Here is a 132097-nt window from a genome sequence, read left to right on the forward strand (position 1 = left end):
AATCCTTTGAAGGCCTTTTTAATAAATCCCCACTTTACTCCTGTAACACTGTCCAGCCTCTGCTCTAGGTGGCTTCTCAAGGCATCAAGGCCTGGCTGGCTGGGCCACCTGGGGGCCACCTGACAGGTCCAGCTGACCTTGGCATGTCCAGGGCTGCTGCTCATCTGCCCCTGGAGCACTGGGGCTCGGTGCTCTTCTTCCTGTGGAAAGAACTGTCCTTCTCTTCCAGGTGCCCATGGCCAAAATTTGGATTCCTCTTCTTAGTTTGCTTCTATGCAAAGATTGTTCCCAGATGAAACCTGCCAGGACAGACAGACCTGGCTGGCTTGGCCACCCAGGGGCCACCTCTCATCTTCCTGTGAAACACTGGGACCCTGTGCTTTTCTTTCTTATGGGAAAAAAGCACCTTTCACATCCAGGCACCCATGGCCAAAGTTGGGAATCCGCCTCCAGGATTCCCTATATCCAGGGATTTCTCCCAGGTGAAAGCTTCCAGGAGAGACAAGTCTGGCTGGCCTTGGTCTCCAAAGAGCTGATTTTTATCTGCCTTTGAAACACTGGGGCTTTGTGCTTTCCTTTATGATGAAAAGAACTCTTCTTCCTGCCCAGGTGCCCATGGCCAGAACTGAGATTCCACCTTCAAAATTCTGAATATCCAAGGATTTCCCCCAGATGAAAGGTGCCAGAGAGACAGGTCTGGCTCTCTTGGCCTATGGTGACCACCTCTCATCTCCTTCCAAAACACCTGGGCTCCACGCTTCTCTTTCCTATGGGAAAAACCATCCATCTCGACCAGATGCCCATGGCCAAAGTTTGGAATCCTCCTCCAGAATTCCCTAGGTCCAAGGATTTCTCAGAGACAAAAGCTGCCAGGACAAACAGGTCTGGCTGGCCTGGCCTCCCAGGAGCCTTCTCTCTCTGCTTCTGCCCCTGCAACACGGGGGCTCTGGGCTTTCCTTCCTATGGAAAAGAACCATCCTTCTTAACAATGCAGAAATGGCCGAAATTGGGGTTCCACCTCCCAAATTTCCTATATGCACGGGTTGCTTTCAGACAAAAAAATACCACATCAGAGAGGTCTGGCTGCCTTTGGCCTCTGATGGTCACCTTTCATCTGCCCCTGAAACACCGGTGTTCCATCCTTGCCTTCCTATGGAAAAGAACTGTCCTTCTCCTCTAGGCAGTCAGGTCTGAAACTGGCATTCCACCTCTAAAATTCCCTATATCCAAGGACAAAATCTGCCAGCACCACCTGATCTGGCTGCCCTTGGCCTCTGGTGGCTGTGGCTCATCTGCCCGTGCAGCGCTGGGGCTGCGTTGTTCCCTTCCTGTGGAGATCATGGTGGCACTGTGAGGACCTGGTGGAACCTTGGAGTCCATTGTGACACTCTGGGGCCACGGTGACACCACGGAGCTCCATGGAACCCAGAGACCACCATGACTCTGTGGGGCCTTGTGGAACCATGGAGACCATTCCGACCCTTCAGGGCCTCGTGTCACCAAGGGGGCATTGTGACACCTCAGGGCCTCCTGGAAGCAAGGGACCATTGGGACACTGTGGGGCTCCATGGAATGAGGGGAACAGGGAACAGGTCTGGCAGGCTTGGCCTCCCAGGGGCCACCTGACAGGTCTGGCTGATCTTGGAATGTCAAGGGCTGCCTCTCATCTGCCCATGAACCACTGGGGCTCTGTGCTTTCCTTGCTATAGAAAAGAACTGTCCCTCTTTTTCGACACCCATGGACAAAATTGGTACTTCCCCTAAAAAATTTCCTGTATGCAAGGGTATCTGCCAGAAAAAAACCTGCCAGCTCTGGCTGGCCTTGGCCTCTGGTGGTCGCATCTCAGTTGCCTCAGAAGCACTGGGGCTCTGTGCCTTCCTTCCTGCAGAAAAGAACTGACACTCTTGTCCAGGGGCCATGGCAGGAACTGGAATTTGGCTGCCAAAATTCCATCTATCCTATGATTGCTCCCAGACAAAAGCTGCCAGGACAGACAGTTCTGCCTGACCTTGGCCTCTGGTGGTATGAGCAGAATGTTTTCCTTTGCAAACACCTTGGAGAGGGCCCAGAGATCTCCCGAGCTGGGTTTTGCAGGCTGCAAGAACATAACCCATGTATGGAGGCTGATGTGCCTGGGCTCAGCTGTGAAGAGACTGAGGACAGATCAGGAGTGGCCTGGCAGGGCTTGAAGGGTGGATGTGGAAATGGTGGAGCTTTTCTCCATAGTGGGAATCAGGCAGGGAGAGAAATTATGCCACAAATGCAGCTGGGGAAGTCCAGACTGGACACAGGAGGAGAAAGGAATTTCCCTCCCAGGGCAGGGCTGTGGTGCAGCACATCCCCAGCAGGAGCCTGGAGCAGCCCAAGGCTTTGTGTGGCCAGGCAGGGGCAGCAGGAGGCAGAGCTGCCAGCAAAGGAAGGGCCAGCGAGGTGGGGCAGCCGGGGGTGACGACAGCCTGCAGGGACAGAGGCGCAGGGCAGGGACACCGTGGGACAGCCTGGGCTGCAGAGGGCTCAGGGATGTGCAGCAGCTGCAAGGCCCTGACAGAGCCAACCTGTGCAGCCCTTTGGCCATGGCTGCTGGCCCTGGGCCTGAGGCCACCAGGGGACAAGTGACCCTTGCAGCCCTGGGGCCTCAGTGCCTCCTTGTCCCTGCTCAGCAGCTTGGCAGGGGCCGCCCCATGGTCCTGCCCTTGGCACTGCACATCCCCACATGCCAGTGCCCATCCCGGGAAGAGCCCTGAGCAATGAGGGAGGGACAGGATCTGCCTTGCCAGGGGCTGGGGCTCAGGCCTGGGCCCTTTGCATTCCTGAAACACATCCAGGTTTGCTCAGCACCAGAGACACCTTTCCCTTGCTTGTCCCCAGCTGTCATCTCTGCCTCCAGTGTTCTGCTCTGACGGGAACCTGGGGAAACTTTCTCAGTGCTGTTCCTCAGTGGGGCCCATTAAAACTTCAAGAAACTCTGGAGTTTTAATTTAACGTTGAGTTCTTGAGAAGTTTTTTGAAGACACTCTCAGGGACTGAGTCTGATGTAAACAACACCAAAGCCCTGAGAGGGTCATTAAAGTTTTCCTATTCCAGTTGTGGAGAAAGATTTCAATGTGCTTGTAAGAAATACACATTCCTGTTTTAAAGGGTGTATTTTATTACATTTCTCTTTAGATCAGAGGCGATTGCAGCATTCTGTGATTGATATTGAGCCAGGGTCTCCCCTCAGGAGCTCTGGCCTGCTCAGAGAAGCTGTGCCCTGAGCTCTGGCCCAGCATGGATAACCTTGCTCCACATTGCCCCAGCCCATCCTGTCTGTCCTCACTCACCTGGGACCTGCTGTGCCTGCAGAGCTGGCTGCACCCAGCCTAAGAGGGGCTTTCCCTTTTTCTATGTTTGGAGCAATCTAAAACCCCTGAGTTTCCCATGAAAACAGACACCCTCCTCAGGTGTGTGCCAGCCCAAGGTGCCACCAAAACCACTCCAGACCAGCCTTGGCCAGCTGTGAGGGTGGATCATCAGCCCCAGCTGCACTGGGCACTGCAAGGGGCTGTGGCCATGGGCACTGCACTGACCCCACTGCTGGGTTTGGCTGCCACGGCAGCCCTGAGAAATTAAACTGTCCTTGGAAACACTGGGGAGGATTGGGACATACTGGGGAACACTGGGAATGCTGTGGGGTACACTCGGACATACTGGGAGTGAAACTGTTGGGGTCTGGGACAGCCTGGGAACATGAGGAATGCTTGCGAGGAATCTGGGTGGGCTGGGATGGACTGTGGGGGTAAACTGGGACACAGTGTGACATACTGGGAGTGAAACTGGGAGTGAAACTGGGGGATACTGGGATAAACTAGGGACATTGTGGGGAAGACTGGGCAACACTGGGGCATATTGTGGATCACACTTGGAGGAAGTGGGAGGGTTTGGGAATGAACTCAGGTGTATTGGGAGGGACTGGGCTGTGCTGGGAGGGACTGGAGGGGCACTGGGGCTGTACTGGGCTGTACTGGGGATGAACTGGGCTGTGCTGGGAGGGACTGGAGGGGTTGAATGGGCTGTTCCCGCCCCCGCCACCTCCCATTGGCCGAGGCTCCCGCCCATCATCACAGCCGCTAACCAATCAGCGCCAGGGATCATGGCTTTGGGGGCGGTGCCTGGAGAGAGCGCCATCTTTTCTTTCGCCTACATCTCCCATCATGCCCCGCAGCCCAATAGAGCCGCATTGGGGCCGGAACTACAACGCCCGTCATGCCCCGCGCTCCACAGACCCCCCCCCCCCCGGTACCGCCCCCATCTCTCCCGTCAGTGTCCCCCAGACCCTCCGGGATCCCCAGGTGCCCTCAGCGCCCATTCCGGACCCCCCAAAAGCGTCCTCGGATCCCCTGAGTGCTCCCAGCCCCACAGGTGCCCGGTACAGCCACTTCTGGGAATTCCTCTCCTGTCATCCCCCGCGGCCCCAGAGCCCCTCAGAACACAGTTCCGCGCCTAAAATTCCTGCCGCGTCCTGTGCGGGATTGTCCTTGAGAGATATTTACTGGAATGCCTGGCAAAATGAGAACATGTTCAGACAAGTGAAAACTCTAAGTAAAAACTCTATTCTGTGAATGTGAGAAACTCTATATTATGAACAAAAAGGCCTTATTTTCCTAACACTAAGGAACCCGGTTAAATCTCCCCAAGCTCCCCCGGGTGCTCCAGAGCCCCCGAGCACCTCAAGTCGCGGCTCGGATGCAAAAGTGTCCCCGAGGGCCTTCCCGGACCCCGAACGCCGCGTCCGAGACACTTCCGGGACTACAGCTCCCATCATGCTCTGCGGCGCACGCGCAGAGCTGGTTCATCCGTGACTTCATCTCCCGTCATGAACCGCGCCCCGCCGAGAGCCGATGTGGCCGCGCCTAGAATTCCCGTGATGCTCTGCGGCCCCGTTGCACCGCATTGTACCCGCGCCTACAACTCCCATCAGCCCTCGCGCCCAGCGACCCCCGCCCGAGCCCTCCGAGTGCTCCCCCGGACCCCGAACTGCCCCTCAGGATCCCTGAGTGCCCCTCCAAGCGCCCGCCCGGCTCCCCCAGGGGCCCCCAGACCCTCAAGTTCTCTCTGAATTCCCTCCCCAGACACAAAACTGCCCCAAATGTGCCCAGAAATGTCTCCGTGGGCCCCAAAGTGGCAGCTTTTACTCGGTGAAAATTATAAAAAATGATGACGAAAATAATAAAAAGAAAGGAAATTAGAATAAAGAGGGCAAAATCAATAGCCAATAGTGGTCCATGAATTAATGAAGGTAATTGTCTTAATTAGAACCAATGACCAATAAGTTTTTGGTTGCAAAACACATATAGTGATTTTTTTATACAAGCATTAAAATGAAATAATAAAATATTGAATAATATTTTTATGCATAAGCAAAATAAAATTTTAATTGGTATTAAGCTAAACTTAATTCATTTAATTAAATTATAATTACATTTTAAATATGAAGAAAATTCATAATTTTAAAAAAATGTTTTGGGATGTAGTCTCAGGTGGGCAATATCTGAGGGTAAGGGGCATGTGGTAAATGGATGTGATTCATGCTGAATAAGTTTTTGTCCTAGATTGCAAGGCAAGATGTATTCAATTGCTGTCTGTTAGTGGTTGGTTTGCTGCATTGTTTATTTTATTTTTTTTATTTTCTTCCCTAATAAAGAACTTTTATTCCTGCTCCCATATTTTTGCCTGAGAGTCGCCCTTAACTTCAAATTTATAGCAATTCAGAGGGAGGGGTTCTACATTTTTTTTCCCCATTTCAGGGGAGGCTCCTGCCTTCCTTAGCAGACTCCTGTCTTTGCGAACCAAGACAGATTTTGGCATCCAATGTGCAGCTCGAGGGCACAGGAACAAAAAAGGGAATAACAGTTCTTGAGTAATCCAATTTTTGTGTGCTGCCACAGAAACCTCGTTCAGCAGCACCCTGTGCTCCAGCCTGCCCTGGTTTGGGTGGCACGGAACCGTGGCTGCATTTCTCCATTTGCAGGCCCTGATCTAAACATGGCTCCTACAGCCAAGGCTGCTGTGGCTGTTCTCCTGTTTGTTTTATGGGTGAATAAGGGGAAGAATTCTGGATCTTTAACTTCCTCTGGGAAGCAGGCACATGGATTCACAGCTGTCACACACTAACTGTGTGCTTTTGGGGTTACTTTAATAATGGCACCTACTGTGAGGAAATGACACCAGGGGAAATTTTCTCCCAAGCCTTTAACCATCTCTTTGGGTCTGCCCCACCAGTTTGTGAAGGGCTCAGATCCACTCCAAATACCAATGATCTCATACAGGGGCTGTGTTGCTGTTAGCCCTGTTCTATTTGGCACTGAGAGACAAGGGAAGATTAACCTGGATAACCACCCTGACACCCAGCCCAGAACCTGACACGGCCCCAGAGACCAGGGATGCTGCTGCCCCAGAGCCTGACCCTGCCCCACAGCCACCCCAGATATGAACCACCCAGACTGGGTGGGGGTCTGGTGAGGGAGATGCAGGAGATGCTGAAGGAGTGCATTTCCCCAGCTGGTGAGAAGCCCTCCCCCTGCCTCGAAAAAGGAGAGTCTGATGGGGCAGCAGTGGAACCCACAGATGTTACAACTGTCCAGGTTCCAGCTGAGCCACAAAGGCAGCCACAGCCAGCAGCAGTCGCCCCTGTAGAAACAAGGAGGTCTAAGATGGAATCAGAGCACCCAGATAAGGGAAGGCCCTTACAACCCACAGGGGAACCAAAGGTTGCGATCATCACCAAGTCCCTGATGTACAAAAGTCTCCGTAACCTGCACAAGGACATTGTACGACGGAGACGTGAGGCTTATACAACCTGACTGCTTCAAGTCTGAGACCTCATGGATACAGGTGTCCAGCTGGATAGTGGTGAGGCAAGGAATTTGGGACCCTTGACCCAGGACTCAGGTATGAATCAGATTTTTGTAAGGGAGCCAGGGTCCCTTTCCCTCTGGGAGCGGATTTTAATGAGTGCCAGAGAGAGGTTTGTCCACAGGGTGACAATGCAGGAGCACCAGCACAGAACGTGATGGAAAACCCTTGAGGAAGGGACCAACAGCTGAGGGAAGTGGCAGCATTGGAGGTACTCTTTGGGAGGGATGGACAGCATGATAATGACCCCAACAAGGTCAGGGGCACAGGGCAAATGCTGTGGAGTCTGGCAAGGCTGGGGCCATCTCAGTACACCACCTTCATTGCCACGATTAATGCCGATAACAGCCGAGAGACAGTGGGCTCTGCTGCCAGCAGCTGAGAAATTGTGAGAGTATGATCCATGGCCCAGTGCAGGCTCATGGCTCTGCTGTGGGCAAGGAACTCAAAGAGGAGATGAGGGAGATGAGGGAGGAGGTGAGGAGGAACAGTTCCCACATTGCCCCAGTGCGAGTCACAGGCCCCAAAGTCAGAGCCCAACGTTCCCCAGCCAGAGAGAGAGGGTACGCCCCACGGGCTGGCCTGGGGTTCTTTCTGCGTGACCATGGGGAAGACATGGGAAGGTGGGATGGGAAACCCATTTCTGTCCTGGCAGCGTGGGTGTGTCGGCTCAAGGAGGGAAGCACTGACGGAGGGAATTCCAGTAAAGTGATTTGTCAGATCACCTTTAAAATACCTCTACCATGTATGCCTAGGAAAGAAACAATAACCAGGGTTAGAGGGGCCCTGTCTCTAGCCAGGGAGAAGCACTGGAAAACTGGATCTTCTGGATGGTGTGGATCCGATGGCCTGGCACATCAGTGCCACAGAAATATGAAGCCTTAGCTGACACTGGTGCACAGTGTACCCCAATGCCATCGGGACATGTGGGGCAGAACCTGTTTCCATTGCCGGGGTGACGGGGGGATCGCAGCAATTGACCCTGTTGGAGCCAAGGTGAGCCTGGCTGGGAATGAGCGGCAGAAACATCCATTGTGACCGGCCCAGAGGCCCCGTGTGTTCTGGGCATAGACTTCCTCCAGAACGGCTGTTACAGAGACCCAAAGGGACTCAGGTGGGCTTTTGGCATAGCTGCTGCAGAGGCAGAGGACATTAAGCTGTTGAACACCTTGCCTGGACTGTCAGAGAACCCATCTGCAGTAGGACTCCTGAGGGTGGAAGAGCAACAAGTACCAATTGCCACCTCGACAGTGCACAGCTGGCAGTATTGAACGAATCGGGATGCCGTGATCCCCATCCACAGAATGATCCGTGAGCTGGAGAGCCAAGGGGTGGTCAGTAAGGCCCACTCACCCTTCCACAGCCCCATCTGGCCTGTGCACATGTCTGATGGAGAATGGAGATTGACTGTGGACTATTGTGGCTTGAATGAAGTGACTCCACTGCTGAGCGCTGCTGTGCTGGACATGCTGGAACTCCAGCACGAGCTGGAGTCCAAGGCAGCAAAGTGGTACGCCACTGATGACATTGCTAACGCGTTTTTTTTCATTTCTCTGGCAGCAGAATGCAGGCCTCAGTTTGCTTTCACCTGGAGGTGTGTGCAGTACACCTGGAACCGACTGTCCCAGGGGTGGAAACACAGCCCCACCATCTGCCATGGACTGATCCAGGCTTCACTGGAAAAGGGTGAGGCTCCAGAACACCTGCAATGCATCAGTAGCATCATTGTGTGGGGGAACACGGCAATGGAAGTGTTTGAGAAAGGAGAGAGGATCATCCAGATTCTGCTGGAAGCTTCGCCATCAAGAAGAGCAAAGTCAAGGGTCCTGCCTGAGAGATCCAGTTCCTGGGGTAAAGTGGCGAGATGGACAGAGTCAGATTCCAACTGAGGTCATCAATAAGATCACTGGGATGTCTCTACCCAGCACCAAGAAGGAAACACAAGCTTTCCTAGGTGCCATAGGTTTTCGGAGAATGCACATTCTCAAGTATGGCCAGATTTTGAGCCCTCCCTACCTGGTCGCCCACAAAAAAAACCAATTTCCACTGGGGCCCTGAGCAGCAACAAGCTTTCACCCAGATCAAGCAGGAGATCGCTCATGCTGTAGCCCTTGACCCAGTCAGGACAGGACCAGATTTCAGAAGTGTCTTCAAAGTGGATAGACTATATTGAAAACAATGCAGAGAGAAATGTTTTGCCCTTTTAACTTTTCTTTTCCTATTTATATCTTGATATCAGCAATATCCAATTGATATTGACCCCCAGCACCTTGTTATGCAATCTGAATACATATGAAAATCATGATCCTTCATGGCTGACAATCAATAACACTTTGTCCCTACCTCCCCCATTTCCCTCATCCAACCCCTGGCACTCCTATGGATCAGGAATGTTGTGGCCAGCAGGACCAGGGCAGTGATTCTTCCCCTGCGAGAAAGAGTGAAAATTTAACAGGGTAGAAATCCATTTGGATTTCGGTGAAATGTGCTGCTTTGAGCTTGCTAACATGAGTGAAATATGCTGTTTAGTCTGGTAACTGCAGCACTAGGAAAGTTGCCCCAGCTAAAGAGAAAGAATGCAAATTTCCACACTAAAAAGAGATAAGAAAGACTCCTTGGGCCTTTAAACAGACCACGCAGAGTGACCCAGGAGTTCTTTCTGTACTTTCTGACAGAAACAAGTGCAACTAGCTCTAAGTGCAACATGAAATCATCAAAATGAATATGCATGAACCTATTGTGAAATTCTATGCCTATGGAAATTAATTAAGGGTAATAAAAAAGGTTTGGGACTTCTCAGGGGTGCGCATGTCCATTGAAGGGCAATGAGTCCCCAGTGTGTCCAGTGCTGTAAATAAACATACCATTCCTTACAAATCTTTATTGGAATTGTGGGGTTTTTATTTTTCATCCTTATTTCACCTGTGCTGGGCACTGGTTGGGCAGCACCTCGAGTGCTGGGTCCAGTTCTGGGGTCCCCAATTTAGGGAGTGTCAGATTCCAGGACACTGCAGCACCAAGGAATTCATTGTGGCACTCTGAGGCCTCATGGAACCAAGAGGCCACTGTGACCCTGAAGGGCCTTGTGGAACCATGCAGAGCTTTGTGACAGAGCAGGACCTCATGTCATGATGGGGCCATTGTGACCTCAGGGAACCAAGGGGCCAGTGCTGCCCCTCAGGAACTCACGGAATGCAGGAAACATGCTTGACACTGTGGTGGCCCTTGGAACCAAGAGGCCATTGTGACACTGTGGGACCAAGGAGAGCATTGCTGCCTGCCAGACCTCATGGAACCAAGGATCCACTGTGACACTGCAGGGCCTTGGGGGACCACGGTGACATAGTGACACTGCAGGGCCCAAGGATCCAAGGGACTTTGTGACACCAAGGGGTCCCATGGAACCAAAGGGACATTGTGACACTGGGAGGGCTCATGAAATCATGGAGACCATTGGGACACTCTGGGGACTCATGGAACTCTGGTGACACCAAGCTGGCTGGGAGTCTGGATCTGCTGGAGGGTGGGAGGGCTCTGCAGAGGAACCTGCACAGGCTGGATCCAGGGCCCAAATCCAACAAGGTGAGGTTTAATAAGTCCAAGTGCCGGGTCCTGCACTTTGGCCACAACAACCCCTGCAGTGGTACAGGCTGGGGACAGAGGGGCTGGACAGCAGCCAGGCAGAAAGGGACCTGCAGGGACTGATGGACAGCAGGCTGGACATGAGCCAGCAGAGTGCCCAGGGGCCAAGAAGTCCAATGGCTCCTGGCCTGAATCAGGAATGGTGTGGCCAGCAGGAGCAGGGCAGTGATTCTTGCCCTGTGCTGGGCAGTGGTTGGGCAGCACCACGAGTGCTGTGTCCAGTTCTGGACCCCTAATTTAGGAAGCCTCTTCAATTTATGGAGAGGCTGGACTGTATGCAGAGAAGGGCAAGAAGGTTGGTGAGGGGTCTGGAACACAAGTGCTGTGAGGAGTGGCTGAGGGAGCCAGGGTTGTTGATCCTGGTGAAGAGGAGGCTCAGAAGAGACAAGACAGTGTCAGGGCACAGGTTGGACTTGATGACCTCCAAGGTCTTTTCCAACCTTACGGATTCTGTGATTCCCTGAAACCACCCTTGCAGCAGTTGCAGGAGGAGCCCTGGGCCTCCTCTTCAGAAGCTCCACCAGTCCAGGTCCCTCAGCTTCTCCTCACAGCCTCAAAGCCCATCCTGTCAGTCCTGCAGAGCCTCTACAGCTCCTCCTCACTGCCCAGAGCAGGGAGCCCCACAGCCAGACACAGCAGCCCAGATGTGCCCCCCTGGCCTGGGGTGCCTCTGGCAAGGCAGCAGCACCAGGCACTGCAGGAGCCTGCAGACAATTCCTGCAGCACTTGTGGGATGATCCTGCTCCCCAAGGGACGTTCCCATGGTGCCAAGTCAGGAACTGCAATGGGGAGTGGGGCCAGAGAGGAAAGGGCAAACAGGGATGGGCTGTGTGCAGGGGAGGGAACAGGGGTGTGCAAGAGGAAGAAATCTGTGGCAGGAAGAGTAAAGAAATCAAAGGTGAAGCCAAGGAAATGTTCAGGGCAGTTTGGGGATAGCTGCCAGACAGCCCTGGCTCTGAGCAGCAGCGTCTGCAGTGGGACAGGAAACTCCCAGCTGATGGGAACAAACTTTCTGGCTGACTGCAGAGGCCAGGACAAAGCTGAGTGGTTTCCCTGGTGTCCCCCAGCCCTTCCTGGCCCCAGGGGCTGATGGCATTTGTGCTGCCTCAGGTTCATGTCCCCACTGCACCAGCATGGGGGTGCTCCCACCTGCTGTGTGCAATGCAAACAGGGGCTGCTGAGCCAGTGCTGCCATGTCTGTGCCTGCAAGGATGCGGCACCTCTGTGAGCTGGGGCAGAGGCCAGGGCTGCAGAGGGGGGATGTTGTTGGCAGCTCCATGAGGATGCTCTGGGATGCTGCCCTGGGCTGTGCAGCACACTGGGGATGGATTAGCCCCTGCTCTGCTGCTCCTTCCCGTCTCCCCCAGGGCCCTTGCAGAGCACCAGCCGTGCTGTTTGCCCCCAGCCTGCCCACGGCCAGCATGGGGCTGCTCATGGGGGTTTTCTGTGCTGAGCATTGGCCTGGCCGTGTTCTTGAGAGAGTCTGGGCAAGGAGCCTGGAGCCCCCAGGCCCTGGCCTGAGGCGTCAGCGCTGCCCCAGCAGTGCCCATGGCCTGTCCCTGCTGCAGCCCCGGCACTGCCACCCCCAGGACTGTGCCCGGCCCCGAGAGCACTCAGGCCCTGCAGCAACACCAGAGCCACCAGGGCAGCGGGGCAGGGCCACGGGAGCAGCACTGGCAGCACCAAGTGCTGCTGCTCCTGGGCACAGCTGCTGTGCCAGCCCTGATCTGCCCCAGCTCTGCACACAGACATTGCTGCTGCAGCCCCAGAGAAGGCAACCAAAGGGCATCTCTGCAGAAAACTCTGCTGGGAGACACTTTAGTTTCTTTTAAAGCCTTTAAGAGTGCAGCCACTCATGGAAAATGTCTGTGGGCACAGGGAAGGTTTCACAGAGAGAAACAAAATGAGAAATGACACAAAAAATGATACTTTTTTGTGGACAAACTGAAAAACCTAAAACAAGGTGGAAAATAACCTCCATAATGAAATTAATAGGAAGTATCAAAGATTACTTTTATTTAATGTGATTTACAGAAATTTGCCAGCAGTTTAATGCTTCTGAAACCATCCAGTCATCAGTCTCCTCACTGCAGCCTTGAGTTCCTGGTTCCTCAGGCTGTAGATGAGGGGGTTCAGGGCTGGAGGCACCACTGAGTACAGAACTGACAGGGCCAGATCCAGCGATGGGGAGGAGATGGTGGGCGGCCTCAGGTAGGCAACTGTGCCAGTGCTAAAGAACAAGGAGACCACAGCCAGGTGAGGCAGGCAAGTGGAAAAGGCTTGTGCCGTCCCTGCTCAGAGGGGATCCTCAGCACGGCCCTGAAGATCTGCACATAGGAGAAAACAATGAACACAAAACAACCAAATAAGAAAACAGCACTAAAAGCAAGGAGTCCAAGTTCCCCTAGGTAGGACTTTGAGCATGAGATATTGAGGATCTGTGGGATTTCACAGAAGAACTGGCCCAGGGCATTGCCATGGCACAGGGGCAGGGAAAATGTATTGACTGTGTGCAACAGTGAATAGAGAAAGCCACTGGCCCAGGCAGCTGCTGCCATGTGGGCACAAGCTCTGCTGCCCAGGAGGGTCCCGTAGTGCAGGGGTTTGCAGATGGACACGTAGCAGTCGTAGCACATGATGGTCAGGAGGGAAATCTCTGTTACTGCACAGAATAGAAAGAAAAAGAGCTGTGCAGCACATCCTGTGTAGGAGATGGTGGTGGTGTCCCAGAGGGAATTGTGCATGGCTTTGGGGACAGTGGTGCAGATGGAGCCCAGGTCGCTGAGGGCCAGGTTGAGCAGGAAGAAGAACATGGGCGTGTGCAGGTGGTGGCCGCAGGCTACGGCGCTGATGATGAGGCCGTTGCCCAGGAGGGCAGCCAGGGAGATGCCCAGGAAGAGGCAGAAGTGCAGGAGCTGCAGCTGCCGCGTGTCTGCCAGTGCCAGCAGGAGGAAGTGGCTGATGGAGCTGCTGTTGGACATTTGCTGTGGCTGCACATGGGCACCTGTTCATGGAGAAAGGACAGGGACAAGTCAGGACAGGCTGCTTGGAGCCAATCCTGGGCCATTCCCTGCAGCCTGTTCTGCTGGAACTCACCCACCCTTGTTCCTGCTCTGGGAAAACCTTCACCCAGGTCCCTGCCTGAGCTCCAGCTGTGCTGGCTGAGTGTGCCAGGAGCAGCCAGGCCTGTGCGTGGGGGCTCTGGAGGAGCCATCCCTGCCCTGCTGCCCTGGGTTTGTGGCCCTGTGGCAGAGGGACAAGGCTGGATATTCAGGATTTGTCAGGGCAATCACTCCTATTGAAGAAAGGCTTGACACCATCTGCACTCCCAGACCTAAAGGAGGGCAAGAGTTGGTTTTAGGAGTTGTTTTCCTACCCACACATCATTCTTGGCTCTCTGAGGTCAGAAATCCCCAGCAGTCCTGCTGCACTAGAGTTTGCCACTGAGAGATGTGAGAGGCAAAGGATTCCCTGTGGCTGAGGGAAGGTGAGGGGCTGGATGGGCTTGTTCCCCCAGCACTGCTCTGCTCAGCCCCCTCTGCTTCCCTGAGCATCTCCCTGGGCCTGGACATCCCCTCCTGAGAGGTGCCTTGTCCCTGCCAGCGCGCACAGAGCCCATCCCACCCTGTGTGCCCTCGGCCCGGCCCTACAGAAACCTGCCTGTGTGCAGGGCCCTGGCTGGGGCAGGCTCTGTGTGCAGCTGGGCAAGGGCAGCTCAGGAGAGCCCTGCTGGGCCCTACAGAGGTGATGCTGCTGCTGCCCAGGGCTGAGGAGTGGCTGAAGGCCCTTTGGGAGGCTCCCAGCAGAGACACTGACCAGCCAAAGTCACAGTTCTGGAGTCTCTGTAAATGTTCAAACATTCCTTTGATGATCCTGTGTGTCCCTTTCAACTCAGAATGTTCTGTGATTCTGGGACTACAAGTCCTGTTCTGCTTCTCTCATTCCCCTGTTGTCTATAATCAAAAGAGAAAAAAAGAACCCTTGCAACAGTGTTAGAACAGTAAAGTAAAATCCAGACCTTTATTGGAAGCTTCCAGGTGTCCCAGTGGGGATGAGGCACACCCAGCCCCTGATTTCAACAATTTGTTAATGTTGATTATTTAGGATATTGAACAGGAACATCCAATGGGAGATTCAGTACCCAGTTACACACCCCTGGCTCAACCCACTGGAATAAGTCCAGGGCCTTCTTTGTCCCAGTTTTTCTTATCACTGCTCACATTCAAAACCCAAAATACTCTTCTTGTGGGTTCTTTCTCTGATAAAAAGATTATATAGCACTTGAAAAATGTATTTAGACAGGTTATAGTTCTAAAATCTAAGATAAGGTAAGGAAACATACTAGAGTTAATTAAGGATCATAAATACATTAAATATATAATAGTAGTTAAAAAGAGTTATTTAAGAGTTTAATAGAGTTAGTTAAGGATTATAATTTTAAAACTACGTAACAGTAATTTACAGAACTGTGAATATATGAAAAATATATAAAAAGCAAAAATATTTTTATCATTATCACAACTTCACCATCTTTCTCCAAGCAGAAAATTGAAAACACTCTCAGGAAAGCTCCTGACCTTTACAGCAAACCCAGCCTTACCTTCTTTGGGAAGTGCCCTCTGGAGCTGGTCTGGAGCTGGAGCAGCCCTGCCCCAGCCAGCCCCTCTCAGCAGCAGCACCTGCCCTGCTCAGGGTGGCTCCTTCCCCCCACAGCTCCTGGCCAGCGCTGGGAGCAGCTCCAGGGCCGGCTGAGAGCTGTCCCTGGCAGGCAGCAGAGTCCCTGGCCCAGCACAGCGCCCTGGGCTGCAGGACCCTGCTCTGCAGGACAGCCCTGGGCACCCCTGGCTGCTCTGCACAGGAGATGAGCAGAGAATGCACTCACAGGCTCTGTGGGCATTGGGATGTTCCAGCTTTAGGAGATCTCTCCAGGAGCTGCAGCTGCATTGTCCTGCAGCCAGAGGTTCCTGTGCCAAGGGCTGGCAGTGATTCTGCCCCAGGCACTTCTCAGCCCCTTCCCAGCCCTGACTGATTGAAGCTCTCTGTGCCTCTGTGCTGTGCCCGGGCTGGCTGCAGGCAGTGCCCCAGCCCTGCTGGGCTGGCAGAAGAGCTGCTCAGCAAGAGAAATGTGCTTTTGAAGCTCTGCTTGATTACCAGGATCACCCTCTGTGCCAGGAGCCCGGCCCAGCTCAGCAGCACAGACACAGCACAAGGACTTTAATGACCCTCTGGGGCTTTGTGCTCAGCCCTGAACATCAGGCCCTGAGAGGGAGCTGCAGAAACCTCTGGAGAACTCCATGTCAGAATCCAACTCTAAAGTTTCTTGGACTTTTAATGGGTCCCACTGAGGGACACGACTGAGAAAGTGTCCCCAGGCCCCAGGCAGAGCAGAGAACTGGAGGCACTGATGCCAGGTGGGGACATAGAGAAGCCAAGTCTTGGTGCCCTGAGGCACCGCAGGGTCTGTGCCACCAAGGGCTGTGAGGAGACACCTTGTCCTGAGGCCCTGGGGCCTCCTGGCACAGCCCCAGCCAGGCTGGGCACTGTCAGTCCCTGGTCCTGCCCTCAGCATCCCCCCCTAGCCCACATCCCAGTGGCCTCAAGGATCTGCTGGAAGGAGTCCCTGGGGAGCCTTGGTCAGGAATGGCCCTGTGGGCTCCTTCATGCTTCCAGGGACTGCAGGTTTTTTAAAGGACTTTGGCTTTTGCTTTTGCCTTGCAGTCTCTGAGAGCTTTGTGCAATCCTGGCTTCCAATTATCTGCTGTAATTAGTCCCTGGAGAGGCTTTGTCAGTAACAACACTCAGTGGGGCTCATTAATGCTTCAAGGTACTCAGTTCTTTTAAGGTACTTGGTGTTTCACTTTTGTTACAGACTTTGTGAGAAGTTTGTGGAATCATGGCCCCAATTATCTGCTTTAATGAGTCCTGTGAGAGCTTTGTACTGACACTCAGTGGGGTTCATTAATACTCTGAGATACTCAACTTTTGTGAGGGTCTTTGAATTCTTCTTCCAAAACTGAGAGGTTTTTGTGCCATTTTGAGTGTCTGAGAGGTTTTTGTGCCATCCTGGCCTCCAGTTCACTCCTCCAAGGAGTCCATCAGGAACCGTTGTTGGGGATGGATCTCAGTGGGTCCCATTAATACCTCGAGAAACTTTGGGGTTTTTTTCTGACTTTTGCCTCCTGGAAAGGTTTGTGCAATCTCCTCTCAGGCCCTGAGGTTCCAGGGCTCAGCTCCAAATGCACCACGGGGCTCATTAGGATCAAGCAAGTCCTGACAAACCATGGCTGTGCCTCGATTTCCCTCTTGTCTGGGGCAGTTCATCAGGAAGATTTCTATGGTGGTTTCCGTTTGCCTATTTGATATTTCTTGGTCAACGCATCAATTAGTGTGGTGGGTTCAGTGCTGGCTAATTACCAGTGCACTCACTAGAATATACTTACTCATTTCCTGCTGTGAGATAGGATTAGGAGAAAGGAAAAGTGGGCTCAAAACTTTAAAAGAGTGTAAAGAAAAGTTTATTAACAGTAACTAAATGAAAGAGTAATAAGAATATGAACAAAACTTTCAGATCACATCCTCTCTCCATACAACCTGACAATGTAGAGACAAAACCTGAAATTTTCAAGTCAGTTTACCACCTCTAGAATATTCTAATCTTTCTTCAGTTCACATCAGGAGAGAAGTACCTCTTGTTAATGTTATGGAGAATTCTCCACAAGAAAACATTTATCTCATGGCTTTTCATTTCCATGAATAGCCACTGCCTGGAAAAATCTTCAATTGTGAAGTCCCTCCCATGTTTTCACAGCTTTTCCCACAGCTGTGTTTAGCGGCCATGCCAACTTATGGGGTATTAGTTTCAAGATGAGCTGTTTAAGAGCAAAGTATCTCTTCATCTATTTATGAAATCATCTTAATCTCTGGGAACAGACGCCTTCTTTTCTCCCTGAGGGCACAGGGTCTCATCACTCTTCTCTCTTTCAATGTTCAGACTTCTCATGAGATCACAGCTACTTCAACATTTCCCTACTTTAGCATGGAGGCCTTTGCTGAAACAAGTCATCTCCTCATACTTTTCAATGCCTTATAGGGAAAAAGATTGTCTGATGTATCAATGACATCCTTCTCCACAGCTTTAGCAGAGGATTTCAGCCCCAAGATCAAGGCATCTCCTCATCCCTCCCATCTGGGACTCAACTTCCTCTTCCCTGCCCTCGGTGTGTCCATGTTGCTCCTCTGTGTGCCTGCCCTGTGTCCTTTTCTCTCACTGGAGGGAGGATGGCAGTACTGGCAGAGTCAATATCTGCCCAGGGCTGCAGATGGTTCTGTGAGCCTGGCCGGGCTCATTGGCCAATTCTAAATTTGGCCATGGTTCCTGGATATGAAGACCAGTTCTTTTCCATAGCAATGAAGGAACAGAGCGCCATTGTTTAAGGGACAGACAAGAGGTGAACACCAGATGCAAAGGCCAGCCAGTGATGCCAGATTCTTTTTGAAGAGATACCCTTACAAATAGGAAATTTTTTAGGGTGAGTACCAATTTTGGCAATGGACATCTGAAATAACAGACTTTTTTTCCATACAGAGGAGTGTTCCAGAAGCTGATGAAAGGCAGCCCTTGACATCCCAAGATCAGCCAGACCTGTCAGGTGGCCCCTGGGAGGACAAGCCAGCCAGACCTGGTCCATGTTCCCTCGCTTCCATGGGGCCCCACAGTGTCCCAATGGTCCCTTGATTCCAGGAGGCCCTGAGGTGTCACAATGCCCCCTTAGTGACTCGGGGCCCTGAAGGGTCGGAATGGTCTCCATGGTTCCATCAGGCCCCACAGAGTCATAATGGTCTCTGGGTCCATGAAGCCCCGCGGTGTCACCATGGCCCCTTGGTTCCATGGGCTCCAGTGGTGCCACAATGATCCCCTTGGTTCCATGAGGTGCCCACAGTGTCACAGTGATCTCCATGGGAAGGTAAGAACCGAGCCCCAGTGCTGCAGGGGCAGCCACCAGAGGCCAAGGGCAGCCAGACTTGATGGTACTGGCAGATTTTGGCTGGGAGCAACCCTTGGATCTAGGGAATTTTAGAAGTGGGATCCCAGTTTCAGATATGGACATCTGGAGAAGTACAGGTTTTTCCATAGGAAGGAAAGCACAAACCCAGTGTTTCAAAGGCAGAAGAAGAAAGAGGTAGCTCCTGGGAGGCTGAGACAGCCAGACCTGTTCTTCCTGGCAGCTTTTGTCATGGAGGAATCATTGCATACATGGAATTTGGGAGGAGATATCGCAATTTTGACCACGGACACCTTGAGTAGAAGGACAATTCTTTTCATTGGAAAGAATGCACCAAGCCCTAGGGTTTCAAAAGCAGATGAGAGGCAGCTCCCAAGAGGCCAAGGGCAGCCAGACCTGTCTGTCCTGGCAGCTTTCACTTGGGATCTATCCTTGGATGTACAGAGTCTTGGAGGAGGAATCCCAGTTTTGGCCATGGCCCATGGAGGAGAAGGAGAGTTCTCTCCCATAGGAAGGAAAGCCCAGAGCCCCAGTGCCTCAGGGCAGGTGAGAAGCAGCCCTGGACATGCCAAGGTGGTCAGGTGGTCCCCAGGAGGCCCAGACAGCCAGACCTGGTCCATGTTCCCTTGGTTTGGTGGTGATGCCTTGAGAGGCTGCCTAGAACAGAGCTAGGCAGTGTTAAAGGAATAAAGCAGGTATTCATTAAAAGGCCTTCAAGGGATATATCTTGGGCAGTACAAGAGCCTGGCCCTGGCTCCATCCTAAATGGAGTCCAGGTCACGAGTTTTACACTGGGACAAACAGGGGGATTTGGTCTGGCAGGATGTGTAAAACAATCTCCTGTAATATCTACTTGTTCTCACACAGAGCACTTGGCTGCAGGGACACATTCCCATCGTTCCTGCCCAGGTTTCAGGATTCAAACACTGCTGTCCTTCCCAGGAGCTGTTTTTCAGCTCCCTTGGGAGGCCTTTTGGCCTCTGGACCCACACTCTGGCTCCATTATTAGCACTGCTGGATCCAAACCCTTTATCTCCACCAACAGTAGTGATTTCAGGTGGATATCCTTTTTTCCCCAATTGTTTTAAACACTAAAAGTGTCAATAATTGTGCTACCCTGACATGGGTTTGAATAATGCAATGTTGTTCACTATCCTTTAACCAAATTACTTCATTTTCCCCTTGATAATCTGCATCAGTTCCTCCTCCCATGACATGAGCACTTTGCAAGGCCAAGCTCCAGTGAGCAGTTACCAAACCAAAGTGTCCTGGAGGAATCTGGATTCCTGTTCCTGTATTGTGAACTCTAATTTGCTTCTGATTTATCCTATACTAATTCCAGTGCATGAAGGTCCAGCCCTGCAGCCTCTGGGCTGGCCCTGCCAGGGCCATCACACCCAGAACAATTTCCCAGGCAGTCCCAGTCTCACTGTCCAGGGCTGTATTTGCACATTGGGAGCAGCCATGCACAGCCAGGGGGTTTCCATTTCCCCAGGGGCCATTGTTAAGGGCATGGAGCACATCTGGAGATGGGTTCTCCATGGGGACAGGTTCCCAGGAATCATTCTTTAACTGCTCTTTTAACAACCCATTCTCCGCCTCCTCCTCCTCGTCCTCCTTCTCTTCCTCCTCCTCTTCTTCCTGCTACTGGTCTTCTTCTTCCTCCTTGTCCTCTTGCTCCTCCTTGTCCTCCTCCTCCATTTACTTGTCCTCCTACTCCCCTTCCTCCTCCTTGCCCTGCTCATCCTTATCCTCCTCCTCCTCATCGTCCTCCTCCACACCCTCATTCTCATCCTCTTCCTCCTCCTATTCCTCCTCATCCTGCTTGTCCTCCTCATCCTCGTCCTTTTCCTTATCCTTATCCTCATCCTCATCCTCCTCCTCATCCTCCTCCTCATCCTCCTCCTCCTTATCTTCCACATCCTTATCCTTCTCCTCCTCATTGTCCTCCTCCTCATCCTCCTCTGAGTGTGGTTCTCAAGAGTCAATGACTCTAGGATTCCAGAACCTGGAACTCCGGGATTCCATGGCTCTGTGACCCCATGGATGGATTCAGGACTGTCTCCAAGGCCACGAGGGAACGTTGGTGCCAGCGGGAGGGGCTGCAGTGCAGGGGCACCAACAGCTGAGAGGCGACTGCAGCTGCTGCTGCTGCTGCTGCTGCTGCTGCTGCTGCTTGTGGGGGTGCTGCTGGCAGGGGCAGGGCCCTGGTGTGGCTGAGCATTGCCATCTCAGCCTGTGAGCTCCTGGGAGCTCAGGACAGAGCCAGGACTGACCCAGGTTGGCACTGCACTTGAGGACAGACACAGAGAATGGAAAGTGCCCACATAGTGGTTCTGTGCAGGTCTGTGGGAAGGATGAGGGAGGGAGGATGAATCCCCTGCCCAAGGCTGCCAAGGGAAGGCTTTGGGAGGGAAAGCAAGCCTTGACCTGACACTAAGCCCTTCAAGGGCCCAGTTGCCCATGCTGAGCAGGATTTCATCAGGCTTTGTCTCAAGGCAGTGGCAGGGTCAGAAGTGGTGGGAGCAGCTGGAAAGCAGGGCCCTGTATTCCCTCCCCCCAGCCCATTTGGGAACATCTGGGCAAGGTCTCCATTGTCTGCCTGCAGCCAGCTTGGGAGGCCCTTCCTCTCCTCCTCCTGTTTGGGGGACTGTGCTTGGTTTCTTCTGCCATCTGCAATGCTGAGCTTCTCTCTCCTCAAACCTGGCTGCTCAGGTTTGTGTCCCTGTGTCTCGCACCTTCCTCCTCTTCCTCCTCACCACGTGCTCATGGAGCCTCTTTGGGCAGCTGGACTGGAACTGGCAGCAGCAGGCGAGCCCTGAGGAGCACCTCTGGCCTCCAGCCTTTCTGCAGGGCTGGCCAGAGCCTTCCTGCCAGGGGCGAGCCTCTTTCCTGTCTCTTCCCGAGGCAATATAGTCTGGATCTTGGCTCTGTCCTCCTTTCTTTCTCTTTCAGGGAAGGATCAGCCATGGCTGAAGGAATCTTCCAGAGGTACCTGGTGCTGATGGCCATTGTCAGCATCAACCAGCCTTCTGGAAAGAATGGGATTTCTCCTGAGGATGATAAAGGAATTGTCCAGAGGATGAAGGAGCAGGAGGTAATCCTTTGGCAGCACCAGCTGCACTTGGAGGAGGAAACTGCAGACCTGGAAGTCAGACAGGAGTGTCTGGCATGGCCTCCATGGGAACTGGAGGAAAGATCCAATGGCACACATGCACGGTGGTTTGCTTGGCTGTCCCTGCCACTCTGGAGGCAGCATAGGAATGGAGCCAGAGGGGAGCACAGAGAAGAAAAGACTGACCCGGGACTCCTGGGGAAAGCCTGGAAAGGAGTGGCCTTCCTGACAAAGCCCTTGTGCTGCTCAGGGCCATTTGCATCTCCATGGGCAGAACTGGAGGATATCTTCCAGCATTTGTGGATAGACTTGTTGAATTACCTCTTCAATTGCTTCATTCCTGTAAGACAAACTTGGTGCTTGAAATTCCTTAAGTTCCTTAGGTTAAGAATGTCCTTATTTCTCTGTAATGATTGTTAAATATACTGTATTGATTGCTATAATCTCTGTATTGATTGTTAGAAATACTCTATTGATTTTTAGAAATACGCTTTCTATTGATTGTTAGAAATACTCTCTGTATTGATTAGTTAGATATACCCTATATTGTTAGAAATACTCTGTACTGATTATTAAAAATACTCTGTTTTGATTGCTATCATCTCTGTATTGGCTGTTATACTCTGTATTGATTGTTAGAAATAATTTCTGTATTGATTATTTGAAATACTCTCTGTATTCAATGTTATAAATACCAAACTTCCATTAATAAGATAGATTTAAGCAAAGGAATAAACTTTTCAGAATTGTTTGTTTGCAACCAGATGACTTCCTGTTATCTTTTGCCTCTGGCATTCTCCTTGCACCCTGTGCTCCCCTTACAGGCTGAAATGCAAACACCACAGAAACAGAGACCCTGTGTGCAAAGCACAGCCAGGGGTGTGTGCTCCTCTGAAGGGACAGACATTTAGGGGAGGATGTTTCAGAAGGAGGCTGTGGACATTGTGGCTGGAAAGCAGGGAAGGAACAGTTTGGCAGGAGCTTTCCTTCAGCAGGAGGGGAGCACACAGAGGAGTTTGTGTCAAGTGGAGTCTGACACTGCCATCCAGTGCTGGCAAGAAGGGTGGAGCAGAGAAGCTGAGAAAAGGGCCTCAGCATGTTTAGTGATGATGTCTGGACTTCAGTGATGGGGACAAAGCCTTCCTAAACTGAACATTAAATCTCAAACCCATAGCATTTTGGGAAGGAATGTTACTTTCCTCACAGTATCAATATATTTTCCTACCCTCTTCAGGTAAGAAAGGATTTCAATCCTTGTCTGCATTAATGGATGCTGGAATTCCTAGTGCTTCCTTCAGACTTCCAGGGATTGGAGGGTGCACTGTGGGCTGTGAGGAAACTCTTCCCAGGCATGGTCTGTGGGAACTCAAAATGTCTCTCAGACATTTTTAGAGGTTCCAGGCCGTGGTCAGACGCAGTCTGGACCCCGGCAGGCAGCTGGATTTAGCTGTGATTTCAAGTTTGAACCATGGAATGAATTACCAGCTTTGAAGGTGGAACAAGCAGTCACAAAGTGCTAGATAGTATAGTAAATGTAGTCACAAAGTAGAGGGAAATATTTTTTGGTAGTGCACAGGGGGGTTTTAGTGCATGTACAGGGGGGTTTTTACTTTTTACATGGGGGTGAGAAGTTCTAAGATGGAGGAAAGTGGGCTGAACCCATCCTTCTTCTTTCTTCTTCCTTACCTCCATGTTCTTGGTGATGTTGGCACTCACAGATTGGTTTAGAATAGAAAAACACTTGGCAACGTAGGTAGTAGGTATTGGGGAATAATTGTAAACATGTTATACGTAATATATCTTATAAAAAATAGCAGCAGCCCTAGGCAGAGAGAGAGAAGAAGAAGACACCGGACAGTCAGGGTGTCAGGAGTGTGTGCTTCTCTGCATGGGCTGCTGACCAAAGGGCTGCAGCCTGAGAACCTAATCTGTTAGATAACTAGCAATAAACCATCTTGAGACCGAACAAGAAGAGGCTGCAGAGTTTTTCTTTGGGAACACGGGTTGGAAGAGAAGCTTTACCACCATATGAGACCCCAAACCAAACCCGGGGTTCTCACATCTGGTTCCCTGGCTGGGCACCAGCAAGAAGACCGAAAAGAAACATCAAACAACCTCCAACCTGCATCAGCGGAGAAGAAAAAAAGAGAAGAGGAGAGCACACACTCACCGTAAATTCCAAGAAGAGAGGGAGCGGATAGCTCGAGATAAGAACCTGACCTTCACTGAAACAACTCGCCTCGCAGACTTTCCAGGGAGGAGATGACCCAGAAGCGCACCTGGGATCTCTCACCTGTGACCTGCTGGACGGTGATCAGTGCCATCTCCGGACTCACCTCGAGCCGACACAGCTTTTGGTGAGAACGGTCAAAATTAAGAACATGGTGGGGGAATTCTCCCAAGAGGAAAAAGAAATAGTATCTGCCTTCCAGGGCATCATCTCTGCCCATCCGGTGGAGATTGCTCAAAAGGAGCTGAAAGATTTATTATTATGGGTGAGGTGTAACTTCCCACACTCAGATCCAGATTTATTGTATAAGCCAAATTTTTGGCAGGAAATTAATAAGCAATTATATTATCAGGCTATAAAAAATAATAAGCTTGCCGCAAAACTTTTATCTTCAGCAAGAACAGTTTTAGAGTCACTATCACAAAGCGGCAGCTCAAGCCAGGCAGCTACGGCTCCTGGGGACAAACAGGGTGGGGGAAAGTCTGGCCAGCAGCTTGGGACAGCCCCACTCAACACAGACACGGGACAGGCGGGATTGCTTCCTGTGGAAAATCAGGGAGATGATACCCCATCTCATCCCGTGTCCCCGGGTTCACAGTATTCCTCAGTTTTCCAAGAGTTCCCAAGCTCCTCCAACACCCAGTTTCCCCAGACGGAGGCAAGCGAGCCAGGCACAGCCGCGACCCTCAGTGGGAGGAAGGCATTGCCCGAGTCCAAACCCACGCTGGGGCGGCAGCGGCGGCGGCAGCAGCTCCGGTGGGGGAGGATGCGAACGTGAGTGCAGAGCAGGGGGAGGAGGGAGAGGAAAGCGCCTCCACATCTGCGCAGGCTGGGAGTTCAAAACAGCCCGCGCAGAAGGCGAGGCCGGGGGGAGCGGCGGGGGCGGGACGGATCGGGGCGAAAGCGGGGGGTGCGAGTGCGGCGGTGGTACGCTCGGAGCGCCCGGTGACACGTTCAATGTCGAGAAGCCGTGAGGCCGCAGAAGCAGCTGCCCAAAGGGTGCGGGAACTTGGCTTCCTGACCGCGGCAGCCAGGGCTGCTGAGGAAGCGGCAGAGGGACAGCAGGAGGCGTTCCTCACTGCAGCTCAGGCGGTGGGCACGTGTGTGAAGGTCGAGCAAAACCCGACAGCCACGGGTGGAGGGGATTTCTCACATTTCGAACGCGCGGGATGGGCACAGACGGGGTGGAGCCGGCGTGCGCAGGCTGTGGGTGCTGGCATAGAGCCAGGAGACGGGCAAAGTGAGACGGAGACATTGGGGCCAGAATGGGAACAGGAAGGTGGATACGTCAGTCTAGGGGGGGACGGCAGTGGCTCTGATTCGGAGGCGGTGCGGGGTGGAGCGAGGCCAAAGCATAGCCAGGGTCGGAGCAGGAGCGTTCACTCCCCTGAGGTGACGCAGGCAGGGATGGGGCGTGGCCAGGAGGTAAACATTCCTCAGGGCACGGCTCCATCACAGTTCCCATGGCAACAGACAGCTCAAGCCCACGGCCAATCCCTGTCAGCTTCAGACATGGCCAAATTAGAACAGTTATTGCAACGAGAGTCAGTTACACCGACTGCAGGGATCGCAAACATGAATCAGTTATTAGGAGAAATGCTCAAAGGTTTATCGGGAATTAGTGCGGGATTTGCAAATGTAAATCAGTTGACAGAAGAGATGCTCAAATGTTTATCGAAGTGCAGATTGAAGAGCAGAGTGCGGTTCCGACCTCAGCTGGTCAGGCGGCAGCGCCATCTAGCGGCGGAACCACAACATTGCAACAGGCGGCACAGAACTTGTCCGGTCAAGGCACTGCGCCACCCAGTGGTGGGACTGTGACATTGCAGGACTTTTTTCCAGTCTCTTATAAGAAAAACTCCAGGGTGAAAAAGGTCACATCTGCACGGCAGCTGGAACCTCCACTGACACCGGAACAGTGCGGGACTCAGGACACTTCTGCTGAGGCGCAGCAACAGGGGGAAACGATACACATCACTGCTTCGGAGGGTGTTCCAGCTTGGACAATTCCAAAATCAAGGTCTGCCACACTTTCAGAGCAGGGAGAGTCAATTTTAATATCAAAGGGGGTTGTTGAATTTCTTTTATGATATTTAAGCACAGCCTTAGAGTCACAGCCAGAACTGTTGGTTCATCTTCCAAAAATTTTCCAAATAATGCAAGGCAGTCGTGTGTTCTCCTCCACAGCAGATGCTTCACTTTTCTCCAGAGACTTCCAGCCTTCATCTTCGCAGATGCTGCAGACGCCGTTGGTATCGGTGAGTGCTGCTGCACCAGAACTGCAGCCACAGCAGATGACTCCACTCTACAGGCAAGTACCCACTGAATTTACAGCTTTGCAGAGCGCAGAAGTGGACTGGCAAGACATTCGAGCAGAGTTGGAGAAAGAGAAAGGTTTATTGCAGGGCTCGGGAAATATAATGATGCCGGTGAACTATGACGCTCAGGGCCAAAACCCGAGATGGGAACGCCTGGACCGTGGAGCAATCAAAGATTTAGCTAAGGCCATTTGGGACAATGGGTTGTCATCACCATATTTCAAGCAAATGTTAAAAAGTATTTTTGGAATGTATGACTTAACACCGTATGATCTTAAATATCTTGCGACATCAGTTCTTACAGACACCCAAGCTCTTGTGTGGCAGAAGGCGTGGAGGAGATCCCTGGAGGAGCTGAGAGCCAGATACCAGGGCGGGCCGAATGCGAACCTCACCATGGCGCAGCTTGCTGGTGATCCTCCTGAGGACGATCCAACTCAACAGGCGGTGAGGCTCCTGTGTCACGTGCTCAGCAACATCAAAGAGGCAGCATGGAGGGCAATTCTTCAGATTGCTCCAGCGGGGGTCCAGGACACCATCTACACCGAGATCAAACAAGGTCCTGCAGAGCCGTTTTCTTCATTCATGGATCATCTTTCTCAGGTGGTGGAGCGGCAGGTGACTGAGGAGGGAGCGAAACCACACCTGGTCAAAAGCCTCGCGTTCTCCAATGCCAATCCGGAGTGCAGACGGATCATCAGCATGATGCCTCACCAGGCCACCTTGGCAGACATGATCGAGGCGTGCAGCAAGGTGGGGACACCACAACATGTTGCTTCCATCATGGAGGAACACTTGGGGGATCTAATTGAAAAACATGTTAGGGAAGCTCTTGCAAATTATACAAAGGGCAATCCTAATGCAGAAAGACGGTGCTTTGGGTGTGGGGCACAAGGACATATTAAAAGGAACTGCCCACAACTTTCAAAGCCCAACAAACCACCAGACCTTTGCCCTCGATGCAGGAGAGGGAAACATCTCACAAGTGAGTGTCACTCACAAACAGATGTGGATGGGAAACTTCTTCCGATTCCGGGAAACGGGAAAAAGCGCGAATCAACGCCAGCGTGCTCAGACACAAATCCTGGCAGTGACACAGAACCAGCAGGAACAATCCTCGGGGAGCAACAAACAGAACCCCTCGGCAGAGCAATCTCCAAAATCCCCAGCGACCCAGACTTGGTACCACCCAGATTCCAATGCATCTTGGCAACCTCCAAGTTGACGTGTCTTTTGGACAATGGCCATGCAGTGATACCTACAGGTGTCACAGGGACTTCTTGGAAAAGACAGGACTTTTTAATAATGGCCAGGGACAGGAGCAGTATCCTTGGACTTGTTGTTTATCCATCTTTGATTTCAGCAAACCATAATGAGGAGTTGATGGTCACGGCAAAAGCCCTGCGACCACCTCTGACAATTCCACAAAACACACTGATTGCTTGAGCTATGGCTCTGCCATCTCACCCAGAAAGGCAAGCCATGCCGGTGTTCAACAAACGTGACTCTTTTCCTGGTGATCAAGCAAAGGTGCATGCATCTTGGGTGAAACATTTGAGCTGGGATCGGCCCATTGTTACTTGTCAGTTGACTTGTAACAAAAAGACAATTGCTATTACAGGGATGCTCGACACAGGAGCGGATGTTAAAGTTATTTCATACATTTTTTGGCCTTGGGAATGGGACTTGGTTGCACCTTTGGGTTCTCTCACAGGCATAGGGGGGAGTTCCCTGTGCATGCAGAGTGAGAACGCAATTGTTGTCACAGGTCCGGGAGAAAAAGACAGCAGTTATCCATCCTTTCATCGTGCAAAAGCCCATCACGGTATGGGGAAGGGACCTTTTGGCACAATGGGGACTGAAATTAGAATTGGATTTTTAACAGGGGTCACTGTGGCACTCTGAAATTGACCTGGAAAACAAATGATCCTGTTTGGGTGGATCAGTGGCCCCTGGAGCGGAAAAAATTGAGTGCATTGAAAAAGTTGTTCCAAGAACAGCTGCAGAAGGGACACATCAAGCCAACAGACAGCCCATGGAATTCCCCAGTGTTTGTCATTTGCAAGAAAACTTCAGGGTCTTGGAGACTGCTTCATGATCTCAGGAAAATCAACGAGGTCAGCAGGACATGGGGCCACTGCAGCTTGGGCTTCCATCTCTCTCGATGATCCAGAGGGACTGGTCGCTTGTGATCATTGATCTCAAGGACTGTTTTTTCAGCATTCCACTTCATCCAGATGATGCTCCATGCTTTGCATTTTCTGTCCCAAGCATCAACAGAGAAGAACCTTTGCAGAGATACCACTGGACGGTTCTTCCTCAGGGACTCAAAAATTCTCCAAGCATTTGCCAATGGTACGTGGCCCAAGCTTTGCATCCAGCACGAGAAAAACATCCAAAACCTAAAATTATCCATTATATGGATGATTTGCTCATTGCAGCACCAACAAAACAGGAGGTGCAAGAGGTTCGTGACTGTGTGATTGCGCAGGTGCAAAAATCAGGACTGGAAATTAGTACACCAAAAATACAGGAAATTGCACCTTGGAAATACCTGGGATGGAAGATCACAAAACAAACAATAAGGCCACAGAAACTGAAAGTCAACACAAAGGTCACAAATCTCCAGGACTTGCAACAGCTTTTGGGGGAGATCAACTGGATGAGACCGATCCTGGGAATCACCAATGATGACATCTCGTCGTTGCTCGACCTTTTGAGAGGGGACAATAACATCAAATCTCCCAGAACTCTGACGCCTGAAGCAAAAAGAGACCTTGAAAAGATCACAGACATGATTCAGCAGAGACAAGCAAATCGCTTTGTAGAATCATTGCCTTTTCATTTAGCGGTGTTGGGGGAAATGGCACAGTTATATGGGTTGATTTTTCAATGGGATTTGTCTCAAATGGACCCTCTTTTGTTGATAGAGTGAGTTTTTTTAGCTTACAGGCCCTCAAAAACAATTCTCACAGATCTAGAAATGGTAGCACAGATTATTATTAAGGCGAGAACCAGGTTGCTGACAATGTCAGGCAGAGATTTCTCAGTTATTCATGCTCCTTTGAAAAATGTATATTTTGAATGGGCGATGCAGAAATCACAGGATTTTGCAATTGCTTTGTTAGGTTATCCGGGAATTTGTACTGTTCATTTCCCAGCTCACAGGATGCTGAATGCAAAAGTAAGTTTCAGGGAAAAGCCAAAAATAAGCCAGGAACCAGTGGATGGGGTGACAGTGTTCACCGATGGTTCGGGAAAAACTCACAAATCAGTAGTTACATGGCAAAATTCAAAAACAGGGGAGTGGAAATCAGACATAAAAATGGTACAGGGTTCACCACAAATTGTGGAATTGGCAGCAGTGGCCAGGGTTTTTCAATTGTTTCAGGAACCTCTCAATCTGGTCACAGATTCAGCATATGTTGCAAATGTGGTCAAACGGTTAGAGGGATCACTTTTGAAGCACACTGACAATGAAATTTTATATTCATATTTGTCATGCATGAGGACAATTCTGGAAAATAGAGAACATGAATATTTTGTTACACATATCAGGGCACACTCATCACTCCCAGGGTTCTTATCAGAGGGAAATGCTCAAGCAGACAGACTCACAATGACCATATCTCAGACATTGCCGGATATTTTTGAGCAGGCAAAATTGAGCCATGCTTTTTTCCATCAGAATGCACAGGCATTGATGGAATCCTTTTGCCTCTCCAAAAGTCAGGCGAGGGAGATCATCAATGCTTGTCCAGACTGTCAGCTTGTGCAGCCTCCTGCGTCTACAGGAGATGTCAATCCAAGGGGATTGCAGAGTCTTCAGCTCTGGCAAGCTGATGTCACAAAATACCCATCTTTTGGGAGGCTCAAAAATATCCATGTCTCAGTTGACACATTTTCAGGGGCGATTTTTGCATCATTACATACAGGGGAAACTGCAGAACATGCCTGCAGACACTTTTCGCAAGCATTTGCATCACTCGGAGTGCCACAAGAAATAAAAACAGATAATGGTCCAACTTATACAGGCATAGTGCTTGACAAATTTCTGAAAAAATGGGGAGTGAAGCACATTTTTGGTATTCCTTATTCTCCCTCAGATCAAGCAATCATTGAAAGAACACATCACACCCTGAAATCCCTTTTGGATAAACAGAAAAGGGGAGAGGCAGACTCAACACCGTATATGCGGCTGAACAAAGCTCTGTATGTATTGAATTTTTTAAATGGTTCTTTCTCAGAGCCCACACCACCAATTGTTAGGCATTTTACAAACAGTACACAAGCAAAGTTAAGGGAAAATCCTTTGGTTTTGATCAGAAATCCAGAATCAGGACAAATTGAAGGTCCATTTACATTAATAACTTGGGGCAAGGGTTTCTCTTGTGTTTCCACAGAGCGAGGACCGAAGTGGGTGTCAGCGAGGCACGTGAAACCTTTTCGGGTGCAGACGCAGGTGGATGCGGACCCGAGAAGCAAAGAAGAGAGCACGCAGACGGAGGCAGACAAGGACACTGCAGACGTCTCGTCAGACAACGATTGATTATTCAGAGACTTGGGGTTTTTCGGGGAAATTAAGTGTTATTTGAACATTGCTGCATTGCAGGGTTTTTCACAGAGGTTGGGGACATGGACATGAAGTTTAGACAGGTAGTGTTCATGTGTCTCATTCTCTTGTCTGTTGCTTTGGACAATGAGACAGACTTTCCCATGAAACAACTGAGGGAAAATGTGTGGGAAACTTTGGCAAAGGCAGCGGGTCTGGACAGTATTTGTCTGACTCATTCAAAGCCAGGGAAACCATTTTCAACATGTTTGGTAGGTGTGCCAGTGAAGGAGTGGCCAATTCCAAAAAATATCCCTCCAAAGGTTTTGAAAACCTTTTCGGATCCTGTGGAAGGGTGGCATGTTTGGACACAATACCTTCCTGTGGCTCACCTGGAACCCCCAGAGTTAGACATTTTTGGGTCAACAAAAATGAAATACTGTATCAAATTTAATCCAGTGGGAGTGGCAAAGACAGATAATCATACAATAGATGTCACTTCGAATCAGTCTTTTTATAAAAATGCATCATCCTGGTGCAATTACACCAAGGTGACAAGCAAAGCATCCCTTCAACACCCAGTCACTTTACCAAAGGGAGTGTTTTTGATTTGCGGGGAAAGAGTTTGGCCTGCTATCCCTGCAAAAATCAAGGGCGGTCCATGCAGCATTGGGGAGCTCTCATTGATAACACCTGATTTGAAAACTTTAAAGGAGCAGACACGCAGGGGAAAAAAGATCCCTTGATCAATACAGTCCAAATTGTGATGATGATGTTTATACCTGGGACAAGGCTCAGAGAATTGCAGTTGCAATTTTCTCGCCCCAAACAGCATCGGGGGTGGCCTTGACACAATATGACCACATAGCTTGCTGGTTGAGTAAACACAGTTGTGCCATTTCGTCTGCACTGAGTGACATGTTAACAGATATCAGCAGTGCAAGACAGGCAGTGCTTCAAAACAGGGCAGCAATTGATTATTTGCTGCTGTCACATGGGCATGGATGTGAAGAATTTGAGGGGATGTGCTGCATGAATTTGTCCGATCATTCAAAATCCATTCATGAAAATATGAAACAAATAGAAAGTAGTATCACCAAGTTGAAAAAAGTAACAGGGTCCTGGTGGGATGATTTCTTTAACCTTTTTGATCTCTCACCACTGTGGAAAGAAATTTTGAAAATAATATCTTACATTCTTATAGGGCTTGTAGTTCTGCTTGTTATGCCATGCATTTTCATGTGCATTCGAAAGGCCTTGAACAAAGTGGCAAAGCAGGTGTTTTTGGTTCAAACAGGGAGGGGAGATGTGGGAACTCAAAATGTCTCTCAGACATTTTTAGAGGTTCCAGGCCGTGGTCAGACGCAGTCTGGACCCCGGCAGGCAGCTGGATTTAGCTGTGATTTCGAGTTTGAACCATGGAATGAATTACCAACTTTGAAGGTGGAACAAGCAGTCACAAAGTGCTAGATAGTATAGTAAATGTAGTCACAAAGTAGAGGGAAAAAAATTTGGTAGTGTACAGGGGGGTTTTAGTGCATGTAGAGGGGGGTTTTTACTTTGTACATGGGGGTCAGAAGTTCTAAGATGGAGGAAAGTGGGCTGTTCCTGTCCTTCCTCTTTCTTCTTCCTTACCTCCACGTTCTTGGTGATGTTGGCACTCACAAATTGGTTTAGAATAGAAAAACACTTGGTAAAGTAGGTAATAGGTATTGGAGAATAATTGTAAACATGTTATATGTAATATATCTTATAAAAGATAGCAGCAGCCCTGAGCTGAGAGAGAGAAGAAGAAGACACCAGACAGTCAGGGTGTCAGGAGTGTGTGCGTCTCTGCCTGGGCTGCTGACCAAAGGGCCGCAGCCCGAGAACCTAATCTGTTAGATAACTAGCAATAAATCGTCTTGAGACCGAACAAGAAGAGGCTGCGGAGTTTTTCTTTGGGAACACGGGTTGGAGGAGAAGCTTTACCACCACATGAGACCCCAAACCAAACCCGGGGTTCTCACACATGGGTCCCACTGAGGGACACGACTGAGAAAGTGTCCCCAGGTTCCAGGAACAGCAGAACACTGGAGGCACTGGTGACAGCTGGGGACAATCAAGGGAAAGGTGTCTCTGCTGCTGAGCAAACCTGGATGTGTTTCAGGAATGCAAAGGGCCCAGGCCTGAGCCCCAGCCCCTGGCAAGGCAGATCCTGTCCCTCCCTCATTGCTCAGAGCTCTTCCCGGGATGGGCACTGGCATGTGGGGATGTGCAGTGCCAAGGGCAGGACCATGGGACGGCCCCTGCCAGGCTGCTGAGCAGGGACAAGGAGCCACTGAGGCCCCAGGGCTGCAAGGGTCACTTGTCCCCTGGTGGCCTCAGGCCCAGGGCCAGCAGCCATGGCCAAAGGGCTGCACAGGTTGGCTCTGTCAGGGCCTTGCAGCTGCTGCACATCCCTGAGCCCTCTGCAGCCCAGGCTGTCCCACGGTGTCCCTGCCCTGCGCCTCTGTCCCTGCAGGCTGTCGTCACCCCCGGCTGCCCCACCTCGCTGGCCCTTCCTTTGCTGGCAGCTCTGCCTCCTGCTGCCCCTGCCTGGCCACACAAAGCCTTGGGCTGCTCCAGGCTCCTGCTGGGGACGTGCTGCACCACAGCCCTGCCCTGGGAGGGAAATTCCTCTCCTCATGTGTCCAGTCTGTCCTTCCCCAGCTGCATTTAGGGCATAATTTCTCTCCCTGCCTGATTCCCACTATGAAGAAAAGTTCCACCATTTCCACATCCACCCTTGAAGCCCTGCCAGGCCACTCCTGATCTGTCCTCAGTCTCTTCACAACTGAGCCCAGGCACATCAGCCTCCATACATGGGTTATGTTCTTGAGGCCTGCAAAACCCAGCTCAGGAGATCTCTGGGCCCTCTCCAAGGTGTTTGCAAAGGAAAACATTCTGCTCATATCACCAGAGGCCAAGGTCAGGCAGAACTGTCTGTCCTGGCAGCTTTTGTCTGGGAGCAATCCTAGGATAGATGGAATTTTGGCGGCCAAATTCCAGTTCCTGCCATGGCCCCGGGACAAGAGGGTCAGTTCTTTTCAGCAGGAAGGAAGGCACAGAGCCCCAGTGCTTCTGAGGCAACTCAGATGCCACCACCAGAGGCCAAGGCCAGACAGAGCTGGCAGGTTTTTTTCTGGCAGATACCCTTGCATACAGGAAATTTTTTAGGGGAAGTACCAATTTTGAAGGGTTGGAATGGTCTCCATGGTTCCACAAGGCCCCACAGAGTCATGGTGGTCTCTGGGTTCCATGGAGCCCTGCGGTGTCACCATGGCCCCAAAGTGTCACAATGGACTCCATGGTTCCACCAGGTCCTCACCGTGCCACCATGGTCTCCACAGGAAGGGAACAACCCAGCCCCAGTGCTGCAGGGGCAGATGAGCCACAGCCACCAGAGGCCAAGTGTAGCCAGATCAGATAGTGCTGGCAGATTTTGTCCTTGGATATAGGGAATTTTAGAGGTGTAATGCCAGTTTCAGACCTGGCTGCCTGGAGGAGAAGGACGGTTCTTTTCCATAGGAAGACAAGCACAGAACACCGGTGTTTCAGGGGCAGATGAAAGGTGACCATCAGAGGCCAAGGGCAGCCAGACCTCTCCGTTGTGGTATTTTTTTGTCTGAAAGCAACTCTTGCATATAGGGAATTTGGGAGGTGGAACCCCAATTTCGGCCATTTCTGCATTGTTAAGAAGGACGGTTCTTTTCCATAGGAAGGAAAGCCCAGAGCCCCCGTGTTGCAGGGGCAGAAGCAGAGAGAGAAGGCTCCTGGGAGGCCGGGTCATCCAGACCTGTTTGTCCTGGCAGCTTTTGTCACTGAGAAATCCTTGGACCTAGGGAATTCTGGAGGAGGATTCCAAACTTTGGCCATGGGCATCTGGTCAAGATGGATGGTTTTTCCCATAGGAAAGAGAAGCGTGGAGCCCAGGTGTTTTGGAAGGAGATGAGAGGTGGTCACCACAGGCCAAGAGAGCCAGACCTGTCTCACCTGGCACCTTTCATCTGGGGGAAATCCTTGGATATTCAGAATTTTGAAGGTGGAATCTCAGTTCTGGCCATGGGCACCTGGGCAGGAAGAAGAGTTCTTTTCATCATAAAGGAAAGCACAAAGCCCCAGTGTTTCAATGGCAGATAAGAATCAGCTCTTTGGAGACCAAGGCCAGCCAGACTTGTCTCTCCTGGAAGGTTTCACCTGGGAGAAATCCCTGGATATAGGGAATCCTGGAGGCGGATTCCCAACTTTGGCCATGGGTGCCTGGATGTGAAAGGTGCTTTTTTCCCATAAGAAAGAAAAGCACAGGGTCCCAGTGTTTCGCAGGCAGATGAGAGATGGCCCCTGGGTGGCCAAGCCAGCCAGGTCTGTCTGTCCTGGCAGATTTCATCTGGGAACAATTTTTGCATAGAAGCAAACTAAGAAGAGGAATCCAGATTTTGGCCATGGGCACCTGGAAGAGAAGGACAGTTCTTTCCACAGGAAGGAGAGCACCGAGCCCCAGTGCTCCAGGGGCAGATGAGCAGCAGCCCTGGACATGCCAAGGTCAGCTGGACCTGTCAGGTGGCCCCCAGGTTGCCCAGCCAGCCAGGCCTTGATGCCTTGAGAGGCCACCTAGAGCAGAGGCTGGACAGTGTTACAGGAGTAAAGTGGGGATTTATTAAAAAGGCCTTCAAAGGATTCACCTGGGCAGTACAAGGGCATGGCTGAGCGTACACCCAGGATGGACGCCAGGTCACGAGTTTTCACACTTTTGTAAGATTTGGTTCATTTCCATATTGGGGTTAATTGTCCAATTACACCTTCAGGTTATGCAGCCCCACCCTCCCAGTCTGCTCTCCTCAATTCGCTGGTTGCGGTGGTGTGTTTTTCTTTCATTTAATATTAGTTTAATATCTGTTTCCCCCCCCCCAACCCCCCTTTCCCTGCCCCTTTCCCTGGAACCTTCCCTGTCATGTTAGTTCTGCCCTAAACTCCTCCCCTGCTATTCCCTTAGTGGTTACTGTTCCTACACCCCTCCTCCTGAGTTCAGTATAAAACCTCTGCCCCTTCTCTTCCCTCACCGCCCAGCCTGGCACGGCTCGGAGTGCCGCGGCGAGAAGCGCACGCCGCGCCACAACAGCTGGTGTTTTCACTTTTTGGGCCTGAAGCTGCAGCAGTGTCCTTGGATCTCGGGCAGGAAAAGGATTGTTTTGTCTGACTACACTGTAAGAGAACTTGCTGACACTCTGCATGAAGTTCAGAGTTACAGACTGATACAGCACAGAATTGGGAAAATATGGAAGCTAAAACTTAAGGCATCAGCCTGTCCCATGTTCCCTTGTTTCCATGGGGACACACTGTCACAATGGCTCCTCAGCGACACTCTGGGCTCCACAGTGTCACCCTGGGCCCTTGGATCCATGGGAGCTTCCCAATGGTCCCCTCTGATTCCACGAGGTCCCGACAGTGTCACAACTGACCCATGGCTCCATGAGGGTCCCCAATGTCACCAGGGTGTCCTTGGACCTGCCTTGTCACAACTGACCCATGGCTCCATGAGGCTCCATGAGGTTCCCCAGTGTCACCAGGGTGTCTCTGGACCTGCCTTGTCCCAACTGACCCATGGCTTCATGATGCTCCATGAGGTTCCCCAGTGTCACCGTGGTCGCTTTCAGAGGCTGGATGAGATCAATATCCCCAGTCACCTTGGGCTGAGCTGTCAATCAGTCACTCTGCTGGGACAGCGCTCACCCAGCTCTGAACACCTGAGATATCAGAAGTCCCAGCTGGGGGGAGGCCCACGAAGGCCCAGGGGCTTAAAACCAAGGAGCACAAGGTCAGCCCCTGGTATGGACTCTGCCTTCTCCTGGGGTTTGTGTCTCGCCCACACTGGAGCCCCAGGAGCTGGGAGCCACATGTGTGTCTTTCTGTGGAGCTTCTCTCTTCCTGCCTCTCTCTCTCTTTCCTCTCCTTCTAATGCTCTTTATATGGAACATTTGTGGGTACCTGAGCAACTTCAGTGTTTAGGGCTTTCCAGGCTAAATGGGCTGACAGAATGAAGTTACAGCTGTGACAAGTGATTTAAATTGGATTGGATTTGTATTAAATGCTTTTCCAAAGTTCCTTGTTCTTTTGTACTTTGCCAGTAAAATTTTGGGGGTCCCGAATTGGCGCTGAGGGGCACTTGGGGGTCCCGGAGGGTCTGGGGGACACTGATGGGACAGATGGGGGCGGTACCGAGGGTCTGTGGAGCGCGGGGCATGACGGGCGTTGTAGTCCCGGCTTTAATGGGGCTCTAAGGGGCCGCAGAGCATGATGGGAGTTGTAGGCAAAAGAAAAGATGGCGCAGACCCCAGGCCCCGCCCACAACGCCATGATACCTGGCGCTGATTGGTTGGACCCGTGATGGGCGGGAGCCCTGACCAATGGGAGGCAGCGGGGGCGGGAACAGCCCATTCAACCCCTCCAGTCCCTCCCAGCACAGCCCAGTTCATCTGCAGTACAGCCCAGTACAGCCCCAGTGCCCCTCCAGTCCCTCCCAGTACAGCCCAGTTCATCCCCAGTACAGCCCAGTACAGCCCCAGTGCCCCTCCAGTCCCTCCCAGCACAGCCCAGTCCCTCCCAATACACCTGAGTTCATTCCCAGGCCCTCCCAGTCCCCCCCAGTGCCATCCATATCCCGCTCCAGTGTCCCCCAGCCTTCCCCACAGCGTTCCTGCCCATTGCAGGGCAGCGGTGCAGACGGAATGTCCTGCGGCCCAAACCTCCTGCTCCTGCCACACAGCGCCAGCCTTCTCCCCTCCTCCTCTCCCAGCACGGCACAAATTGCAGCTCGGAGGAGGCTTCCCCAGAGAGGGCTCCGGCTCCTGTCTCAGCCCGAGTGTCCCTGCAGAGGAACAGGGCATCCTTCAGGCACTTCCACAAGCTCAGGGTTCCCATTTCATGGCGAATCTGGGATGCCGGGGGAGAACGCCGGGGCATGGCCGGCCCGGGGCGCTCGGGCGGCGCTCGGGGCCGCTCCTGGCCCGGGCCGAGCGCTGACAGCCGCATCCCGCCCGCAGGGAAGGCGCAGGAGGCCCGGCAGGAGCGGCCCCGGCGGGTTCGCTGCTGGGCAGCGGCGGCTGCGGCGGCGGCTGCGCGGCCACGCGGCTCTCGGACGGCGCCCGGGGAGCGGCGGGGCCGGCGGCGGGCACGGAGGAGGGGAAGGAGGAGGAGGAGGGAGAGAAGGAGAAGGAGGAGAAGGATGGAGCTGTGCGGGGCAGGCGGCGAGCTCAGCCCGCTGCTGCCCTCGGCTCGCAGGTGGCCATCAAAAGGGTGCCAGGGAACCGCGTCCGGCACCGGGGCGAGCTGGTGATGAGCCGGGCCAGCGGCAGAAGCCGGGCCGTGCCGGGCGGGGCTGAGCCAGGGCCCGGCAGGGTGGGAGCTGCCAGGACGCCTGGAGGGAGAGCGGGCGTGGGGCCAGCGCAGGGCGCAGAGCATCCCGGGCTGGCCGAGGGGTTCCCGACCCCCGGCACGGCATCAGCCCCACTGACGGCATCGTGCTCCTCCCGCAGCCCCACGGCACCAGCGCAGCCCTGGAGATCGCGCTGCTGGACAAGGTCTCCTCTGGCTGTGCTGGTGTCATTCAGCTCCTGGAGTGGCTTCAGCTCCCCGACAGCTTTGTGCTGGTGCTGGAGCATCCGGAGCGCTGCCAGGACCTGTCGGGTTTCCTGGCGGAGCGGGGGTTCCTGCCGGAGGAGGAGGCGCGGGGGCTGCTCCTCCAGGTGCTGGAGGCTGCAGCATCCCCCTGATGAACTGTGTCTGTGTTCCACAGGAACCCTGTCCTACAGCCCACCAGAGGTGATCCACCAGCAATGCTACCACGGCGAGGCAGCAACGATCTGGTCCATGGGCCTCCTGCTGCACCACCTGGTCAGGGGGATGCTCCTGTTCAGGAGGGGCCAGGAGATATCTGGGGGCAGATCTTGTTCCCAGGATGGCTCTCTCAAGGTGGATCCTCATCTCTGGCCTCAGGGGCAATACCAGGGCTGGGAGACAGCAGCAACTTGTGGGCGTCCTGCTCTGGCAGCTGCTGAGGAGGTGGCACATGTCCTGCTCTCCTGCTCTCCTCCAAACAGAGAATCCATGGGGAAGTTTAGGCCCACCTCTGGGCACACCCAGCATGGCCTGGGGACAGGAGCAGGGGGCAACTTCTGCAGCTGACTGGTGATTCCTGGTTTCTCTCCCCAGAGTGCCAGGATGTCATTAAGAGGTGTTTGTCCATGCAGCCCTTGGATAGGCCATCCTTAGGAGAGATTTTCCGTGATCCTTGGGTGCAGGGTGTTCCTCTGCCCTAGAAGATGGGAGAGATCCAAGTGCACAGTTGGATCCAGGGGCCTGGCAGGTAACAGCTCCACACATCGCTTGGCAAGCAATGGCAAAGCCAACCAGACAGGTTTTGTCCTGCCTGTAGCTCTGAGCAGGGGTCAGCAGAAGGGAACACGCAGCTCATGGGCTGGAGCTGAGCTGGAGACCTGGTGTGGAAAGCACTGCGGGCCACCATCCCCCTGGTTTTGCTTGCCATGGTTTGTGGATGGCTGGGGCCCTGGGCAGAGCCCTGACAGCCTGGTCTGGCCCAGGGAAGGAGAAGGAGCCCCTGGAGAAGCTGTCCCAGGTGGGGCTGCTGCTGCTGGGGACAGTGAGGATGATGTCAAGGATGACAACCTCTTGCTCCACCTGACCACCGGCAGGCTGAAGATGGTGGACTTTGATTCTGACACCTTCTCCAAAGCCAGGCTCCACAGGGAGTTTGCAGATGAGTCCACACACAGGGGAATGCTCCCAGATTTGGGCATTGCACAGCCTGGCCGGGAACCAAAGGTTCCCCCTTTGCTGGGGCGGATGCAGCTGATCCTTCAGTCAGCTGCCAGGCTGCTTTTGGAAGGGCTGGGGACATGGGCTGGGGTGGGTACGAAATGGGAGTGGGCTCCTGGCCCTGCCAACAGCCCCCAGCACCCCCCGTGCCGCGGGCTGGGGCTGGGCTGGGGCAGCCAGCCCGACACAAACAAACCCCCATGGTGGGAGCAGAGGTGGGACTCCAGACCCTGTGCAGGGGCTGCTTTGCTTTGCAGGCAAGGAAGGGCTTGGGCTGCTCCACTGCCCTTGTTTGCTTTGGGATCACCATGGGGGCAGTGCAGGGGAAGGGAGAAAGCCTGGGATTCCCTCACCCATGGTAGGTTTTTCCCTGGCACGCAGGGGTTGGGCCTTCCTTAGGGCCCTGACAGAGATAAGATTTTTGACCTTTTTTCTTGTTCCCCTTTTTCTCTGTAATCTATTTTCAATAATTTGATGTTTGTTTTTCTAGAGGAAGCATTCCAGGTGGAGATCCGGTCTGGATAAGGACGTGCTTGGGAGCAGCTGCAGCGTGGATGGGCCGTGCCCTTGGAGAAGGCTGAGGGCATCGTTTGGGACCAGCTTTTCTTCCAGCGGGGGATGGCGTGAGGTGGGTCCTGTCTGCTGGGGATGGTGGGGTCAGAGCTCTGGGGAGATGGCAGCGAGCACAGGAGCGTCCTGCTCTGGGCAGCTGCTGAGGGCTGGAGGTGCCGTGGCTGGCTGCAGGCTGGGCACATGTCCTGCCCTCCTGCTCTGCTCCCAAAGGCAGCAGTGATGGGCAGCTCTGGGCACAGCTCTGGCACGGCCAGCATGGCCTGGGCACCGCGGGCGGCTGGGACAAGGGGACAGGAGCCTTCAGCTGACGGGGCTTTCTGGTTTCTCTCCTTGCAGCCGGGCTCTGCGGGTGCTGAGGCTGCTCCGGGCTCTGCCAGGGCCCTGCTGGAGCTCAGCACGGGGCTGCAATCAGCCAAAGGAGAAATGGGGTGACCTGCAGCACAGACTGGCTTGAGCATTTCAGCAACACAGCTCAAGAAAACATGCAGCCACCCAAAAAATAAACTTGTTCAATAACTTCTGAAATGAAATCAATCTGGGATGACCCCAAATGACTTTTTGCAGCTTGCTCAAGCAGTAGCTCAGCCCTTCTCTGAACTGTTCTCTCTTCTCCCTGCCTTTTACTTCCCAACTGCTCCCTCTTTTCCCGCAGTGAGTTCCCAGCCCATTCCAGTCTCCATCACACTGTTGCGTTCCTTGCTGCCCCTCACCATGAGGAAGGCCGAGCCCCAGGCTAAGGGACTCATCCTGTCACTGGCTGAGGAGCAGCAATGTCTCAGAGGTCCGGTGGGATTTTAGTGTCATTCAGAGCTGCTCTCCAGCCCCCAGCTCTCCTCACTGCTGAGTTCCCGCTCCCTTTTCCTCATCCTTGCAGCAGGATGAGCTCTGTGAATCCCCTGGAGCCTCCCCACTCTTCCCAGCCCACGCACCCACCTCAGTTAGGCTGAAGCTGCAGCTTCTCTGTCTCCTCTGGCACACCAGTGCAGTCCCCTGTGCAGGGAGCCCCAGCCCCAGAGCACAGCACTCAGCAGTGCAGTCGGCGCTGGAGCAGCTGCCCTACAGCCCTGCCTTGGCTCTTTGTGGCAGGGAATGCTCCCTGTTTGCAGCTGTCCCTGCAGGATGGCCCCAGGGCAGAGCCCAGCCGGGCTCCCACTGCAGCCCCTGAAGCTTGGGGCAGACAGTGGTCCCAGAGCTGAGGTTCCCGGGGAGCTCCCGGAGCTGTGCCTTGCACTCTGTTGCCATGTCACCATGCAGGCTGGCTTGTACGGGGTGAATGTACCAGCCCTGCTTTGACTGACAGGGGCCGGGCCCATCACATCTCTCCCAAGGCTGCAGGCATTGCCCAGGCCAGAATCTGAAGGGGCACAGAGATCAGACCAGTGAAATCATCCAGACTGGGTTTTCAGAGGCCCTTTATAAAGAAGGGCTTGAGAATAAACTCAATGTTCTTTTTGCCACACGAACATCGGGATGAGTGGTCTCTTTGGCTCCAACCCACTTTCCTCCCCGAGCCAACGTCACCCACTCCCTCACACGTCCCCCCCGTGCCTTCCCACTGCCTTGTCCTGTCAGGGCTCCCACAGCCCCTCATCCCTTTGTGGCCCCATCCCCTCAGGGTCTCCCCAGTCCGGCCAGCCTGCCCGGCAGCAGCGCCGCAGCCCCACAGGAGCTCCAGAGAAGCCCCACCAAGAGGCACCTGGGAGCCCTCAGCAATCCAGCCAGCAACACACGGGCAGGAGGACACGGATGGCGCTTCCTGCCTGGGACAGGGCTTGTGGCCATCTCCAGGCACCGCTCTCACAGAGATCCCCACAGCTCCAGCCCCTGCCCATCTGCTCTGTGGGCAGCACAAAGGCTTCAGCAGAACCACCAAAGGCCAAGGGGCTTCTGGCCATTTTCCCTGCAACCCTGCAAGCCTTGGCAGCTTGCTGAGCCCAGGAACCCTTTTCTCCCTCTTCCCCTAGGCCCTGCAGAGCCTGGGCAGCCAAAGAAAGATCCTGGGAGTCTGTCTATTACAACACATCCTATATTTCTACGCTAAAGAAAAACAAAAATAAAGAAAAGAACAATCTTAAATAAATGAAACATTCCTGCTGGCTCGGGTGGCCCCAGCAGAGGGAGCCTCTGGAATCAGCTCTCTGCAGAGCTCCAGCAGCGCAGCCAGCCGAGCCCCGACAGACGAGGCCGTCTCCTCCATGCCCTGCGGAGCCGATCACGCAGGTTGTCAAAGATGGAATATGGAGCTCTCTCTGCTTCCTGGAGGATGTACGATGTTTGAACTGCCAGGCTTGCATCGGCAACGCTGATGTCATTTTCCATGCCTTCAAGGGCTGAAAGAGAGAGGAACAGAGCCATGGTCAGTTCCCACATCTGAGGGGACCCGAGGGGACTCTGTGCCAGGGCCATCCCAGCCGGCTCTGGCCATGGCCAGCAGGGAGCAGGGACCAGCTGGATCAGCCCGAAGCTGCTGGCCATGAATCCCCCAGGTGCCCTGAAAGCTCTGTGTGCTCTGCCCACGCCGGCCCTGGTCTGCACAGGGAGCAGAGCCCTCCGCAGCCGGGGCAGGGCTCGCAGCTCCCCCGGCAGCCCCCGCTGGCAGCCCGCTGCCCTCACTCACCCTCAGAGAGGAGCTGGAGCTCTTCCTTCCTCCCCCTCAGGTGCCGCCCGGCCGTCCCTGGGAACACAGAGCCTGTCAGGCCCAGGGCACAGCTCCCTGCCAGCGGCGCCGCCAGCCCTGTGCCCACACGCCCTCCTGGCCCGGCTCGTGGCTCACCCATGAACCTGACGGCCGCCTCTCGCAGGGGCTCCTGTGGGCTCTGCAGGTAGGGCAGGGCCCGGCGCAGGTGCTCGGCCACGCTGCTGCTGTCCTCTGCCAGCTGGAGAGAGCGGCAGGAGGGAAGGGTTGGCCCCGCAGCCCCCCGGGCCGGGGCTCCATGGGCACCCGGCTGGGGCCGCAGGAGCCTGGAGCAGAGCCCGCGCGGCCTCGGGCTGCAGCAGCGGGCAGGGGCACAGCTGCCAGCCCGCACACCGAGCACCGCGCTCAGGGGCTGCTCCAGGCTGGGGCTGCGGCTTCCCGGCCCTCCTTACCAGGCACTCGGGGAACTGCCACAGCTTCTGGTTCTTCACCAGCTGTTCAAGATCCCTCCTCTTGAGGAACTCGGCTGCAGCAAGCAGCGTTTCCTGAGAAGCCTGGAGAACAGCAGAGACATGGAGATGACCCCACAGCCCAGGGCGCAGGACCCCGTCCCTGTGCCAAGGCCAGCAGGAGCTGCAGCCTGCGAGGCGCCAGGGCAGGGCCAGCGCAGCCCCTGCCAGGGGCCAGCGGCAGCTGCCGAGTCCTCACCTCTGCCACTCGCTGGTTCTCATCGTGGCAGTGGAAGAAGAGTGGCACCAGGCTCTGGCGCACGTGTGCATTCAGGACCTTTCTCTCCTCTTCCGGAAAAAAATCCAGCATCTCTCGGAAGACAAACAGGGAGCACAACTGCACCTCGCTGTCCTCCTGTAGGAAAGGAAGGAAGAAAGACCTCAGCGTCAGCTGCTTCAGGCCCACCTGGGCACAGCCTGTGAGTGCACAGGGCACAAAGTGTGCGGGCAGCACCCGCTGGCCGTGGCTGGAGGCTCAGAGCCTTACGTTGTCAAAGAGTGGCAGGAGCGCCTCAGCCAGCTGCAGGGCGAGGGTGCTGGTTACTGGGGCACCATTGCACAGGAACAAACCCCTGAGGAGAACCGTGGTCATCCTGAGCATGACGCTGTCATCTTCCTGCAGGAGCTCCACAAGCCTTTCATGCAGGCTCCACATCCTTATGGCCATCTACTTGTGGAACACAAGTGTGTGAAACACCATCCTGCTGCCACAGGGCCCAGGGGCCAAAGGCCTGTGCCAAAGCCCTGGGGCAGCTGCAGGAGGAGGCAGGAGAGCTGGCAGCAGCTGCCCCAGTGCCCCAAGGCCAGCCAAGCCCCAGGGACTGCCTTCCCCAGCCCCACGCTGGCAGCACGGCTTCAGCCCCTGCGCTCTTCTCACCGAGACACTGGTGGTGCCGAGCGCCACGAGGCCTCGGAGTGCCAAGCGACGCCTCCCCCTGCACTCGCTCTGCAGGTGCTTGGACAGGAACTGCAGGACGATGTCACGGCACTCACTCAAGTTCAGGTGCTCCAGGATCTGAAAGGCACAGGCCGGTGATGGGGAGCGGCCGGCGGGAGCCCAGAACCGCCCAGGGCCGGGCCCAGGCAGCAGCACAGGGCGCGGGCTCCGTCCCAGGCACTGCGGCCAAGAGAGGGCAGAGAGCCGGGAGGCAGCTCAGCGAGGCAGCGCCGGCCTTCAGGCTCACCTCCACAAGGAACGCCAGGGTGGCCAAATCCCGGCACGGCGTGTCCTTGCTGAGCAGCCCGAGCAGGTGGAATGCAATCCCGGAACACGCGGCTTCGGATGCGCGGTGCATTTCTCTGACAGGAGGAAACACGAGTCAAAGCCCTCAGCCAGTGGAGGCAAACCTCTCCCAGGACTGCCTCACAGAGGTCTGGCCTTTCTCCACCACCCTGCAAGGGGCAGCTGAGCCCTCTGGGAGGTTGCTGCTCTTGGGCACGCTCCTCTCCCAGCCTTTTGCAGCCTCCTTGGCCGTCCCTTGGTGACAAGGCCTTCTGGCCCACGGCCACGGGGACTGTGTGGGGCACCTCGGGCACAGGGCACACATGCCGGGGACAGCTGGGGAGCAGGGTGTCTCACCTGGCCAGCACGCCCACAGCACAGTGGTGGGTGTCAGCACAGAGCAGTGTGTCCCAGCCACGCTTGTCTTCCATGGCCACCACCACATCCTCATAGTGAAGTTGGCAGAGCAGGGCCTTGAGGGTCTGCTCTGCAAAGCTGTGCACAGAGCAAAGCTGAGGTTACACTGGGAGCACTGGCCCCTGCCCTGGGCACATGGCAGGGACAGGAGGACTGGCATGGAGCACCTGCTGGGGCTGGTGGCAAGGCCGTGTTGCTGCTGGCATCCCTTCCAGAAGGTATTGACCTCCTCTGGCACATCCAGAGTGCTGAAGAGCACTTGGAAGAGCAGATGCACAAAGAGGCCGGGGAAATGCACGGTGACTACATGTGGCACACAGGGCAGCTGGAGGATCTTCCACATCACCACGGTTGCCTGCAAAGGATAAAGCCCCCTGAGACAGCGCTCAGTGCCGAGGTGTCTGTGTGGCAGGGCCCGAGCACGGGAGGGAGATGCCCGGAGAGACACAGGGGGAGCACCGGGCCTGGTGGCCCTGGAGCTGCCCCGAGGCCAGGTTTCAGCCCAGCACCTGAGGCAGGGAGACGCCGTGGGGGAGGGAGGATGGAGAGCTGCTGGAGAGGTGGCCTTGGGGCCAGCAAAGGCAGAAACTCACAGCCAGGGCAAGGACAGCCATGTGGTCCCCATCGGAGGTGCACGTGCTGTGCTCTGGCCAGCTCCCCAGCACATCGAGGAGCACGAGCATGGCCGGCTCTGCAGTCCTCAGCGAGCATATGATGTTATTCCACATGGCCAGAGCAGCTCTGTGGGGTCAGAACTCTGTCTCAGAGGAGTCTGGGACACAGCAGCGTGGCCTGGGCGGCAGCGGGGAGCTGAGCTGCTCTGCCAGCCCTGCCTCTGCTCACTGCCCCTCACTGGCAGCACGCAGGCAGCCCAGCCCTGTGGGCACTGGCCCCTGAGGGGCAGGGGGAAAGCATGGCAGCACGCTGGGGGGCTGGCAGGGGCCAGGGCTGGCAAAGGGAGCAGCCAGAGGGCCCTGGAATTCTCTGTGTCAGACACCTGGGACAGGCTGCACAGGGGGAAGGGCTGCTGAGCCCCGAGCCCTCTGGGCAGGTGGGCCCCGTACCTGTCACACAATGGGGCCACACGCAGGAGAGCCATCACCACGTCAGAGGGCTGTGCCTCTGTCAGATCCAGAAGGGGCCTGTACAGATTGTATTCAGGAAACTCATTGGCCACGAGCCACTGGTGGATGTACCTCACCATGGCGGGCACCTGGAGAAGGAAGGGGAGACTTGGAAAGCTGCTGGAGGAAGGAATGTGCCCAGCTGCCCCAGAGAAGTGCTTCCCTTGCCACCACACTGCCATGGCCTCAAAGGCTCCCAGGGAGCAGCAGGTGTGGCTTGGGAGGCCAAGCAATTGCTGGGAGAAGAATAGCCAGGCCACAGGCTGCTTACTTGCTTTGGGCTGGAAGGACCCTCCTCCACAAGCATATCCAGCAGGGCAGCGCTGGTCTTGGTTTTGAAGATGGGAGAGGAGACTCTGAACACGGTGCCCATGGCGCTGCTCTCTTCCTCCCGAATCCTCTTCATGAATTTGCAAACCATCTGCAGCAGAAGGGCAAGAAGCCCGGGATACTGCATGGAGTGCTCCGAGCACAGTGCTGGGCTGAGCAGTGCCAGCAGGCCCAGCCCAGGTGGGGATGGCTGCAGGTACCTGTACTGTTCTGCGGAAGCGGCCACGGGTGCGTTCCTGCTCTCGTGTGCGCTGCACGGCTGCACCTGGCAAAGAGCGAGCGCAGCCCGAGCTGAGGGGCTGCGGGAGAGGCCGGAGAACACAGCCCAGCCCTGCGCTGCCCAGGCAGGGACAGCCCCGCGACGGCCCAGGGCACGGAGCACGGCTGTGGGATGTCTGCCCGGCCCCTATTCCAACCTGTCCATGGGCATGGCCCCAGGGGATGGGATGGGATGGGATGGGATGGGATGGGATGGGATGGCATGGCATGGCATGGCATGGCATGGCATGGCATGGCATGGCATGGGGCCAAGCTGGCTGCAGGCACCAGCCCTGTGGCCCAGCTCTGCCACTCACCCTTCTGCCGTGGCTGGAACTGCTCCAGCTCTTCAGGCTGCTGTGCTGGGGCAGCTCCAGGGCCTTCTTTCTCCTCCTTCCCCCAGGCCAGCTTGGGCACGCTCGCAGGTCTGAGCTCTATGACACTGCCTGGATTCATGGCTGCTTGCAGAAGGTGAAAAGGAAAAGGTCCGAGTCAGCAAGTGCTGCAGTCGTGCCTTGAGGGCACCTGCAAGAGTGAAGTCTTGGCAAGGCTACAGGACAGCAAGTCCTGCACTCTGGTCCTGGGGGCTCCAGCCACAAGGACAGGAGGCTCCTGTCAAGGGCAGTGAAAAGCAAATGCCACAGTCTGCCCTCGAGGGCAGCTGCAGAAGAGATGCCTCGGGAAGGCCAGGGGTCACCAAGTGCTCTGGTCTGGCCACGAGCTCACCTGCAGGAGTAATACCTCGGGAAAGCTCTGGGTCAGCAAGGAACGAGTGGCTGTGCGAGGGCTCCTCACAGCACCGCTCTCTCGCGTCCTCTCTCGTCGTGTGCACCGAGCACTGTGGAGTGTAACTGTAACTTGTAACTGCCAACACCTCTGCCAGAGCGTGTCACCAAGGGCCCTTGGAATCCCTGTCCCGTTCCATTCCACGGTGACCATGCTGCACCGTGTCACCAAGGGCCCTTGGATCCCCTGTCCCGTTCCATTCCACGGTGACCATGCTGCACCGTGTCACCAAGGGCCCTTGGAATCCCTGTCCCGTTCCATTCCACGGTGACCATGCTGCACCGTGTCACCAAGGGCCCTTGCACGCACTGCCACCTGCCCTGGGGCCACCCCCAGCCCCCCAGAGTGGCCCAGGGTGGAAGGAATGCCTTGCCCCGGGTGTGTCAGACAGCCCAACAGGATCTTTAGGAAGGGCTCAGCCCATCAGCAAACGCTGCCCTGCTCTGCGGGCTCAGAGCAGCAGGAGCCCCCGCAGCTGCCGACGCAGCCGCGGCGGGAAGGGCACGGGGCCTCCACAGAAGCTGGCACGGCCTCCTCGGGACACGTCCCACATGGTGGCCATCCTGAGCACGGCCGTGGGACACAGACCAGGAACGTGTGGGCCAGGGCAGGAATGCTGCTCTGAGCCCTGGGGCCCGGGCAGCGCTGACAGCAGCAGGTGAGGCACAGTCCCCGCCCAAGCAGAGTTCCCCCGAGCCCTGGCAGCACCGGTGCCCATCTCCTGCCCAGAAACCTGTGCCCCAAAAGGGCTTCTCTGCCAGAGGGCAGCCAAAGCTGGTGTGCACTGGGGGCTGTGCTCCGTCCTACAGGGGCTGTTGGTAGCAGCACTTGGAGCAACTGGGGGCAACATTTGGTGCGTGTCAGATGTTTTTGCTCCTTCCCAGAATGATTTTTTCATGGAGGGGATTAGCAGCAGCACAGAAACACCAACAGCTACTGAACTTCACAGGACAAAGAGACTCCACCGAAACACTGCCATGTTTCCTTGTGCTTTTGCGTCTTTCTTGCACTCTGAAAGAAAAAGAATTGGCCCAAGCCCTGCTATTCAAATCTCCAGCTGCTGTGTGTCTTCCTGTGGCAGCTCACTGCAAACACAACTGGCTGCCTGCTCAGCTGGGCAATGGACGGCCACAAACAGGGAGGGCCCTGGTGAACATCTCTTTGGTCTCGTGGGGCAGCGAGGGCACAGGAGACAAAGACTGCTCCTCCCGAGTTCATGGGGCAACAGAGAGATTTTATTTCCCAAGCCCCCCCTTACACAGGGCATTTGAAAGACCAGGCCTGGAAGCTCTCATTGGTTTGAGCTCCACGCCCCTTCAGGTTCTGGCCGTGAGGTGCCTGCAGTTTTGGGAGATATTTGATTGGTCAAGACCCCTGTCAATCATGGTAACACCTCACCCTTCTTTTCTTTATAAAATTCTGTTTATTGTTCTCTGTCACCCATCTGCAAGGGCCCTTTGCAAACATGGGGACAGAGGACAGCGTGCATCTAATTTACACTGGAGCTGCAGCATTCCCCTCCAGGAACTGTTAGGGGAGAACTCAGGCCACAGGCATAACGCTTCTTGGTTACAAATTGAACTTATCTCTAAAAGCAGAAAGCTATTTAACCCTGAGCCCATTTAACACTTGGAGAAAAACCCAATTTTAAAAAACAACCTTTAAGCACTTGATCCCTTGGGGAAAAACCAAACTTCCAGAAAACAATCTGTAAACAGAAAAACTGTTTGCAAACTTGAGAAATAATTTGTAAACAAATCAAATCCATCTATGAACTGTCCATGAGGCAGGTGATCATTTGTAATGCTGTCTGTGGTTTCCAGTGTCCATATTTTAGGCAGCTGTATTGTACTGTTGTAGGATTTATTGTAAAACATGAGAACAGACTCAGAGGGGAGGAGGGTATACCCTCAATTCAACCCCTTTCCCCTTTTTTCTTTGTATAAAAATAATAATAGGAACAGAACATGGACTTTGAATACTATTAACTTATGCAACGTTTCATCCACATTTACTGAAAATATTTGTCTTTATCAGCCAGGTTCAGGGTGAAGAACTTGATTGGGAGATGTTTTGATCAGGGCAAGGAACTTGGTTGGGAGACATTTTCTGTATTTATATTTTATCTAGTGCAAACCATATACTTTTTTCCCTTTGTTAGAAGTTAGAAATTTTGTTATTGACTTTAATAGCTGACTTTTCACTTTTAAAATTATGACAAGTGGCAGAATGTCAGTGAAAATCTCTGCAACTGCAATTTGCTTATGATAAATCGATGTTCTATGTGTACCTCAGTGGATATTCTTTGAATCATACCAGTTTATCTTAAAGCAATGCAAGAATAATTACTCGAATATTAAGAAAAGACATGTTAATGCACATACTAGGACTTCTTTAGGACAATGATTTACTAAAATATGAATATCAATCTAATATCGATATCCAACTGAGATGGACAAAAACACTCTAAGAGTTTAAAGTTAGAAAGTGTATGTTTATTGAGACAGCCAGGCAGTACCTGGGATAATTCCCTAATGCACACTGCAAAAATCACAGGTGTTACAAACCTTTTATATTTACAGAAGTCTTGAATACACAAAATATGAATGCATATTCATATCCCTGTCACTTCCTCTGATCCGCTTCACATGCTAATTGGCAAAAAGGCAATTAAGCATGTGTAGTTCTGTTCCCTGAAATGAGTCAGGGGTCCTTTTTGGGGAGGGGTCTCCAAAATGAGGAAGTAAAATAAGTCTTCCTCGTTCTGGCCTTTCTGCCTTTCCCATGCACACGTGACAAATGAATCCTTGCCGTTTTCCTGTGCTTAATGGATCCCTAAAGTATGGGAAGTCTGCAACTGTTTTTGTGTCCCTGAAATCTGTTGATCACATTCTGTTTCACATGATAAGCACAGCTACCCAAGCATAAAGCTGGCAAGCAATGAGTTAATAGATCCTGGATATCTTATCTAAGATCCAGCTACTGTTAACTATGAACAAAGCCGATTTATCTACTTCCGATAAGTCAGCAACATCTAATTTAACTATCATCTTAACTTTCCTAAAATTCTTAATTCTTCAAAATTAATGTCTCACCGGGATTGGGGACAGGGAATGGGAATGGGGACAGGGAATGGGAATGGGGACAGGGAATGGGGAATGGGAATGGAGACAGGGACTGGGAGTGGTGACAGAGACAGGGAATGGGGACAGGGACCAGGAATGGGGACAGGGAATAGGACTGGGAATGGGGACAGGGACAGGGAATACGGTACAAGGATAAAGAATGGGGTCCGGATTGGGATGGGAGCAGGATGGGAACGGGACAGGGAGGACACGGGAACAGGCAGGGGCCAGGGGAGTATGGAAGGGGAGTAAGGAATGGGGCAGCTTCTGCAGGGGATGAGGCGTTGGGATGGGGCACATGGGGACAGTTCCAGGGCAGGGGATCCTTGACCAGCTGCCCAGAACCTCCACCAGGGTCTCCCAGGGCAACTGGAGCCGCTCAGCCTGGGGTGCCCAAAGCCCTGAGAAACTCCCAGGTCCCTCCCAGGAACCCCCAAGTCCCTCAAACCCAGCATCCCCCACATCCCCTGCAAGACCCCCCCATGTCCCCATCCTTGTCTTAGCTCAACATCTTTATTTTTACCTGCTTTTAAGAGTTTTGAAAGGGCAAAGAGAAATGAAAAGAAAATCCAGGCCACGGGGAGCCAGGAGGATGTGGATCCCCCCAGCCGGGTGTCTTCCCAACATGGATCAGCAGCACCACGGGTCACTGGGGCTCTGCCCACCGGGGCTCACTGGGGATCATCCAGCACGGATCCTCCCGTGGGGGATGGAGCTGGAGCAGCGCACGGAGCTCTTCCCACACTGGGGCACTCGCAGGGCTGCCCTTCGTGGTGCCTCTGCTGGTTTGGGGTCAAGGCTGAGCTGTGTAATGAGCTCTTCCTACACTGGGGACATTCATAGGGCCTGGAACTTCACCAGAAAGAGGGTTGGGATGTGCCCTGGTGCCTGGGACATCACCAGGAGCGAGGCTGGGATGTGCCCTGGTGCCTGGGACATCACCAGGAAGAGGGCTGGGATGTGTCCTGGTGCCTGGGACATCACCAGGAGCGGGGCTGGGATGTGCTCTGGTGCCTGGGACATCACCAGGAGCAGGGCTGGGATGTGCCCTGGTGCCTGGGACATCACCAGGAGCGGGGCTGGGATGTGCCCTGGTGCCTGGGACATCACCAGGAGCGGGGCTGGCTCTGATCCTCTCCGGTGCCTGGGACATGACAAGGGGCGGTGCTGGCTGGGGTTTGTTTGGTGCCTGTGCAATCCCAAGGGCAGTGTCACAGCGGGGCAGCTCTCAGTGTCCCCAGCAGGTCACAGTGTCCAGGGCAGCCCGTGCCAGCGGTCACTGTGCACACGGGGCAGGCTGGGCTGGACAGGGGACGGGGCAGAAACGCTGCCCCAGGACTGGGGTATCCCCCTGCCTCTGGGGCCCAGCCCCTGCTGGGAGCGCCTTGGGCAGGGCACGGGGCTGCTGCTGGGCCAGGGGACAGGCCGTGCACCCTGTCCCCTGCTGCTGGGCCAGGGGGACAGGCCGTGCCCCCTGTCCCCTGCTGCTGGGCCAGGGGGACAGGCCGTGCCCCCCGTCTCCTGCTGGTGGGCCAGGGGTGTTATGGACAAATTCAACTGGGGAGGCTAATTATAGATAAATCAATTACCAAGAATTTATTAAGCAAGTGGTATTAAGCAAAAGAACAGCGCTGGGTGGCCAGGGAGCCTCTCTTCCGCCACGGCGCACCTTCCCCCTTTTACCTTTTTGTTTTTATAGTCCCTTTTTATTTCCGGTTGATGTATTTTCTCTCTGTGCACTCTGTGCCGGTACAATTGGTTCCTGGGGGGTCTTTTTTTCTGCCCTTGGTGGTCATAGGAATGAAGGCTCCTCATCTTCCTTGCAGATTGTCCTTGGCCTAAAAGTTAACTTGTATATAATTAGTTACACAGTCTTCTATGCTAGTTGTATTCCCTACTCAGTTCAAATTCTTATCTTCTTTATCGCTTGTTTTGATGAACAAAGACATTTTTATTAATTACAATTCCCCCTTTTTCTCTTTACCAATTTGTTCATTAAAACGCTTTAACTCTTGGTAGCTTAAGACCAGGATTTCATCTACTTCTAAGTCCCTGGGCAATGTTTCCTACATATCTCTAATAAGTGTTAGATGAGCTGCCTCTAATCTTCTGTTTACAATGTAGATGATTTTATTAAAAATGTAAGGTCTGAAAGTTAAACTTAGTAACAATAATGTTACGGGACCTGCAATCTCCCTTATACAGAATTTCTCCTTGAGTGCCATACCCCGGAATTTTACACCCCTCAGGGTACCATGAGGTCTTTAAAAATTTATCTGGATGGGTGACAGCCTGGGCGGTTGCTATGGCTTCACAGCCCCAATACCCACACAGATATTCCCCAGGATAATGACAATATCCCCTCCAAGGATTGGAACTAGGACACCAATAGGTAGCCCGGAGTTCAGGTTTACTCCATCCCCACATAGAGTTTATCAAGTCTTTGTTAGTAACAAAAAAATGGGAGCTACAGTGGTGGCATTATGCTTAACAACTTTCCCTTGGTCTGTTTTGGTCAGAGTCCAATTAAATGGCTGGTGTGCATAGTCCCCTTGACCAGGCCAGGTACAACATATAACTAATATGCACAGAATTTGCCAGCAAGGGTGGAGTCCAAACAGCCCCAGGATTTGATTATCATTATCTCCCCATTCCCAGTGTTTGTTTTGACCTGTTATTGCCAGGCTCACCTTTACCCTTGGGAGATCAGTACCCTTGAGGCAGTTCTTGAAATACTTTGAATTATCCCAGTCTGAGGGCTCTTTCCTCCATCGCTTCTCATCCCTCTGCCTCGCTCGCCGACTCGGTTGCTCCAAGCCGTGAGGCGCACCATCTTCTCAGCAGCAAGGATATTCTTCAGGAGGACCCTTACTCTGTTTTTGTTGCCTCTTTTTGAATGATTCCCAGTTTTTATCCTTCACTTGTGGTGAGTCACACTGAATCCCAGGTAAAGTTTTCCAGCAATTCCCTTTTATAATTTGAACAATTAGGGGAATTGGTTCATTGGAGTGGAAACAACAATTTTCAGGCCTAGCCCCCTTAGTAAACACCTCCCACCACTCTTGGGATTCCCTTGGTAGGGTCCCGTTCTCTACTCCAATCCTTAGGACTGACTCTGTCAGTTCTCTTTCTAACTGATAACACCTTTACAAATACCCCTAGGAGGAGTGCCTCTGTAACTATGGACCCACCACCGTTCCTGGCAAATTTTACAAATATAGCATACAAAAGGGTAACAATCACTATCCTTATTTGCACAATATACTCTAAAATCATTAGTTATAGGATATCCATAGTCCAATATCTCACTCTACCAGCTGTTTCGTACAATTTTTACTGAGTCCACTCAGTCCATTTAAATGTGACCTTAAGGTCCCCGGGCTGGCTGGTTATTCTCCAGGGCTCTTCAGCAGCAGCAGGAATTGCTCCCTTTATTTGGCTCGCATGGGTCCACCCCTCCTCAGCGGGGAGTTTCTGACTGCAGTTTCTGTAGTGAGTAAAACAACATAAGGGGTTTCCCAATTTGGGGTTAGTGAGGTTTCTTTCCAGGTTTTTATTAACACCTTATCACCTGGATTTATATTATGGATTGCTAGGTCTAAAGGAGGTTATTGCACTAGTAACCCAGCTCTTCTAAGCCCTTCCTGAGCCTTCACAAGTTGCATGACATATTGGTTAATTTGTTGATTATTTATTTCAGGGTGATCTATAGGAGAATCCATGTCATAAGGCATCCCATGAAGCATTTCAAATGGAGAAATTCCAATATCGGTTCTGGGCTGAGTTCTTATATTTAACAAGGCTAAAGGTAAACATTTTACCCAAGATAACTGTGTTTTATACATCAATTTAGTTAGTTGTTTCTTAATTTTCCCATTTACACTTTTCACTTTACCTGAGCTTTGTGGATGTCAGGGAGTATGATATTGCCACTTTGTTCCTAGAGCTGTAACTACTTCTTTAATTATTTTGGAGGCAAAGTGTGGCCCTCTGTCTGAGTCTAGTACTTCTGCTAGTCTGTAGCAGGGGATTATCTCTTCTAATAGTATTTTTACTACTGTTTGTGTACTTGCCCTGGAGGTAGGGAATGCCTCTACAAAGTGAGTCAAGTGATCTATTATCACCAATAAGTGTTTATACCTTCCTACTTTAGGCAAATCAGTAAAATCGATTTGAATGTGGGAAAACGGTCTATGTACCAATTCCCGTCTCCCCCATTTCCCACACCACTCAGGATTTCTCACACCTGGGTCTACTCCTGGGTCAGGGTCTCTTCAGCCCCTCTAGAAATCTCAGCCCTCATTCTAGAGAGACTGCAGACTGTGTAGAGAAAGTTACCAGATTAAACACCAGGAAGATGGTCTCTTTAACAATCAGGGGAAACTGAATATTCTTTAATAGGGAGCTAAGAGATTCAGAGGAGAAGAAGGAAAGCAACGGCTGAAAAGCCTCATCCCCTGCTTCCCCTCTAACAAACTGGCTGCACAACCATGACCATGAGCCATGCATTCCTGGAACAGACTTCAGCACCTTCATAAACCCCCTGGATGCCATCACACCCTAGCACAGCCTGATGGATATTCTGGTCAGTGCCCTTCTACTGCGAAAACTACGTATTAGGGACAATACTAGAGCTATTCCTAGATAAGAAAATAAACATAGAGACCATAGAGGGATTAAGATCTCAAAAAAAAACCCTAGGGACCAGGAACACATACAGGCCTCCGCTCTAAAAGACACTATGAATTCAAACAACAAAGCCAGTAACTGCTCCATATTAACACAAAGTAATTGGAACCAAAATATGATTAGAACTGGGTTTGGTTTTTTTTTTCATTCTCTCCAGCCACGAGATGGGCAGCAAAATATTTGTTCTAGTTTGGGGCAAATTTGGGAGAAAAACCTCTGGAAGGAGCCCCCAGAAAACAAACCCCCATGGCCCCTCCCCACCCACCTGATTCAGGAAGAATTTTCTCTGAGAGAAGTGGAAAAGGACCTGTTTATTTAACAAACAAAACCCTTCCCAGCAGTAAAAAAATGAACAACACCAGATGACAACAAAACTCTTTCACCACTCTGAAGAGATGACAAATCCAGAAAGTCTCTCCTGGGAGTGGTCACCCGGGTCTGGGCGCTGGGGATTGCTCTGGGCACGGGATGGCTGCTGCGGATCGCAGAGCGCAGGCTCTGGGTGCTCCTCGGTGTTTAGAGGGTCCCAGTCCAGAGCAGGCTGGATGGTATTCAGGAAAGGGAAAGGGAAAAGAAACAGTCCAGGGAAAGAATTGGACTGCTTAGCTAAACTAATTTAAAAAGCAAAGGCAAAAGCAAAAGCAAGCAAAAAAGCAAAGCAAAGCAAGCAGAAGCCAGCAAGCAAAGCAAAGCAAGCCAGCCAGCACTGGCCTCTTCTAGACAGCAGAGCATGGGGGGAGGTGAGCCGGCCGATAACAAGGCAAAACAAACCTTCACTTTATGAGTCAGTTCTGAAAGCACAGAACATAATATCAAACATAAACAGAACACACGATTGAGGATACAAACACCATAACGTCACCCTTGGACATTCCACCCCTTATCTCCATATCTTTAACATCATGTTAAAAACTCTATCAAGTTAAAACTTCCATCTTTCACTTACTCATACACATTTCCTTCCATCTCACTTACTCAAACCTTTGACACACATTTCCTTCTGTCTCATGTCTGTGTGTTTTCGTTTACAGACACTGGCAGTAACATCCAGCAAACAGTGATATTTGCATTTGAGTCTCACCCCACAGTCAGATCCCCCTGAGGTACACATCGTGTTGCTCCATCTCTATACATTATCCACCATGTACAACCTGGTCCCTGAGCAAAGACAATCCCACAAATGGGTTTGTCTGTACTCGAGGCAGAATTGATCCACACTGATTTCCCTAACAAACCTCTGGCATGTGCCACTGGGACTTTATCTCCATCTACTATATTCAGGGGCTCAGACTGGGCAGGACCTGCTCAACTGGTGGAACCTCGGCTGTTAACTAACCAGGTGGCCTTTGCTAAATGTTGCTCCCAATTTTTGAAAGATCCTCCACCCAATGCTTTTAAGGTGGTTTTTAACAGTCCATTGTGCCTCTCCACTTTGCCTGCAGCTGATGCATGGTTTGGGATGTGGTACACCCACTCAATGCCATGTTCCCTAGCCCAGGTGTTGATAAGGCTGTTCTTGAAATGAGTCCCATTTTCTGACTCAATCCTCTCAGGGGTACCATGCCTCCACAGGACCTGCTTTTCAAGGCCCAGGATGGTGTTACAGGCTGTAGCATGAGACACAGGGTCGGTTTCCAACCATCCAGTGGTGGCTTTTACCATTGTGAGCACGTAGCGCTTGCCTTGGCGTGTCTGGGGCAGTGTGATGTGGTCAATCTGCCAGGCCTCCCCATACTTGTACTTGGACCACTGCCGACCATACCACAGGGACTTCACCCCCTTGGCCTGTTTGATGGCAGCACAGGTCTCACAGTCATGGATCACCTGAGAAATACTGTCCATGGTTAGATCCACCCCTCGGTCTCGTGCCCACTTGTAGGTGGCATCTCTGCCCTGATGGCCTGAGGTATCAGTGGCCCATTGTGCTCATAGCAACAGCCACTGGTTGAGGCTCACAGTCTGGTTTAGCTGCTGGCTTAGGCTCCCTGTCTGGTTTAGCTGCTGGCTTAGGATCCCTGTCTGGTTTAGCTGCTGGCTTCCAGCCGGGGCTGTTGGCTGCAGCCTGAGTGACTGGGATCGCTGCTGATTTATCTCCCTGCCCCCCTTCCTCTATCTGCTGCCCTACAGTATCTAGCAGGGTGTGATAAGCACATGCCAGGGCCCAGCTTGCTGCAATGATCCCAAAACTACTTCCCTTCATGGATATAGAGCTTGCCCTTCCCTTTCTCTTTCCCCCCTTGTTAGACTATGAGTAACACAGCAATTTTCCTCAGGGACCGGCTCTGGGATTTCTACCTCTTGGTTATCAAAATCTCCCCCTTGATCTAAATCCGGGTAGACTGCGGGTGGTGCTGGTCGGGGTGGAGGAGGAGGAGGTATGTATGGTAGAAGGGGTGCAGTTGGAACTTCCTCAGGCTTTTTATTTTTCTTTTTCCCTCCCTGGGTGCTTAAGGCAAAACATTTTGCTCTTGTTTCCCCCACTATCCAGAGAGCAGCATACTTGCTCTCTTCCATATCAAAAGGTTCTTTAGAGTTTACATAAATGTTTAATGCCTGGCAAATCCAGTCCTCGAAGTTTCCAAACACTGGCCAAAATAAATTATCACTACAGATTTGTTTTCCTCCCCATTCTTTTATACAATAATGTATCATTTTTGCCCTAGCCTTCCCTTTCCTTGAAGGATATTCATCCCAAGATTTTATCATTAGACCCAACGGACTGTCAGGGGGGATCTGGGGAAGCGTTACCGGGGTCCCCGTCCCCATGGAAGCAGAGGGCTTGCTTTTCCTCTGTCCCATCTCCCAGGACACCTTCAGGCACACACACACTCGCGGCCCCTGTTGGTGCCCAGCCCCTCGCGGGCTCTGCAAACCGCACTACTCAGAGCTCTGCCCGTGCCTCGCCCTACAAGGACGTCTCACGCGTTATGTCCTGGGATCCCAACCCCAACCCAGCGGATCCCCACTTTTATACTCACGCTGTCCTGCATATTCGCCCGGCTTCGTGCACAAAGATTACGGGGTTACTGGTATCCCTTGTGCTCAATACCGAATTTGGGTTCGTCGGTAAGGGTCTGGGAAGGAAAAGCCTGCACCAGGGCCACTGCAGAGGCAGCGGGGCGCCTCCCTGATTAGGAATTCCCACCCAGTCGCCCTTACCCGAGTCACGGCACCAAATTTGTTATGGACAAATTCAATTGGGGAGGCTAATTATCGATAAATCAATTAACAAGAATTTATTAAGCAAGCGGTATTAAGCAAAAGAACAGCACTGGGCAGCCGGGGAGCCTCTGCTCTGCCACGGAGCACCTTCCCCCCTTGACCTTTTTGGTTTTATACGTCCCGGTTGACGCATTTTCTCTCGATGCACTCTGCGCTGGTGCAATTGGTTCCTGGGGGTCTTTTTTTCTGCCCTTGGTGGTCAGGAATGAAGACTCCTCATCTTCCTTGCAGATTGTCCTTGGCCTAAAAGTTAACTTGTATATAATTAGTTACACAGTCTTCTATGCTAGTTGCATTCCCTACTCAGTTCAAATTATCTACTTTAACACTCATTTTGATGAACAACGACCTTTTTATTTATTACACCCACTCTCTCCCAGTGCCTCCCAGCATGTCCATCTCTCTGCTGCCCTCGAGCTCCCGGCCCGGCCCCGGCCGCCTGTTCCCATCCAGCTGAGGTGGTTCCAGGGCCAGCAGGAGCTCTCTGTGGTGGCCACCAACGTGGTCCCCAACGGGGACTGGACCCACCAGCTCCTGGTGCTGCTGGAAACCCCAACCCGGGCCGGGCTCACCTCCACCTGCCAGGTGGAGCATGTCAGCCTGGAGCACCCTGTGAGATGACACTGGGGTACGGGGGAGGAACTGGGGATGCTGGGAGAGCCACTGGGATGTGCTGGGAGCAACTGGGAGGGAGTTGGAGAGAGCCTGATTTCAACTGGGAGAGGAGGTTGTAGGTTTGGAAGGGCTAAGAAGGGGTTTGAAGGATACTGGGGAGGGTGGGATTGGGTTCTGAGGGTCCTGGTGGGCACTGGGAAGAGACTGGGAGAGGATTTGGGGGTCCTGGGGTAGTTGGGGTGACTGGAAGGAGGCTGTGGGATCTTGAGAGGGACAGGAGGGGCTTTGGTGGGTCCTGGGGAGGTCAGGAAGGGATCAAGAGGGAGGTTTCAGGGGATCCTAAGTGGGCTGGGAGTGACCTGGAGGGTGCTTGGAGGGGCCTGGGTGTCTGTGAGATTTTTTGGGAGATCCTGACCCCTGTGGACCACCCAGAGATGTTGCTGGATACTGCCACAGCAAGATGCTGACAGGAACTGGAGACTCCCGAGTTGGGTTCTGTCTTCCTGGCACTGGGGATCGGGTTCTACCTGCGCAAGAATGTCTGGGGGGTCCCGTGAGTCGTGTCCCCCCTCCTCTGGAGTGTGTATGCTCCCGGGTCCCCCAGCCCGGTATCACCCCCTTTTCTCTGCCCACAGAGCTCCTGAGCCACTGGCGGCCGCAGCCCCTCCCCGTGGCCTCGGGCCGAGCCAGGACCCCCCGCTCAATCATGATGCTGATTTTGGGGGGGTCGTGTCCCCCCAGCCCTGCTGTCACTCTGCCCCTGCCCCCTGCTCCCAGTGTTCCCAGTAAAGCTTCCCAGTTAAACCCAGCCCAGTTCATGGGGGCACTGGGGAGGGACTTGGGGGGACCCCACGGCGGGGCCGGCCCTGGGCAGGGAGGGCGGGTCCAGGTGGGGAACACTGCCCGCTGCGGGTCTGCCCGGCAACTGGTGAGTCATCAGCCCCGCTCTCGCTGATTGGCTGACTCTTCTCCACCGCGTTCTCTCATTGGCTGAGGAGAGGCCCGGCAGTGCAGAGAAGGAACGGGAGAGATCCCGCCCCGAGCACCGGCACGGGGACAACAGACCCGGCCTGGGCACAGGGAGGGAATTTATTACCAACCAAACCACGGCAGCACCAGGAGAAGGGAAAGAAATCCCTCCAGCACCTTCCCCCACCCAACGGGGATCACCCACAACAGGGTTATCCACCATGGAGAGACGGGGACATCCCAGTTTAGAGCAAAGCCAATTTTATTGAGTGTACCAGGTGTTTATACAGGGATTTACTTGTATGGGGCTTATAGAGGGCTCTGTTTTTGGTAACAATTTCCCATTTGTTACACATTCTTCGTGACATCCAGTAACCTGGGAACATTTATCTTATCACAAAAACTCACAGACTATTTTTTCTGGTCACTTCTTGCCCAGGGAGACTTAAACTGTGTCTGTGTTTCCCACAGTTTCTGCTCAGTCAGGCCTCAGATATCGGGCCCCTTGATCAGCTCCATTGCTTTACTCTCTGTTTTATTCCCCATATGGGGGCACCAGGGCTCTGCCCAACGGGGGTCACTGGGGATCATCCAGCCCGGATCCTCCCATGGGGGATGGACCTGCAGCAGCACACCAAACTCTTCCCTCACTCCAAGCTCTTCCCTCACTCTCTTCCCTCACTCCAAGCACTTCCCACACTCGGGGCACTCACAGGACTTCCTTTAGTGATGCCTCCGTTGGTGTCTGATCAACTTTGAGCTCATGGAGAAGCTCTTCCCACACTTCCCACATTCGTAGGGCCTCTCCCCGGTGTGGATGCGCCGGTGCACGGTGAGGCTGGAGCTTTGCTTGAAGCCCTTCCCGCAGTCAGGGCAGCGGAAGGGCCTCTCCTCTGTGTGAATCCGCTCATGTAGGAGGACACTGGAGCTGGTCCGAAACCTCTTCCCACACTGGGGACACTCGTAGGGCCTCTCCCCAGTGTGGATGCGCTGGTGTGTTCTCAGGCCTGAGCTCCTCCCAAAGCTCTTCCCACATTCCAAGCACTCATAGGGCCGTTCCCCAGTGTGGATCACCTGGTGCTGGATCAGGCCAGACATGTCTTTGAAGCCCTTCCCACATTTCCCACACTCGTAGGGCCTCTCCCCAGTGTGGATGCGCCGGTGCACAGTGAGATTGGAGTTGTGCTGAAAGCCCTTCCCGCAGTCGGGGCAGCGGTAGGGCCTCTCCTCTGTGTGAATCCGCTCATGTACGAGGAGATGGGAGCTTCTCTGAAACCTCTTCCCACACTGGGGACACTCGTAGGGCCTCTCCCCAGTGTGGATCCTCTGGTGCTCGATCAGGTGGGAGCTCCGGCTGAAACCCTTCCCACATTCCAAGCACTTGTGGGGCTTCTCCCTGTCATGAGGCTTCTCCACCAGCTCTGAGCTCTGGCTGGATCTCCGCCCGCCTTCCTGGCTCAGTGGGGCTCTTTCCTCCCTGCAGCTCCCTGGGCTGGGTTTGCAGCTCCTCCTCCTGCAGCATCTCCGGGGCTTTTTCTCCTCCTCCATCCAGCCAAGCCCTAGCAAAGACAAATCCTGGTTTGAGGGAAAAACAAGAGAAGAGCTCCTTGGACTGGAGGTTCCTCCTTGCCCAAGTTCATCTCAGGAAGTCATTGGGAATCTTGTGTCTGTAAGAACCTCCAAAACACCAAGATTCAGACCAAAAATCCCACAAACTTCAAGACACAAATCAAAAACTCCCCGAACATCACAAGTCAGCAAAAACCTCCTTCAAAAGATAAAGATTCAGCTGCCACATAAAACCAAAGCACCAACATTTAGCCCAAGAAAGCTCAGAAACACCAAGATTCACCCCGTGAAAATCATGGATCCTCCTCCACAGTCACCTGCTACATGTGGGGGGAGCAGCGCTCCTGGGGCTGGGGGAAGGCTGCAGACACAGGGAGGGGTGGAACCTTCTGCTGCTTCCTCTTTCTGCTCCTCCTCCTCCTGTGTCTCTGCTCTTCCTCACACTCCTCTTCCTCCTGCTATTCCTCCTTCTCCTGCATAATCCCACCCTCTCCTGCCACCTGCATCGTTTGACCATTCTGTTCCTCAAGCCTGCTTCTCCTTCCCTTCTCCTCCTGCCCCCAGGCCCAGCACCCACTGCCGGCTCCCTCTTCCCCCCAGCCCCACAGCATCCCAGCGCAGGGGCAGGGATGGAGCTGGGGCAGGTCGGGCTGGGGCAGCGCTGGGCTCTCGGCCGCTCCCGCCCGCACTCGGTCCCCACTGCAGCCGCTCCCGCCAGGACAGCGCGGGGGGGCCCGGCCTTGGCGCTGCCCCACTCCCACCTCCCCAAATTCCCCTCGCGGGGCCATGGGGCCGAGGGGGGGCGCAGGTGGGGTCCAGGTGGGGAATGCTGAGATAATTTTAAGAGTGGGTCCCCAAGAAGAAGAATTGGAATTTGTGGTAGACACAGGGGCAGAATGAACCTTTCTGTTAAATATTCCAAAAGGTTATAGTGTAAGCAAAGATACCGTAATAGTAACAGGAGCAAAAGGAGAGTTTCACAGTACCCGTTATTAAAAATGTGGTAATAGAAGGAGAAACTAAATTTTGGATGAGAGATGTTTTCTTGGTCCCAGGGGCAGGTAGCAATTTATTGGGACAAGATTTACAGGTGAAATTAGGAATAGGGGTTGTTCCAGAAGATGGGAAGATGACAGCTAGACTTTTAAAACTAGGCCAGGAGGATGGAAGAAGAATTAACAAGGAAGTTTGGGCTGGGGAGGGAAATAGGGGAAGATTAAATATTGACCCCATAAAGATTACAACTGAGGAAAAAAAAATTGTCCCATACATGTACGGCACTATCCTGTATCTTTAGAAGGACGGGAATGTTTAAAGCCAGTAATAGAAGGACTAACAAAGGATGGGACATTAGAACCTTGTATGTCTCCCCATAATACCCCAATACTCCCAGTAAAGAAGCCTGATGGGAGCTATAGACTGGTGCAAGACTTAAGGGAGGTTAACAAAGGAACTCAGACCCGCTATCCAGTGGTACCAAATCCTTATACTCTTTTCAGTAAAGTTCCTCCCCAGCATCAGTGGTTTAGTGTAGTGGACCTTAAAGATCCCTTTTGGGCTTGCCCATTAGCCCAGGAGAGCAAGTTATCTTTGCTTTTGAATGGAAGGACCCACTAACTGGAGAAAACAGCAATTAAGATGGACAAAACTACCACAGGGGCTTACAGAATCCCCAAACTTATTTGGACAAGATTTAGAAACAATACTACAAACTTTCCCCACTCCCCCTGAAATACAAATTATCCAATAAGTGGATAATCTTTTACTTTCTGGGGAAGCTGAAGCTGGAGAGGCTACTATAAAGCTTTTGAATTTTCTTGGGGAAAAAAGATTAAGGGTATCAAAAGGGAAGCTGCAATTTGTAGAATCAGAGGTAAAATATCTTGGACACTTGCTTAGTAAGGGTAGTTGGAAGCTCAACCCAGACTGAAACACAGGGATTCTATCCCTTCCCCCTCCCTCTTCAAAGGGGGAAATCAGAAAGATACTCAGATTATTGGGATATTATAGATTGTGGATTGAAGGATATACACAGGCAGTAAAATTTTTGAATAAAAAAAACTGACAGAGGGAGATGATATAAAATGGATCAAAAAGGGTAATGAAAAACTAAGAAAAAAGAAGTTAAAACTAGCCCCAATATCAACTTTAAGCTTACCTTCACTAGCAAAACCCTTTCATTTGTATGTAAATGAAAAAAAGGGGGTAGCTCATAGGGTTTTGTTTCAAGAGTGGGGAGGAGTAAAGAGACCCGTGGCTTATTTATCAAAGATGTGGGATCCAGTAAATCAAGGCTGGCCAGTGTGTATTCAAGCTATAGCAGCTACTGCAATCCTAGTAGAGGAAAGTCATAAACTGACTTCTAGAGGTAAATTAATTGTAATTGTGTGCACACCTCATGCAGTACTAAATTTCTTCCAATTTGCTTTGTGATTTTTATCTTGAAATACATAACTTACTGTACTCTAGGATTGAAAAACTAGTTTACAGCTGTGACATAGCAAAACCTGCTATTAATTTGAGTCAATGCAGGCTGTTCAATCAAGTGTTCTCAGTGTGTAAAGTTAAAATAAAGGTAACACCAACTGCTTGGTAGGTCAATGAGAAACAATTTTCCTTCCAACCAGTCCTTTTTCATGTACCCAAATGTGTTTTGCTTTCTTAGTTTTTTTGTTTTGTTTGTTTGCTAGTTTTTCTGGAAGTGCTAACTACTTGCAGTGTATCTAGAACAGCAAATAAAATTGTGCATACAAAACACTTGTAAAAAAATAGGGTTCCTTTTTTCCCACAATGGGAGGTGGCTACATATAGAAAAGGGAACCTACAAAGCTAAATGAAGAAAAAGTTTCAGTATCTTCTAATGTAAACAATTTGTTACTTCCAGCATCACAGTGGGTGTGTGACACACACATATGAAAAAGATGGTGAGGGAGATCTCTGTTTACTACAGTTTCCTATTTCTTGAATGAGTTAGAGAGCTATGAAGCAATTGTGATTCCTTGTGTGGATTACCCAGGCCTGCAGGGAGGGCTTGGCCATGGTTCCCTCTGTGCTGCAGGCAGCCCTGCAGCGTGGCAGCAGTGGCTTGCCTCTGGTGAGTTTGCAGGCAGGGTGCTCCAGCACTGCAGTGCTCAGGGGCAGTTTCCTATTTTGACACCAAAGCTTAAATTCAAGAGTGCCTCTTCCCATCCAGTTATTGTTTGTACTGTAAGAACCCCTTCAGAGAGTGTCTCCTGGCAGTCAAAAAGAGAGTATTGCAGAGATAAATTCCTTACTTGCTGTCTCCCCCACTGTATCCACATTTTGTCTATTCCCTCTTCAAATTATAGATTTGTAAAACTCATGCTCTGTGTCCTCAGATGCCCTTCCCAAATCAAACCTTGGCTTCTTTGCAAATTACATTGCACTAACAAGCATTGCCTTAAATTTTTTATTGCAGGCAAGATCACTTCAGAAGTAAGTTTTTGTTTACCTTGTTCCTACAACCCTTTCAAGTTTGTGAATGGAAAATTGTGACAGCAAAATAAGTCTTTAGTTTTAGCACTGTCAGCTGTGGGTAGCTGGTAGCCCTTGGTGGAGGGTGCCGTGAATTAAAGGCCTGCAGAACACACATAACAAAAGTAATTAAATTTGTAAGGAAGTTGAAAAAGGAGGGAGAGGTGATTGGCAGACTCACCTCTCCAGGATGTAGGACTAATGTTAGAAAGTGGACTGATATTGGAATGTGGATGTTGAAATGTGAAGAGAGAAAAAGAGAGCGAAAGAGAGAGAAAGGGAGAAGAGAGAAGAAGAGAGAAGAAGAAAGAGAGAAGAGAGAAGAAGAGAGAAGAAGAGAGAAGAAGAGAGAAGAAGAGAGAAGAAGAGAGAAGAAGAGAGAAGAAGAGAGAAGAAGAGAGAAGAAGAGAGAAGAAGAGAGAAGAAGAGAGAAGAAGAGAGAAGAAGAGAGAAGAAGAGAGAAGAAGAGAGAAGAAGAGAGAAAAAGAGAGAAAAAGAGAGAAGAGTGAAAAAGAGAGAAAAAGAGAGAAAAAGAGAGAAAAAGAGAGAAAAAGAGAGAAAAAGAGAGAAAAAGAGAGAAGAGTGAAAAAGAGAGAAAAAGAGAGAAAGAGAGAGAAAGAGAGAGAAGAGAGAAAAAGAGAGAAGAAGAGAGAAGAGAGAAAAAAAGAGAAAAAGAGAGAAAAAGAGAAAAAGAAAAAAAGAGAGAAAAAGAGAGAGAAAGGGAAAGAGAGAGAAAGAGAAAGAGGGAAATACGCCCCAAAGTTCCCATACCGCAGCTATTTGTAAGTTCTCCCCCATTCCTGCTAGACAGAGTGACAACAAGGGGAGGGGAGTGAGGAAGTACAGTCAAAGGCAAAGCTGTGAAAAAGAGGGAGAGCTGGACCACCAATAGAGATAAGATCAAAGCAGAGATAGCTGACTCTCACAATGTGCTTTATTTTTTTAAACAAGACTTCTTTTTTTTCCTTCTGATTTTTGTTATTAAGGAAAGGAGGCTTTTGTTCTGAAGAATGGGTCTGTAAGACTAAAACAGTTGGATGTTGCCTAAAAAGCAAAAAACCAAGAGATGTGATACATCTTGTGTTAAATTTGGGCTAGTCTTTTTTTTATTTAACTAATTATAGCTCACAAGAAGAAGAATTGGCCTCTGCAGCAATTAGCACAGCTGGATACAAGAAGAAGAAGCAGCTACAGAAAAAGTTTTTAGTTAAACCCAGAAAGTTTTGAAGAAAACTAATAGTGAAAGTTAATGCAGTATTGTTTTTCTTTTCTTTTAACACTGTGTTATTAAGAAGTCCTTTTCAGGTACTACTAAAGCAGCAATCCCAACCATGGAAAAGAGGGTGAATTCATGCCAGCAAAATAAAAGAATTTGTGAAGAAACGTGAGGAATGGACTATCACATCTAAACCAGGTGATACCAAATTGACTTTCAACCAGGACTGGGTGGTAATGGTTTGGGAAGACCCAAATGATCCAAGGCAGGTACAAAGAATAACACCTAACTGAGAAATAAGGCAAAGCTTGCATCACTGGTTCTAAGCCCTGCCTGAATAAGCTCTGAGACGCCTCTGACACCTCCTTGGCAGAGGAACACTGCCACTTCAAACAGGAGGATCGGGAGTGTTTGAGTCAAAGAGTTCTGATAGTCTGGCCTTAGCCTGTGACTTGTACAGGCAAAAAGGGAAATTACCATTAATACTATGCTGTATACTTTATTTGATTCATCCCCATATTGGACATGGCAGCTGGGTTATAAGTGAATGTTTAAATTATGAGAATAATTGGCATTGTAGCTCACAAAATCTATGTTCTCGTGGCAAGAAGTATTGAGTACTGAATCAATCCCCTATACAGAAAGACCTCAAAAACTGAAGTAATAAATTGCTTTTGTAGATGGGAATTATCAATGCCTGTGGACTGAGAGATACCTGAGGAATGGTGGAAAACCACAGTTAAAAGGTGTCAAAAACAATTTGCCTGGAAATGAGTAAAAAAGGAGTGACAAGGGAAACAGAGGGCAAGCCTGGGTTGAGCACTGTACTCACCAGCGAGAAGATCACACGTACCTGCTGTGGGCAGCACCCCACAGGCAGGGGAGGTGGGGGTATAAGCCAAGCCAGACCTCTGTCATTCCTGTTTCTGTCTCTCATTTGTTGTCTTTTCCCTTCTGAGATAGCAGCAAGATCGTGTCACAAATGCTACAGAAAGTATCACATGGAAAGAAACCAAAGTTCCTTTTTGTTACACACACCCATGTCAACAGCCACTGTTATAACCCATCCAAATTAAGTACCTGCAGGAAAAAGGGGGAAAATTATCACATTACAAAGAACTTAGGAAAAAGTAGTAATACTTGGGGCATGGAATGTCCAAAAGGAGAGATGGATTTGTTTTACATTTGATCTTAGAAATATAGTCCAATATAGTCCAAGATTCAGTAAAGAGATAAGTAGTAAAAAAAAAGGTAAAACAAGCACAGTAGTCTAGCTCTGTGTTAACCCCAAATTATATCCTGAGTCATATTAAATGACTCCAAGCAGTTATAGAGAAGATAATAAACAAAGCTGCTCAGGCATTGGAATTAATATGGAGTCTGCAAAGCCAAACATCACCTGCAGTGCATTAAAATAGGTTGGCTTTACGCTATTTATTGGCTAAAGAATGGGGTGTACAGATTGTTGAAAATAGATGGCAATGAGGATGTCATCCTGGAAAAAACAAAGGATATCAGAAAAAAATTATGACCCAGGTATCAGTCCAAAAATGGGAAAATAACGTTAAAAACTAGCAGGTGGGGTAATGTATTGAGAATGGGATGGTGGAAGAAATTAGGATTCTTCCTTTTATGTGTTACAAGTGTTTTGATATTTCTTCTTTGTTTAATCCCATGTTTTATTTGATTACCAACAGAGTCCAAAGAATGCAAGAGGACAGGAAATATTCTTTATAAAGCATTTGGCTTGAGCAGTAAGAGGTGGGATTGTGAAAAATGCATATTTATGATTGGCTTTTCGCAAATGGTACAATGAATATTATATGTGTCATGTTAGAAAGTTATGCTGTATTAATTCCCTTACGTATTGTGTTAAGTATAGTTTTAGGTTACAACATTATGTTAAAATAGAGATTATGTATGTGGGGGGAGTTTTCTTTTTAGGAATGAGACGCTCCCTTCGAAGAACACCTAAATCTTCCAAAGGAGAGGAATTTATGGCTTCTGATCAGGAGAAGCTGATTTCTTCAGGCCTTGCTCAGACTTGAAGACGCCAGGGGATTAAAGGGAACAGTTGACATACAACAGAGTTTCTTGTTTAGAATAGGATGTATGCATAACCATGAAGGATGTATGAATATGCAACAAGTGTCTTGGTTCAAGTGTGATTCCTTTGTTCACAAGTCAAGCTTTTCTTGACTTAGGGTCGGAGAGCATCTGGACATCCGTAATTCTTTGCTCTTTTTGTCTTGTAATTGTCCTAACTCTAATTGTATTATTATTTTTAAAACCATTTTATTACTATTAAACTTTTAAAATTTTAAAAACCAAGTGATTAGAGTTTTTCAAAATTTTCAAAACTAGATGAGATTTAAAGGTGACCCTTTAACTCATAAACAATAAATAGATGATTTGAAGGAAAAAAAAAAGCAGCAGGTGTGGAGGGGGGGCACAACTGAGGCTGCTGAAGGCTGCTGTGGAAGAGAAGCTGCATTCCAGGCACCCAGGAGGAGCTTCAGAAATGCAAATTAACACTGCTGGGGCAAACTGGGGACAATGTACCTGGCTCTTCTTGCCTGGGGCAGGAATTGGCTGATTCCCTCTGCCCCTCACCCCAAGCTCTGCCTGCTTGCTCAGATGGAATCTGCACAGCTGAAGGCAGAGCCCATGCTGAGGATCTCTGACTCTGCAACAGAAATGGCTGAAGCTGCAAAGGGAAACAGCAAATGGAGAATGTTGGAAAAACTTCACTAAAATAAGGGGGGGATCATCCCTCTGCCCACTCCAACATCTGCTGTCACTGTCTGTGCTGTACAGGGTGTATCAGAGCACTGGGGGTTTTGCTAGAACAAGTTCAGGGAAATCAGTTGGAATTCAAGTATATGATGAAGGACTAAGAAAAAAAAATGGTCAATTGATGCAGCCCCAGCTTGAGGGAGCGCCCAAACATGGGGAAAAGATGAACGGCCACCAGAACAAATCCTACAACACCATGGACCAGCCCCTGGGAACCAAAATGATTTTGTGAAAAATGCATGTTATATGGCTCTGTGCAGATAGTTACTACATGTATTATGTTATAATGATAACTTGTGCTGTATGAACATCTTAATAGTATGGTAAACGTAGCTTTGTAGATAAAATTAAGCTTTAGTACTTAAAAGAGAAAATATGCATGTGTGTGTGTGGGGGTGGGGGGGAGGTTTAAGGAATGAGAACACCTAAATTCCCTCTAGGAACACCTAAATTCTCCAGACAAGAGGAATTTATGGTTTTCTTACTAGAAGAAGTTAATTTCTTCAGGCCATGCTCAGACTGGAGGATGCCGTGGGGATTAAAAAAAATAGCTGACATACAACAGACAGAGTTTCTTGTTTGAAATAGAATGTATGCATAACCATGAAGGATATAAGAATATGCAACAGTGTATTTTTTTAGGGGTGATTCCTTTATTCACAAGGTATTCTTGTTGTGGCTTAAGCACCCAAGAGAGCACCTAGACATCTGTAAGTCTTTGCTTTTTAATGTCTTGCAATTGTCCTAATCCTAAATTTTTATTAGCCTAATTGTATTTCTACTTCTATAACCATTTTACTAGTATTAAACTTCTAACATTTTAAAAGCCAAGTGATTGGCGTTTCTCACAAATTCATATCAGGAGACAGAGAACCCATTTTTCATTTGAATGGCATAATTTGATTACAAGCTGTCCTCAGAATAAGAACCAACCAGACAGCTCCAGCTCCTGACCTTCCTGCCGACCAAGCCACTGAAATGAGGAACACAACATTTCAGCAGGAGATGGGATCAGATTATCTGTGAACAGAAAAAGGAGGAGTTTGTGGAAAACTAAATGGCTCAAACTGCTGTTGGCAAAGAGATGACAAGGGAAAAGTGCTGAAAAAGATAAGAAAGGAAATAGGAGAGCAGTTTATGTATTGGTCCAAACATGGAAAGGATGGGAATGGGACACGCTTTCCTGGCTCCCCAGCACACCAGGGGTTAAAGGAATGCTGCTTCTCCTCTTCTGTGCTGCAGCAACTCTCATCTTTTTACCATGCTCCACACCTTGGCAGTGCAGCTCATCCAGCAGCTGAGCCAGGGCATGCAGGTGGCAGCCAGGCCTCCTGATCCACAAACGGCTACAAAAGGACAGGGAATGAGGGCACTGAGAATAATCCCAAAACCAAAGAGGACCCGGGAAGAACAAAACAGAGTCAAGGAGTGAATCTGCAGGAGATAGGGCCAGGCACTTGTAGATAAGGGGAGAAACCATCAGTTCAATTAATTGTTACAAGTTGACCCAGACAGCTGCTCAAAGTCCCGCTACATTCCCGAACTTCGAGGAGAAGAACAAAGACTAAACACAGCCATGAATATCGGCTGCTATACAAAAGGAGGGTGCACATTAACGAGGACAGGCTCCAGGCGCATCGGGAAGTCGGAACCTTCCAAGGAACTCAGCCGGTGGGCAAAGGCAGAGGGAGATGCGGCCGGGAAGATGAGGATAAAAAGGAGGCTGCGGACTACAGCCACGGCAGAGAGCGCACGGCAAATGCCCCACGGCCTCTGCCCCTGCTCGGCAATAAAGTCACTTTGACAGGACTCCTCGCTCTCCCCCGGGCACACGAACCTCCGGCGACGGGAATTTCCCCGCCCGCTCCCGGCCGCGGGGCAGCCCCTCTGTCCTACCCACAGCAGCCGGGCCGAGCCAGCGCTGCTCCGGCAGCGGCTCCTGCCCGGCCCCGGCGGGAAGGAGACCGCGGGCAGCCGCTCCCGCAGCGCCCTCAGCCCGGGGCCGGCACGGGCCGGACACGGCACCGGCGAGCCGCCGGAGCCCCCTGCCGCCCCCTCCGCCCGCAGCCGGCCCCGAGCCCCCGCAGAGCCCAGCGCGGCTCCCACCTGCGCCGGGGCCGCCTCCGAGCTCCGCCGCCGCCGCCTCACCGCGCTCCGGCCGCTGCCGCCGCTGCCGGGCCCGCACAGCCGCTCGGCCAATGGCGGCGCTGCGCGGCCACGGCCGCCCTCAGCCCGCCGCCGGGGCCGCGCCGCGCCCCGCTCCCACCAATCAGCGCGCCGCAACCGCGACTGACGGCACCGGCGGCCAATGGCAGCGAGCTCGGGGCGGGCTCTGCGCACGGCCCCGCCTCGCCCCGCGCTCTCGGCGCCCCCGGGCTGCGTGAGGGGAAAGCCGGAGATGAGGAACAGCCCCGGCACGGGCCCGGGCCGAGCCGGGATTGAGCTGCCCACACAAACAAACTTCTCCGCGCCTCCCGCCACGGCTTTCCCGGCCCTGCGCCTCCCGTGCCTCCGCCTCTGCGGGAAGCCCAGGAGCCTCACTTCTCCTGCCCCTCGTTAGCGCATCAGTGCTTCGCTTTGATTTCCCCCAAAAAGGGAAACCTGCCCGAAGCCCTGTGGGTGGGTGGGGCAGGGGAGAGATTTCTGGCAGAAAACTCCAAAGACTCGGAGCAGGAGCAGGAGAAGTCAGTGCAGAGCCTTAAATGCAGCTTTCCCCACGCCTCCCTGCTCCCAGCTGCACCTCCTCCCCCGGCAGGGCAGGAGACAGGGAATGGGGCCATGCTCAGCTCATCCCCCGGGGCTTCTCCCTCTGCTCAGGGACAGGAGTCGTTCCCTGCTGCACCCTGCGCTCTCTCCCGGCCGAGACTTCTCCAGGAACTTCTCGGAGCGGAGTCCATCCCCTGGGCACAGCCCCCTCCGAGTGCTGCAGCGTGGGTCACTGTGCCACGGGCTCAGTCCTGCCAGGACAGGCTGCTCCAGCGGGGCCCCTCTGCCCGCGGGCTCACAGCCTCCTCTCAGGCATCGCCGAGCTCCAGCCCGGCTCCTCCAGGGGCTGCAGGGGATCTCTGCATCCCCATGGACCTGCAGGGGATCTCTGCATCCCCATGGATCTGCAGGGGGATCTCCGCAGCCCCATTGTAATATATGTTATGGAATAATTTGTGCTTATGTAAAATATACATCAAGTCAGTTGTGCTTGTAGAAAAAGATTCTTAAAGTTCTATATGGCCAGTGGCTGCAGCCGGGGCTGGAGAAACCACAGCTGGAAGAGAAAGAAAGACCTAATTTACAAATGAAAAAAAGTAGCTGGGTGCAGAGATGGGCTCTTTCCGGGGACAATCCAGGAGACACCCAACGTTTAACCCCTGGTCTGCCGGGGAGCCAGGAAACCAGGCACACGGGCATCCCGCCCTTGCAGCTGCTGAGGAGGCTGCTGGGCTGTGCTTCAGCAGAGGAGATGGAATGTGGCTTACCACTCTGTCCTTCTCTAAAAACGGAGAATGGGTCAGGAGGTTTGGGCTCTGAGCACACAGCAGCCTGGCCCAGGCACAGGCCGTGGTGGGACAGGGGCACAGGAGCCTTCTGTGACTGACCGTGGCTCTCTGGTTTCTCTCTGCAGGCTGCCAGCTCCTCATGCCATGGAAACGGCCCCACTCGGCCTGCCAGTCTGTGAGGGCTGGAGGGCTGTGTAACTCATTTGCTGTCAAAAATAAATTGTGTTTTTTTGTCATTGTCATCATCAGAATATTTCTTTCATCCTTTTCCAAGTTTTTGGTCCCTCCAGGGTAATATTTTTGTGTCCTTCCTCAGACAGTTGATGGCATTTGGCAGGGGGCGTTAAGCAATGTGAAAAGTTCAACAACAGCTCCAGTTGCCAACTGCAGCAGCCCCTTCAGGAGCCCTGAGCTGCCAGGGAGGTCCACGTGTGCCTTGCAAAAGGGAGTGGTTTGCAGCTATGGGGTTGTTGCCCTGCTGCAAAAGCTGGGAGCAGATCAGAAGTGGCAAAATGCCATTTTGGCTCAACCCCCACCCAGGTTCTTTATCTTTTCCCTCTGCTCGGTGATAGGCAGACAGGGCTGGATCCAGCGAGGTTCAAGTTCTGGCTGCTCCCTGGCATCAAAGGGATCAACTAAACTCTTGTATGCAGTGACTGCAATAGGGCTACTGAAGGAAAAAAGGGAATGTCATGAGATGGGGAATACTTCTTTTCTCCTTTGTCTCCCCAGGAACCCCTTGGAAAGGGAAATACCCACTGGGTTTATCTGACTCCTTCCCAGCCAGCCCTTCCCTCGCTCCCGGGTCTCATTTGCTCCACAGGATTCACCAGCTCGCTCAGCTCAGAGGAGCTCTCAGAGGAGAAAACGCTGCCTGGCGTGGGGCTGCCTGATCCCTGTCTCACCTTGATTCCATTTGCCCCCTCCCTGCCCCATCCAAGAGACCGAAGGATCCCCCACAGCCCCACGGTCCTGCAGCAGATCCCGGCACGTTCCCTGCTCCGCTCCTTGGTGCCCTGGGAGGCTCCAGAGCCCTCCCTGTGTGCGGGACAGCGGCTGCAGCACCGCTGCGCCCGCGGGCGAGCAGCGCCCAGGAGCAGCTGCGCCAGCTCCGAGCCTGAAGGGAATCCTCAGCGCACACAAATGACAGCTGGCACTTCAGGGGCTGGCAGGAGAAGCTCAACCCATCTGCTCGCTGCCCTTCCCAGCCATGGCCACGCTGGTGCAATTGGAATAGTCGCCCCTGCCCAGGAAGCTCTCAGGTCAAAGAGAGGAGCAAAAGCCACGGGTTTCTGAGGTGTTAGCTGCCACTGCCTCTGGTTTTCCTTCCAATTCCTAAGGGGTTTTGACTGGTTTTACCATTTCAACACTTTCTGTGAAGAATGCTTATTTTATGATTGGCTTTTCACAAATGTTACAATGAATATTATATGTGTAATGTTAGACAGTTATGCTGTATTAATTCTCTTAAGCAGTGTGTTAAATAGAGTTTTAGGTAACAACATAATATTAAAATAGAAACTCTGCGATGTAGGATGTTTTTACTTGCTCAAGCAAGAGATGAGATAATCAATAAACTCTTCACACAGGGATGGTGGTGACTTGGGGCACATAAAGAGTTACAACCTCCTTATCAGAAAAGACAAACATTCTTCCATCTTGTCTCCATCTTTATGGAAGCACCAGGATTAAGGGAAAGAAGTTGACAAAATCCAGAAAAGTTCCTAATTTGCAAGTAATTTATGCATCATGTATGAGATACATGAATATGCAATAGGCTATTGCTTTTAAGGTTATTCCTTTGTTCACAAGGCATGCTTGTCCTGGCTTAAGTGTCCGAGAGCATCTGGACGTCTATAATTTTTTGCTTTTTATTGTCTTGTAATTGTCCTAACTCTAAATTTGATTACTCTAATTGTGTTACTATTTTTATAACCATTTTATTATTATTAAGCGTTTAAAATTTTAAAAACCAAGTGATTAGCATTTTTCACAACGTTCCAGGCTCCCGGGGACCCCCTTATCGGTATGTCCGACCCCGCAGGCTGCAGAGGGTCCCCCCGCTCCGGTGCCGCCCTTCTCCGCTCCCCAGCCCCGCCCCGCCGGTACCGGGCGATCCCCGGTGGCTCCGGGCTGACGATGCAGCGCCTGCCCCGGGCAGCCCAACCCCACCGCGGGAGGGTCCCACGCATCCCCGGCCCAGCGCCGGGGCTCTGCCGGCAGCCAGCACCGGGACCCCAAAATTCTGCTGTCCCGGGGCCACCGAGCGGGCACCCGGCCCTTGGCCCTGTTATAAATACATATTATAATATTGGCTTTTTGCAAATATTCCACTGGATTTTATATGTGTGGTGTTACAATAACTTTGTTATATAGTTTTTATTTCTGTTGTTCATTGATTACGCTCAGACATACTAGTGCCATAGCTGATAGAAGCATGCTTGTGTTAAAATTCCTGCTTGGATGGGATAACATCCAGTGAGCACAGGATGAGGACACCTGTACAGATCTGCCAACCATCAGCACTCACCGTCTGAAGGCAGTGTGGGCCGGGGCCAAAACTGAAGAGGATGATAAAAAAGGACCAAAACCACAACCAAGGAATACACATGCCCTAAAAAGGTGGAACCGAGGAGGAGCCATGCTGAACAGTTCTTGGAATATGTAAACTAGCTTGGGAAAAAGTTTACTATGCATAAGGGACTATGAATATGCAACCGGCTGGTGTAAGGGAAAAGGTATTCAAGGGGTATCTCCGGAGATAACCGTGTGCTCTTGGCTCAGTGCCGAGATGCACCCGGCCGTAAGAACCTTTGCTCTATGGCCTTGTCTCCTCTTGTCCTGTATTAAACTTTTTAAATGTTCCCAGGGGAGTGAAGGTGTTTTTCCCAGCCCCGAGCAGAGAGCTCTGCCCGGCGGCTCCCGGGAAAGGCGGCGGCGCTCGGCAGCGGCCCCGGCCCGCCCGGCCCGCGGGAATTCCCCGCAGCGGGACAAAATCCTGCCCCGAAGGAGCGCTCGGAACGCCGCCTGCGGCTCCTGCGTGCCCCGCAGGTGCCGCAGCTGCCCCGCTGCGGCAGGCGCGGCTCTGGAGCAGGGAGGCTCTGCGGGACCCCCGGGCTGTGCCCCCTCCCGGGCCGTGCCCCGGGGCTGATGCTCGGCCCGGGCTCTCTCGCTGTCCCGGCTCCCGCAGGCTCCCGGCGGGAGCGGCACCGCCCGCCCGGCGCCGCAGGGCCGAGCCCTGCCCAGCAAAGGCTCCGTGTCCACGGCCGGGCCCTGCCGGGGCTGCGGCCGCTGCCCGGCCCGGCACAACCCGCAGCGCCCGGCGCGGCTCCCTCCAGCCGGGCACTGCGGCTCCAACCAGGCGGAATATTCAGCGCACGGAATCTGTCAGCGCTGCTCACATTGCAAAACCAGCTGCTGCCGAGGCAATCCCAGCTCCCACTGAAGCCTCCCACCCAAAATGCTGCCTTCAGCTTGGACACACCGGTAAGAAACCCAAGAGCAAACTGGAAGCTGATTAGAGAATCTTGCACAATCACATCCAAGAACATTTTGTTACAAAATCACAAATATTAACAGAAGCTGAGAAAGTCAACAATGTTAGAAAACAAGCTTCCAACAATGGGACTCGAAGAGCTAAGAGCATGTGTTTGAATGGAATAAGCCCTCTCTGACATGTGAGCAATGCCATGGAATTTCTCAAACCAGGGAAATAGGGAGGCCTGGCAGCAGCAGCTTCACACACAGCAATGACAGAGAACAGGGCAGGGCAAGAGGCTGACAAAACTCTAACCGCTACTTGCAATGAAGTACCTTTGTTTCCAGTTCTAATCTAGCCACTATTAATATAGAGTCCAAAAGACTAAAAATACTAGTAATAATAATAACAACTGTACCATTAATAGCAAAAAATTGAGAGAATAGAAATAATAAGAATTAATAGTGGTAATAAAAACCCTACCATACTTATACCAGGTTTGCATGGCCAGGTTTTGGTAAGGCAGGGGATCTAGGAGCAGCTTCTGTGAGAGCAGCTGTTCCTCCATGTCCCACAGAGTCAATTCCAGCTGGCTCCAGGACAGACTGGCTGCTGGACAAGGCTGGCCCAGTTAGAAATGGTGGTAACACCTTTGGAATAAGAGATTTAAGGAAATGGGTGATCCTGGAATTGTGGCTGTGAGCAGGGAGGAACAGGGTGAGGACCTGTGAGGGGAACAGCTCTGCACACCCCCAGGGCAGGGCAGGGCAGGGCAGGAGGGGCAGGAGCTGCTCCAGCTGCTGGAGCTGATTGCCCTGAGATTCCCTGGTCAGTCCCTGGGGAGGCAGCTTGGCCCTGCAGCCCATGGAGGGCACGGAGGGCAGAGATGCACCTGCAGCGCCTGGAGGAGCCCGTGCTGGAGCAGGGGGATGCCTGAGCGGAGGCTGCGACCCCATGAGAAACCTGTGCTGGAGCAGGGACCTGGCAGGGACCTGCAAACCCCTGGAGAGGAGCCCACGCTGGAGCAGGGCCCTGCCAGGACTTGTGAGCCCATGGAGGAGCGAGCCACGCTGCAGCAACTTGTGGAGAACTGCTGTCCGTGGGATGAACTCACCGTGGAGAAGTTCATGGAGAAGTGTCTCCAGGAGGGACCCCTGGCACAGCAGGGGAATGACTCCTCTCCCCAAGCAGCAGGAGAAACAACCGGGGATGAACTGACCAGAGCCCCCATTCCCTGTCTCCCTGCACCCACTGCGGGGGGAGGTAGAGATGGGAAGGAGGGAGGAAAGGGCAGAAGGTGTTTTTAAAGCTTTGTTTTACTTCTCACTATCCTGCCCTGATCCAGATAGCAAAAATTCCATTAACATCTCCAATTTTGAAAATGGTTTGCCATGATGGCATTTGCTGAGTGATCTGTCGCAGTCCTTAGCTCAACCCATGAAGCCTTCATTCTGTTTTCTCCCTCCTGTCCATCACTGGAGGGGAGTGAGAGAGCAGCTTTGGTGGGTGCCTGACATCCAGCCAGGGTGAACAGACAACACTTCCTTTCCTTCATTCATTCTTTCTTTCCAGAGGTCACTGTGAAGGGGTTGAGTGGGGCTTTGACAGAGGGAGTGAAGGTGGTGGGGAGTGGTGGGGACAGAAGCCACAGGGACGAGGGACAGGCATCAGAGGGGCCTGGGCAGCTGGCAGGGGGCACGGCCTGTCCCCTGGCCCAGCAGCAGGGGACAGGGGGCACGGCCTGTCCCCCTGGCCCAGCAGCAGGGGACAGGGGGCACGGCCTGTCCCCCTGGCCCAGCAGCAGCCCCGTGCCCTGCCCAAGGCGCTCCCAGCAGGGGCTGGGCCCCAGAGGCAGGGGGAGACCCCAGTCCCGGGGCAGCGTTTCTGCCCCGTCCCCTGTCCAGCCCAGCCTGCCCCGTGTGCGCAGTGACCGCTGGCACGGGCTGCCCTGGACACTGTGACCTGCTGGGGACACTGAGAGCTGCCCCGCTGTGACACTGCCCTTGGGATTGCACAGGCACCAAAAAAACCCCAGCCAGCACCGCCCCTTGTCATGTCCCAGGCACTGGAGAGCATCAGAGCCAGCTCCACTCCTGGTGATGTCCCAGGCACCAGGGCACATCCCAGCCCCGCTCCTGGTGATGTCCCAGGCACCAGGGCACATCCCAGCCCTGCTCCTGTTGATGTCCAGGCACCAGAGCACATCCCAGCCCCGTTCCTGGTGATAGATTTCAGGGGCACAAAAACAGTTGCAGACTTCCCATACTTTAGGGATCCATTAAGCACAGGAAAATGGCAAGGATTCATTTGTCACGTATGCATGGGAAAGGCAGAAAGGTCAGAACGAGGAAGACTTATTTTGCTTCTTCATTTTGGAGACCCCTCCCCAAAATGGACCCCCAACTCATTTCAGGGAACAGAACTACACATGCTTAATTGCCTTTTTGCCAATTAGCACATGAAGCGGAGCAGAGGAAGTGACAGGGATATGAATATGCATTCATATTTGTGTATTCAAGACTTCTGCAAATAAAAAAGCTTTGTAATACCTGTGATTTTTGCAGTGTGCATTAGGGAATTATCCCATGTACTGCCTGGCTGTCTCAATAAACATACACTTTCTAACTTTAAACCTTTAGAGAGTTTTTGTCCATCTCAGTTGGATATCGATATTAAATTGATACTCATATTTCAGTAAATCATTGTCTTAAAGATGTCCTAGTTTGTGTATTAACATGTCTTTTCTTAATATTCTAGTAATTATTCTTGCATTGTTTCAAGATAAACTGGTATGATTCAAAGAATATCCACTGAGGTACACATAGAACATCGATTTATCATAAGCAAATTGCAGTTGCAAAGTTTTTCACTGAAATTCTGCCACTTGTCATCATTTTAAAAGTCAGCTATTAAAGTCAACAACAAAATTTCTAACTTTGAACAAAGGGAAAAAAGTATATGGTTTGCACTAGAAAAAATAGAAATACAGAAAATGTCTCCTAACCAAGTTCCTTGCCCTGATCAAAACATCTCCCAATCAAGTTCTTCGCTGTGAACCTGGCTGGTAAAGAAAAATATTATCAGTAAACGTGGATGAAATTTTGCATAAGTTAATAGTATTCAAAATCCATGTTCTAATCCTATTATTATTTCTTAGACAAAGAAAAAAGGGGAAAGGGGTTGGATTGAGGGTACACCTTCCTCCCCTCTGAGTCTGTTCTCATGTTTTACAATAAATCCTACAACAGTACAATACAGCTGCCTAAAATATGGACACTGGAAACCACAGACAACATTACAAATGATCACCTGCCTCATGGACAGTTCATATAAGGACTTTACTTGTTTACAAATTATTTCTCATGTTTACAAACAGTTTTTCTGTTTACAGATTGTTTTCTGGGAGTTCAGTTTTTCCCCAAGGGATCAAGTGCTTAAAGGTTGTTTTTTAAAATTGGGTTTTTCTCTAAGGGTTAAATGGGCTCAGGGTTAAATAGCTTTCTGCTTTTAGAGATAAGTTCAATTTGTAACCAAGAAGCATTATGCCTGTGGCTTGAGTTCTCCCCTAACAGTTCCTGGAGGGGAATGCTGCAGCTCCAGTGCAAATTAGATGCACGCTGTCCTCTGTCCCCATGTTTGCAAAGGGCCCTTGCAGATGGGTGACAGAGAACAATACACAGAATTTTATAAAGAAAAGAAGGGTGAGGTGTTACCATGATTGACAGGGGTCTTGACCAATCAAATATCTCCCAAAACTGCAGGCACCTCACGGGCCAGAACATGAAGGGGCGTGGAGCTCAAACCAATGAGAGCTTCCAGGCCTGGTCTTTCAAATGCCCTGTGTAAGGGGGGGCTTGGGAAATAAAATCTCTCTGTTGCCCCATGAACTCGGGAGGAGCAGTCTTTGTCTCCTGTGCCCTCGCTGCCCCACGAGACCAAAGAGATGTTCACCAGGGCCCTCCCTGTTTGTGGCCGTCCATTGCCCAGCTGAGCAGGCAGCCAGTTGTGTTTGCAGTGAGCTGCCACAGGAAGACACACAGCAGCTGGAGATTTGAATAGCAGGGCTTGGGCCAATTCTTTTTCTTTCAGAGTGCAAGAAAGACACAAAAGCACAAGGAAACATGGCAGTGTTTTGGTGGAGTCTCTTTGTCCTGTGAAGTTCAGTAGCTGTTGGTGTTTCTGTGCTGCTGCTAATCCCTTCCATGAAAAAATCATCCCAGGAAGGAGCAACAACATCTGACACGCACCAAGTGTTGCCACCAGTTGCTCCAGGTGCTGCTACCAATAGCCCCTGTAGGACGGAGCACAGCCCCCAGTGCACACCAGCTTTGGCTGCCCTCTGGCAGAGAAGCCCTTTTGGGGCACAGGTTTCTGGGGCAGGAGACGGGCACCGGTGCTGCCAGGGCTCGGGGGAACTCTGCTTGGGCAGGGACTGTGCCTCACCTGCTGCTGTCAGCGCTGCCCGGGCCCCAGGGCTCAGAGCAGCATTCCTGCCCTGGCCCACACGTTCCTGGTCTGTGTCCCACGGCCGTGCTTAGGTTGGCCACCATGTGGGACGTGTCCCGAGGAGGCCGTGCCAGCTTCTGTGGAGGCCCCGTGCCCTTCCTGCCGCAGCTGCGTCGGCAGCTGCGGGGACTCCTGCTGCTCTGAGCCCGCAGAGCAGGGCAGCGTTTGCTGATGGGCTGAGCCCTTCCTAAAGATCCTGTTGGGCTGTCTGACACACCTGGGGCAAGGCATTCCTTCCACCCTGGGCCACTCTGGGGGGCTGGGGGTGGCCCCAGGGCAGGTGGCAGTGCGTGCAAGGGCCCTTGGTGACACGGTGCAGCATGGTCACCATGGAATGGAACGGGACAGGGATTCCAAGGGCCCTTGGTGACACGGTGCAGCATGGTCACCGTGGAATGGAACGGGACAGGGATTCCAAGGGCCCTTGGTGACATGCTCTGGCAGAGGTGCTGGCAGTTACAAGTTACAGTTACACTCCACAGTGCTCGGTGCACACGACGAGAGAGGACGCGAGAGAGCGGTGCTGTGAGGAGCCCTCGCACAGCCACTCGTTCCTTGCTGACCCGGAGCTTTCCCAAGGTATTACTCCTGCAGGTGAGCTCGTGGCCAGACCAGAGCACTTGGTGACCCCTGGCCTTCCCGAGGCAAATCTTCTGCAGCTGCCCTCGAGGGCAGACTGTGGCATTTGCACCATCCTTGACAGGAGTCTCCTGTCCTTGTGGCTGGAGCCCCAAGAGCAGAGTGCAGGACTTGCTGTCCTGTAGCCTTGCCAAGACTTCACTCTTGCAGGTGCCCTCAAGGCACGACTGCAGCACTTGCTGACTCGGACCTTTTCCTTTTCACCTTCTGCAAGCAGCCATGAATCCAGGCAGCGACGTAGAGCTCAGACCTGCGAGCGTGCCCAAGCTGGCCTGGGGGAAGGAGGAGAAAGAAGGCCCTGGAGCTGCCCCAGCACAGCAGCCTGAAGAGGTGGAGCAGTTCCAGCCACGGCAGAAGGGTGAGTGGCAGAGCTGGGCCACAGGGCTGGTGCCTGCAGCCAGCTTGGCCCCATGCCATTCCATGCCATGCCATGCCATGCCATGCCATGCCATGCCATGCCATGCCATGCCATGCCATGCCATGCCATGCCATGCCATGCCATGCCATGCCATGCCATGCCATCCCATCCCATCCCATCCCATCCCATCCCATCCCATCCCATCCCATCCCCTGGGGCCATGCCTATGGACAGGATGGAATAGGGGCCGGCCAGACACCCCACAGCCGTGCTCCATGCCCTGGGCTGTCCCAGGGCTGTCCCTGCCTGGGCAGCGCAGGGCTGGGCTGTGTTCTCCGGCCTCTCTCGCAGCCCCTCAGCTCGGGCTGCGCTCGCTCTTTGCCAGGTGCAGCCGTGCAACGCACACGAGAGCAGGAACGCACCCGTGGCCGCTTCCGCAGAACAGCGCAGGTACCTGCAGCCATCCCCACCTGGGCTGGGCCTGCTGGCACTGCTCAGCCCAGCACTGTGCTCGGAGCACTCCATGCAGCATCCCGGGCTTCTTGCCCTTCTGCTGCAGATGGTTTGCAAATTCATGAAGAGGATTCGGGAGGAAGAGAGCAGCGCCATGGGCACCGTGCTCAGAGCGTACTCTCCCATCTTCAAAACCAAGACCAGCGCTGCCCTGCTGGATATGCTTGTGGAGGAGGGTCCTTCCAGCCCAAAGCAAGTAAGCAGCCTGTGGCCTGGCTATTCTTCTCCCAGCAATTGCTTGGCCTCCCAAGCCACACCTGCTGCTCCCTGGGAGCCTTTGAGGCCATGGCAGTGTGGAGGCAAGGGAAGCACTTCTCTGGGGCAGCTGGGCACATTCCTTCCTCCGGCAGCTTTCCAAGTCTCCCCTTCCTTCTTCAGGTGCCCGCCATGGTGAGGTACATCCACCAGTGGCTCATGGCCAATGAGTTTCCTGAATACAATCTGTACAGGCCCCTTCTGGATCTGACAGAGGCACAGCCCTCTGACGTGGTGATGGCTCTCCTGCGTGTGGCCCCATTGTGTGACAGGTACGGGGCCCACCTGCCCAGAGGGCTCAGGGCTCAGCAGCCCTTCCCCCTGTGCAGCCTGTCCCAGGTGTCTGACACAGAGAATTCCAGGGCCCTCTGGCTGCTCCCTCTGCCAGCCCTGGCCCCTGCCAGCCCCCCAGCGTGCTGCCATGCTTTCCCCCTGCCCCTCAGGGGCCAGTCCCCACAGGGCTGGGCTGCCTGCGTGCTGCCAGTGAGGGGCAGTGGGCAGAGGCAGGGCTGGCAGAGCAGCTCAGCTCCCCGCTGCCGCCCGGGCCACGCTGCTGTGTCCCAGACTCCTCTGAGACAGAGCTCTGACCCCACAGAGCTGCTCTGGCCATGTGGAAGAGCATCATGTGCTCGCTGAGGACTGCAGAGCCAGCCATGCTCGTGCTCCTCGATGTGCTGGGGAGCTGGCCAGAGCACAGCACGTGCACCTCCGATGGGGACCACGCGGCTGTCCTTGCCCTGGCTGTGAGTTTCTGCCTTTGCTGGCCCCAAGGCCACCTTTCCAGCAGCTCTCCATCCTCCCTCCCCCACGGCATCTCCCTGCCTCAGGCGCTGGGCTGAAACCTGGCCTCGGGGCAGCTCCAGGGCCACCAGGCCCGCTGCTCCCCCTGTGGCTCTCCGGGCATCTCCCTCCCATGCTTGGGCCCTGCCACACGGACACCTAGGCACTGAGCGCTGTCTCAGGCTGCTCTGTCCTTTGCAGGCAACCGTGGTGATGTGGAAGATCCTCCAGCTGCCCTGTGTGCCACATATAGTCACCGTGCATTTCCCCGGCCTCTTTGTGCATCTGCTCTTCCAAGTGCTCTTCAGCACTCTGGATGTGCCAGAGGAGGTCGATACCTTCTGGAAGGGATGCCAGCAGCAACACGGTCTTGCCACCAGCCCCAGCAGGTGCTCCATGCCAGTCCTCCTGTCCCTGCCATGTGCCCAGGGCAGGGGCCAGTGCTCCCAGTGTAACCTCAGCTTTGCTCTGTGCACAGCTTTGCAGAGCAGACCCTCAAGGCCCTGCTCTGCCGACTGCACTATGAGGATGTGGTGGTGGCCATGGAAGACAAGCGTGGCTGGGACACCCTGCTCTGTGCTGACACCCACCACTGTGCTGTGGGCGTGCTGGCCAGGTGAGACCCCCTGCTCCCCAGCTGTCCCCGGCATGTGTGCCCTGTGCCCGAGGTGCCCCACACAGTCCCCGTGGCCGTGGGCCAGAAGGCCTTGTCACCAAGGGACGGCCAAGGAGGCTGCAAAAGGCTGGGAGAGGAGCGTGCCCAAGAGCAGCAACCTCCCAGAGGGCTCAGCTGCCCCTTGCAGGGTGGTGGAGAAAGGCCAGAGCTCTGTGAGGCAGTCCTGGGAGAGGTTTGCCCCGCTGGCTGAGGGCTTTGACTCGTGTTTCCTCCTGTCAGAGAAATGCACCGCGCATCCGAAGCCGCGTGTTCTGCGATTGCATTCCACCTGCTCGGGCTGCTCAGCAAGGACACGCCATGCCGGGATTTGGCCACCCTGGCGTTCCTTGTGGAGGTGAGCCTGAAGGCCGGCGCTGCCTCGCTGAGCTGCCTCCCGGCTCTCTGCCCTCTCTTGGCCGCAGTGCCTGGGACGGAGCCCGCGCCCTGTGCTGCTGCCTGGGCCCGGCCCTGGGCGGTTCTGGGCTCCCGCCGGCCGCTCCCCCGTCACCGGCCTATGCCTTTCAGATCCTGGAGCGCCTGAACGTGAGTCAGTGCCGTGACAGCGTCCTGCAGTTCCTGTCCAAGCACCTGCAGGGCGAGTGCAGGGGGAGGCGTCGCTTGGCACTCCGAGGCCTCGTGGCGCTCGGCACCACCAGTGTCTCGGTGAGAAGAGCGCAGGGGCTGAAGCCGTGCTGCCAGCGTGGGGCTGGGGAAGGCAGTCCCTGGGGCTTGGCTGGCCTTGGGGCACTGGGGCAGCTGCTGCCAGCTCTCCTGCCTCCTGCTGCAGCTGCCCCAGGGCTTTGGCACAGGCCTTTGGCCCCTGGGCCCTGTGGCAGCAGGATGGTGTTTCACACACTTGTGTTCCACAAGTAGATGGCCATAAGGATGTGGAGCCTGCATGAAAGGCTCGTGGAGCTCCTGAAGGAAGATGACAGCGTCATGCTCAGGATGACCACGGTTCTCCTCAGGGGTTTGTTCCTGTGCAATGGTGCCCCAGTAACCAGCACCCTCGCCCTGCAGCTGGCTGAGGCGCTCCTGCCACTCTTTGACAACGTAAGGCTCTGAGCCTCCAGCCACGGCCAGCGGGTGCTGCCCGCACACTTTGTGCCCTGTGCACTCACAGGCTGTGCCCAGGTGGGCCTGAAGCAGCTGACACTGAGGCCTTTCTTCCTCCCATCCATACAGGAGGACAGCGAGGTGCAGTTGTGCTCCATGTTTATCTTCAAGGAGATGCTGGATGTTTTTCCGGAAGAGATAAAAAAGGTCCTCAAGGCACACGTGCGCCAGAGCCTGGTACCACTCTTCTTCCACTGCCACGATGAGAACCAGCGAGTGGCAGAGGTGAGGACTCGGCAGCTGCCGCTGGCCCCTGGCAGGGGCTGGGCTGGCCCTGCCCTGGCGCCTCGCAGGCTGCAGCTCCTGCTGGCCTTGGCACAGGGACGGGGTCCTGCGCCCTGGGCTCTGGGGCCATCTCCGCGTCTCTGCTGCTCTCCAGGCTTCTCAGGAAACACTGCTTTGTGCGACCGAGTTCCTCAGGAGGAGGGACCTTGAACAGCTGGTGAAGAACCAGAAGCTGTGGCAGTTCCCCGAGTGCCTGGTAAGGAGGGCCGGGAAGCCGCAGCCCCAGCCTGGAGCAGCCCCTGAGCGCGGTGCTCGGTGTGCGGGCTGGCAGCTGTGCCCCTGCCCGCTGCTGCAGCCCAAGGCCGCGCGGGCTCTGCTCCAGGCTCCTGCGGCCCCAGCCGGGTGCCCATGGAGCCCCGGCCCGGGGGGCTGCGGGGCCAACCCTTCCCTCCTGTCGCTCTCTCCAGCTGGCAGAGGACAGCAGCAGCGTGGCCGAGCACCTGCGCCGGGCCCTGCCCTACCTGCAGAGCCCACAGGAGCCCCTGCGAGAGGCGGCCGTCAGGTTCATTGGTGAGCCACGAGCCGGGCCAGGAGGGCGTGTGGGCACAGGTCTGGCGGCGCCGCTGGCAGGGAGCTGTGCCCTGGGCCTGACAGGCTCTGTGTTCCCAGGGACGGCCGGGCGGCACCTGAGGGGGAGGAAGGAAGAGCTCCAGCTCCTCTCTGAGGGTGACCAAGGGCAGCGGGCTGCCAGCAGGGGCTGCCGGGGGAGCTGCGAGCCCTGCCCCGGCTGCGGAGGGCTCTGCTCCCTGTGCGGACCAGGGCCGGCGTGGGCAGAGCACACAGAGCTTTCAGGGCACCTGGGGGATTCGTGGCCAGCAGCTTCGGGCTGATCCAGCTGGTCCCTGCTCCCTGCTGGCCATGGCCAGAGCCAGCTGGGATGGCCCTGGCACAGAGTCCCCTCGGGTCCCCTCAGATGTGGGAACTGACCATGGCTCTGCTCCTCTCTCTTTCAGCCCTTGAAGGCATGGAAAATGACATCAGTGTCGACGTCGCAAGCCTGGCAGTTCAGACACCGTACATCGTCCAGGAAGCAGAGAGAGCTCCATATTCCATCTTTGACAGCCTGCGTGATCGGCTCTGCAGGGCATGGAGGAGACGGCCTCGTCTGTCGAGGCTCGGCTGGCTGCGCTGCTGGAGCTCTGCACAGAGCTGATTCCAGAGGCTCTGTCTGCTGGGGCCACCTGAGCCAGCAGGAATGTTTTGTTTCGTTAAGATTGTTCTTTTCTTTCTTTTTGTTTTTCTTTAGCATGTTAATATAGGATGTGTTGCTATAGACAGACTCCCAGGATCTTTCTTTGGCTGTCCAGGCTCTGCAGGGCTGAGGGGAAGAGGGAGAAAAGGGTTCCTGGGCTCAGCAAGCTGCCCAGGCTTGCAGGGTTGCAGGGAAAATGGCCACAAGCCCCTTGGCCTTTGGTGGTTCTGCTGAAGCCTTTGTGCTGCCCACAGAGCAGACGGGCAGGGGCTGGAGCTGTGGGGATCTCTGTGAGAGCAGTGCCTGGAGATGGCCACAAGCCCTGTCCCAGGCAGGAAGCGCCATCCGTGTCCTCCTGCCCGTGTGTTGCTGGCTGGATTGCTGAGGGCTCCCAGGTGCCTCTTGGTGGGGCTCCTCTGGAGCTCCTGTGGGGCTGTGGCGCTGCTGCCGGGCAGGCTGGCCGGGCTGGGGAGACCCTGAGGGGACGGGGCCACAAAGGGATGAGGGGCTGTGGAAGCCCTGACAGGACAAGGCAGTGGGAAGGCACGGGGGGGACGTGTGAGGGAGAGGGTAACGTTGGCTCGGGGAGGAAAGTGGGTTGGAGCCAAAGAGACCACTCACCCCGATGTTTATGTGGCAAACAGAGCACATTTATTCTCAAGCCCTTCCTTCTAAAGGGCCTTTGAAAACCCGGTCTGGATGATTTCACTGCTCTGATCTCTGTGCCCCTTCAGATTCTGGCCTGGGCAATGCCTGCAGCCTTGGGAGAGATGTGATGGGCCCGGCCCCTGTCAGTCAAAGCAGGGCTGGTACATTCATCCCGTACAAGCCAGCCTGCACGGTGACACGGCAACAGAGTGAGAGGCACAGCTCCGGGAGCTCCCCGTGAACCTCAGCTCTGGGACCACTGTCTGCCCCAAGCTTCAGGGGCTGCAGTGGGAGCCCGGCTGGGCTCTGCCCTGGGGCCATCCTGCAGGGACAGCTGCAAACAGGGAGCATTCCCTGCCACAAAGAGCCAAGGCAGGGCTGTAGGGCAGCTGCTCCAGCCCCGACTGCACTGCTGAGTGCTGTGCTCTGGGGCTGGGGCTCCCCGCACAGGGGACTGCACTGGTGTGCCAGAGGAGACAGAGAAGCTGCTGCTTCAACCTAGCTGAGGTGGGTGCGTGGGCTGGGAAGAGTGGGGAGGCTCCAGGGGATTCACAGAGCTCATTCTGCTGCAAGGACGAGGAAAAAGGAGCGGGAACTCAGCAGTGAGGAGAGCTGGGGGCTGGAGAGCAGCTCTGAATGACACTAAAATCCCACCAGACCTCTTGAGACATTGCTGCTCCTCAGCCAGTGACAGGATGAGTCCCTTAGCCTGGGGCTTGGCCTTCCTCATGGCGAGGGGCACCAAGGAAGGGAACAGTGTGATGGAGACTGGAATAGGCTGGGAACTCACTGGGGGAAAAGAGGAAGCAGTTGGGATGTAAAAGGCAGGGAGAAGAGAGAACAGTTCAGAGAAGGGCTGAGCTACTGCTTGAGCAAGCTGCAAAAAGTCATTTGGGGTCATCCCAGATTGATTTCATTTCAGAAGTTATTGAACAAGTTTATTTTTTGGGTGGCTGCATGTTTTCTTGAGCTGTGTTGCTGAAATGCTCAAGCCAGTCTGTGCTGCAGGTCACCCCATTTCTCCTTTGGCTGATTGCAGCCCGGTGCTGAGCTCCAGCAGGGCCCTGGCAGAGCCCAGAGCAGCCTCAGCACCCGCAGAGCCCGGCTGCAAGGAGAGAAACCAGAAAGCCCTGTCAGCTGAAGGCTCCTGTCCCCTTGTCCCAGCCACCCGCGGTGCCCAGGCCATGCTGGCCGTGCCAGAGCTGTGCCCAGAGCTGCCCATCACTGCTGCCTTTGGGAGCAGAGCAGGAGGGCAGGACATGTGCCCAGCCTGCAGCCAGCCACGGCACCTCCAGCCCTCAGCAGCTGCCCAGAGCAGGACGCTCCTGTGCTCGCTGCCATCTCCCCAAAGCTCTGATCCCACCATCCCCAGCAGACAGGACCCACCTCACGCCATCCCCCGCTGGAAGAAAAGCTGCTCCCAAACGATGCCCTCAGCCTTCTCCAAGGGCACAGCCCATCCACTCTGCAGCTGCTCCCAAGCACGTCCTGATCCAGACTGGACTCCACCTGAAACGCTTCCTCTAGAAAGACAAACATCAAATTATGGAAAATAGGTTACAGAGAAAAAGGGGAACAAGAAAAAAGGTCAAAGATCTTATCTCTGTCAGGGGCCTAAGGAAGGCCCAACCCCTGCGTGCCAGGGAAAAACCCACCATGGGGGAGGGAATCCCAGGCTTTCTCCCTTCCCCTGCACTGCCCCCATGGTGATCCCAAAGCAAACAAGGGCAGTGGAGCAGCCCAAGCCCTTCCTTGCCTGCAAAGCAAAGCAGCCCCTGCACAGGGTCTGGAGTCCCACCTCTGCTCCCACCATGGGGGTTTGTTTGTGTCAGGCTGGCTGCCCCAGCCCAGCCCCAGTCCGGGGCACAGTGGGTGCTGGGGGCTGTTGGCAGGGCCAGGAGCCCACTCCCATTTCGTACCCACCCCAGCCCATGCCCCCAGCCCTGCCAAAAGCAGCCTGGCAGCCGACTGAAGGATCAGCTGCATCCGCCCCAGCAAAGGGGGAACCTTTGGTTCCCGGCCAGGCTGTGCAATGCCTAAATCTGGGAGCATTCCCCTGTGTCCTCACTGTCCCCAGCAGCAGCCCCACCTGGGACAGCTTCTCCAGGGGCTCCTTCTTCCCTGGGCCAGACCAGGCTGTCAGGGCTCTGCCCAGGGCCCCAGCCATCCATGAGCCATGGCAGGCAAAACCAGGGGGATGTTGGCCACCAGTGCTTGCCACACCAGGTCTCCAGCTCAGCTCCAGCCCATGAGCTGTGTTCCCTCCTGCTGACCCCTGCTCAGAGCTACAGGCAGGACAAAACCTGTCTGGTTGGCTTTGCTACTTAGTGCCAAGAGATGTGTGGAGCTGTTACCTGCCAGGCCCCTGGATCCAACTGTGCATGTGGATCTCTCCCATCTTCTAGAGCAGAGGAACATGGATCACGGAAAATCTCTTCTAAGGATGGCCTGTCCAAGGGCTGCATGGACAAACACCTCTTAATGACATCCTGGCACTCTGGGGAGAGAAACCAGAAATCACCAGTCATTTGGAGAAGTTGCCCCCTTTTCCCGTGCCCAGGCCATGCTGGGTGTGCTTAGAGGTGGGCCTAAACTTCCCCATGGATTTTCTGTTTGGAGGAGAGCAGGAGAGCAGGACATGTGCCACCTCCTCAGCAGCTGCCAGACCAGAATGCCCATGAGCTGCTGCTGTCTCCCAGCACTGGTATTGCTCCCGAGGCCAGAGATGAGGATCCACCTTGAGAGAGCCATCCTGGGAACAAGATCTGACCCCAGATATCTCCTGGCCCCTCCTGAACGGGTGCTTCCCCGTGACCAGGTGGTGCAGCAGGAGGCCCAGGGATCAGATCGTCGCTGCCTCGCCGTGGTAGCCTTGCTGGTGGATCCCCTCTGGTGGGCTGTAGGACAGGGTTCCTGTGGAACACAGACACAGTTCATCAGGGGGATGCTGCAGCCTCCAGCACCTGGAGGAGCAGCCCCCGCGCCTCCTCCTCCGGCAGGAACCCCCGCTCCGCCAGGAAACCCGACAGGTCCTGGCACCGCTCCGGATGCTCCAGCACCAGCACAAAGCTGTCGGGGAGCTGAGGCCACTCCAGGAGCTGAGTGACACCAGCAGAGCCAGAGGAGACCTTGTCCAGCAGCACGATCTCCAGGGCTGCGCTGGTGCCGTGGGGCTGCGGGAGGAGCACGATGCCGTCAGTGGGGCTGATGCCGTGCCGGGGGTCGGGAACCCCTCGGCCAGCCCGGGATGCTCTGCGCCCTGCGCTGGCCCCACGCCCGCTCTCCCTCCAGGCGTCCTGGCAGCTCCCACCCTGCCGGGCCCCGGCTCAGCCCCGCCCGGCACGGCCCGGCTTCTGCCGCTGGCCCGGCTCATCACCAGCTCGCCCCGGCGCCGAACGCGGTTCCCTGGCACCCTTTTGATGGCCACCTGCGAGCCGAGGGCAGCAGCGGGCTGAGCTCGCCGCCTGCCCCGCACAGCCCCATCCTTCTCCTCCTTCTCCTTCTCTCCCTCCTCCTCCTCCTTCCCCTCCTCCGTGCCCGCCGCCGGCCCCGCCGCTCCCCGGGCGCCGTCCGAGAGCCGCGTGGCCGCGCAGCCGCCGCCGCAGCCGCCGCTGCCCAGCAGCGAACCCGCCGGGGCCGCTCCTGCCGGGCCTCCTGCGCCTTCCCTGCGGGCGGGACGCGGCTGTCAGCGCTCGGCCCGGGCCAGGAGCGGCCCCGAGCGCCGCCCGAGCGCCCCGGGCCGGCCATGCCCCGGCGTTCTCCCCCGGCATCCCAGATTCGCCATGAAATGGAACCCTGAGCTTGTGGAAGTGCCTGAAAGATGCCCTGTTCCTCTGCAGGGACGCTCGGGCTGAGACAGGAGCCGGAGCCCTCTCTGGGGAAGCCTCCTCCGAGCTGGAATTTGTGCCGTGCTGGGAGAGGAGGAGGAGGGGAGAAGGCTGGCGCTGTGTGGCAGGAGCAGGAGGTTTGGGCCGCAGGACATTCCGTCTGCGCCGCTGCCCCGCAATGGGCGGGAACGCTGTGGGGAAGGCTGGGGGACACTGGAGCGGGATATGGATGGCACTGGGGGGACTGGGAGGGCCTGGGAATGAACTCAGGTGTATTGGGGATGAACCGGGCTGTGCTGGGAGGGACTGGAGGGGCACTGGGGCTGTACTGGGCTGTGCTGGGGATGAACTGGGCTGTACTGGGAGGGACTGGAGGGGTTGAATGGCTGTTCCCACTCGCACTGCCTCCCATTGGCCGAGGCTCACGCCCATCACGGCCTCAACCAATTAGCGCCAGGGATCATGGCTTTGTGGGCGGGGCCTGGGGGCTCCGCCATCTTTTCTTTTGCCTACAACTCCCGTCATGCTCTGCGGCCCCATAGAGCCCCATTAAAGCCGGGACTACAACGCCCGTCATGCCCCGCCCTCCACAGAACCCCGGTACCGCCCCCATCTGTCCCATCAGTGTCCCCCAGACCCTCCGGGACCCCCAAGTGCCCCTCAGCGTCCATTCGGGACCCCCAAAATTTTACTGGCAAAGTACAAAAGAACAAGAAACTTTGGAAAAGCGTTTAATACAAATCCAATCCAACTTAAATCACTTGTCATAGCAGTAACTTCATTAACTCAGCCCATTTAGCCTGGAAAGCCCTAAACACTGAAGTTGTTCAGGTACCCACAAATGTTCCATATAAAGAGCATTAGAAGAAGAGGAAAGAGAGAGAGAGACAGGAAGACAGAAGCTCCACAGAAAGACACACATGTGGCTCCGAGCTCCCGGGGCTCCAGTGTGGGTGAGACACAAACCCCAGGAGAAGGCAGAGTCCATACCAGGGGCTGACCTTGTGCTCCTTGGTTTTAAGCCCCTGGGCCTTCGTGGGCCTCCCCCCAGCTGGGACTTCTGATATCTCAGGTGTTCAGAGCTGGGTGAGCGCTGTCCCATCTGTGTGACTGATTGACAGCTCAGGCCAAGGTGTCTGGGGACATTGATCTCATCCAGCCTCTGACAGCGACCACGGTGACACTGGGGAACCTCATGGAGCCTCATGGAGCCATGGGTGAGTTGGGACAAGGCAGGTCCAAGGACACCCTGGAGACACTGGGGAACCTCATCGAGCCATGGATCAGTTGTGACACTGTGGGGACCTCGTGGAATCAGAGGGGACCATTGGGAAGCTCCCATGGATCCAAGGGCCCAGGGTGACACTGTGCAGCCCAGAGTGTCATGAGGAGCCATTGTGACAGTGTGTGTCCCCATGGAACCAAGGGAACATGGGACAGGCTGATGCCTTAAGTTTTAGCTTCCATATTTTCCCAATTCTGTGCTGTATCAGTCTGTAACTCTGAACTTCATGTAGAGTGTCAGCAAGTTCTCTTACAGTGCAGTCAGACAAAACAATCCTTTTCCTGCCTGAGAACCATAGACACTGCTGCAGCTTCAGGCCCAAAAAGTGAAAACAGCAGCGAATGTAGGAGAGCAGACTGGGAGGGTGGGACTGCATAATCTGAAGGTGTAATTGGACAATTAACCCCAATATGGAAATGAACCAAATCTTACAAAAGTGTGAAAACGTGTGACCTGGCGTCCATCCTGGATGTACCCTCAGCCATGCCCTTGTACTGCCCAGGTGAATCCTTTGAAGGCCTTTTTAATAAATCCCCACTTTACTCCTGTAACACTGTCCAGCCTCTGCTCTAGGTGGCTTCTCAAGGTATCAAGGCCTGGCTGGCTGGGCCACCTGGGGGCCACCTGACAGGTCCAGCTGACCTTGGCATGTCCAGGGCTGCTGCTCATCTGCCCCTGGAGCACTGCGGCTCGGTGCTCTCCTTCCTGTGGAAAGAACTGTCCTTCTCTTCCAGGTGCCCATGGCCAAAATTTGGATTCCTCTTCTTAGTTTGCTTCTATGCAAAGATTGTTCCCAGATGAAATCTGCCAGGACAGACAGACCTGGCTGGCTTGGGCACCCAGGGGCCACCTCTCATCTTCCTGTGAAACACTGGGACCCTGTGCTTTTCTTTCTTATGGGAAAAAAGCACCTTTCACATCCAGGCACCCATGGCCAAAGTTGGGAATCCGCCTCCAGGATTCCCTATATCCAGGGATTTCTCCCAGGTGAAACCTTCCAGGAGAGACAAGTCTGGCTGGCCTTGGTCTCCAAAGAGCTGATCCTTATCTGCCTTTGAAACACTGGAGCTTTGTGCTTTCCTTTATGATGAAAAGAACTCTTCTTCCTGCCCAGGTGCCCATGGCCAGAACTGAGATTCCACCATCAAAATTCTGAATATCCAAGGATTTCCCCCAGATGAAAGGTGCCAGGAGAGACAGGTCTGGCTCTCTTGGCCTATGGTGACCACCTCTCATCTCCTTCCAAAACACCTGGGCTCCACGCTTCTCTTTCCTATGGGAAAAACCATCCATCTTGACCAGATGCCCGTGGCCAAAGTTTGGAATCCTCCTCCAGAATTCCCTAGGTCCAAGGATTTCTCAGTGACAAAAGCTGCTAGGACAAACAGGTCTGGCTGGCCCGGCCTCCCAGGAGCCTTCTCTCTCTGCTTCTGCCCCTGCAACAGTGGGGCTCAGTGCTTTCCTTCCTATGGAAAAGAACCATCCTTCTTAACAATGCAGAAATGGCTGAAACTGGGGTTCCACCTCCCAAATTCCCTATATCCAAGGGTTGCTTTCAGACAAAAAAATACCAGAACAGAGAGGTCTGGCTGCCCTTGGCCTCTGATGGTCACCTTTCATCTGCCCCTGAAACACCGGTGTTCTGTGCTTGTCTTCCTATGGAAAAGAACTGTCCTTCTCCTCCAGGCAGCCAGGTCTGAAACTGGCATTCCACCTCTAAAATTCCCTATATCCAAGGACAAAATCTGCCAGCACCATCTGATCTGGCTGCCTTTGGCCTCTGGTGGCTGTGGCTCATCTTTCCCTGCAGCACTGGGGCTGGGTTGTTCCTTTCCTGTGGAGACCATGGTGGCATGATGAGGACCTGGAGGAACCATGGAGTCCATTGTGACACTTTGGGGCCATGGTGACACCACGGAGCTCCATGGAACCCAGAGACCACCATGACTCTGTGGGGCCTTGTGGAACCATGGAGACCATTCCGACCCTTCAGGGCCTGGTGTCACCAAGGGGGCATTGTGACACCTCAGGGCCTCCTGGAAGCAAGGGACCATTGGGACACTGTGGGGCTCCATGGAATGAGGGGAACAGGGAACAGGTCTGGCTGGCTTGGCCTCCCAGGGACCACCTGACAGGTCTGGCTGATCTTGGAATGTCAAGGGCTGCTTCTCATCTGCCCATGAACCACTGGGGCTTCGTGCTTTCCTTGCTATGGAAAAGAACTGTCCCTCTTTTCAGACACCCATGGACAAAATTGGTATTTCCCCTCAAAAATTTCCTGTATGCAAGGGTATCTGCCAGAAAAAAACCTTCCAGCTCTGGCTGGCCTTGGCCTCTGGTGGTCGCATCTCAGTTGCCTCAGAAGCACTGGGGCTCTGTGCCTTCCTTCCTGCAGAAAAGAACTGACCCTCTTGTCCAGGGGCCATGGCAGGAACTGGAATGTGGCCGCCAAAATTCCATCTATCCTAGGATTGCTCCCAGACAAAAGCTGCCAGGACAGACAGTTTTGCCTGGCCTTGGCCTCTGGTGATATGAGCAGAAGGTTTTCCTTTGCAAACACCTTGGAGAGGGCCGAGAGATCTCCCGAGCTGGGTTTTGCAGGCCTCAGGAACATAACCCATGTATGGAGGCTGATGTGCTTGGGCTCAGTTGTGAAGAGACTGAGGACAGATCAGGAGTGGCCTGGCAGGGCTTGAAAGGTGGATTCCGAAATGGTGGAGCTTTTCTCCATAGTGGGAATCAGGCAGGGAGAGAAATTATTCCACAAATGCAGCTGGGGAAATCCAGACTGGACCCAGGAGGAGAAAGGAATTTCCCTCCCAGGGCAGGGCTGTGGTGCAGCACGTCCCCAGCAGGAGCCTGGAGCAGCCCAAGGCTTTGTGTGTCCAGGCAGGGGCAGCAGGAGGCAGAGCTGCCAGCAAAGGAAGGGCCAGCGAGGTGGGGCAGCCGGGGGTGACGACAGCCTGCAGGGACAGAGGCGCAGGGCAGGGACACCGTGGGACAGCCTGGGCTGCAGAGGGCTCAGGGATGTGCAGCAGCTGCAAGGCCCTGACAGAGCCAACCTGTGCAGCCCTTTGGCCATGGCTGCTGGCCCTGGGCCTGAGGCCACGAGGGGACAAGTGACCCTTGCAGCCCTGGGGCCTCAGTGCCTCCTTGTCCCTGCTCAGCAGCCTGGCAGGGGCCACCCCATGGTCCTGCCCTTGGCACTGCACATCCCCACATGCCAGTGCCCATCCCGGGAAGAGCCCTGAGCAATGAGGGAGGGACAGGATCTGCCTTGCCAGGGGCTGGGGCTCAGGCCTGTGCCCTTTGCATTCCTGAAACACATCCAGGTTTGCTCAGCACCAGAGACACCTTTCCCTTGCTTGTCCCCAGCTGTCATCAGTGCCTCCAGTGTTGTGCTCTGACTGGAACCTGGGGACACTTTCTCAGTCCTGTCCCTCAGTGGGACCCATGTGTGAGAACCCCGGGTTTGGTTTGGGGTCTCGTGTGGTGGTAAAGCTTCTCCTCCAACCCGTGTTCCCAAAGAAAAACTCCGCACCCTCTTCTTGCTCGGTCTCAAGACGATTTATTGCTAGTTATCTAACAGATTAGGTTCTCGGGCTGCGGCCCTTTGGTCAGCGGCCCAGGCAGAGAGGCACACACTCCTGACACCCTGACTGTCTGGTGTCTTCTTCTTCTCTCTCTCCGCTCAGGGCTGCTGCTATCTTTTATAAGATATATTACATATAACATTTTTACAATTATTCCCCAATACCTATTACCTACGTTACCAAGTGTTTTTCTATTCTAAACCAATCTGTGAGTGCCAACATCACCAAGAACATGGAGGTAAGGAAGAAGAAAGAAGAAGGATGGGTTCAGCCCACTTTCCTCCATCTTAGAACTTCTGACCCCCCATATACAAAGTAAAAACCCCCCTGTACATGCACTAAAACACCCCTGCACACTACCAAAAAATTTTTCCCTCTACTTTGTGACTGCATTTACTATACTATCTAGCATTTTGTGACTGCTTGTTCCACCTTCAAAGTTGGTAATTCATTCCATGGTTCAAACTTGAAATCACAGCTAAATCCAGCTGCCTGCCGGGTCCAGACTGCGTCTGACCACGGCCTGGAACCTCTAAAAATGTCTGAGAGACATTTTGAGTTCCCACATCTCCCCTCCCTGTTTGAACCAAAAACACCTGCTTTGCCACTTTGTTCAAGGCCCTTTGAATACACATGAAAATGCATGGCATGACAAGCAGAAGAACTACAAGCCCTATAAGAATGTAAGATATTATTTTCAAAATTTCTTTCCACACTAGTGAGAGATCAAAAAGGTTAAAGAAATCATCCCACCAGGACCCTGTTACTTTTTTCAACTTGGTGATACTACTTTCTATTTGTTTTATATTTTCATGAATGGATTTTGAATGATCGGACAAATTCATGCAGCACATCCCCTCAAATTCTTCACATCCGTGCCCATGTGACAGCAGCAAATAATCAATTGCTGCCCGGTTTTGAAGCACTGCCTGTCTTGCACTGCTGATGTCTGTTAACATGTCACTCAGTGCAGACGAAATGGCACGACTGTGTTTGCTCAACCAGCAAGCTATGTGGTCCAATTGTGTCAAGGCCACCCCCGATGATGTTTGGGGCGAGAAAATTGCAACTGCAATTCTCTGAGCCTTGTCCCAGGTATAAACATCATCATCACAATTCGGACTATATTGATCAAGGGATCTTTTTTCCCCTGCGTGTCTGTTCCTTTAAAGTTTTCAAATCAGGCGTTATCAATGAGAGCTCCCCAATGCTGCATGGACTGCCCTTGATTTTTGAAGGGATAGCAGGCCAAACTCTGTCCCCGCAAATCAAAAACACTCCCTTTGGTAAAGTGACTGGGTGTTGAAGGGATGCTTTTCTTGTCACCTTGGTGTAATTGCACCAGGATGATGCATTTTTATAAAAAGACTGATTCGAAGTGACATCTATTGTGTGATTATCTGTCTTTGCCACTCCCACTGGATTAAATTTGATACAGTATTTCATTTTTGTTGACCCAAAAATGTCTAACTCTGGGGGTTCCAGGTGAGCCACAGGAAGGTATTGTGTCCAAACATGCCACCCTTCCACAGGATCCGAAAAGGTTTTCAAAACCTTTGGAGGGATATTTTTTGGAATTGGCCACTCCTTCACTGGCACACCTACCAAACATGTTGAAAATGGTTTCCCTGGCTTTGAATGAGTCAGACAAATACTGTCCAGACCCGCTGCCTTTGCCAAAGTTTCCCACACATTTTCCCTCAGTTGTTTCATGGGAAAGTCTGTCTCATTGTCCAAAGCAACAGACAAGAGAATGAGACACATGAACACTGCCTGTCTAAACTCCATGTCCATGTCCCCAACCTCTGTGAAAAACCCCTCAATGCAGCAATGTTCAAATGACACTTAATTTCCCTGAAAAAACCCCAAGTCTCTGAATAATCAATCGTTGTCCGACGAGACGTCTGCAGCGTCCTTGTCTGCCTCCATCTGCGTGCTCTCTTCTTTGCTTCTCGGGTCCGCGTCCACCTGCGTCTGCACCCGAAAAGGTTTCACATGCCTCGCCGACACCCACTTCGGTCCTCGCTCTGTGGAAACACAAGCGAAACCCTTGCCCCAAGTTATTAATGTAAATGGACCTTCAATTTGTCCTGATTCTGGATTTCTGATCAAAACCAAAGGATTTTCCCTTTACTTTGCTTGTGCACTGTTTGTAAAATGCCTGACAATTGGTGGTGTGGGCTCTGAGAAAGAACCATTTAAAAAATTCAATACATACAGAGCTTTGTTCAGCTGCATATAAGGTGTTGAGCCTGCCTCTCCCCTTTTCTGTTTATCCAAAAGGGATTTCAGGGTGTGATGTGTTCTTTCAATGATTGCTTGACCTGAGGGAGAATAAGGAATACCAAAAATGTGCTTCACTCCCCATTTTTTCAGAAATTTGTCAAGCACCTTGCCTGTATAAGTTGGACCATTATCTGTTTTTATTTCTTGTGGCATCCCGAGTGATGCAAATGCTTGTAAAAAGTGTCTGCAGGCATGTTCTGCGGTTTCCCCTGTATGTAATGATGCAAAAATCGCCCCTGAAAATGTGTCAGCTGAGACATGGATATTTTTGAGCCTCCCAAAAGATGGGTATTTTGTGACATCAGCTTGCCAGAGCTGAAGACTCTGCAATCCCCTTGGATTGACAGCTCCTGTAGACGCAGGAGGCTGCACAAGCTGACAGTCTGGACAAGCATTGATGATCTCCCTCGCCTGACTTTTGGAGAGGCAAAAGGATTCCATCAATGCCTGTGCATTCTGATGGAAAAAAGCATGGCTCAATTTTGCCTGCTCAAAAATATCCGGCAATGTCTGAGATATGGTCATTGTAAGTCTGTCTGCTTGAGCATTTCCCTCTGCTAAGAACCCTGGGAGTGATGAGTGTGCCCTGATATGTGTAACAAAATATTCATGTTCTCTATTTTCCAGAATTGTCCTCATGCATGACAAATATGAATATAAAATTTCATTGTCAGTGTGTTTCAAAAGTGATCCCTCTAACCGTTTGACCACATTTGCAACCTATGCTGAATCTGTGACCAGATTGAGAGGTTCCTGAAACAATTGAAAAACCCTGGCCACTGCTGCCAATTCCACAATTTGTGGTGAACCCTGTACCATTTTTATGTCTGATTTCCACTCCCCTGTTTTTGAATTTTGCCATGTAACTACTGATTTGTGAGTTTTTCCCGAACCATCAGTGAATACTGTCACCCCATCCACTGGTTCCTGGCTTATTTTTGGCTTTTCCCTGAAACTTACTTTCGCATTCAGCATCCTGTGAGCTGGAAAATGAACTGTACAAATTCCCGGATAACCTAACAAAGCAATTGTAAAATCCTGTGATTTCTGCATCGCCCATTCAAAATACACTTTTTTCAAAGGAACATGAATAACTGAGAAATCTCTGCCTGACATTGTCAGCAACCTGGTTCTCGCCTTAATAATAATCTGTGCTGCCATTTCTAGATCTGTGAGAATTGTTTTTGAGGGCCTGTAAGCTAAGAAAACCCATTCTATCAACAAAAGAGGGTCCATTTGAGACAAATCCCATTGAAAAATCAACCCATATAACTGTGCTGTTTCCCCCAACACTGCTAAATGAAAAGGCAATGATTCTACAAAGTGATGTGCTTGTCTCTGCTGAATCATGTCTGTGATCTTTTCAAGGTCTCTTTTTGCTTCAGGCGTCAGAGTTCTGGGAGATTTGATGTTATTGTCCCCTCTCAAAAGGTCGAGCAACGACGAGATGTCATCATTGGTGATTCCCAGGATCGGTCTCATCCAGTTATCTCCCCCAAAAGCTGTTGCAAGTCCTGGAGATTGGTGACCTTTGTGTTGACTTTCAGTTTCTGTGGCCTTATTGTTTGTTTTGTGATCTTCCATCCCAGGTATTTCCAAGGTGCAATTTCCTGTATTTTTGGTGTACTAATTTCCAGTCCTGATTTTTGCACCTGCACAATCACACAGTCATGAACCTCTTGCTCCTCCTGTTTTGTTGGTGCTGCAATGAGAAAATCATCCATATAATGGATAATTTTTGGTTTTGGATGTTTTTCTCGTGCTGGATGCAAAGCTTGGGCCACGTACCATTGGCAAATGCTTGGAGAATTTTTGAGTCCCTGAGGAAGAACCGTCCAGTGGTATCTCTGCAAAGGTTCTTCTCTGTTGATGCTTGGGACAGAAAATGCAAAGTGTGGAGCATCATCTGGATGAAGTGGAATGCTGAAAAAACAGTCCTTGAGATCAATGATCACAAGCGACCAGTCCCTCGGGATCATCGAGAGAGATGGAAGCCCAAGCTGCAGTGGCCCCATGTCCTCAATGACCTCGTTGATTTTCCCGAGATCATGAAGCAGTCTCCAAGACCCTGAAGTTTTCTTGTGAATGACAAACACTGGGGAATTCCATGGGCTGTTCGTTGGTTTGATGTGTCCCTTCTGCAGCTGTTCTTGGACCAACTTTTTCAATGCACTCAATTTTTTCTGCTCCAGGGGCCACTGATCCACCCAAAGAGGATCATTTGTTTTCCAGGTCAGTTTCAAAGTGCCACAGTGACCCCTGTTAAAAATCCAATTCTAATTTCAGTCCCCATTGTGCCAAAAGGTCCCTTCCCCATACTGTGATGGGCTTTTGCACGATGAAAGGACGGATAACTGCTGTCTTTTTTCCTGGGCCTGTGACAACAATTGCGTTCTCACTCTGCATGCACAGGGAACTCCCCCCTATGCCTGTGAGAGAACCCAAAGGTGCAACCAAGTCCCATTCCCAAGGCCAAAAAATGTATGAAATAACTGTAACATCCGCTCCTGTGTCAAGCATCCCTGTAATAGCAATTGTCTTCTCGTTACAAGTCAACTGACAAGTAACAATGGGCCGATCCCGGCTCAAATGTTTCACCAAAGATGCATGCACCTCTGCTTGATCACCAGGAAAAGAGTCCCGTTTGTTGAACACCAGCATGGCTTGCCTTTCTGGATGAGATGGCAAAGCCATGGCTCGAGCAATCGGTGTGTTTTGTGGAATTGTCAGAGGTGGTCGCAAGGCTTTTGCCGTGACCATCAACTCCTCATTATGGTTTGCTGAAATCAAAGATGGATAAACAACAAGTCCAAGGATACTGCTCCTGTCCCTGGCCATTATTAAAAAGTCCTGCCTTTTCCAAGAAGTCCCTGTGACACCTGTAGGTATCACTGCATGGCTATTGTCCAAAAGACACGTCAACTTGGAGGTTGCCAAGATGCATTGGAATCTGGGTGGTACCAAGTCTGGGTCGCTGGGGATTTTGGAGATTGCTCTGCTGAGGGGCTCTGTTTGTTGCTCCCCGAGGATTGTTCCTGCTGGTTCTGTGTCACTGCCAGGATTTGTGTCTGAGAGCGCTAGCGTTGATTCGCGCTTTTTCCCGTTTCCCGGAATAGGAAGAAGTTTCCCATCCATATCTGTCTGTGAGTGACACTCACTTGCGAGATGTTTCCCTCTCCTGCATCGAGGGCAAAGGTCTGGTGGTTTGTTGGGCTTTGCAAGTTGTGGGCAGTTCCTTTTAATATGTCCTTGTGCCCCACACCCAAAGCACCGTCTCTCTGCATTAGGGTTGCCCTTTGTATAATTTGCAAGAGCTTCCCTAACACGTTTTTCAATTTGATCCCCCAAGTGTTCCTCCATGATGGAAGCAACATGTTGTGGTGTCCCCACCTTGCTGCAAGCCTTGATCATGTCTGCCAAGGTGGCCTGGTGCGCATCATTCTGATGATCCATCTGCACTCTGGATTGGCATTGGAGAACGCGAGGCTTTTGACCAGGTGTGGTTTCACTCCCTCCTTGGTCACCTGCCGCTCCACCGCCTGAGAAAGACGATCCACAAATGAAGAAAACGGCTCTGCAGGACCTTGTTTGATCTCGGTGTAGATGGTGTCCTGGACCCCCGCTGGAGCAATTTGAAGAATTGCCCTCCGTGCTGCCTCTTTGATGTCGCTGAGCACGTGACACGGGAGCCTCACCGCCTGTTGAGTTGGATCGTCCTCAGGAGGATCACCAGCAAGCTGCACCATGGTGAGGTTCGCATTCGGCCCACCCTGGTATCTGGCTTTCAGCTCCTCCAAGGATCTCCTCCACACCTTCTGCCACACAAGAGCTTGGGTGTCTGTAAGAACTGATGTTGCAAGATATTTAGGATCATATGGTGTTAAATCATACATGCCAAAAATGCTTTTTAACATCTGCTTGACATATGGTGATGACAACCCATTGTCCCTAATGGCCTTAGCTAAATCTTTGATTGCTCCACGGTCCAGGCATTCCCATCTCGGGTTTTGGCCCTGAGCGTCATAGCTCACCGGCATTATTATGTTTCCCGAGCCCTGCAATAAGCCTTTCTCTTTCTCCAACTCTGCTCGAATGTCCTGCCAGTCCACTTTTGTGCTCTGCAAAGCTGTAAATTCAGTGGGTACTTGCCTGTAGAGTGGAGTCATCTGCTGTGGCTGCAGCTCTGGTGCAGCAGCACTCACCGATACCAACGGCATCTGCAGCATCTGCGAAGATGAAGGCTGGGAGTCTCTGGAGAAAAGTGAAGCATCTGCTGTGGAGGAGAATACACGACTGCCTTGCATTATTTGGAAAATTTTTGGAAGATGAACCAACAGTTCTGGCTGTGACTCCAAGGCTGTGCTTCAATATCGTAAAAGAAATTCAACAACCCCCTTTGATATTAAAATTGACTCTCCCTGCCCCGAAAGTTTGGCAGACCTTGATTTTGGAATTGTTCAAGCTGGGACACCTTTCAAAGCGGTGATGCATATCGTTTCATCCCGTTGCTGCACCTCAGCAGAAGTGTCCTGAGTCCCGCACTGTTCCGGTGTCAGTGGAGGTTCCTGCTGCCGTGCAGATGTGACCTTTTTCACCCTGGAGTTTTTCTTATAAGAAACTGGAAAAAAGTCCTGCAATGTCACAGTCCCACCACTGGGTGGCGCAGTGCCTTGCCGGACAAGTTCTGTGCCGCCTGTTGCAATGTTGTGGTTCCGCCGCTAGATGGCGCTGCCGCCTGACCAGCTGAGGTCAGAACCGCACTCTGCTCTTCAATCTGCACTTCGATAAACATTTGAGCATCTCTTCTGTCAACTGATTTACATTCGCAAATCCCGCACTAATTCCTGATAAACCTTTGAGCATTTCTCCTAATAACTGATTCACGTTTGCAATCCCTGCAGTCGGTGAAACGGACTGTCGTTGCAATAACTGTTCTAATTTGGCCATGTCTGAAGCTGACAGGGATTGGCCTTGGGCTTGGGCTGTCTGTTGCCATGGGAACTGTGATGGAGCGGTGCCCTGAGGAATGTTTACATCCTGGCCACGCCCCATCCCTGCCTGCGTCATCTCAGGGGAGTGATTGCTCCTGCTCCGACCCTGGCTCTGCTTTGGCCTCGCTCCGCCCCGCACCGCCTCCGAATCAGAGCCACTGCCATCCCCCCCAAGGCTGACACAACCACCCTCCTGTTCCCATTCCGGCCCCGATGTCTCCGTCTCACTTTGCCCGTCTCCTGGCTCTGTGCCAGCACCCACAGCCTGTGCGCGCCGGCTCCGCCCCCTGTGTGCCCGTCCCGCGCATTCGAAATGTGAGAAATCCCCTCCACCCGTGGCTGTCGGGTTTTGCTCGACCTTCACACACGTGCCCGCCACCTGAGCTGCAGCGAGGAACGCCTCCCGCTGTCCCTCTGCCGCTTCCTCAGCGGCCCTGGCTGCCGTGGTCAGGAAGCCAAGTTCCCGCACCCTTTGGGCGGCTGCTTCTGCGGCCTCACGGATTCTCGACATTGAACGCATCCCCGGGTGCTCCGAGCGTACCACCGCCGCACTCGCACCCCCCGCTTTCGCCCCGATCCGTCCCGCCCCATCCGCTCTCCCCGGCCTCGCTTTCTGCGCGGGCTGTTTTGAACTCCCAGCCTGTGCAGATGTGGAGGCACTTTCCTCTCCCTCCTCCCCCTGCTCTGCACTCACATTCGCACCTTCCCCCACCGGAGCTGTCGCCGCTGCCCCCCTCACCGTGGGTTTGGACTTGGGCAATGCCTTCCTCCCACTGAGGGTCACGGCTGTGCCTGGCTCACTTGCCTCCGTCTGGGGAATTTCTGCATCGGAGGAGCTTAGGGACTCTTGGGAAACTGAGGAACAGTGAGAGCCCGGGGACACGGGACACGATGGGGTATCATCTCCTTGATTTTCCACAGGAAGCAATCCTGCCTGTCCTGTGTCTGTGGTGAGAGGGGCTGTCCCAAGCTGCTGGCCGGACTGTCCCCCACCCTGTTTGTCACCAGGAGCCGTAGCTGCCTGGCTTGAGCTGCCGCGTTGTGAGAGTGACTCTAAAACTGTTCTTGCTGAAGATAAAAGTTTTGCAGCAAGCTTATTATTTTTTATAGCCTGATAATATAATTGCTTATTAATTTCCTGCCAAAAATTTGGCTCATACAATAAATCTGGATCTGAGTGTGGGAAGTTACACCGCACCCATAATAATAAATTTTTCAACTCCTTTTGAGCAATCTCTACCGGATGGGCAGAGATGATGCCCTGGAAAGCAGATACTATTTCTTTTTCCTCTTGGGAGAATTCCCCCCCCCATGTTCTTAATTTTGACCGTTCTCACCAAAAGCTGTGTCGGCTCGAGGTCAGTCCGGAGATGGCACTGATCACCGTCCAGCAGGTCACAGGTGAGAGATCCCAGGCGCGCTTCTGGGTCATCTCCTCCCTGGAAAGTCCCCGAGACAAGTTGTTTCAGTGAAGGTCAGGTTCTTATCTCGAGCTGTCTGCTCCCTCTCTTCTTGGAATTTGCTGCGAGTGTGTGCTCTGCTCTTCTCTCTTTTTTTTTTATTTTTTTCTCTTCTCCGCTGATGCAGGTTGGAGGATGTTTGATGTTTCTTTTTGGTCTTCTTGCTGGTGCCCACCCACAGGGACGCCAGTTGTGAGAACCCCGGGTTTGGCTGGGGTTCTCGTGTGGTGGTAGAGCTTCTCCTCCAACCTGTGTTCCCAAAGGAAAACTCCGCAGTCTCTTCTTGTTTGGTCTCAAGATGTTTTATTGCTAGTTATCTAACAGATTAGGTTCTCGGGCTGCGGCCCTTTGGTCAGTGGCCCAGGCAGAGACGCACACACTCCTGACACCCTGACTGTCCGGTGTCTTCTTCTCCTCTCTCCCCGCCCAGGGCTGCTGCTATCTTTTATAAGATATATTACGTATAACATGTTTACAATTATTCCCCAATACCTATTACCTACGTTACCAAATGTTTTTCTATTCTAAACCAATCTGTGAGTGCCAACATCACCAAGAACATGGAGGTAAGGAAGAATAAAGAAGAAGGATGGGTTCAGCCCACTTTCCTCCATCTTAGAACTTCTGACCCCCATGTACAAAGTAAAAACCCCCCTGTACATGCACTAAAACCCCCCTGTACACTACCAAAAAATATTTCCCTCTACTTTGTGACTACATTTACTATACTATCTAGCACTTTGTGACTGCTTGTTCCACCTTCAAAGTTGGTAATTCATTCCATGGTTCAAACTCGAAATCACAGCTAAATCTAGCTGCCTGCTGGGGTCCAGACTGCGTCTGACCACGGCCTGGAACCTCTAAAAATGTTTGAGAAATATTTTGAGTTCCCACACTGTGGCACCTGTGGGGCTGCACAGACAGCCCTGCCTGGGCTTTGCCGGCCTCTGGGCCAGCAGAGAGGCGGCCAGGGCTGGCCATGGCCGGGAACAGGCCCTGAGCCCCGCAGGAGGATGGAGCTGGGCCACAGCCAAACTCAGCCCAGGGCAGAGCTGGGCTCAGCAGCCAGGGCTGCCCAGGGCTGGCACAGACAGAGGCTGGCGCTGACAAATGTCCTGGGCCCCTCCCTGCTCTGTCCGTGCCCCAAGGGCACAGAGCAGCCTCCTCTCTGGGGCTCTTGCCTGTTTTCAATGCCTGCCCAGGCGCTGGCCCTGCCCCACAAGGCCTGGGCTGAGTCCTGCCCCTGCCCGCTCAGCCAGGCTGAGATGGACACTGATGGTTCCTGTGCCAGGCTCTCCCAGCCCAGCCCAGCTCCCTGCCAGCTCTGCCAGCTGCCCTGAGCTCTGGGCAGCACCAAGGGCCTCTCCCCAGCACAGCCCAGCCGGCTCTGGCCCCACAGCTCTGCTCAGCCCAGGCTGCTCTGGGCACTGCCCCACGGCCTCAGCCCCTGCCAAGGGCACAGCAGCAGCTGCAGCTCAGCCAGGACTCAGCCCCACCATGGGGGAAGGGGCTTGGCCAAGGCCAAAGGAGCTCCCTGGCTGCCCTGCTCCCCTCTGCCTGAGGTGCTGAGAGCTCTGCAGCCCCTCCTGCCATCCCATCTGCCCAGGCCAGCACAAGAGCCCCGGCCCTGGGGCCCTCCAGAGCTGCTCCTGCTCCAGGCCCAGGGCCCATCCCAGAGCTGGGGCAGCCACAAAGCTGTGCCCATTTCTGCTCATTGCTGCTCTGATGGGGATGCATCCTCAGCCCCTTGGAGGTTGCTGATGAATTTTCCTACTCCAGAGGCCTTTTCTTTCTTGAGCTCTTCAGTTCAGGAATTCAGTGAGAAATGCTCATAAATATTTGTTCAAAATACCCAAACACTGCTTGGGTAGCACCTCGAGTGCTTTGTCCAATTCTGGGGTCCCCAATTTAGGGAGTGTCAGAGTCCAGGACATCCCTCTGGTTGTCCTGGCTGTCTTGAGACCCTGGCAGGGATCTTGGAGACCCTGGCAAGAAGTCAAAAAACATCTGTGGCTTCAATTTAAGCCTGTGGAAAGCTGTCAACTCTGGATGATGAATTACAAATCACAAGAGTTTTAGTAGTGTGATATTTGAACTAACACAGGATGAAAAAATAGAATTTTGGGATCTTTAGAATGGGGTTCAGGGGACAACATGGAGGGATTTTGTCGTGTCCTAACCTTCTTGTTCTTCTTGTCCTCCATGTCTTGGTGTGATAGTGGCACTTTTCTATTGGTTTAAGGTAGAGATCCACTGTCTAAGATAGGTGATGGGAATTGGTGAAGAAATTGTAAACATACACACATCGTTTTGAGTATATAATGTGGGAACTGCCCAGGATCCAGGCCAGACTGATATGGCTTCTGTACTAGGCAGACCACAGCAGTTCAGAGAAAGAATATACAGATAAGAAGAAATAAACAACTTGAAAAAAACAACTAAAAGCATTCCAAGACTCCTCATTTAACTGCGTTCGGGCTAGGGAAGCAAAGACTCTTGGACCTCTCTTGGGGTCACCCTGACCTTCAGGAACCACAAGAGAGAGAAATCCACAAGGAAGGACATGTTGGGGCTGGACTGTGTCCACAGAAGGGCAAAAAGGCTGGGGAGGGGTCTGGAGCACAAGTCCTGTCAGAGCGACTGAGGGAGCTGGGGTTGTTGATCCTGGAGAAGAGGAGACTCAGGTGAGACCTCATCACTGTCTACAACTCCCTGACAGGAGGCTGCAGCCAGGTGGGACTCGGGGTCTTTTCCCAGGGAACAGGGACACGGCAAGAGGACACAGCCTTCAGCTGCACCAGGGGATGTTTATGCTGGACATCAGGAAATATTCTTCACACAAAGGGTGACTGGGCATTGGAATGGGCTGCCCAGGGAGGTGGGTGAGTCACCGTCCCTGGAAGCGTTTCAGAAAAGACTGGATGTGGCACTCAGTGCCATGGTCTGGGTGACAAGATGGTCTTGGGTCCCAGGTTGGACTCGATGCTCTCCAAGGCCTTTTCCAGCCTGGTTGATTCTCTGATGATTGTGACACTGCAGGGCCCTGGGGAAGCAAGGGGCCATTGTGACACTGCGGGGCCTGGTGGCACTGAGAGGACTACGGTGACACTGTGTACGACATGGCACCACAGAGCCAAGGGGTCATTGTGACACTGTGGGGCTGAATGGAAGCAAGGAGTGCATTGTGACAGTCTGGGTCCTGGTGGGACCACAGAGGCCACTGTGACCCTGCAGGGCCTGTGGAACCATGCAGAGCTTTGTGACAGAGCAGGACCTCATGTCATGATGGGGCCATGGTGACACTGCAGGGCCCCATGGAACCAAGGGGCCAGTGCTGCACATCAGGGACTCCTGGAATGAAGGAAACATGTTTGACACCATGGTGGCCCTTGGGACCAAGAGGCCATTGTGACACTGTGGGACCAAGGAGAGCATTGCTACCCTGCCAGACATCATGGAACCAAGGATCCACTGTGACATTGCACGGCCTTGGGGGACCACGGTGACATTGTGACACTGCAGGGCCCAAGGATCCAAGGGACTTTGTGACACCAAGGGGTCCCATGGAACCAAAGGGACATTGTGACACTGGGAGGCCTCATGGAATCATGGAGACCATTGGGTCACTCTGGAGCTGCATGGAACCATGGTGACACCAAGTTGTCTGGGAGTGTGGATCTGCTGGAGGGTAGGAGGGCTCTGCACAGGGCCCTGGACAGGCTGGATCCAGGGCCCAAATGCAACAAGGTGAGGTTTAACAAGTCCAAGTGCCGGGTCCTGCACTTTGGCCACAACAACCCCTGCAGCACTACAGGCTGGGGACAGAGGGGCTGGACAGCAGCCAGGCAGAAAGGGACCTGCAGGGACTGATGGACAGCAGGCTGGACATGAGCCAGCAGAGTGCCCAGGTGGTCAAGAAGGCCAATGGCTCCTGGCCTGGATCAGGAATGGTGTGGCCAGCAGGAGCAGGGCAGTGATTCTTCCCCTGTGCTGGGCACTGGTTGGGCAGCACCTTGAGTGCTATGTGCAGTTCTGGGCTCCCAAATTTAGGAAGGATATGGAGGGGCTGGTGCGTGTCCAGAGAAGGGCAGCAAGCCTGGGGAGGTTTCTGGGGAGAAAGTCCTTTGAGAAGCAGATGAGTGAGCTGGGGTTGTTGATCCTGGAGAAGAGGACGCTCACGGGAGAGAAAGTGGGGTCAGGGCATAGCTTAAACTTGATGTTATCCAAGGACTTTTCCAACCTTGAGGATTCTGTCATTCACTGAAACCACCCTTGGAGCAGTTGCAGGAGGAGCCCTGGGCCTCCTCTTCAGAACCTGCAGCAGTCCAGGTCCCTCAGCTTCTCCTCACAGCCCCAAAGCCCATCCTGTCAGTCCTGCAGAGCCTCTGCAGCTCCTCCTCACTGCCCAGAGCAGGGAGCCCCACAGGCAGACACAGCAGCCCAGATGTGCCCCCCTGGCCTGGGGTGCCTCTGGCAAGGGAGCAGCACCAGGCACTGCAGGAGCCTGCAGACAATTCCTGCAGCACTTGTGGGATGATCCTGCTCCCAAAGGGATGTTCCCATGGTGCTGACTCAGGAACTGCAATGGGGAGTTGGGCCAGAGAGGAAAGGGCAAACAGGGATGGGCTGTGTGCACGGGAGGGAACAGGGTTGGGAAAGAGGAAGAAATTTGTAGAAGGAAGAGGAAAGAAAGCAAAGGGGAAACTAAGGAAATGCTCAGGGCAGTTTGGGGATGGCTGCCAGGCAGCCCTGGCTCTGAGCAGCAGTGTCTGCAGTGGAACAGGAAACTCCCAGCTGATGGGAACAAACTTTCTGGCTGACTGCAGAGGCCAGGACAAAGCTGAGTGGTTTCCCTGGCATCCCCCAGCCCTTCCTGGCCCCAGGGGCTGATGGCATTTGTGCTGCCTCAGGTCCATGTCCCCACAGCACCTGCTGTGTGCAATGCAAACAGGGGCTGCTGAGCCAGTGCTGTCGTGTCTGTGCCTGCAAGGATGCGGCACCTCTGTGAGCTGGGGGAGAGGCCAGGGCTGCAGAGGGGGGATGTTGTTGGCAGCTCCCTGAGGATGCTCTGGGACTCTGCCCTGGGCTGTGCAGCGCACTGGGGATGGATCAGCCCCTGCTCTGCTGCTCCTTCCCGTCTCCCCCAGGGTCCTTGCAGAGCACCAGCCGTGCTGTTCGCCCCCAGCCTGCCCACGGCCAGCCTGGGGCTGCTCACGGGGGTTTTCTGTGCTGAGCATTGGCCTGGCCGTGTTCTTGAGAGAGCCTGGGCAAGGAGCCTGGAGCCCCCAGGCCCTGGCCTGAGGCGTCAGCGCTGCCCCAGCAGTGCCCATGGTCTGTCCCTGCTGCAGCCCCGGCACTGCCACCCCCAGGACTGTGCCCGGCCCCGAGAGCACTCAGGCCCTGCAGCAACACCAGGGCCACCAGGGCAGTGGGGCAGGGCCACGGGAGCAGCACTGGCAGCACCAAGTGCTGCTGCTCCTGGGCACAGCTGCTGTGCCAGCACTGATCTGCCCCAGCTCTGCACACAGACATTGCTGCTGTAGCTCCAGAGAAGGCAACAAAAGGGCATCTCTGCAGAAAACACTGCTGGGACATCCTTTAGTTCCCTGAAAGCCACTGAGAGTGGTTTGAGAGCCCCTCATTGACAGAGTCTGTGGCCACAGGGAAGGTGGAGAGAAACAAAATGAGAAATGGCACAAAAAAATTCATTTATTGTGGACAATATAAAAAAAAAAGTAAAACAAAGAATAAGAACCTGCAAAATGAAACCAAAAAGAAATATCAAAGATGACTTTTATTACAAGTGTTTTGCAGAAATTGGCCGACAGTTTAATGTCCCTGAAAGCATCCAGTCATCAGTCTCCCCACTGCAGCCTTGAGCTCCTGGTTCCTCAGGCTGTAGATGAGGGGGTTCAGGGCTGGAGGCACCACCGAGTACAGAACTGACACTGACAGATCCATGGATCGAGAGGAGATGGAAGAGGGTTTCAGGTAGGCAAATACTGCAGTGCTGACAAACGGAGACCACAGCCAGGTGAGGGAGGCAGGTGGAAAAGGCTTTGTGCCGTCCCTGCTCTGAGGGGATCCTCAGCACAGCCCTGAAGATCTGCACATAGGAGAAAACAATGAACACAAAACAGCCAAGTGTTAAACAGGTACTAATAGCAAGAAGCCCAATTTCCCTGAGGAAGGATTTGGAGCAGGAGAGCCTGAGGATCTGTGGGATTTCACATAAAAACTGCCCCAGGGCATTGCCCTGGCACAGGGGCAGGGAAAATGTATTGGCTGTGTGCAGCAGAGCATTGAGAAAGGCACTGGCCCAGACAGCTGCTGCCATGTGGGCACAAGCTCTGCTGCCCAGGATTGTCCCGTAGTGCAGGGGTTTGCAGATGGACACATAGCGGTCATAGCACATGATGGTCAGGAGGAAATACTCTGCTCCTAGGAAGAACAGAAAGAAAAAGAGCTGAGCAGCACATCCTGTGTAGGAGATGTTTCTGGTGTCCCAGAGGGAATTGTGCATGGCTTTGGGGACAGTGGTGCAGATGGAGCCCAGGTCGCTGAGGGCCAGGTTGAGCAGGAAGAAGAACATGGGCGTGTGCAGGTGGTGGCCGCAGGCTACGGCGCTGATGATGAGGCCGTTGCCCAGGAGGGCAGCCAGGGAGATGCCCAGGAAGAGGCAGAAGTGCAGGAGCTGCAGCTGCCGCGTGTCTGCCAGTGCCAGCAGGAGGAAGTGGCTGATGGAGCTGCTGTTGGACATTTGCTGTGGCTGCACATGGGAATCTGTAAGAAAAAGAATTATGGAATAGTAGAGTGTGGAGAGGACTTTAAATATCCCAGCACAGCTTATGGGAATCTTCCCCCCACTGACTGCCCAGGGCTCTGCTGCCTGGAGCTGTCCCTGCCAGCAGCTGCTTCCCTGTGCCCAGGGCTGACTAAGGAGGGGTGAACCGGCCCAGGTCGGAGACGGAGCAGGTCAAAGCTCCGTGTGTTTTTCTTTCATTTGTTATTTGTTCAATATCTGTTCACCCCCCCCCCATCCCTAATCTCCTCCTCTCCCCAGTTGTCAATCTTCCCTAGCTCTCCCCTAACCCCCTCATCTCCAAGTTGTCAATCCTCCCTTTCCCTGCCCCTTTCCCTGGAACCTTCCCTGTCATTCATCCTAGCCCCCTCCTCTGCTTCCAGAGCATTCCCTGTCTATTTAGTGAGGCTCAACGCCCTATTGATTACTTTGTGCTATTCCACTCCCTTGCTTCCCCTGATAGGTTTGTCATATGTTAGTCCTGCCCTAAACTCGTCCCCTGCTATTCCTTTATTGGTTGCTGTTCCTATACCCTTCCTCCTGAATTCTTGTATAAAACCTCTGCTCCCGCCCCCGAGGGGGTCTTGGGGCTCACTAAATAAAACCATCCTGTTCACCCCCAAGTCCCGTGTCGCCTTCGTCTGTTCCCGCACCACCAACTGGGACAGCAGAGCTTCACCGGGGGAGCGGCTGCCCATTCTCTTCCCTCTCACTGCCCAGCATGGCACCGCTCGGGGTGCCACGGCCAGGGGAGTGCCTGCCGCATCATAACACAGGGCTGAGCCCTGCCAGAGCTGCCAGAGCCCAGCCCAGCCCTGGGGGCTCAGCTTTGCCCTGCAGACCCCTCCCAGCTCAGGCACTGCCCAGGGGCAGCTCTGGCTCTGCAAGTTCTGATGGCAACATCAGAGCAATCCTGAGCAGGCTGGAAAAAGCACAAAGATGATGCATCTAAGGGGCCCTGTGCTGAATTCTGTTACTGCCTGGTTTATTCAGATGTGAAAAAAAACTTTTCTTTTTCTCAATATGAACTGAGAGATGCATACCTATGGGGAATTCCCCATCCAGGCAACAAAGATTAGTACATAAGAAAACAGAAATTTCCCATTTATGCAGTTCCTGTCTTGCTATGCTCCCTGTATAATCCATTTGGAAAAGTTCTGGAGTTAAATGCCATGCTGGGAACAGTCCTGAACAATACAGCATCCTCACCACACAAGGAGAACATTCCAAGACTTACCAGCTGTCTCCTTCCCCCCAGATCTTGTCCCCCAGCACTGGGAGCAGCTCCAGGGCCGGCTGAGAGCTGTCCCTGGCAGGCAGCAGAGTCCCTGGCCCAGCACAGCGCCCTGGGCTGCAGGACCCTGCTCTGCAGGACAGCCCTGGGCACCCCTGGCTGCTCTGCACAGGAGATGAGCAGAGAATGCACTCACAGGCTCTGTGGGCATTGGCATGTTCCAGCTTTAGGAGATCACTCCAGGAGCTGCAGCTGCATTGTCCTGCAGCCAGAGGTTCCTGTGCCAAGGGCTGGCAGTGATTCTGCCCCAGGCACTTCTCAGCCCCTTCCCAGCCCTGACTGATTGAAGCTCTCTGTGCCTCTGTGCTGTGCCTGGGCTGGCTGCAGGCAGTGCCCCAGCCCTGCTGGGCTGGGAGAAGAGCTGCTCAGCAAGAGAAATGTGCTTTTGAAGCTCTCCTTGGTTACCAGGATCACCCTCTGTGCCAGGAGCCCGGCCCAGCTCAGCAGCACAGACACAGCACAAGGACTTTAATGACCCTCTGGGGCTTTGTGCTCAGGCCCTGAACATCAGGCCCTGAGAGGGAGCTGCAGAAACCTCTGCAGAACTCCAAGTCAGAATCCAACTCCAAAGTTTCTTGGACTTTTAATGGGTCCCTCTGAGGGACACGACTGAGAAAGTGTCCCCAGGCCCCAGGCAGAGCAGAGAACTGGAGGCACTGATGCCAGGTGGGGACAAAGAGAAGCCAAGTCTTGGTGCCCTGGGGCACAGCAGGGTCTGTGCCACCAAGAGCTGTGAGGAGACACCTTGTCCTGAGGCCCTGGGGCCTCCTGGCACAGCCCCAGCCAGGCTGGGCACTGTCACCCCCTGATCCTGCCCTCAGCATCCCCCCCTAGCCCACATCCCAGTGGCCTCAAGGATCTGCTGGAAGGATTCCCTGGGGAGCCTTGGTCAGGAATGGCCCTGGGGGCTCCTTCATGCTCCCAGGGACTGCAGGTTTTTCAAAGGACTTAGGGTTTTGCTTTTGTCTTGCAGTCTCTGAGAGCTTTCTGCAATCCTGGCCTCCAATATTCTGCTGTAATTAGTCCCTGGAGAGGCTTTGTCAGGAACAACACTAAGTGGGGACCATTAATGCTTCAAGGTACTTCATTTCTTTTAAGGTACTTGGTGTTTGCCTTTTGATACAGACTGTGAGAGGTTTGTGCAATCATGGCCCCAATTATCTGCTTTAATGAGTCCCCTGAGAGCTTTGTACTGACACTCAGTGGGGCTCATGAATACTTTGAGATTCTTAACTTTTCTAAGGTACTTTGTATTTTCCTTTCCACCTTGAGAGTTCTTTGTGCCATTTTCAGTCTCTGAGAGGTTTTTGTGCCATCCTGGCCTCCAGGTTTCTCCTCCAAGGACTCCATGAAGAGCCTGTGGTATAGATGGACCTTTGTGGTTCCCATTAATGCTTTAGACTCCAACCACTTTGGGGTTTTCCTCTGACTTTGACTCCAGGAAAGGTTTGTGCAATCTCCTCTCAGGCCCTGACGTTCCAGGTCTCAGCTCCAAATGCACCACGGGGCTCATTAGGATCAAGCAAGTCCTGACAAACCATGGGTATGCCTCAATTTCTCTCTGCCCTCATGCAGTTTGTCAGGAAGTTTCTGTAGTGGTTTTGGTTCACCATTTTGAGATTTCTTGGCCAATGCTTCAATGAGTGTGGTGGGTTCAGTGTTGGCTAATTACCAGTGCACTCACTAGAATATACTTACTCATTTCCTGCTGTGAAATAGGATTAGGAGAAAGGCAAAGTAGTCACAGAATTTTAAAAGGGTATAAATAAAATTATATTAACAATAACTAAAGAACGAGTAATAAGAATTAGAACAAAACTTTCAGAACACTTCCTCTCTCCATACAACCTGACAATGTAAAGAGAAAAAACCTAGAATTTTCAGTCACTTTGCCACCTCTAAAATAGTCTTTCTTCTGTTCACTTCGGGAGAGAAGTTCTTCTTGTTAATGTTTTGGAGACTTCCCTACAAGAAAAGAGTTATCTCATGGCTTTTCATTTCCACAAATAGCAGCTGCCTGGAGAAATCTGCAATCAAGAAGTCCCTCCCATCTTTTCCCACCTTTTCCCACAGCTGTGCTTATGGGCCAGGCCGAGTTATGGGATATTAGTTTAAAGATGAGCTGTTTAAGAGCAAAGGTTCTCTTCATCTCTTCCTGAAATCATCTTCATCTCTGGGAACAGAGGTCTTTTTCTCTCTCTGAGGGCACAGGGTCTCATCACTGGTCTCCCTTTCTCTGTTCATGCCTCTCATGGGAGATCACAGCTACTTCAACATTTCCTTACTTTAGCATGGAGGCCTTTGCTGAAACAAGTCATCGCCCTATACTTTTCAATGCCTTACAGGGAAAAAGAGAGTCTGATATATCAATGACATCCTTCTCCATAGCTTAACCAGAATATTCCAGCCCCAAGATCAAGGCATCTCCTCATCTCTCCCATCTGGGACTCAACTTCCTCTTCCCTGCCCTCGGTGTGTCCATGCTGCTCCTCTGTGTGCCTGCCCTGTGTCCTTTTCTCTCACTGGAGGGAGGATGGCAGCACTGGCAGAGTCAATATCTCCCAGGGCTGCAGATGGTTCCGTGAGCCCGGTCGGGCTCGGTGCTTGCGGCCGGAGCTGTTTTGCCATGGAGGTTTCTGCAGCGGCTGCGCTGGGGCTGTGTCAGGCTGGGCCGCGCTGGGGCAGGGCCAGGATCTCAGCAGCCAGGCCAGAGCCCAGCAGCAGCACGGCCGGGGCCGATGGCTTCTCCTGCCCTGCCCGCCGGCTGCGGGCGAAGCCCAAGGGCGGCAGAGCCTTGGCCGAGCCGGCCCGGCCCGGGGCTGCTCCTGGGGCCCGGCGGATCCTGGCCGGGCCCGGGCTGGCGGCGGGGCAGGGCTCGGCAGGGCCAGATGTCAGCACCCGCAGCCACGGCCCGGCCTCGGCCCCGCGGCCTCCCCTGCCCTGCCCAGCAGCCGATGGCGCCTGGCGGCTCCCTGGGAAGGGGCCCGGCCCCACGGCAGGAGCCGCCCGGCCCCACGGCCGAGACGGGGCTGGGCCGGCCTCGGCACCTCTGTGGGGCCAGAAGGGAGAGAGACCCAGCCAGGCTTTCTCATCTGGAACTTGTGTCTGCACAGAGGCGTCTGCAGCTTCCTTAGTACTTTAACAGATTGTCAGCTCTCAAAGCTAATTACTGATTGGTTTTTGTCAGACACAGAGGAAACTGCTAGCAGCTTCTTCCAGGACATCCCTTCCATGATGCAAAACCACCATGGCAGCACAGAGCACAGAGCTCCTTTGTCCATATGCAGTGGCTATGTGCCCAAGGGCTCAGAACCCCTCCTTGGGAGATCTCTGGGCCCTCTCCAAGGTGTTTTCAAATGAAAACATTCAGATCAGAGTCTAAGAAAATCACCAGATGACAGGGCCAGCATGACCTGTCTGTCCTGGCTACTTTTGTGTAGGAGCATCCTTGGATACACGGAAATTGGGAGGCCAAATTCTAATTTTGGCCATGGTCCCTGGACATGAAGGCCGGTTCTTTACCACAGGAATGAAGGAACAGTGTGCCAATGTTTCCTGGGGGAATGAGAGGTGACCACCAGAGGACAAGGACAGCCAGAGCTTGCAGGCTTCCAGGAGGCCCTGAGGTGTCACAATGCCCCCTTGGTGACATGAGGCCCTGAAGGGTAGGAATGGTCTCCATGGTTCCATCAGGCCCCACAGAGTCATAATGGTCTCTGGGTCCATGAAGACCCGCGGTGTCACCATGGCCCCTTGGTTCCATGGGCTCCAGTGGTGCCACAATGATCCCCTTGGTTCCATGAGGTGCCCACAGTGTCACAGTGATCTCCATGGGAAGGAAAGAACCGAGCCCCAGTGTGGCAGGGGCAGCCACCAGAGGCCAAGGGGAGCCAAACTTGATGGTACTGGCAGATTTTGTCTGGGAGCAACCCTTGGATATAGGGAATTTTATAGGTGGAATCCCAATTTTAGACATGGACACTTGGAGGAGGATGGTTCTTTCCATAGGAAGGAAAGCATGGAACACCAGCGTTTGAGGGGCAGATGAAAGGCGGCCACCAGGGGCCAAGGGCAACCAGACCTCTCTTTCCTGGTAGCTTTTGTCTGAAAGCAACCCTTGGATATAGGGAATTTGGGAGTTGGAAGCCCAATTCCCGCAATTTCTGCATAGATAAGGACGGTTCTTTTTTCCATAGGGAGGAAAGCACTGTTGTGTTCTGCTGCAGCAAAAGGCACAACAACTGCCCCAGGCCCCAGAGTCTCAGACCTCAGGCAGACATCAATGACCAACAGGGAAAGGAAGGCAACAGGACAGGTCTTGGTGTAGAAAACCGAGGATTCTTCATTTTCCCAGGGACCAACACAAGAAACAAGGTGGTAGGATCAACACTTTTATATTACAGGGTAGGGGTGGAGTTTAGGATCAAGGTCCAATATTAAGAGGAGGAGACTGCAAAGGGGTGGATCGAGGAGGACAATCAATGGAAAAAACTACAGTGGGGACATTGCAGCACAATTTAAGCCAATAAGGGTACAGAAAAATAAGAACATTCTGGGGCCATTCCTCATTTGATCAGATAGGGTAGAGTGTCTTTTCCCAGGCTTTCAAGGGCACACCCCACAGCGTGGAGGGGTGGAATCTTCTTTAAGTCACGCTCTCGCCGGATGCTGTGTCTGGGTAAAATTCCCACCTCATTGGGCAGGGGCACTCTACACCTTTGGTGCCATTATTTCTTTCTCCGGCTGTTTTATGCAATGAAATAAAACTCCAGCATCTGTGGAACCACCCTTCAATCCTTCCCAGGCTACTCCTGTTCTGTCCTCAGTCTGCACACAACTGAGCCCAGAGCCTGCAGCCTCTACGTGTTCGTTATGTGATGAAGCCTTCAAACCCCATCTTGGGAGATATTTGGGTCCTCCCTAAGGTCTGTGAAAATGGAAAAATAGTTATCAAAGTTATTTTCTCCCAAGTCTAGCAGTGACAGAACAATGGTAAATATCTCTAAACTGAATGAGAGTGGATTTAAATTTGTTAGAAGGAGGAAATATTTACAGTGATGAGAGTGGCACAAAATGGCAAATGTTTTTCCAGAGAAGTGGATTTCCCATCCCAGGAATGCTCAAAAATCAGGGAGTGTGTGCAACCTGACCCAGTAAAATCCCCTCCCCAAGGATGGAATTCCTGTTGTGTGGGTTCTTGGATGTGCTGGGTGCCCTCACAACAGTTCTGGCCAAAATGTCTGCTGAGGGCAGCCAGGCTGCTGCAGGGGCAGTGACCTCACAGCCATCACCATGGCAGCCCTGTCCCCTGGGCCTGGCTCTCCCCTTTCCTCTGCCCCTGCCTTGTCTCTGCTGGAATGAAGAGTTTTGTCATTAATATCTTGTCCCCAAGGTGCTGGGCCAATGGCTTCCCAGTCAGGCTCCTGGAGCAGAAGTGGCTTTTCAGAACCCATCCAGAAATGAGCCCTAAGGCAGCAGCTCTGCAGGGCTGGCCACCAGGCCGGGTTGCAAGGGAGGCTTCTGGCTATGCCCTGCAAGCAGCTGCTGCTGCCAAGGTGCCTTTGGTGCCTCGGGCTGTCCCTGGCACAGCTCCCAGCACGGCACTCTGCCCTTGTGCCCGAGGCCTTCCCTGTGCTGGGGCTGGCCTGGGGCTGTTCCTGCAGCGGGACCTGCCCTGCTCCTGGCACAGGAAAGGCAGTTCCTGCTGGAGCAGGAGGCTCTGCCTGCAATGGGCTCAAACCACTCCAGCAAGGCCCTGCTGACTTCAAAATTGCTTCCTAGAGCAGAATATCCTATAGGTGTTATAGATTCTGGACTGTGGAGTAAATAACTCTGGTTAAGAGCTTACTGTCTAGTCATTATCAGATTGTATTTATATAAATATATCTGGTATTCCATCATTAATCCTGTGGGACAAATTGCATTGACAGATTGTTCAATTCTACCTGTCCAATCATTTATACATAAACCTTTGACAAATTCTGGGGCCAGGATTGGATCCAGTCACTCCCAGTCTCCTCTCTTAAAAGGAATTTTAGAAGTCTGGAGGCTCTGCAGGGCTTTTAGAACCCATGGTGGCTGCTGTGTGTCTCCATCTCATGACTCAGCAGGAGTTTCTCCAATAATGAAATAAAGCTTTTGCCTGAAGCTCCCACTCTGCACATGACAGGAGTGTGTGTGACATCCTGGCTCTTTGGCAGCCTGGGGACTCCTGGGATGTCACTGTGGAGCCCCCGTGAGTGCCTGTGACAGATCGGTGCCTTTGCAGCCCAAGGTGCCCTGGGATGTCACCACGGAATGGCTGTGACTGCCTCTGACCACACGGCTCTTTGCCATCCCCAGAAACCCTTGGGAGGTCTCCATGGAGCCCCTGTCTCTGTGTGTGACATTCCTGCTCTTGAACAGCCTGGAGACTCTTGGAAAGTCCCCATGGAACCCCTCTGAGATCCTGTGACAAATCTCATTCTAAGGAGGCAACCATCACCAGGAAACCCTGTTGCTATGGTCAGTTTCCATGGCAACCATCTCTAGGAAACATTTTTCTATGGTCAGTTTCCATGGCAACCATCCCCAGCCCCTGTTGCTATGGTCAGTTTCCATGGCAACCATCCCCACCCCTGTTGCTATGGTCAATTTCCATGGCAAACATCCCCAGCCCCTGTTGCTATGGTCAGTCCCTGGGCAGCTCCATGGAGACCCCATGCCAGGGGTGGTTGCCATGGACACCAGCTCAGGCCTGGAGCCCGTTGCCATGGCAACCATTGGCACTCCCATTCCCAGGGTCATGGATCCCAGAACCAGAGAATTGGCTGAGCTGGGAGGGACCCATCAGGATCCTCGAGTCCAACTGCTGGCCCTGCACAGGACACCCCAACACTGCCAGCCTGGGCCTGGCAGCGCTGTCCAAACGCTGCTGGAGCTCAGAGAGCCCTGGAGCTGTGACCCTTCCCTGGGGAGCCTGGGCAGTGCCCCAGCAGCCTCTGGGCAAAAACCTTTTCCTGAGATCCAACCTCAGCCTGCCCCGACTCAGCTGCAGCCGCTCCCTCCACTCCTGTCCCTGGGCACCAGAGTGAAGAGGTTCCCTCAGCCCCAGCCAGGGACCCGCTCCCAAGGCTGCTGCCATGGCCACCAGGGCTGGCATCAGCTGGGATGCTTGGTTTCCACAGGCCGGGGTTCAGGAATGGCATTTCTCAATTTCCTGCTCCCACTAAAACCCCGCAGGCACTCATTGCCCTCCCACCTTCCATTGAAGGAAAAAAGGGAAAGATCTCAGGCTGGGATAAGAACAATTTACTGGGAACAGCAACAAGATAAGGAACAAACAGAAACAGAAAAAATATTAACAACAGAAGGGATAAGAAAAACCAGTTACAGGGAAAACTACATCACCATCAATTGTATCTTCCTGGCCACATGTTTCCTCCTGCATGGAAAGGACACCCTTCTCCTCAGGTAAAGACAGAGAGAGAGTCCCTTTCCTGCCCCGGTAATGACCTGAGGTGGGAGTGAATGTAGTGACAGGGCCATGGCCAGACCTTCATTTTCTTCAATCCCATATCAGGCCATTGGTAGGGGCAAGGAAAGGGACAGGTGTGTTCCCAGCATGGATCACAGGAAACATGGATCACCAGGGCTCTTCCCAACAGGGTCCTCCAATGGGGGATGAAACTGGAGCAGTGCACAAAGCTCTTCCTGCAGCTGGGGAATTTTCAGGGCTTCCCTTACCGGTGGCTCCGTTGGTGTTTGGTCAAGTGAGAGCTCTGGGTGAAGCTCTTCCCACACTGGGGACACACATAGGACCTCTCCCTGGTGTGGATGCACCAGTGCCTGACAAGGTGGCAGTTGTGCTTGAAGCCCTTGCCACAGTCGGGGCAGAGGAAACGCCTCTCCTCGGTGTGAATCCGCTCATGCCGGAGGAGATGGGAGCTGCTCTGAAACCTCTTCCCACAAGTGGGGCACATGTAGGGCCTCTCCCCAGTGTGGATGCGCTGGTGTGTGACGAGGGTGGAGTTGTGTTTGAAGCCCTTCCTGCAGTCAGGGCAGCGGAAGGGCCTCTCATCCTTGTGAATCCGCTGATGTACAAGGAGATTGCAGCTATTGTGAAACCTCTTCTGACACTCGGGACACTCGTAGGGACTCTCCCCAGTGTGGATGCGTTGGTGGATCATGAGGTCGGAGCTCCGTCTGAAGCCCTTCCCACACTCCCCACACTTGTAGGGCCTCTCCCCAGTGTGGATGTGTAAGTGGCTGACAAGATGGGATTTGCAGCTGAAGCCCTTCCCACACTCCCCACACTCGTAGGCCCATTCCCCGGTGTGGATCATCAGGTGTCGTTTCAGATTGTTGCTCTTCCTGAAGCTCTTCCCACACTCCAAACACTTGTAGGGCTTCTCCCCATCAGGAAGCTTCTCAGGGACCACCAGCTCAGAGCTCTGGCTGAAGCTCTGCCCACCTTCCAGGCCCAGAGTGGGTCTTTCCTCCTCAGAGCATCCTGGGCTGGCCTTGCAGCCCTTCCTCCTCTGGGATCTCCAGGGCTTTTCCTCCCCGTTGGATTCCTGCGATGTGGAGTTGCTCAAAACAGCTTCTTCCATGAGGTTCTGCTGCAGGGATTTGTCTTTCCTGGTCTCCACGATCAGGTCTTGCTCTGGGGGAGGAAGGACAAGGAGTAGATGGGATTTGCCTCAGTGCCAGAGGGAAGGGCAGGGAGATCCCCCCAGTGCATCCCCGGCAGGAGGGCACCGGCAGCGGGGCTGTCCTGCAGCCGGGGGCCAGGCTGGGCTGGGAGATGGAGCAGGAGAGAGGGGGAAAGGGGCACTGACTTCCTCCTCACCTGCCTTGGTGTCCCAGGGCATCTTCCTCTTCCTCACAACCTTCTTCTTCATCTGGCGAATATTTGGGTACGGGAAATCCTGTTTTGGGAGGAAAACAAGGGATGAGCACAGTGAGTTTTGTACTGGCTTCAAAGCAAACCAGGGAGAGAGTCTAAGCCAGAATGACAATTGAATAAGAAAATTAAGATCAAGGCAATGATACAGAAACACTGGCTTAATCTGACAGAGTCAGGATATAACCTGACACCTCGTTGCTCAGGGTGGTGGTAGCAGTCTGATGAAATGGTGGCTGCAGTCCAGCTGGAGTGATGAACGTGATTCTGTCAAAGCAGTGATCCTGTAGAAGGGTCTGGTCTTCCTCTGCAGGTCCAGTGGTGCTTATGGAGCTCTTGTCCTCTGGGAATCCAGTAGGCAAGGTGGTCGTGGTGTTGCAAGGGTGAGATTTTATCCAGGTAGGAATGCTTGGTTCCTCCCCCTGGGCGGAGCATCCCACAATGGGATAATGTAATTTTATCAGTGCTGCAGTGACACTCAATGGCCCATTAACAGAAGATGGCCCCTGGTGGGCGTTATCAGGGCTGAGCCATGGAAGAGATAAAGAACACTGCCCCACCTGTTGATAACAGTTTATGGAGATGGGGACTGAAAATACTTTTGGTTACATCTGACACTGTAACCTGGAACAGTGAGGCAATCCCTGCTTGGGGTGGGGGGTGAACACCACCCCCCTTACCCAAACTGGCTCAGGTGTAAAACCCCCACCCTGGGAAGGCCACGCACACAGGGGACAATGTCACACTTGCCCCACCCCAGGGGAGACCTCTGTCCCTGTCACTCCCTTGCTCTCTCCCCTTTTCTCTTTCTTTGCATCTCTCTCTACCTCACATTTACTGTTCAATAAAATCCACTTTGGATTTGGTCTTGTTAGCACCTTAATTGGGGCAGAGGCATCTCTCTAACAATTTTATTATCCAGATTGCAACATTATTTTACACAGTGAGTTCAGGGCTCTGTTGTCTGACCCCAGGTGCCTTTGACAACAGCATGTTTCTCTCCTCTGAGGAGTTTGTGGCTCTTTCTGGAGGATCTCTTGGAAGCTTGGATGCAGCTTCCTCTGAGTGACTTTTGGGAGAACTTACGAGGAAAATGGCTCTTGTGGGTGGCCAGTGTAAAGAAAATATTTTGTTTTCCTTCTTTGAAAATTCTGTTAAAATCACTGGAGGAAAGGGACCAAATGATACCAGCAAGACTGACAAGGATCATTCACCCCAAAGTGAGGAACACAAGGCTACTTAAATCCTACAAGAAGCCCAGCTCAAGTAGGTAATTTCCCAAATAACTCCTGAATTCACGGGCTTTGGGGGGAGAAGCATTATTTTCTTGGTCCCTGTCACCTTTGTGATAGCTACACAGAGCTTTCCCTTCCTTTTAATAATCTGTATTGGGCCAAATTTCCATTTTTTTTTTTTGTTTGTTTTTTATTTTTTTTTGAACCTGCCAGCATCTGAGCTGGAGCTGTGCTGGAACTGATGAAATTTGGAATTGCCACAGAATTGCTTCTGTTGTTTGTCTATTCATGTTTGGGATTTATTTGTGTTTCCATCAGAAATGACTTGTGGAAAGAGCAAATCTTCCTCAAGGCATTTTATGGAGGGTTAACTTTGATTTCTGCTGAGTTTGTTTTGTCCAGTGTCCAGGAGATGCTCAAGGGGTCTCTGGTTTTGGTTTGGCCCTAATTTTCTTCTGATTTGTCTTTATCACTTAAAAACACCTGAAAAATGACTAAAAAGAGTATTGACCAGAGATGTCAGAAGTCCCACCATTTTAGAGGTATTTGAGGTGGAATTTACTGTTTGGGAACATATTCTGGAGGATTTGTGGGTTCTTGGGGGATATCTGGTAGTATTCTCCATATCTTTGCACTCCAAAACCCAAAGCGGATTTGTCTGTCACCTCAAAGTGACTCGATCCTACCTCAAAATGGCTGGTTGCCACCTCAGTCCCATGCTAAAATTGCTCAATTCCACAGCCTCCAGGATGAGATGGGGTTGGAAGGTTATCGGGTAAAGTGAGATCCAAATTTGAGGTTGTGGGATCAGAATTGTGTGGGGCTGGGTGGTTGTGATTTATTTTCATAATAAATAAAACTATCAGAATTACTGATTTCTGTCCCATTCATTTTCTGTCAGTTCTGGTTTGCTTTTCAGAGTGCCGCCTTCTCAGCTGATTTTGTTTGTGTCCTCCTGTCCCAGACTGAAAAGCAAGATGTGTTCTATTTGCCATCTGTATGGCAGTTGTCCTGTGTTAAGTGGGCAGTTTTTCCTTATCTCTTCCACAATCAATCCTCCCTCAGGACAGACATCTGCTGATAATGGGCTATTGAATGTCACAGCATGACTGATTAGAAATGTGGAGAGTTTTGTGGATGAATGGCTTCGTGAGAAAGGACATGACTACCTGCAGTTAGTGAAGCAGTAGCTGAAAATTGCATAGTGCAGCAATAGCAGATGTAGCAATAATATCTTATGTCCTTGGGTAAGCTGGTTCCCAACAGTAGAATGGTCAGCAAAAAGATAAATGTAAGGGAAAACAAAGCAAGCTCAGACAGCTCCAAAGGCGGGGTTGACCTATTTTTAATACACCAATGATGAGCCTAAGTTTTGCAATATGCATGAGCTTCATTATAACGGGTATAAGTGTACATGTGTGCTTGGAATAAACTGAGACTTGTTGACATTATAGAATGGACTTGTCTCCCGTCACTATTTACACAAGGAACACATAAGAAAGGGGCAGGGTGAATGGGGGGAAGAAGGGAAAATTACAAACCCCCGCACTCCTCCTCGTCCTCATCCTCCATTTACTCGTCCTCCTACTCCTCATCCTCATCCTCCTCATCCTCGTCCTCCTTGTCCTCCTTGTCATCCTAGTCCTCCCCCTCCTCCTCCACCTCCTTGTCCTGCTCATCCTTATCCTCCTCCTCCTCAATGTCCCCCTACACATCCTCATTCTCATCCTCTTTATCCTCCTATTCCTCCTCCTCCTCCTCCTCGTCTTCCTCGTCCTCCTCCTCCTTGTCCTCCTTGTCCTCCTCATCCTTGTCCTTTTCCTCATCCTTGTCCTCCTCCTCATCCTCCTCCTCCTTATCCTCCGCATCCTTATCCTCCTCATCCTCCTCATTGTCCACCTCATCCTCATTCTCCTCCTTCTCCTCCTCCTCATCTTCCTCCTGTTCCTCCTCCTCATCCTCCCGATCCTGCTCATCCTCATCCTCCTCGTCCTTCTCCTCCTGGACCTCCTCATCCTTGTCCTCCTCCTCTTTATTCTCCTCCTTGTCCTCCTTGTCCTGGGTTGTAAGATAAGCTTGTATTCCATTTGCCATCTGTCGAAGGCGAACCGGTTGGACAGGTTTTTTGTTATCTCTCTCAGAGACAATGGTTTGTGTATACACCTTCGACTGATTCAATGAAGGGGGTCCCACCCAGAGGGGAGAAGCAGCTCTCTCCCTCTTCTTCGCGGGACTCCGAGAGAAGCAGCTCTCTCCCTCTTCTTCGCGGGACTCCGAGAGAAGCAGCTCTCTCTCTCTCTCTGCGCGGGATTCCCGGGGAAAGCAGCTCTCTCTCTCTCTCTTCGCGGGATTCCTGGGGAAGCAGCTCTCTCTCGCTCTCTCTTCGGCGGCATTCGCAGCGAAGCAGCCGGCGCGCAGAGGCGACGGCAGCGGAGCTCAGAGGCAACCCCGGCGCAGAGGAAGACCGGCCCCACTGCCACCAGATCTTCAGAGGGAAACTATACCCTTCTAGAGATCACCACTGCAGCTACAATTCACCAGCCACTGCAAGGGAAGCAAATTGTCCCAGTAGAACTGATACTGGCACCCCGCAGGTTCTGGACCTTTTTTTTTTTCCTTTCACTGGTTTTGTTTGTACCGATTGCATTTGCCTTTTTAAATTGTTGTCTAGTTTTCTCCTAGTAAAGAATTGTTACTCCCACTCCCATATCTTTGCCTGAGAGCCTTTTAATTTAAAGATCCTCGTAATTCAGAGGGAGGGGGGTTTGCCGTTCTCCATTGCACAGGAGGCTTTGCCCTCTTTCACAGACTCCTGTCTTGTCGAACCAAGACAGAATTTGGCGCATCAACGTGAGGCCCGAGGGCATTGAGAGGGAAAAAGGATTAACAGTTCTTAAGTAATTTGGTTTTGTTGTGTGTAAAAACATCTTCAGCATCACCATGTGGTCTAGTTTACCTTGGTTTGGGTGGCATGTGATCGTAGCTATACTTTTCCCATTTGCAGACCCTTATCTAAAAATGGGTCCTATAACTAAGGCTACGGTGTCTGTTATCAAGTTTGGCTTCTGGGTTAATTGGGTGAGGAATTCATGGATCTTTAATTTCCTCTGGAAGGCAGGTACATGGATTCATAGCTATCACACGTTAACTGTATGTTTTTGGGGTTACTTTAATAACGGTACCTACTGCGAGGAAATAGCACCTGGGCAAACTTTCTCTCAACCTTTTAACCATCTTTTTGGGTCTGCTCCACCAGTTCTCAAAGGGTTAAGATCCTTTATAAGTGCTAATGATACCATACAATGGGTGGTGTTGCTGATAGTCCTGTTATATTTAGCATTCAGAGATAAGGGAAGATTAACCTGGATAACTACCCTCACACCTACACCACAGACTCGAGATGCTGCTGCTCCAGAGCCTGACCCTGCCCCACAGCCCACCTCAGAAATGAACCGCCCAGATTGGGTGAGGGTTCTGGTTAAGGAGATACGAGAGATGCTGAAGGAGTGCATTTCCCCAGCTGGTGAGAAACCGGCCCTTTGCCTTGAGGAGGGACAGTCTAATAGTACAGCTGTGGAACCCACAGATGTTACAACTGTCCAGGTTCCAGCTGAACCACAAGGGCAGTCACGGTCAGCAGCAGTGGCCCCGGTAGAAACAAGGAAGTCTAAGGTGAAAGCAGAGCACCCTGCAGATAGGGACAGGAATGGAGGAACCTCACAACCCACAGGGGAGCCAGAGATTGCTATCATCACCGAGTCCCTGACGTACGAAAGTCTTCGCAATCTGCATAAAGACATTGTGCGACGAGGGCGTGAGGCTTATGCTACCTGGCTACTCCGGGTTTGGGATCTTATGGGTACAGGCGTGCAGCTGGACGGTGGTGAGGCAAGGAACTTGGGACCCTTGACCCAGGACTCAGGTATAAATCAGGTTTTTGTAAGGGAACCAGGGTCCCTTTCTCTCTGGGAGCGGCTCTTAATGAGTGTCAGGGAGAGGTTTATCCACAGAGAGAGAATGCAAGAGCACCATCATAGAATGCGCTGGAAGACCCTCGAGGAAGGGATCCAACAGCTGAGAGAAGTGGCAGTATTGGAGGTACTCTTTGGGAGGGATGGACGACACAATAATGATCCTGACAAGGTCAGGTGTACGGGACAAATGCTGTGGAGTCTGGCAAATCTTGGGCCATCTCAATACGCCACCTTCATTGCAACGATCAATGCTGACACCCACCGGGAGACAATAGGTTCTGTTGCCAACAAACTTAGGAATTATGAGAGTATGATTAATGGCCCAATGCAGGCTCATATCTCAGCTGTGATTAAGGAGTTTAAAGAGGAGATGAGGGAGGAGATAAGGAAGGTTAATACAGCACCCGTGAGAGTCACAGGCCCCAGAATCAGCACCCAACAATCCCCAGCTAGAGAGAGAGGGTACACCCCAAGGGCTAATCTGTGGTTCTTCCTGCGTGACCATGGGGAAGACATGGGGAGGTGGGATGGGAAACCCACTTCTGTCCTGGCAGCACGGGTCCGTCAACTCAAGGAGGGAAACTCTAACCGGGGGAGTTCCACCAAAGTGAAGGTAGCCTCAACCTCCCGTGACCAAGCTTGTGGGTACGATCTGTCAGACCCCCTTGAAGGGACCTCTAGTATGTATGCCCAGGGAAGGAATGATAACCAGTGTTAGAGGGGCCCTGTCTCTAGCCAGGGAGAGGCACGGGAAAACCGGATCTTCTGGACAGTGTGGATCCGATGGCCTGGCACATCAGAGCCACAAAAATATGATGCTTTAGTTGATACTGGTGCACAGTGTACTCTGATACCATCGGGACATGTGGGGGCAGAGCCTGTTTCCATTGCTGGTGTGACAGGGGGATCACAACAATTGACTCTGGTGGAAGCTGAGGTGAGCCTGACTGGGAAGGAGTGGAAGAAACACCCTATAGTGACTGGCCCAGATGCTCCGTGTATCCTAGGCATAGACTTCCTCCGGAACGGATATTACAAAGACCCAAAGGGACTCAGGTGGGCTTTTGGAATAGCCGCTGTAGAGGCAGAAGACATTAAGCAATTGAACACCTTGCCTGGACTGTCAGAAAACCCCTCTGCAGTAGGACTCCTAAGGGTGGAAGAACAACGCGTGCCAATTGCGACCTCGACAGTGCACCGCCGGCAGTATCGGACGGATCGAGATGCCGTGATCCCCATCCACAAAATGATTCGGGAGCTGGAGAGCCAAGGGGTGGTCAGCAAAACCCACTCACCCTTCAACAGCCCCATCTGGCCTGTGCGCAAATCTGACAAAGAATGGAGATTGACTGTGGACTATCGTGGCTTAAATGAAGTGACTCCACCGCTGAGCGCTGCTGTGCCGGACATGCTGGAACTCCAGTACGAGCTGGAGACCAAGGCAGCAAAGTGGTATGCCACCATTGATATTGCTAATGCGTTTTTCTCCATTCCTCTGGCAGCAGAATGCAGGCCTCAGTTTGCTTTCACCTGGAGGGGCGTGCAGTACACCTGGAACCGACTGCCCCAGGGGTGGAAACACAGCCCCACCATCTGCCATGGACTGATCCAGGCTGCACTGGAAAAGGGTGAGGCTCCAGAACACCTGCAATACATTGATGACATCATTGTGTGGGGGAGCACAGCGGCAGAAGTGTTTGAGAAAGGTGAGAGGATCATCCAGATACTACTAGAAGCTGGCTTTGCCATCAAGAAGAGCAAAGTCAAGGGACCTGCCCGAGAGATCCAGTTCCTGGGAGTGAAATGGCAAGATGGACGGCGCCAGATTCCCACTGAGGTCATCAACAAGATCACAGCTATGTCCCCACCAACCAGCAAAAAGGAAACACAAGCTTTCCTGGGTGCCATAGGTTTCTGGAGAATGCACATTCCTGAGTATAGCCAGATTGTGAGCCCTCTTTATCTGGTTACCCGAAAGAAGAATGATTTCCACTGGGGCCCTGAGCAGCAACAAGCCTTCACCCAGATCAAGCAGGAGATCGCTCATGCTGTAGCCCTTGGCCCAGTCAGAACGGGACCAGAGGTCAAGAATGTGCTCTACTCTGCAGCCGGGAACCATGGGTTGTCCTGGAGCCTTTGGCAGAAAGTGCCTGGGGAGACTCGAGGCCGACCACTGGGATTCTGGAGCCGAAGTTACAGAGGGTCTGAAGCCAACTACACTCCCACAGAGAAGGAAATCTTGGCTGCCTTTGAAGGAGTTCAAGCCGCCTCGGAGGTAATTGGCACAGAAACACAACTCCTCCTGGCACCCCGACTACCGGTGCTGGGGTGGATGTTTAAAGGAAAGGTTCCTACTACCCACCATGCCACTGACGCAACATGGAGCAAATGGATTGCCCTCATCACTCAACGCGCCCGTATTGGAAACCTGAATCGCCCTGGGATTTTGGAGATAATTACGAACTGGCCAGAAGGTGAAAACTTTGGTCTCACTGATGATGAGGAGCAGGTACAAGTGACAAGGGCTGAAGAGGCTCCACCATACAACCAACTACCAGCAGAAGAGACCTGCTACGCTCTTTTCACTGATGGTTCCTGTCGCATTGTAGGGATGAACCGGAAGTGGAAAGCAGCCGTATGGAGCCCCACACGCCAAGTTGCACAAGCTACCGAAGGAGAAGGTGGATCGAGCCAACTCGCCGAACTCAAGGCCGTTCAGCTGGCTCTGGACATTGCTGAAAGGGAGAAGTGGCCAAAGCTCTACCTTTATACTGATTCATGGATGGTAGCCAATGCTCTGTGGGGCTGGCTGGGAAGGTGGAAGAAGGCCAACTGGCAACGTAGAGGAAAGCCAATCTGGGCTGCTGATATATGGAAAGACATTGCCTCTCGGGTGGAAAAGCTGACGGTGAAAGTCCGTCATGTAGATGCCCATGTCCCCAAAAGTCGGGCTAATGAGGAGCACCGAAACAACGAGCAGGTAGATCAGGCAGCAAAAATAGAGGTGTCAAAGATAGACTTAGATTGGCACCATAAGGGGGAGTTGTTCCTGGCTCGATGGGCTCATGATGCCTCAGGTCATCAGGGCAGAGATGCCACCTACAAGTGGGCACGAGACCGAGGGGTGGATCTAACCATGGACAGTGTTTCCCAGGTTATCCATGACTGTGAGACGTGTGCTGCCATCAAACAGGCCAAGAGAGTGAAGCCCCTATGGTATGGTGGGCGGTGGTCCAAGTACAAGTATGGGGAGGCCTGGCAGATTGACTATATCACACTGCCCCAGACACGCCAAGGCAAGCGCTACGTGCTGACCATGGTGGAAGCCACCACTGGATGGCTGGAGACTTTCCCTGTACCTCATGCCACTGCCCGGAACACCATCTTAGGCTTGGAAAAGCAAGTCCTGTGGAGACACGGCACCCCTGAGAGAATTGAGTCTGACAACGGCACCCATTTCAAGAACAGCCTTATCAACACCTGGGCCAGAGAACATGGTATCGAATGGATATATCATATTCCCTATCATGCTCCAGCTGCCGGCAAAGTTGAACGGTGCAACGGACTCCTTAAGACTACCCTGAAGGCACTTGGTGGGGGAACATTTAGAAACTGGGAAATTAACCTGGCAAAAGCAACCTGGATGGTCAACACCCGGGGGTCTGTCAGTCGAGCTGGCCCTGCTCAGTCAGAACCCTTACACGCAGTAGATGGAGATAAGGTCCCTGTAGTACATATGAAAGGTATTTTAGGGAAAACTGTTTGGATTAATCCCACCTCAGGCAAAGACCAACCCATTCGTGGGATTGTCTTTGCTCAAGGACCTGGTTACACTTGGTGGGTAATGCAGGAAGATGGGGAGACCCGCTGTGTACCACAGGGAAACTTGGTCTTAAGAGAGAACTGGGTGTAAGATTTCATGGTGTGCAGATGGAAATAGAATAAGGGGTGGATAGTGTCCTGGGTTGTAAGATAAGCTTGTATTCCATTTGCCATCTGTCGAAGGCGAACCGGTTGGACAGGTTTTTTGTTATCTCTCTCAGAGACAATGGTTTGTGTATACACCTTCGACTGATTCAATGAAGGGGGTCCCACCCAGAGGGGAGAAGCAGCTCTCTCCCTCTTCTTCGCGGGACTCCGAGAGAAGCAGCTCTCTCCCTCTTCTTCGCGGGACTCCGAGAGAAGCAGCTCTCTCTCTCTCTCTGCGCGGGATTCCCGGGGAAAGCAGCTCTCTCTCTCTCTCTTCGCGGGATTCCTGGGGAAGCAGCTCTCTCTCGCTCTCTCTTCGGCGGCATTCGCAGCGAAGCAGCCGGCGCGCAGAGGCGACGGCAGCGGAGCTCAGAGGCAACCCCGGCGCAGAGGAAGACCGGCCCCACTGCCACCAGATCTTCAGAGGGAAACTATACCCTTCTAGAGATCACCACTGCAGCTACAATTCACCAGCCACTGCAAGGGAAGCAAATTGTCCCAGTAGAACTGATACTGGCACCCCGCAGGTTCTGGACCTTTTTTTTTTTCCTTTCACTGGTTTTGTTTGTACCGATTGCATTTGCCTTTTTAAATTGTTGTCTAGTTTTCTCCTAGTAAAGAATTGTTACTCCCACTCCCATATCTTTGCCTGAGAGCCTTTTAATTTAAAGATCCTCGTAATTCAGAGGGAGGGGGGTTTGCCGTTCTCCATTGCACAGGAGGCTTTGCCCTCTTTCACAGACTCCTGTCTTGTCGAACCAAGACACTCCTCCTCCTCCTGTTCATCTTCTTTCTCCTCCTCCTCCTCTTCCTCGTCCTCATTGTCCTCTGCATCTTCATACTTTTCCTCATCTTCATCCTTCTCCTACTCGTCCTCGTCCTCATCCTTCTTCTCCTCCTCCTCCTCCTCGTTGTCCACCTCCTCCTCAACCTCATAATCCTCCATGTCCTGGTCCTCTCTCTTCCTCCTTCTATTCCTCCTCTTCATGCTTCTCTGCCTCCTCCTCTTCCTTGTTCTCCTCCTCCTCCCCATCTTCCTTATACTTGCCCTAGTCCTTGTCGTCCTCCTCCTCCTCTTCCTCCTCCTCCTCCTCCCCTTTCTCCTCCCCATCCTCATGCTCCTTGTCATTGTCCTCCTCCTCATCCTCCTCATCATCGTCGTTCTTCTCTTCCTCCTCCTCCTCCTCCACGTCCTCCTCCTCGTCCTCCTCCTCGTCCTCCTCCTCATCCTCCTTGTCATCTGCATCTTCATCCTTATCCTCATCCTCATCCTTCTCCTCCTCGTCCTACACTTCCTTGTCATTGCCCTCCTCCTCCTCCTCGTCCTAGTCCTCCTCCTTGTCCTCCTCCTGGCCCTCCTCCTCGTCCTCATCGTCCTCCTCGTCGTCCTCGTAGTCCTACTCATCCTCCTCGTCCTTCTCCT

At 52.9% G+C, this 132097-nt stretch overlaps 2 protein-coding genes across 2 annotated transcripts; both read right to left on the minus strand.

The window, feature by feature from the left end:
• Positions 1-12396: 12396 nt before the first annotated feature.
• LOC146764075 (olfactory receptor 14J1-like) lies at positions 12397-111539 on the minus strand. The gene is made up of 4 exons (XM_085565610.1): positions 110536-111539; positions 106942-106954; positions 25854-25862; positions 12397-12753 (listed from the first exon to the last, which is right to left on the minus strand). Exons 1-4 carry the CDS (start codon positions 111274-111276, stop codon positions 12584-12586), a joined length of 933 nt encoding a protein of 310 aa, XP_085421736.1. The 5' UTR covers positions 111277-111539; the 3' UTR covers positions 12397-12583.
• Positions 60330-103567, minus strand: LOC146764076 (uncharacterized). The gene is made up of 2 exons (XM_085565404.1): positions 103390-103567; positions 60330-61308 (listed from the first exon to the last, which is right to left on the minus strand). The coding sequence occupies exons 1-2, from the start codon at positions 103565-103567 to the stop codon at positions 60803-60805; spliced, it is 684 nt and encodes a 227-aa protein (XP_085421530.1). The 3' UTR covers positions 60330-60802.
• Positions 111540-132097: the final 20558 nt, after the last annotated feature.

The sequence above is a fragment of the Lonchura striata genome, chromosome 36 (genome assembly GCF_050655825.1).
Source record: "Lonchura striata isolate lonStrDom1 chromosome 36, ASM5065582v1, whole genome shotgun sequence".
Taxonomy (NCBI): domain Eukaryota; kingdom Metazoa; phylum Chordata; class Aves; order Passeriformes; family Estrildidae; genus Lonchura; species Lonchura striata.

Bases quoted from the DNA above. Each gene is read 5' to 3' on its own strand.
- LOC146764076 (XM_085565404.1), bottom strand. From the start codon at position 103,567: ATGTCGAGAATCCGTGAGGCCGCAGAAGCAGCCGCCCAAAGGGTGCGG. The intron at 61,309-103,389 runs GTGGAGGGGATT...GGATTCACACAG, and splicing joins GCAAAACCCGACAGCCACGG to AGGAGAGGCCCTACCGCTGC.
- LOC146764075 (XM_085565610.1), bottom strand. From the start codon at position 111,276: ATGTCCAACAGCAGCTCCATCAGCCACTTCCTCCTGCTGGCACTGGCA.